This window comes from Lampetra planeri, chromosome 33 (assembly GCF_965212315.1).
Source record: "Lampetra planeri chromosome 33, kcLamPlan1.2.h2, whole genome shotgun sequence".
In the NCBI taxonomy this organism is placed as follows: domain Eukaryota; kingdom Metazoa; phylum Chordata; class Hyperoartia; order Petromyzontiformes; family Petromyzontidae; genus Lampetra; species Lampetra planeri.
In genome coordinates, this window is record NC_136139.1 from 5,365,451 (window position 1) to 5,509,629 (window position 144,179).

Here is a 144,179-nt window from a genome sequence, read left to right on the forward strand (position 1 = left end):
TAGGTAATTATTTAAGGCTGAGTCGATCTAAAGGAGGCCCAGGAGCGTTTCAGATATCCAACCGATGTTATACCTGATCGGGAATCCAACTCCGTTCATAGCGCATTGTGATGACCACGGAAGCCATAGTTTCGCCCTTGGACAATGCATGCACCACACACACGCACGACCACACATACACAACGGTACACACGCATATACACGCATATACACAATCACGCGGACAATTGCACACAGGCAGGCACAATCGCATACGTATACACAATTGCACTGCACACACGGGTACAATTACAGTAGATATACATTGTTGCCCACGTATAATGCATTATAGACGCACGGACACATTTACGCATACATACATTTTATACACAACGATACGCACAGACACACAATCATATATGATCACACGACTATACACAATCCCACGCAAGCACACATAATTATATACAACCGTGCACGTACACACTAAAACACAACCATATATGGATAAATACACATTCACATCTACTAACATACATAGCTATACACAATCATACTCGTACATGTAATCAGCCACACCATCTTAAAATGACACACCATCTCACATACACACACGTATACACACGTATACACAATGAAATACGTAGACACGTACACAATGTCACACGTACACACATGCAATGACACATCTCTCACACAAAGACAAAGACGACCCTTATAGCCTCAACAGACTGTTGGGGCAAGTGCTGTTTGCGAGCACCTCTGAAGGCCAGGACGGCACACGAGATGATGGGTTGCCAGCACCACGCCCGACCGCATTTGTCTCTTTAGTGGCGATGCTGACACACACCGCACCAGGTACAAATTTGAGGCTGAGTCGACCCAGGGGAGGCCCAGGACCGGTTAAGATAATCGTCACTTGTGTTAGCGGGAATCGAACTCGTGTCGCCGGGTTCGCAGAGCAGCGCGCTTACCGTTATACCACTGTCCCCCACACGAATACAGACATACACACACACAATGACATACACGCACACACGCACACACACACAATGACATACACGCACACACGCACACACACACAATGACATACACGCGCACACACACAATGACATACACGCACACACACGCAATCACATCACCACACGCACGGGTACACGGACTCACCTTGCGCTATGCACGCGAGGCCGAGCTCAGGTTGATTGCGCTCGCCGCAAAACGCTTCACCCTCCACGGTACACAGAATCACTGCCACCTCTCCGTGTCTCCCTCCTCCTCCTCCTCTCTGTTCCTGGCTCCTCCCGTCTCCCCCCAGTCTTGTCTCCCTCTACCTCTCCATGAAGGCGCTTCACTCTCCCCGTTCGTCCTTGCGGCTGCTGCGGCTGATCACGGCGATACAGATGCTGCTGCTGCTGTTGCTGCTACAGACGATGATGACAGGGATGGTGATGGTACTGTCGCTTCCGATGACGGTGGTGGTGAATGTCTGCCGCTAACAGTAACGGTGCTGCTATTGATTACAGTGATGGTTAAAATGCTGCTGCTAATGGTGGTGATGCAGTGGCGGCGGCCGCTGCTGTTACTGATGATGCTGTTACTGATGATGCTATTGCTGCTGCTGCTGCTGTGGTTGCTGCTCACGCCGCGGGCTCCCTCCGCCCTCTCTGTCGAGCTATTCCTTCCAAGTGCACCCACAATGCACCGGCGTTTAATGCGGATGATTCGGGGCTCCTCCTGGCGTCGATCGGGATGAAAAAGTTCGCGTGGAGAGGAAGCTGTTCATTAATATTCGGACGACAGCCGTGCGCACGCCGACACACATGAGTTGCACACACGCGCGCGCGCAGAGTTCCATAGACACAGAGAGCCATTTGATCTTAAGTACACATTGCTATTGCACACGTAGGCTTTCGCGACCAATATCGTCCATGAGAGACTTTTTGGGTTAGATCGCGTAAATATATAAGTGTGTCGTTAAAACCCGCCACCGCCCGACACAGCCAACGAGTAAGGATTGTTACGTAAAGAGAACGTGGCCAATTCGTCACTAGTACAGCACACCGGTGTATTGGAGAGCCAAGCCGCAACATTTACAATCTGAGTACGACGTTTCGCCAGTAATTACAACCAGCTTCATCAGGCGACATCCAGATTTGTGGAGAGGTCCACCTGTTTCGTTCCTCATATAGCTATACAAGACAGATATCTCCCGTATAACCTTTAACAGACTGTTTGAGCAAGTGTTGTTAGCGAGTATCTATGAAGGCCGGCACGGCACACAAGGCGGTGGGTGGCCAGCACCACGCCTGGCCGCCTTTTGTCTCCCAAATGCTGATGTTTACGCGCCGTTCCAGGTATTCATTTGAGGCTGAGTCGATCTAGGGGCGGGCCCAGCACTGGTTCAGATAATCGTCAACTGTTGGCCGTGAGCGGGAATTGAACTCGGGTCGCTCGGGTCGAATCGCAGCGCATTAAACGCTACACACGGACGCTCCCCGCAGTAGCCATACACAACCTATCGACACTCGCAAATACACCCTGCGACAGACACACATTTACATATGGAGCTTATCCTTAACCTATAGGCGTACACAGACACATGAAGTCGATGAGACACACAAACAGCTATGCACGGAAGCATACAAATACCGAGCCACACAGCCATACACCTAGGTATATAACACATCATGTTTATACATGTACAGCCACGCACACAGCCACACAAAATTGTGTCAATTCGCGCAGCCACACAATCATACTCGCCCACAAATACACATGTGCACACACTCACTTATCCTGGCACACAGAACCACACACTGAGCAGTATTCTGTTGGATAGCGCTCCCCTCTGTCACTCAAATGAAACTCAAGGCACACGTTTCATTATGAGGAGGCAAACAATACCATCGCAGTGATGCATACGTGTTGGACACGGCATTTTTCTTAATTTTAATCACACAGCGTTGTGTATACTGTATATGCATATACAAAATAATATGTATGGGAACAGTGAAGCCCGTATACAGCAGTGGATAGTAAATGGACGCAACATTTGGTAATGTAACTAAGCGTTCCGTAGCATCCGTTAGATTGTGGCTCATTTGCTAAAGCATCAGGACTCGCAGTAGTGAGTAACTGAGTTCACATCCCAACCAGTGTTTGTTCTGTCACATCATCATCATCATCTTTGCGAGGTCATTAAAACGGGTGCCATCTGGTAAGGGTGCACCGATTGGTAAGGAGGTCAGCAGTGGCAATCATTTGTCAAGACTATCCCCGGCACATGAACGTGGACTTTTTAGCACCGATTCAGCAAGGCTCAATACTTACATGAGCTGGCAGTAACTGCGACTATTGACCAATACACGTGACATTGTATGACTGCATCGACTAATATTGTAAATGATAAAAAAAAAACGAGCGTACGTAGCGTTCAGGGACATTTGGTTAATTCATTGGCCTGGGTCCTGGATTGACTCTGATTTGGCCACGGGTGGTTTGCGGCGAGCCAGCCCTCTCGTAGTTTGGATAAAAGTTTATTTTTTAATGGTGTGCGGCGCTGAGGTGGCTAGATTGTCTCCGAGAGAAGAGCGCTGAGCTGTGACCGCTGGGAATCTGGATTCGAATGCGGGGTTCCCAATTGTTGGGAGATGATTAGTCTTGGCCCCGTCACCAAATGACTGCAACAAAAAAACCCCTATAGGAATAAATGTGGTGCTGCTCTTAAATATCGTACTCTCATGCGGCAGGACGGGTAGGAAAAGTGCTGCCCTCTTCTGTGTGGACCAGCTCACTTGAATTGATCTCAGAGATAGCTCTGTGGTATTATCTTCAGTGGGACATTGCCGGACTTGTTTATGCAGTAATTGGACTTCTGCAAACGATTGCTTTACATTGTAGGTGTTCAATGATTCATCCTCTCCCCAGCAATCCCATTGTCTCTCTTCGAGGTCACGATTTAATTCCTGAATCGGTTATTTTTCTTCGTCGATTTTTATATTGATTCTTATGCTATCGCGTTTGAAAATTTTAACATGCTCTGCTCCATTCGTGTAAATGTAGCGACATCACATACTGCGCGCACACTGTAAATAATCGATTATCTACACCATGCTTTTCGATGAAGCTATCGCCAGCGTCGGGATAATATGTGCATTGTTAAATTGCTATTCAAAACCAGATGTACGAAGTCGACAATACGTCTCCTTCATATATCTGTCTCTCCACATCAACAACAAAAACGTTTCGCAAATCATTGCTTCCTTCCCACCCCGCCACGGCTTTCGACTGGGGATGAATAATTTTCAGAGGCGTTGATTTCCAGGGGCAGGGTGAATTAAGCAGCCGAGGTGTACTTGTTATACGGGCTGTGGCTAGGGCTGAACGATTAATCGATTTTAAATCGAAATCGCAATTTGAAATAATGCGATTAGTAAATCGCAAAGGCTGCGATTTTGTGCGATTTGAAAATTCCTATGACTTTCTTATTGGAATTGGTTTATTATTATAACTTTCTTTATTTTCCTTAACAATTGTTCTATGTTTGATTGTTTTCTTTCAATTAAAACATTTTAATACATACATATTGGAAGCAATTCATATATTTTAAGTTCTCATCCTTGCATTATAATATTCATATTTTGATGGTATCATGTGGTAATGCTCCATCACGTTTTAAATATATTACACAGTGAATATTGAACTGAAGCTTGGCTTAAAAAAATGTAATCGCAAATCAAATCGCAATCGCAAAATCTGTCAAAAAAAATCGCAATTACATATTTCCCCCAAATCGTTCAGCCCCAGCTGTGACGACCGTGCCGCTGTCCGTGGTGCTGAATGCAGGTCGGTGACGTCACACCACCAAGCCCCCCCACCCTTCAAATGATTGCCACGAGGGGGCGCTAAGTGGCAAGCACGAACCAGGAACAAAACAATCGATTATTTCGCTCCACGATCCGTCCGTGCATCGAATAGTGGGGAACTTACTCGATAACTTTAGATGCAGGCAACGTCTACTTTTTTTTGTTTGCGAATGGGTTCAACGAACGGGGGCCACGACGAATCGGTACAAAGGTGACGACGGATAGTCTTTTGTTTTTTTTCGGTAAAGTCACGTAAATAACGCGATCTAAACCCAAAAACGTTGATTATGAATAATATTGGTCGCAAAAGCCTACGTGTTAAACTCACGTAGGTACTTTATACAGTCATTTTGCTGTGACGGTGCCACCTGAAGACGGACGCTTGCGTTGCCTCCGAAACGTCGTGATTTATTTTATTAGATTTTTTACCTACGTGACTTTACCGAAAAAAACAAAGAGTATGGACCCTTGCAGTCACGAAAACTTCAAATCGAGACGCCGGATGTCAGGCGGTACGGATGAACGGACACCGCAGATGACACAAGCGAGACGATTCTACTCGTGTGTATGACAATACGTTCGGGCGCCAAATATAAAAGTCGAGGTCAGCTCGCCACGAGAGGGTTCGGTTTGCTATATGCGGTTTACGATATTGTCCAAGCGAGACAGAACAGACCTGCGACGATAGACTGTACATGATTATTCCGCTTGTTTACCCAGGAAAGTATCACTGGGTCTCAAGGCCTCTTTTACTGGTAGGAACCCACTGGTTCCACCAGCCCACAGGGGATTATTGTGTCTGTCCGTCCGTCGTGCATGGAGGGGCTGGGTGGGGAGAGAGGGGCTGGGTGGGGAGGGTGGGGAGGGGCTGGGTGGGGAGGGTGGGGCTGGGTGGGGGGGGGTGGAAGGGGCTGGGTCGGGATGGGCTGCCCTTATAAAACTCAACGTTTAACCTACTCACGCTGGCTTGTGCCCGCCCTCACAGTCGGCCATATTTGCGGAATACACCACGCCGCCGTTGACCCTGGCCATTGACCGAGCAACCCAACGTTCCTACCAGCTCCCTCCGCAGGAATGTGTTTGTTCAGGAAAAGTATGTCAAGTCTCGCAGTCGTAGAAGGTGATGACTGCGATGCACTGCATATTTCAAGTGAATAATTTGCGGTGCACATTTTTTATTTTCTTCCAAATTTGGACCAAGGCGCAGGCACACAATGGCCGACTATTGGGAATGACGTGACTGTATCTTTAACGTTCACTCTAAAACAGACTTCGCCTATTTTTTTCCTGTTTAATATACACCCGCGGTAATAAAAAAAAGTGACGGCTGCTGGATTCTAACCTTGAACCTCTGCAAGGCACCGCGCGACTCAACGCGCTACGCGCTGGGCCATGGTCATCGCCTGAGTATAAACGAGGTAGCACAAACGAGGCGCTGTAAGCAAAGATAATAAACGCTTGGGTCGAGTCGTGTCAATGGACTCGTATCATCCCTACCCAGTAAAACATGTTCACGTGATAACCGTCCACTTACACTGTCCATAGAGACCAGTCCACATTACATTCACAGACGCTCCCGCTGTGTGTGGTGGAGACGCTGCGAGCACGCATCAAGGCCGCCGACACGACGCGAGAGAGCTGTGTAGCCAGTAGCGCGCCTGGCCGCCGTTGTCTTTCTCCCCAGTGCGGATGTTTACACACAGCACCAGGTACTTGCTCGTTGAAGGCAGCATCCACCTAAGCCGGAGGGAGGCGCACAGCACGTTCTCAGACCGTGCCACTGGCGTTAGCCGCGGGCGAGATTTGAACCCACGCAAGCAAGAGGTGATTACATGGATCGAGGGGAAACGCAAGGGATATAGGAACGTGTGAGCGAGGTGCATTAACTTTCTACTTGCAGATATACACAAAAAAACTATTCTCAAGAGTAGGCCACCATCAATTAACCCCTTTCATGTTAAGCAGGTGAGAGCCATACGAAGAAACGTCTCTTGCAATTGAAGCATATTTTACGAAACTATAAAGTTTCTATTTAGATTTTACCAGGTAAGGCCCACTGAGCTCTTTCTCAGAAGCGACCTGGTCGCATACGATAGCTCAACGAAGTTGCTGATCATCACGTGGACAATTATGGCATCCAAATACTCGAGACGTACGTGGATTCTAAATGTAGAGGGAAAACCCGGAGGACCATGGGGGAGAGAGACATGCAAACCCCAAATATACAGGCGTCAGAGTCGGAATTGAAGCCACGACCTCCTGTATTCCAGGCGAGATAGTTAACGTCTCGCCACCGTGGCGCCCTAGGTTTATTTGCATTGCGTCATGGCTCATGTACATCCCACCCCCCAGATTTGAAAGTTACAAAGCCCCCTATTACAATTTCTTTCATGCGCGTCGCCCTTTTGCAAAGACGTACAGATCACGGGTCTCATTGTGCGGTCACCTTGACAAGTCAAGGGCGGCGAATTGATTAATAGGCGGCCCAAAAATAAGACCAGTGAGATACGGAATATTTAATGTGGACAGATACCGTCCCGTACGACGAGTCAAGGGCGTCATCCAAGAGGAACGCAACGGGACGGGCAGCTCTCAATGAACGTAGCTCCGTAGCACGCGAGGAACAGACCCCCCCCCCCACCCCCGAACATCACGGGGCTTCGGGCGAGACAAATTATCGTGCGTTTTTTTGTTAAATCATCATCTGCCAACGACTCAAATGCACCTGATTTCATTTGATCTCGGAAGCTAAGCGGGGTTGAACTCGAATTGCATTGGATGGGAGACCACCTGGCAATAGAAGGTGCCGTAGGACTTGGGCCACGAGGTGGTCAGAAGATGGCGCTACAGCAATGGATTCCTGGATCTATCTTTGAGGAGCGTTCCATATTACCCATCCGTCGTGTGCGCGGTGGGGTTTCTCCGGATACTCCGGTTTAAATTTGCGCCTCAATGAATTGGATTGGTCAAACCTCCCCTCCCCCAATGCAGCACACTCCCGAAAGAGTCTCACTGAGGCTTTCTTGGATACATTTGATTTGTTTTCAGTTCTGCCACTAAGCGAACGCGAGAAAGTCTAAGGCAGTGTCATTACGCCGAGTAACAATCCCCCATTTAGCCTTAAACAGACTTGAGGCAAGTGCTGTTAGCGAGCACCTATTAAGGCCGACACGGTACACGAAGGGGTGGGTAGCCAGCACCACGCGAGGCCACCTTTGTCTCCCCAGTGCTGATGTTTACACACCAAAAACAATGGTACATATACACCCATCTCAATACACTGCAGTGCATTCGGTTAGATATTCGTGTTATTTCAGATTATATTTTATCGTAAATATATTTCTCCTGTATTAAGCTTTAACTACTGTACTGCATTACCCACATTCAAAAGTATTGCTTTTTTATCACATAATCACTGGTTCCAAACATATAACCCCCCAAAAAACCGTCTTATATAGAGAGAAAGATGTGTTGTTAATTTCACATTACACGTGTTAATAATAACGATGGTGAATCTAGCGGGCGGTGGCGATTATGGTCGCGGTGTGGATAGTGAGGGTGGTGGCGATGACAAGGATTATGGTGGGGCTGATGATCACGCTCCAACATTATTGCGAGTGTAATGACACCGGTAAAGATGATTGATGATACTCGTGGACAGTCGGGAGAACAAAAAAAGTCTAGGCCTTTCTGGCAATAAATCAGGAGGTATTAAGATGTTCGAACACCAAATAGATACCCATTGCAAGGCGTCGAGTCTGCATTAGCCACACATACTCGTGGCAAAGCATGCGAGCATGCTCTGAGAACACATGCATTGCCTTTGAAACCGATTGGTCTAAACCTGAGACAGCCTTCGTTGTCTCGCCAGTTTTCGACGAGAGAACGCCAAAAGGCGGCCAGCACAAAGGCAATGCACGTGTCAACGCATTAATAGCTCGCGTTGAGCCGCTGTGTGTATGGGACCCACTTCTCTCTCCCTCCCCTACTGCCGAGTCCGATCTAACCTCGTGCCACGGCAGATCTCTTCAGCAGTTTGTTCTTGCTGTGGTTGTCCCACCTGATGACGATTTGCTTGTGTTGCGATCGAAACGTCGTGATCTGTTATTTTTCTACCTACGTGACTTTACCGAAAGAACCAAATAGTATGGGACCCTTTTTTCCAGTATCAAAATGAATGATGAACAAAAATTATATGCGTTAGTCGGGAGAAATCTGAACACACACTTGCGAATACAGACAACCTAATGGCCAAGGTAACTGGGATGAGGGCTCCCGGTGTCAAAGCAACCTCATACCCGTGTGTAGTGTAAACAGAGTTGGAGGTCATTGTCAACCAACAACAACCACCGCTGTTCACCACTAAGTGGCGGTGACGTCACTGCGGAGCTTGTGCCATGCTAGGTGCACTTTCATTGTCTACAGCCACCACCAACACCACGTGTTAAAAACAATTCGGAGTTGAGGCACGCGAAGCCAGAGTGCATGTGATGACGTTCTCGAGGCAGCAGGTGGCGTTGCGACACCGCAGTCAAAGCTTCCACGTGAGTGGACTTCCAACCCCGTGGAGACGCATCCATCGATCCATCCCGGTCTATGTATGCATGCATATGAATAACTCGTGTCAGAAGAAACGATATTGTTTCGAATGGTATGTTTGCATGTGTGAACTGGCTTTACGTGTGACCCATCTAGCAACTAGATGCCACTACATACATTTTATTCTTTTTTTTATTGAATTGATTTTGTTTTTATCATTTTGCGAGCCTATATCCCGTATCCCCAATTTGAATCGGCGTTCGCTTACGTTACTTGGCGACGTGTCAGGCGTGTGCAGCGTGCAACGGTTAAATGGTGTATTTGGTAAATAAAACCATGCTTCATTCCATAGTCTTAACCAAGTCAATAAACGTAGCAGTCGTGACGGTAGCGATGACTTGCGCGTGTGATGAGACGTAATTCCCCGCCACTACGACAGGCCGAAACCGCACCTCCGATTTGCAACGGTTGGCTACGTACGGCGCGAAAGAAGTTCAACGTACACACGTACAGACCGTCTGGATGACCGTGGCCCAATCGGCAGGAGCACGCACGCCCTTCATCAAGACTACGAGGCCTCTGCCGCCACTTGAACAAACACATTCCTGCTGCGGAGGGAGCTGGTAGGAACGTTGGGTTGCTCTGTCAATGGCCAGGGTCAACGGCGGCGTGATGTATTCCGCAAATATGCTCGACTGTGAGGGCGGGCACAGGCCAGCGTGAGTAGGTTAAACGTTGAGTTTCATAAGGGCACCACGAGGTGACCAGCCCCTCCCCACACATTGGGTGTCAAATAAGCTCTTTAACCCCTTTCACATCCATGCATTTCTTTCGGACGTCATCTTCCAGCTAGCCGACTCTTCAAAAAATATTATTCTGTAAGCTTGGTCAGTTCGAAGCTTGGTGAATATTGCCAGTATGCGTGGCATCATGGCCCCCCCAGGGTCCTTTTAATATTTTCTCTCCACTAGATGGCAGCAGCCCTCAAATATAAGCTACATTCGGTCACGTGAAATATCATCACCGGCCAGAAGAGGGCATTCGCCAGGCCCCAAGCAGACACGGGACATGCTATTGGTTTTTTTTTTATGAATTGAATAATTGTAATTGTAGGAATATAATCTAGATTTAAAGCTTTCGTGACTGGAATCCATACTCTTTGGTTCTTTCGGTAACGCACGTGACTTTACCGAAAGAACCAAAGCGTGTAGGAATATTACTCACTAGAAAATGCAATTGAACCTTTGCAAACGAACAGGCACCACCTATGGGTAGCCCAACTGCTTCGCTCACACTGTGCACAGGTTTGTAACAATGGTGGCTATGTACGTGGCTGCCTCTGTGGAAGCAGCAGCGAGGATTGATGGATCACCGCACAGATGTTGTGGAGCTCCCTTCTGGTTGGCGTCCAGGAGGTGCTGTACCCTAGCTCGCCAAGAGAAGGCGGTACAGCAAATGGACTAATCGCAATCTGTTTCCACCTGTACGGGGATCGAGTGTTGCCCCCTCGCGCGTGTCCGTTTCCTCCAAAGTGCTCCGGTTTCTTCCCAGTTGTTTCATCACTCATGAAATTGGCTGAAACTATATTTAATTAAAACCCCAATGATGATTCGGCACTCAGGAAGGAAATGTGTCCTTACCCCTGAATGAATCCAACGATGTTTACTGCACCAGTAGGCGCTGGGCTATCACCACATGTCCTCCCACAAGGCTGCGTGCAATTCCTGGCTGGGAAGCCTGGGGTGGAAGTCACTTCGTGCCCGACTTTTGAGTCACGGCAGGTCTCTGCCACGCAAAGACTTAGACCCTAACAGACTTTTGGGGTTAGTGCCGTCGGTGAGCAGCACCTATGAAGGCCGGCACAGCACATGATGGGGATGAGTGGCCAACACCACGCCCGGCCGCCTTTGTCACCCCAGTGGCGATGTTTACACACCACGCCAAGTACTCGTTTGAGGCCGAGTCGACCTAGGGGAGGTCCAGGACCGGTTCAGATGATCGTCATTGGTGTTGACCACAATTGGGAATCTAACTAGAGTCACCGCGTTTGTATCGCAGTGCACTAACCACTCCACTAGCATACAAGTGGCGGTGACGTCACCGCGGTGCTTGTGCCAGGCTAGGTGCACTTTGAAAGTTTCGCTGACAAGAAGTCACGGGACAGACCCAGGTGCCACGGGTTGACTGAGATGACTTGCAAATGCACCACCTGTGCTTCAGGCGCACACACAAACACACCACACACTCCCCCCTCACTCTAGGTATGGCGTGATAAGGCAGCTGAACAGTTTCCTACGGGGGAGGGCGGCTGCCCACGTGTTCCAGAAGTCGCCGCACGCACGACAATTGTCCTCCCTCTCTCTCGAAACCTTGACGCCTCCGCCGCAGAGCTGGAGACTCCCCCTGGGCTCCAGAGCCTGGCTTCAGCAATGTCACTGGGACACGCGCTTACTCAACAAATCGGGTGCCGATGGGATGACTCTCACGGTGAGTGGGAAAACACAGCCCGAACTTAAACAATGGCAAACGAACAAAAAATGATACACGGCATAAGGACAATGAAAACTTGCGATGTTTTGAGAATTAAAAAAAATGATACACGCGCTCACATGAACGTCCCACCAACCCCACCAAACTAAAATAAAAAAAATCTGAACGTGCGATCGGCACCGTATTGGTGCTTTTTAGAAAACGACAAAAAACCCAAACGTAAGCAGTAAATGAAAAGAAACCCCCCCCCCCCCCCCATTATCCGTTTTATACGCGTCCATGAATACACTGCGTAGCTATGTAGACGCGTGTGCACATTGTGTGCGCGTGCATATATACTGCATTTAAACGACCTCCGTCAGGTTTTCAAAACGCATCGAACGCCCCCTCCCCACCCATTTTTTTGTACGTGGCACTGCAGCAGAGAGAACCCTCCCCCGATGGGCTCGCGCCCAGGGTTTTTCGCCACCTTTTGATTCGAATTTCCACAATCGAGACCAGCGGCGGGCAACGAAAACAACGGCGGGCAACCCGGACCACAATCGGCGGGCAACCCAAACCACGGCGGGCAACCAAAACCACGGTGGGAAACCTGGACCACAATCGGCGGGCAACCCAGACCACGGCCGGTGGCCCTCACGAGCGGGCCCCCCCCTCCTGCACCCCCGGTGGGCCGCAAAGCTTCGACGTCGTCGCGGTTGTGCACCGAGCGTGACCGCCCCCCCACCCCACGTCATCGACCTCGAGACACCGACACCGGCGGGCCATCACGAGGGGCTCCGCATGGTTGCCCACCACTGATCGAGAACTGCTCGTTCGTGTTTTGTTTGTTGTCCTCCCCTCCTCCTGCTCCTTGCAACCCTCCGATTAGCACGGCTGGCCACCAACGCACGCACAAGACACGCACGCCGGCGATTCGAGGCGGCGTGAATCGCCTACTAGGACTGTGCACATGCACGACGGTCGGCGTCCCGAAAAACTTTTGATGTGACCATACACTCGCTTGCACTTCTCACACACACATGTAAGAGAAGCATGTGTCAGATTATACAAGCATAGACATGCTGCCCCCCCCCCCGCTTGTTTGGCCTCCATTTGGCCCGGTGAGGCACGAGTTGCTGGATTAGCGAGCACCTATTAAGGCCGGCGCTGCGCCGTGATGGTGTGTGGTTTTTGGCAAGGTGGGTGTTCCGCCATCGGCTGTTCACCCAACGCACGCACGCGCTCGCACTTTGCAGCTCGATAAGGATTGCAACCGACTCGCTCACAAACAGATACCCCCCCCCCTCCTTATGGCCATACAGACTGTTAAGGCAAGTGCTGTTAGCGAGCACCTATGTACGGTGCGAAAGAACATCAACATACACAGGCAATGCGAACAAGGGGGTGTTGTGGTCAGCATCGCTTCCAGTTGCCGCCTTTGCGTCAACAGCGCTTACGTTTACACACCGTACCAGGTAATCATTTATGTACGAGCCGACCTAGGGGAGGCCTAGGACCAATTCACATTTAAGTCACAGACGTGAACTGTGGCCGGGCATCGAACTTGGTTTGCTGGGTGTGCAGCGCAGCACGCTCACCACTCACTGTAGCTCTACCCCACGCATTCACTCGCAAGAGCACACTCGGGTAGGCAACACGCCGACACTCTCACACATGCACGCGAACGAAGACACACACACACGCGTGTAGGAGCGTGCACGAGCTGGAGCTCATGCGCCAGCTGACATCCGATCTCTGTCGGCGTCGCTGCTGCGTTCCTGCTGCTCGCTTTCCCCGCGCCTCCTCTCCCTCCTCAACCGAACATGGTGAGGTTCAGGAACTGCGGGGGGCAAGGAAACGAGACGACGGGCGTCATCAACGACCCAAGAAGAGCGACTTTCACACGTGGCCGATCCTCGTCCTGAGAGAACAAGGCTCAAGAATCGGCTTCCTGCGCGGCACCAGGTGAGCGGGCGAGCGACAACTTCGAAAGACGTGGGTGAGCAGGTGAATGGGCGAAAGGAGAAGTGAGAAAGCAAGTGGGAGGGTGAGCGAGAGAGCGAGCGGGTGGGTAAATAAATGTATGTATTATGTTAAACTTCTTTCGCGCCGTACGTAACCGACCATGCTAACCAAGCACAACAATTGACAAAGAAATAACTGAGTGAGAGAGCACATGGAAGAGGAGGCCATTACATCGGTTAACGAGCAGATGATTCGACGAATAAATGAGTGCGAGAGTGAGCGAGCGAGAAAGTGGACATGCAGATAAGGAGCTATGGGGCAAGAAGGTTGGCGTTCGAGTGTCGCGATGGTAAGTTACTGGGGCAAGGCGGTGAGTGAGCTGGTGAGCGAGCTGGTGAGCGAGGCTCTGAACGGGCAGCAGAACGTTTGCGAGCTAAGTTTGACGATGCGTAGCGTCGTATGCCCCGACGAGCGCAAGTGAGGGCCCACAAAAACGGTCAGCGCATCATCGCGCGGCGCTTCCAGACGCACGTCTGCGGCTGTCTGGAACGCTCTTCCTTCCGATATTAGGAAGCCACTGGAGCTATGCACTTTTAAATCATCTGGATTGAAAACTCATCTTTAGAACAGTTTTTTGCGCTTACTTTTTTGTCCTTCCCCCGTACCTCCGATTGTCACGGTTGGCTACATACGGTGTGAAAGAAGTTCAACGTACTGCACGTAAATACGCAGCCAACTCACCTCGGGCAGTTTGAGCTTAATTGTTCCATCACCATCCTTGTTGAGGGCCTGGAATATCCCTGCAAGATACAAAAACGCAACGAGATTTGGTGTCACGTTTAACCCTCGCCAAACATACCTGCCACGTGGATCCCCTAGCCATAGCCAAGTGAATTGCCTAACCCTAGCTAAATATCGTGAATGAAGAATCAATTCGACGTTTTCCCCCCATCATGGCGAATGTAGGACGTTCTGTTTTCAGCCGTTTATTTGTTTGTTTGCTGAGAAGCTGGAGGTGTCAAGGTAATCTACAAAGCCTGGAAGTTGATCGTGGTCTTCGAGCACAGGAGGCGCGCACCCCCTGGGTCTTTGGAGATGGCCGACGATTTCCGACGGTCGCCTTCTCTTTGTGACCTGTGATGGCACCCTCCACCACCCTCCCCCCTCCACTTCCCCCCCGACTCACGGAACATGGTCTCGAGCCGCACGAGGCAGCACAGGTAGTTGTCGAAGTCGATGACTCCGTTCTCCTCCATGTAGCGCATGGTGATGGTCTGCGTCAGCTGGTCGTTCAGACGGAAGCCTGTCGAAGGATTGCGAGAGCATCTCAACAAGGAGACGTACTTGTATAACTACGTATTATAGATTACACATTCTTCGATAATGTACATACGTACGGTGAGTAATGCGTGTTAAAAAAAAAAGTTAAACATTAGTTTGATGCGATATAGGAGGAATCTGCAAGTAGTCGTGGGGCGATTCTCAAATACGCGAGCGAAACGATAAAATTACGTCGATGAGATTAACAGGGGCGCGACGATCCCACGACTTGTCGCAAAACAAGGAGACGACTCAATCCGAGAACCGATTCGTTTTTCACGATGCAGTTAATGGGGTGGCCTCTTCGTGGCTTTAGGGCCAAAGGGGAACCCGCAATAAACACTGAAGAACATTGATACACGTAATATTCGATGCACAAATCTTTTTTCTTTGCCCTTTGTGTATACAGAATCATAACGTGGCTTCGCTGTTTCACGCCTGCAGCGTTTGTATGAACCGATCGCATACAACGTACGTGCATCAATTCTCAAATTTCCTTATGTAATTTCGCGCGTGTGTGTATTCAGTGTTTTATGGGGAGCGGTGGCACAGTGGTGAGCGCACTTCGCTACAAACCCGGCGAACCGAGTTTAAATTCCCACTCACGCTCAATCGGTGAAGAATATCTGAGCCACTTCTGGGCCTTGCCTCAGTGGACTCGACGTTAAATGAGTACCCGGTTACGGTGCGTAAACATCGCCACTGGGGAGACAAATTCGGCCGGACGTGGCGCTTGCCACCCACCCCCTCGTGTGCCGTGTGCGTCCTTCATAGCTCGCTAACAACACTTGCCCCAACAGTATCTTAAGGCTATACGGCGGATCTTTGTCTTTGGTGGTGAGGAGATAGTCAACAATTTAAAATAAACGTTCAGCGGAGTGATTCGGGGCGGGGTGGGGGGCGGGGACCTTTGTTATGGAGTGCGCCCAAGATGGCGGAACCCACCTGCTTCAGCCAGAGCGAGGCGGAACTCGTACCCGTTCATGTTCCCCGAGTGGTCCATGTCGAACTGTCGGAAGATTTGCTGCGGAAAACGACAACGGACGCAACGAGAAGACCCCCCAATTTTTTTTTATCGTCGACGCTGCTCATCACCCACGCAAAGATTCGCTCTCACTGCCTGCGCTCGGATGATTCGTCCACGGTCACGATCCCAAAATCGATGCTGCTTTTTTTTGTCTTTTTTGTCTCTGTCGTCTCGCTAATTCGAATGGTTTCCCATTCGTGGTCTTGCCTCTAAAACCGGCTTCCGCGCAGCTCCATTGGCCTCAACGTAATGAGAAAATTATTTGCGAATACGCTTTGATAAAAATGTTCATTCTCAATCGACTTTGACGCACGTGTATCGCGACCGTAATAAGCCACTTAAAACAGCGAGTCGATAAATTGTAACATGCCCGTTATTTAAAATGCGACATGATGAAGACTTATAAGTGTGTTGATGGTTCAATTAGATCGCGATTCATGCATCGAATCGTACGAGCGAGGTTCAATTTATGCCGATTCGTATACTGGACAGTATTCAGTTATGGCTCTCCGTGCGGAGTTCACGTAAACCCCTGAAGAACACGATTTTCTCCACTCGGTTACCGACAGAGAATGAGATTTCCGAATCGAATTCCGATCGCGAATCATGGAAACGTATCAAGTCAGGTGAATCTTCACGTCTATGAATTACGTGGCAAATACAAACTGTATCGCGTGTCTGTTTGTAAAGTGTGAGTACACACCAAAATAGACATATTATGCCTAAATATACCTGCACAATCACCACAATTCTGAAGGGGAAAATGCTTAAAACGCCGATGACAGTAAGTTTCAAATAACACCATGTCGGGTCGTTTAGCATTTAAAATAACCTCCCTTTTGCGATTAGACTTTCGTTGTGAAATAGATTTCAAAAAAGTAATGCCACGGTTGACGAATCGGGCTCCGCCTGCCACGGCCCGGACGCTCACCACGTGTCGAGCGACGATAACGTTACCACGCTACCCACAGCTCCCCGGAGTTGTGTGGCAAAAAAACGAAACCACACGCGACCACCACCGGTCCCCTTTGCTCCCCCCTCGCTCTCTTGTCACCTCCCCCCACCGCCGCCACCACCACCACCACCACGAGCTCCACAAGTGTCTGTGACACAATGGGGAACCCCGTTGCTGCCACGGGGGCTGCCACGGGGGCGGGGGGGTCGGCTCTGGTTCAGACGGACACAACCCGAGTCTCGCTTCCCCGGCCACACCTGCCACGTCTTGATGCGTTGCCACAGGAAGTTGAACTCCTTGATGCCCAGCTTGCCGTTGCCGTCCCTCTGGGAAAGGTGGCGCAATGTCAAGGGGCATTCGAAAGAGCGACGGACGCGTCAATGGGCCATCCTTCTTGGGTGCGGAAAGCCACCAGATGGATACCATTTGCAGCGAGTACCGGGAGACGGTAGGATTGGGACCTCACCGCAGTTACGATAAGGGGAGAAGCCCTCAAGCCCTCACTTATGGAGGTAGCCGTACCTCCCGGCGAGGGGCGGGCAGGAGCCGCGCTCCCTTTGCTGTTCGGTGTTTTCTGCGCTAATCCTGTGAGCGTGCGAGATTCTGCAAAAGGATACGTCCATGAGTGACACCATGTTGCGGCAGGCGTCCAGGCTGAAGCCGTCCGTCTTGAGGTCGGCATCTGATCGGCGTACGCACGTCGCAAGGCACCCAATCGGATCACCACAACGCGCATCCCATTACTGCCGAACAAACTTCAACAGGACGTGTCACTGACACCCCAGGTGTTATATGACAACCAACTAAATGTCAACAGGGCCACAGTTCATGTGAAAGACAATTGTATATCAACCGGACAGTCGTCGTTTGACAGACTTCAATGGAACGTGAAATCAGACATGAACAGTACGCATGCTATGTGACAACCACTCAGACATCAATCAATAGGAGGCTCGTCGTGTGACAAACGCTCAACCACTGACGGCAGACTCGTCACACGGTGAGGAACCGCCGCCACCCCACGGAGCGTCACGTGGCAATCGCCAGTGTGTAGTACGAGGCTCACGCGCCGCTCACACGCGCCGCTCACACGCGCCGCTCACACGCGCCGCTCACACTCGCCGCTCACACGCGCCGCTCACACGCGCCGCTCACACGCGCCGCTCACACGCGCCGCTCACACGCGCCGCTCACACGCGCCGCTCACGTTTTCCCACAACGCGGTTGAGGATGTCCCGCAGCTCCGTGGGGCTGATCTCGTTGTCCTGCAGCGACCGACCAACGTGGGAAGTCAGCGTGGGTGGCAGCAGAAGCGAAGCGCGGTTTTACAAATTAATTTAAAATGCACTCTCGGCCGATCGGTCGATTTGTGCGTTTTTCCGTCTGACGATTGACTCGATGATGGTGAAAACACGACAAGGTGACAGGTGTTGCGCTGTACAGCTGACACGACGTACCGATCCGGCGAGCCTGGCAAACACATTGATGAAGGCCGGGTCCACTGGCACCTCCAAGTCCAACTATAACATGTGCGGCACGCAGCGGCACAAACAAAACATGGAACAACAAAACAAACACGCACATTACAAACAAGATCCTCCACAGAACTTCACTCCAAGTCCAGCCTTCATAGCCTTCCTCTTCTACAATTATGACCGACTTACATCTGCTCGCAAATAAACGGCGCTAACATTAAAAAAAAAGTACTTGTATAATTTCAAGAGTGGAAACAAGTAAACCCGTAAAAACAAAGTTTTTCACTATAAATCCTTTATATGCGTGGCATCGGGGCGGCTAGAGTCCTCTCGTCCTCTGGCTTGAGATTGCTGCCACCTATGGGTCAGATGATTGTCTGGCAGCATTAAACAATTGGTAATTTAATATTTAAAAAAAATTCCCTATACAGTGTAAAATTTTGGAATTTTTTTTCACGAAAATGCATTGTCACGCACAACGAGTCTGTGTGCAAAATGTCAGCTCGATTGGATCACGGGAAGTGGGTTAAAAAACGACCGAAAGATTTGCACGGTCCTAAGCAAGCAAGCGAACTTAATATAAAGGATTTAAAAACGAGGGTGTTTCAGGAAAGAATGGGGAATCTCACCTCGGGCATTACAATGTCGACGTCATCGTCCATTTTTCTGGAACAGAACAGAAGAGGAAACGCTGGCATCACGCAGATAACAGCTTCACGTTCGAGCACTTGAGAGGGGCGTGGATGAGCCTCCGCTCGCCTACACGATCGCCAATTAATTTTAAGGGCCCCCTCCGTGTTGAAAGCTGTGATCTGGGTTGGTCTATTTAGAGGCCGCCCAATTCCACCTGCTCCACCCTTCCACCAGGGAGCAGTGGCTTTGATATTAAGAGAGGGTGGACCCGAGGAGGAATGACTTCACGTGCACTCCGCTGGGAGGCCTGGGTGACCTTGTGGTTGACATGGCTCTCTACTGGGATGCTACACCATAAACCATCACGCGAGCTCCAGGCATCCTCACAGCGGCTTTTGGCTATCCATCGAACAAAGACGGCCACTGCATCGGGCGCTTTCAGATGCGTTTCTGCGGCCGTCTGGAATCCTCTTCTGACATTAGGAAGGCACTGGAGCTGTGCACTTAGAAATGTATATTGAGAACTAATTTATTTAGAACTGCATTTTGTGCTTAGTTTGTCGTCCATCCCCCGGCACCTCCGATCGAATTGAGGAGGACATTGCCAAAGAGGACATTAAAGACCCATGTTAATGTATTCTTTGGTTCTTTCAGTAAAGTCACGTAGCTATAAAAAATAATTAAGTGAATAAAAATAAAAAGAATATAAATAAAATAATAAACAACAAAAACAATAATCTAGATTGTAGCCTGGTTCTTAATTGGAGTGAGTGTACTGGCAGTCAATAATGGAGACTGTAGCCTGGTTATTAAGTTTGGTGAGTGTGCTGGCAGTCTATAATGTAGACTGTAGCCTGGTTCTTAACCTGAGTGAGCATACTGGAAGTCTATAATGTAGACTTATTCTTGGTTCTTTCAGTAATTTAAATATAGCAAAAATAATCTCAGATGGAATTCATTGTTTCAAAGAGGACTATTAAGGTGTTAATAAAACAGACCAAGGTCTGTTTAAACACATTAACATGTAGAGCCATCAGCATACTACACGTTTGTAAAGATATTAGGTGTTGAAGTGGGAGGTGTGAGAGTAGTGGTGATCGTAGTAGGAGGTGCAAGTTGTGGTCGTGGCAGTATTCGTTATGGTGACAGTGGTGGTGCTGGCGGTAGTGGTGGTAGTGCTGGTGATAGTGGTATTGGTAGTGGTGATGTTGGTACTAGTGGTGTTGGCTAGTGTTGGAGCTGGTAGTGTTGGGCTTGGTGGTGGTGTTAGTGGTGTTGGTGGCGTTGGTGGAGGTGTTGTTGGTAGTGTAGGAAGTGGTGATATTTAGTAGTCTTGGGTTGGTGGTCGTGGTGGTAACGAGAGTACTGGTGGCGGCGGTGGTGGTGGTGTTCGTTGCGGTGGTAACGACAGTGCCGGTGGTGGTGTTAGCGGCGGTGGCAGGACTCACTCCACCGCTTGCTGCTTCTCCGAGAAGACGCGCAGGATGAAGTCGGCCTCCTGGTTGGGCTCGAAGGAGGAGGGCATGACGATGTACTCGCCCGGGGGCAGCAGGAAGCGCTGGGACACCTCGCGAGTGTTGATGAACACCTCTGAGCGCGCCTTGGACGCGTGGAATTGGAAGAAGTCCTTCTTCAGCTTCAGCTGCGGCTGCCCCACGTGCTGCGCAGAATCAGAATATTTGCTCATCCTGGAGAAATCCGATGAGCTATGAAGCTCTTTTTCACAGATGTCCGATAGGGGCACGGGGTCAGAACGTTACAGCAGGCGGCGGTCGGGTACACGGAAATCCAAGACGCGTTCCGCCTGTCGTTTGTAAAGCTTTCATTTACTAGGATCAATTGTGTGTTCTCGTTTGTTACCGTCTTGTTTGTATTGTGTCTCATCGGTCCTGTCTCAATTATTTCCATGAACCTACATGTGACATTGCTATATCATTGGTTTTCCAATTGTAAATTATCGGAGGTGTAACGATTCACACCCTTAGTACATTCGACAAGTCGACGTGACTCAAAGTCACAATTAAATTGAAGGATTTTAACACTTCCTTTTTTATTGCTGTGAATGTGGTGACCACTTGTGGCTGCTGCGTCACGTGAACCCATCATACACAATAAAACATGCGTGATTCGACGCACTTATCGTGAGCTTAGCAATCAACATCAATCAATGAATCCATGCATCCGTTTACACTTCCCCAAATAACCTATTCTTACCCAATCAATCCAGTGGCATGCATCGTAAGTGTAATCATTAATTAACATTTATGAACTGGTGAATCACTTGACTATAATTTTTCTTTTTTTTACACGGCGATCTGTTTTCCATGCCAGTGAAATTCTGTCCTGCTCACTAAAAGCTCCGATACTTCAATGAGACGGTGTTCATGCGACTCATGGGACACTCGCGCTGATGCGATCCGACTCCCCGTTACCCCATGTCCAGCCAAGCAAGCTCCGCTAGGTCCTAGAAGCCATGGCCACTGCTCGCTGGGTGGCCTTTTAATTTTAGTTCGTCAGCTCCGGTTCAAGAGCCATTTCAAAACAAGCAACCCGTGGGGTTTCACCGCTTCCTGCATCTTTGGCGGACCGATTACAATCCTAGATTCTGCCTCGGCATGAAGATAATTGAAAACAACACTCAATAATAATCATATTCTTACAGCCCATGGTCAATTCACTGCTGGATAAAGGCTTCCCCCATACAATCGCACCACGAATTAACAGAGTTGGCTACGTGCGGTGCGAAAGAAGTTCAACATACAGTGTCAAACAAGGGAGTTGTTGGACCATACTGCACCACGATGGTCAGTGTGTGACGGGAGTGCGCCCCAGGACCGTTTCAGCGACCACTCGTCACCGATGCTCGCCGTAGCCAAAAATCTAATTGGGACAGTCCGGTTCGCGGTGAGGAGCGCCAAACGCTGTGCCACCAATCCCGCTCCTACCACCGCTCTCGTCATTTGAATACGTGAACACGAAACCGTGGTGGGTTTGAACTGGGGTGGGGGGGGGGACTTGGGCAGTCTGCCGAGTGTGAATGTTCAAGTGCGGCGCTTTTGACGGCGTGGCGTTATCCCGACGGCCGTCTCGCGGAGCCGACCACGTCTGCCGAGGGGCGCATCTGTGTGGACACACCAGTGCAGAACGTACCGACTGTGGGACCTGCAGAGAAACCACAAAAACAAACGAAAAAAATAGAAATTAAGCGTTAGACGCGGCGGGGAGTGCACCCGCGATTGGTGGCACCTCATCTGTGACCTCCGCGTGTAAACTCGGCTGAATCTTCTTTTCTATTAGAAAGTAATACAATAATAATATTATTTTATTACTTCCCTTCTACGTGACTTTACCGAAAGAACCAAGAAGATGAATCCCTGCAGTCACGAAAGCTTTAAATCGAAACTCGGCTGAAATTAATCCACGGTTGCTAATGCCCTTCCCTGCACCTCCGATTTTGTCATCCTTTCCCCGCACCTCCGATTAGCACGGTTGGCTTCGTACGGTGTGAATGAGATTCAACGTACACACGTACATACAGGGACGTTTATGTTGGCAACCCGAATTCTCTCCCAGAGGCTGAATTTGCTGATTCAGAGTGAAACTTGTTTTTTGTCAGATGGTGGCCATGTGAAAAAACAAAACATTTCCAGCACAAACACCCATTGTGAAAAATCATTTTTTAAATGTGACGCGTTGACCTCCCCCATGGCACTTCGCTTTCAGCCAATTCCAGAGAAAATGTTATTTTTAATAGGGCAAGTATTATTTCCAATCAACACTGCCTATCGTTTTTTTTAGCTAAATGGTGCCATTTGAAATCTGTTAAAATACGTAGCAGAGTGAATGTACAGTTTTTTTTTTCCATTTGAAATCAACACACGAATGCCCGGACAGATACATAAATGAACGAATGGATGAATTCAGCAGCGGCATCAGCGTTTCCTCGAGCGATCGGTGACGACGGCCGCGGGAGGAGCTTTGCAGGGAGGATGCTGCGGCGCGGTCGAGAGGTGCGGAGGAATCGGTTGAGCGGTGGCAGGGAGACGTGGGCGAGGGGCGGCCGCAGCACCTGGTAGATGGCGAAGCCCATGGTGAGGAGGTCGCGGCCCTGCCGGCGCTGCTTGCGCCGGTCCTTCTGCATGAGCGCCACCACGACGGTGCAGCCCTCCTCGTTGTCCTCGGGGTCGTCGTCCTCCTCCAGCAGGTTCAGCCGGAACTGCGGGTTGCTCCAGAAAGTGTCTGTGGGCACGCGGGTAAAGAAAGAAATCAAATAATGAGATTCGAGGGGGCACGAGCGCACGAGCGTGCGGCGCGAGGGAAAGAGCGAGTGTGTGAGCGAGCGTAAAACCCAGCGCGCAACAAGGCCAAATGAGTGAGAGTGCGAGAGCGCACGAGCGAGAGACAGGGAGAGACGGCGTGCAAGCGAGCGTCCGAGAGGGAGGGAGCAACTATGCGAGTGGAAACGCGAGTGAAAGGGACAGCAAGTGAATGAGCACATGAGGACAGCGAGTGAGAGAGTCCGCGCGTGCACATGCATGGCGCACGAGCGAGCGAGCGCCTTCAAGATAATTAGCGAGCGCGACAGCAAGCAAGCGAGCATGCGAAGGAGAGACAGCAAGCAAGTGCAGCAACGGTGACCGATTGAATGAACCAGTGCATGAAAAAGCGGGCTGCCGAGCGAGCGAGAGGCAGAGCGAGCGACCCTCACCCGGGAAGTTTCGGCAGCCGCCGGCGCTGCAGCCGCGCACCCAGCTGCCCTCGTGCACCACGGAGCTCCAGAAGTGGAGATTATCGTCCGAGAGCGCGTCCGCCGTCAGGTTGCAGATCTCCAGCCGTGAGAACTGGCGCAAGAAGTCGTCGTACGACATCCTGCGGGAGGGGAGGTCGGGGGTGGGGCGGCGGGAACGCACGTTAAACCACTTGCACTTTTATCAACACTGTCCTGCATTGCTAATCACCCGACAGCCGTCGCCAATTAAAGACAAGCCTAAGTTCGGTTGTGGCCATGCAACCCAAACTATGGACCACATAGTAAACCCACAGAGATACACAGACAGCCATAGAGATACATTAAAGACAGGCCACAGTGCGATTGTGGCCATACAACCCAAACTATGGCCCATACAGGAAACCACACGAGTCTGCGCTCCTTCAACGGAGGAGGAATAGCAATTCTGGGGTAACGATTCAAGAATCAATTTCTTCTCTTCAACGCTGCCGTGAAGGTGGCGCCTCAAGTTGGCCCGGTGGCTGCAGGGATCTGAAATAACCAAATCTGACATAATCATTTCCCGTGATACGATCCGATGCACATCGGAGGAGTATCGAATGATATCCACGAATTTGCCAGACACCAAAGAGGCCAAAGGGGTGGAGAGATGGCCAGGAAGAGAGCACTCACCAGAACTCGCCATCTTCGCTCTTGACCATGAGCCGATCCCGATCGTCGTCCGACACCTCGTTCCACTGCCGCGAGCTGAGGGACGGGGCCATGCGTAAGCCAGACATACAAAGACAAAGACCCCCCCCCCCCCGTGTAGCCTTCACAGACTGTTGGGGCAAGTGCTGTTAGCGAGTAGCAGCGCTTGTGAAGGTCGGCACTGCGGCACATGAGGGGGTGGGTGGCCAGCACCGCGCCCGGCCATGGTGCTGCGATGATCATCACACACACACCCATGAATCTACATCGTGAACCATCTTCTTGGTTCTTTCGGTAAAGTCACGTAGAAGGGAAATAATAAAATAATAAAAATAAAACATAATAAAATAATTCTCACGACGTGAGCAGCCGTCCTCAGGTGGAGAACAGGTCTGTCGGAAAGACAGCGTCTGAATGAGACGCTGTCTTTCCGACAGACGCAAGCAGGACGGCTGCTTGCGTTGTGGCCGAAACATCGTTTAATTTTTATTATTTTATTATTTCCCTTCTACGTGACTTTACCGAAAGAACCAAGAAGATGAATCCCTGCAGTCACGAAAACTTTAAATCGAAATCGTGAACCATTTACAGATATCCCACTGCTTTTGAGTGATCCTCTTGCGAACTTCTCTACACGTAATTGAATATCGTGAAAGCGATGACTTCATATCTCAGGGGACAGCGTGAAAATAATTTAACACGTGTATTGGGATTTGTGAGTGATGTGTAGAGGCTTTGAAATAAAATGTCGTTCATTCAAAAGTGTTCTCCCTTCTCAAGTTAGTGGGATATCTATAAATGGATCAAACTGTAGCTTAACACGACATAACTACTATTTGTAACTATTTTTATTTTACCAGGCATAGCCCACTAAGCTATATAGCTGTTTTTCAGAAGCGACCTGGCCACAAATGATAGCTCAACGGAGTGGCAGATGTGGAAATGTATAGCAGCCAAATACTCTAAATGCATGTTGATACTAAATGTGGAGGGAAAAACCGGACGATCCGGAGAAAAATCCACACGACCACAGGGAGAAAGACATTGAAATGGCAAATATACAGCAGGCATCAGGGTCAAAATTGAACCCACGACCGCCTGCATATCAGGCGAGATAGTTACCATCTCGCCACCGCGGTGAGATGTTAAAAATGGCTCACACTGTAGTTCAACACCACATCATGCACATTCCCAGGCCGCAGACCCATTGGGTCTGCTATGTAATCAGTACGCCCACTCAGAGTTGGCCCGTGGCCAAAGTGCCCGGCGACAGGTCCCGACAGCTAGTGACGGGATGGGCTGTGCACCTGCAGTGCAACAATTGCGGAGCACACTCCGTACAAAGGATACGTCATTAAACATGCATTAAATACACCGCGGGGGGCCTGCTCCTAATGTGGAAAGTGATCTCAGCCTTTCAATCGGTTGTTCGTGTTCCCTTTAAGCACCGAACAAAGGCGAATGGTACACAGGCTGTGGGTTACATCGGAAAGGTGACAGGAGCTTTGTTTCCTTCTCCGCAATGATATCCTAATTGTGCTTCCATTGTCGACTATCAAGGGGTTAATAAAAAATCCATTCACATAATTCTTGCAGAGCCAGTGCATCACCCGAACGTGTTACAGAATGGCCCGTGGAAGGAGATATCATAGAAGCACTTCCTAAATATTTTCAAGTGACCTCTTATCCACACCACGGGGGTGAGAACGTCACCATCTGCCCCGCTGCGCCAAGCAATGATCACCATGTGACAGTCCAAACCGATACTGCATTTTCAGAGCTGGAATTTAAGCAAATTTAAGTGAAAATCAAAGAAAAATTTGCTATTGTGGGTTTTTTTTTTCTTCTTCTTCTGAGCGACTCGACCGGCAGACATCAAAGCATTCCACAACAACATAAAAACAAACCTTGATAATAACAATTACGTTGTAAAATTACATTCCCACTTAAACTCGAGTGATTTTAATAGAGTGATGCTGCTGCGTTGGGCTTTGGGTGCACGAATAATACAACTGTTGAGCACATTTGTCAATACCACAGCCTTAAAAATAAAATATAAATTAGAATGCTGTGAAGGAGGACTACTTCCCAAAACGTCGCCGATTGTTTACGTAGACAATCATGGGCTGCTGAAAACTGGATGCGAAACTCAGGATATCTCTGTGGTACCTGCCAAGGAGTCTCACCTCTGAGCAAGAGGGAAACAACCCTTCTTATGATTCTATGTTTAATCGTGACGATCTAGCATTTTTAAGTTAATTACACACACATCAGAGGAGCTAATATCTGTCAACATTTTTACATCTGTGCTTTTGTTTTCTTAAGTCCTCCTCGTAAACTGTAAGGCAAACAGCTGCCGCCTTGGGCTTCCTCAGAGATTTACACCTCGGAGCGTGTGAACATTTGTTCTCTCATCCCCAGAATTAGGCCTGCCCATCACCACAAAATGGCAACGATGCAAACGCCATCATTGGCCTAATGATCCACGACATGTCAGGCGTAAACATTGCCATACAACCGGGCCAACATTTAGCAACGCGCCAATCGTTCAGGAATATCTCGCGAACACCATCGCCCGCAATGTGCGAACCAAATTGGTGGCCGAGGGGGGTGGGGGGGGGGGGAGCGAGACGGTCGACGAGCGGCAGAGCGAGCGAGCAGCCGAGCAGGACGAGTAATACCTGTCACTCCACGGGCCGACCCACTCGACTTGGCCCCAGGGGTTTCGGATACGGACGAGCTTCACCATGCCTCCGTTGTGGTACACCTGCCCGCACACACGCCGCCAGAAATTTCGCGCAAATTTATTCTGAAGGTGACCTAAGACTAGAGAGTGCTATTTTCGCACCGTGCAAGTGGCTAACCCATTCGCTCACGTGCGGCTGCGCGGTCGGACGTGGGACAGCATTGCGTGTGTACCGTGCGCTAATCGGCAGACGGCTGCCTCGTGCGGCTTTGCTTTGTGCGCCATCTGCCGCATAAAGCGAGGGAAACCAATGCTTCTTCAGGTACTGCCGATGGTTTTTCCCATTATGTACAAAGGCAGTTGTGCTTTTTACGCGTGTTTGCGTGTCGTTTGAAAATTGTGGTATTCCAGCCTGCGCTATTATTTCCGTTGCGTTAGGCTTTTCTCGTCAACTGCAGAACCGACGTGTTCTCCATCGGCTCCCCCTTGAGCGCATGCTCTCTTAACAGTCAGCACGACGACGTTACCGCGCTGCGTCCGTTCTCTGGTCCACGCTGCCTGACACAGCAGCTCGGTGCATTTTGCTCTCGGTGTCGAGCCGGCGTTCACGAGGGATGCCAGCCGGAAGGTGATTAATCACGGCTAGGGGTGTGGTGAGAAACTATTTTTTTAAATAAAACTAAAAAAAATATAACCAATTTTTCATTTTACCGGGCAAGGCTCTTTTTCAGATGCGTTCTGGCCACAAATGATAGCTCCACGGAGTGGCTTATCACGTGGAAATGTATAGCAGGCAAATACCCTAAGTGCGTGTCAATTATAAATGTGGAGGGAAAAACCGGAGGACCCGGAGAAAAATCCACACGACCACGGGGAGAGAGACACGCAAACTCCAAGCATACAAGGGGTCAGGGTTTGGATCGAACCCACGACCTCCTGTACACCAGGCGAGGTAAGTAACATCTCGCCACCGAGAAGCTCGCACCTGGTCCACACCCGTGACGGAGTAGGCGTGGCCCTTCACCAGCTTCCACGTCGTGATGGCCTCCGTGTCGGCCGCACTCGTTATCTGTTCGCGGGAATAACAGAAACAGACAGAATCGATTAAAACTGAAAGGCACCAAAGATCAACCATATAGAGTAGCGTTTAACAGACTGTTGAGGCAAGTGCTGTTAGCGAGCACCTATGGAAGGCCAACATGGCACAAGCTGGGGTTGGTGCCCAGCACCAAGCCCGGCCACCTTTGTCTCCCCAGTGCCGGGTATTCGTTTTTAAGGCTGAGTCGACCTAGGGGAGGGCCAAGGACCTGCACTCATACCCGTCACCGATGTTGGCCACAAGTGGGAATCGAACGTGGGTGCCCGGGTTCGTAGCGCAGTGCACTAACCACTGCACCACTGCTCCTCATACACAAACAAACCGCGCAGATACAAATCACTTCTTCAATAGCAACTGCGGTCGTGAAATGTGCGACCATCGTTTTCAGAATCAATGATTGATTCCGCAAGTCACGAAAATGGCATGGCGGTTTTTTGTCAAGTCACGAACGAACCGATTATAATGTCAAGTCAGGCTTGAACCGGTTGGCGAACGTTCCAAACCTCGCGGCACATTCCAACGCGATTGGTTAGCGGCAGGCATCACAGCCCTCGAGAGCCCAGCGGCAAAATAATAATAACAATGCTTTAATAAAATAATAATAACAATGCTTTAATTTTGTATAGCGTCATTCATGCTAATAGCATCCCATAACGCTGTACATTAATGATATATAAGGACCAAATCCCATGTGCAGCTACTACCAAGCAAGTGAAAACCCTATGACCAAGCAAAATGTAAAACGAAATTCAGATATGGCACCAAAATAAAAATCACAAACAACTAAAAAGTGATCACAACAAATAAATCAGTAAAATGTGTATTAACTTCTGGATAATAGCCTCCTCCCCACCACCATCATAATAATCGACATTATAGTCAGCCATTGTCTATCCACTGCTAGGTCAAGGCCTCTCCACGCCTTCGCTGTCACCCTACACGTGTCCGTGATGCCACAATCCTTCTCACGGAGCTGATCTCATCAGTCCCACCTCTGCAGCGGTGGAACTCTCGACCAAGCTCCCTCCTTTGGCTGCCGTTCCGTCAGCAGTCTCGAAGAAACCCTAAGTGTGCATGGTTTTCTAGACGCCCGCTATAGAATGCCAGTGAGAAACCCTCACGCGCAGTAAAACCCCCCAACAGATAGGATTTTATTAATAATAATTATTATCACCGAATCGCTCCATTCCCGCTGGTTTCTTCATGCCAAATAACAAGACACTCGCACTCATGCCAAGTGTCCAACAAGGGCGCCTTTGTGAGTGCACATGGCTGGCTGTGGCGCGAGAGAGCGAGCAAGCGGGCAAGTAGGCGAGCGAGCGCACGGATGAGTGAGCGAGCGAGCAGGTGAATTAGCTAAAGGTTGCGGAAGCAGACGAGTCAATAAGAGGGTGAACGAATGAACGCGCGAGCGTGCGTGTGAGCGAACAGGCGAGTCAGCGGGCGGGTGAATGGCCGATATGAGCGAGTACGATAAACAAGCGACTGGGTGAGGAGGCGGGCGAGCGAGCAAGTGGAGGAGCGGGGCTTGCGTACGTCGATGGAGCAGCCCATGAGCGAGCCTCTCTGCACGCCCTGGTTGAGGAGTTTCCAGAGGTTATGGGGCGCCTTGGAGAGGGTGAACGTCTCGGTGACACCGCCCGTGAAGTCCTCAAAGCCCTCGCTCGTGCTGCCCCCGGTCAGGGCCTCGTACGAGCCGTTCATTCTGCACGTGGGGGGCGGGGGGGCAGAGGGCAAATGTTAGAGAAATGAATTGCTGCTCAAAAGCTGCGTTTAAATCTGCACCACATCTGCACCTCCTCACGTGTGTTGTCAACATAATTTTTCATTATCTCGTGTGTGTGTGTGTGTGTGTTTTTGCTGCAAGCCATGGAGGCGGGGTTTATTTAACGTTGCCGTAATGGTCTTCGAAGCGTCACGGGCCACGCACGGCGATATTACATTTCCCGAGCTCGTTAATTTATGCATGATGCAACGACGGGCGAGCACGCTTTTGCTCACAGTGTGGGTGTGGTGGCTAAACGTGGGCACATGTTGTCACCGACACAGCACATTAAGTAACCGACGCATACGGGTTACACTATTACCGCTGCAGCTTTAAAAGATTAATTAAAAAGTTTTCTAAAAGTCTCACGACATACACCGAATCGTATGAATGTCATAAGTGGCTCCATCTTCAAATGGACGGTGGGCAAATGCAACGCCTCCGTGAGCTGGTCACAAGATTTATTGTGAGAACTCAACATTCCTATGACGAGGTTGACCTTACGAGGCGATGATGCACATTGATAATGATGGTGACGATGCTGCTACCAACGACTTAGAAAGACGTGCATCGCCTCTCGAACCATCATAAGGCGTGCATTTCAATGACAGTGCAAACTAAGACGGTGGCAGCACCCTTGTAGTGCCACGCTACATCGCTCGAAGACATTGTCATTCTTGTTATTATTAGCAACGACGCATACGTGAATGTACAAAAACAAAAACACAGCTGCAGCATGAGAACAATGAGCCCAGCCAAGTGGCTCGAAACCAGTTGGCAGTCTTCACGCGGGCCCCACGACGAATGCCATCAACGTGGTGACCAAAAATCTCCCGGCCTCCAGAGCGACAACACAAGCAAACCGAGCACTGCTTCGCTTCGGACAGTGAACGGGGGTCATTGGCTACGGCAACGAGGGATCCGCCACCCTCTCTCACCAGCTACGTGCGCGGCCGGACCCGGTGTCCCCGGATTACTGGGCATGAGGCCCACAAATTCACGCGAGGCCCACAAACTTCCTTCGGCAGGCGAGGCTGCGAAAGGAGTAAATGTTATCCATAGTTTTTTTTGTGTTAGAACTCGTAAAACCTCTATTATGGATAATAACGGTCGTGAAAGCCTACGTGTTAAACAGATTATGGGTGTTTTTAATAACGGTTTGGATGAAGGCCCCCCCCACGCGTTTTGGTCAAGGGGAGTGTTTTTTGACAATATTTCACCACGGCCGGTCAGGGCGAGTTGATGCCGTGGCTGCCCAGGACCGGTTCAGATGTCGCTCGCCACCGATGTGAGACATGGCTCGGATTTGGACTGAAGTCGCCGGGTTAATGGCGAAATACGCTCAAGCGCTACGCCGCTGCTTCTTCTTCTTCCAAAAACCTGTTTGAAGCGGCAACTTTGAAAGATGCAAGTTTTGCTTTTCTTCCTTAACTTTTGAATGTAACCCAAGCTGAAAACCGGTGTGGATTTGGAGTGAGCTGGACCAGGTTTGCCTAAACCTCACCAGGCACGACCAAAGGTCGCACAGTGGACATCTGTTTCCAATTAAGATGTATGGGCCACACGGAGAGTCGGTGAATTAGCAAACAAGGTTTGAATATTTTCACCGCTGGCAGTGGACTGTTTAACCTTGAGATTCTCAAAGTCCAGTCCCCACGCCCTAACCACAGTCCACCTTATTACATTTGCCAGTCTTTATTATTCCAATGCAAACTAAGCCGTTGCTCATCCGACTGGTAAAATGTAAACGAGGTTGAGCTACAGCTTAAGGACAAGAGTTTAGGGAAATTATGGCTAAAAAGACAGTGCATTCCATTTGCTATGTACAGCGTATATATAGCGTGTCGTTCTACTTATCACTGAGTATTTGTGACCTCAACGATGAGGCTATCCAACTCTGCAACGTTGGGCCTTGCCGTGACATCATTGGTATACAGCACCGTACTGTACTCCCATCCCGGTGACATTTACAATGCAACCTATCCAGCTTCGTCTACATCCATTTCCATTTTTCCCTCCTTCAACTGTGTTACGTTAAACGTATGCACGCCACACCTGTGACTAAGCGTCCAAAATTCTTTGGTTTGTATTTTTATTACGGGATGCAACCTAGCTCTTTCACCGACCTCTCGTTGTCACACTTGCGTCAGGGCTTTCCAATCGTCATCTCCGCCGCCGCCACCACCACCACCACAGCTCTCAACAGCTGTGATCATCCTCGTCCTACCCGCCGCATCGATCGGCCGCGTTTCACATTCAGCGCGCATCGCATTCGGACAAAAAACAACGATCTTCTTGGTTCTTTCGGTAAAGTCACGCAGAAGGGAAGTAATAAAATAATAAAAATAAAACTTAATAAAATAATTCTCACGACGTTTCGGCCACAACGCAAGCAGCCGTCCTCAGGTGAAACCAGGTCTGTCGAGAATTCTTTTATTATGTTTTATTTTTATTATTTTATTACTTCCCTTCTACGTGACTTTACCGAAAGAACCAAGAAGATGAATCCTTGCAGTCACGAAAGCTTTAAATCGAAAAAAAAACAACGATGTTTTAACGCGCCCGATTTTCTTGGCTCGCCTAACACCGCCTTTTGTTACCCATGTATAATATTTTTTAAAATACGGCGAAGTTGAGATTTCAGATGAAACGCCAACGTTTAAAGAAGGCGTCTGCTAATAATGCACGCACAACTAGCTCACCAAGCAGGGGGGGACGGGGGTGGCTGGGGGGGGGTGGCACGCTCACTGCGAACAGATAAATAACATTTTTGAACGCAACAAACGCAGTCTCTGAGCAAAGTGCTCACGAAGCACAATTGGCTATAAACAAAACAAGGGGGCTCCTCCGTGCATGCGAAATGCATCTCTTGTGCCGGAGAGGGGGGGGGGGTGGTCAAATCCATCTGTGTGTTTCTGCCGCTGCCTTGGGCTCAGAAGCACATCCTGCACGAGGGACTGAGAAGAATGTTTGGTGCTAAACGCTGCACTGTGAATTATAACTGTATATAATTTTGTTTTACATTTGTTATATATATTGCGCTTATGATTTGCAGGCTATTTTTTATTTATCTGTCTTTTTTGGGTTTTTATTTATTTTACTGTGACTTGTTGCGTTTGTCGGACAAGTGGCGACGGTGTTGTTTTTGTTGATGAAACACGATTCAAGAGCTCCCTGGCTCACAGGGTACTTCAAAATAAACTGAAATGAACTTTAGTAATAATTTTAGAACATCTGTTATTTGCGCCATTCTCATAGCGCGAGGCGATCGCGGAGGAAGGCGCCGGGTTTCACAGACGCGTACAGTCTGCCAGCAGGGGGTGACGTCGCTGTGGTTTTAATAAGTTAACTCATTTGTGTTGGTTTCTCTTTTGCTCAGCAGATCTGCCGAAACGCGCACAGGGTCTTCTCTCGTCTCCGAATGACACCACGCGTATCGCTGTTGTTAACGTTTTTTTTAATATAAAATATCTTTCATTCCACTTTATTGCCATTCTGGCTCAGGTATTTATGACTGGCTTAAGGTTTAGAAAAGGACCCCATGCGTGTGCTGTATAGTTTTCCTTGTCTCTGAGCTTATAGCTCAGATGCTCCAGTGCTGAGATTGGGCCTAATGAATACACAACCATTGACTATTTGAGGGAGGGGGGGGGAGGGGTTCGTGATTCTTCCACGTACTCAATATGGTTCTTCCGGCTTGCGAAATTGAAAGTCCTTCACAAAAGTTTACGTTGGTTTTTAAGAGGGCGAAATGTTTCGCGGGAATGTTTGGCGATTCATGGTCACGATTTGACTCAAGAATCTATTCATTATCGTCGTTATCACGTCGCGCGGTGGAAGTAGCGGCTGCTAGCGGCTGCCAGGGAGGAGAAGGGGGCGATCGCGCGAACCCATCTCAGACAGAATTTATTCATTGAAATGCGATGTTTGTAGCGTCAGCTTGAGATAAAATATAAAAATGAATGCATTTAAGTATCATGCCTTTCTAAAACGATACAAAACAAAACAATTCATTTTTATTTAATCTGGTAAGGCCCACGGAGCGATATAACTCTTTTTCAGAAGCGACCTGGCCACATATGATAGCTCAACAAAGTGGCTTATCACGTGGACCTTTTATAGCAGCCAAATACTCTAAATGCATGTTGATTTTAAATGTGGAGGGAAAATCCGGAGGGGACTCCAAGAAAAATCCATGCGACCACGGGGAGAACATGCAAACTCCAAATATACAGTCGTGAGGGTCGCGATCAAACCCACGACCTCCTGTCTACCAGGCGAGGGAGTTAACATCTTGGCACCGTGGTGCCAAGGGACCACACTTGATTTCGGATTTTTAAAGCTCGTACAGGGATGGTCAGCTATGCGGTACAGTGCTGACCGAGTGGTTTATTTACAAGAGAGAGATCTATTTATACACGGCAAGCAGCTTAAAAGACAAGCAGGCCCACTTTCTTGTACAGACAAATATCTCCAGTAACAGCCTTAAATAGACTGTTGGGAACAAATCCTATTAGTGAGCACCAATTAAGGTGTGGACAGCACCACACCCAGATGCCTTTGTTTCCCCAGTGCTTACAGACTTGCACCAGGTACTAATTTAAGGGTCAATCAACCTAGGGGAGGGCCCGGGACCGGTTCAAATATCACTTGCCACATCTTCTTCCTTCGTATGACGAGGTGAAATGTGCAACGTTCCTTGTCAATGTCGACGTTATTAATCCATTCTTTTAAGCCACTCACCACCGACATTAGCTGGAGCCAGAATTCAAACCCAGGTCGCCGGGTTCATCGCGTAGCACACTAACCGCTGTGCCACTGCTCCCAAACACTTTACCCGAGTTATCGACAGAATGTCAAATAGCTTTTTACATTTTGTATTATCTTTCGCCCCCAGGTTTATCGTAACTGAAGAGAGATAAAGGATATCTTCTAGAGTCTACTTATACACACACACACCTTCAAGCTAATCTTCAAATGTACATGAATCACATCACATGTACATACATGCCGCATCTCAGATTAGTATGGTTGGCTACATACATATGGTGCAAAAAATAATTTCAACTTACAAATCTGTAAATACATAAGCGACTGTACCCACGAACCCATGCGTCAGCTGACAAAACGACACCTTCACACAAACCTACTTCGTTAGCAGCAAAGACAACGATCCTCCATATAGCCTGAACAGACTGATGGGGCAAATGCTGTTAGTGGGTAGTACCTATGAAGGCCGGCACGGCACACGAGCGCATGCGTGGCCAGCACCACACCCGGCCGCCTTTGTCTCCCTAGTGGCGATGTTTACACACCACACCAGGTACTCACTCATCTGAGGCTGAGTGGACGTAAAAGAGGGTTCAGATAATCGTCACCGGCGTTGGTCTTGATCGGGAATCGACCTCGGGTCTCTGGGTTCGTAGCGCAGCGCGCTAACTGCTGCGCCACCCCTCTCACGCACGGGCAGACGGACCGAGGGGCACTTGCTGAACGTGCCCAGAGGTAGGGGTCGGCACGGTTTGGCTCAAACCACCAAACCGCGGTTTGAACCGAACCAAATCGGTTTGGTTTGGCTCTGTTTGAACTGGTTCGGTTTGGTTTGGGGCTACGAAAACCGACTCGGTTTGGCTCGGACAGGGTGGAACCGGCTCAAACTAGTTTGGTTCAAGCCAACTTAAGAGGTTTGGTTTAGCTTAGTTTGGTTTGGTTTTGGTTTGGTTTGGTTCAGTTGTCGCTGGTTTGGTTTGGATTGCTCAATTTGAAACCAGTTTGAGTCGGTTCAAACCGTGCCGACCCCTACCCAGAGGCTCACGTTGGTGGGGCGACGCGAGCACGAGAGCGCGAGCACGAGAACGAGAGCCCGAGAGCGTGAGCACACTCACTTGGCATAGGCCTTCTCGAGCAGCGCGCTCCAGAACTCGTTCCCTTCGGCCGAGTGGACGAACACGAGCTCCCCGGACTTGACGGGCAGGCGGTCGTCGATCACCACGTCCACCCACTCGCCAAACTGCCAGAACTGGCCCCGGCGAGACGCACGCCACCGGCAAACACCATCCACAAGCGCCGTTACGCACTCAAATGTATACGGTATACGCGTGTCTGTGTGTGTTTTATCCGGGTCATGCCTCTCATTCCCCAGGATAATCAAGAGTCGACCGTAGATATATGAATGAACTCGTAGATAAACTAACAGATCGGCATAGAGAGAGCTATTCGGGCTTAAACAAGTAATCTATTGATTAATATTGAATCTTTAAGCTCATGGCACGCATCGACTTGCCTGCGTAAGAATCGATGTTTTTCATTTTCTTATACGCTGTATACAAGTTTTATTTGGCCCTTCCAACCATTAGAAGCTGCTATATTCACAACAACGTTAAACCAATAAATGATTTCATCAAGTTGTAATGCAGCACTGTGAACATTTTATGAAATCGCTGAGGGCGATTGGTTAATTCAAGACAAAGAAGTTCAACATACATACATACAGACGCACGTACGTACGTTAAGAGATATTTTTTCCACCAAAATTTGTGCTGCTCTACATTACAAACGAATTAACGGGTCGCTGAAGACGGCAGCGGGTCATGGGCGTTTAATGTATGGCTCAGCCGACCTAGGATGAAGAGCCTGGGTTAGGTGGGCATCGCGCAACGACCGCGGACTGCGTGATGCACGCACGGGGAGCTCGAAAAAACCGGGTCGCGGGGATCGCACAGCGCGGGACAGGGCGGCACGGCGCGGCACGCGATGACACAACGACGGGCGAGGAAAATAAAAACGCCCCATGCAGTTCCTCGGGCCAACTCGCGTTGGAACGCCTCCCCGTGGCGTTCCACGGCGCCGGCCCCAGTTGAGAAATCGTTGGGTGGCGGCAATTGCCAATTTCGCCGGCGGTGATGTAACGCAATCGCCTGCCCACTGGTGTTTGCTCAGCGCGGTTTTCCCGGACATCGCCAAAGAGCTCCGGTTCACGGCTGGGGCACAGCAGGCCCTGCCACTTTTGTTTGCTCAGTACAGCCCACCTCACATATCAATGCAGGGATTGTAACAGTGTCCTATTGAGCAAAGAAGAATTTATCAATTGATATTTTACTTCAGCTAACACCATTCTGTTTGCAGCTGTCATGTTCTTGTGTTTGTACAATTGTGGTGTGTGCGTGCAAACACTGGGGTGGGTCAAGGCGAGAGATAGTGTAGCTACAGCGTGGATCGTTGCGTGCACAAACGTAAACACAGGTTGCTCATAATAAAGGTTTTTGGGTTAGATCGCGTTATTTATAAATGTGTCGTTTATTATTTAGATTTTTAGCTGCTATAAATGTCCAAATGACAAGCCACTTTTTGAGCTATCATTTGTGGCCAGTTTGCAAATGAAAAATAAGTTCATACCTCATTGGGCTTTGCCTGGTGGGGTGGGGATGGTTTAGTTTTATTTGTATGTTTTTGGGTGATTTGTTCACCTTTGTTATACTTGCACTACTGTCGTGTTTTTTTTGTATTGTTCGTTGCTGTAACGTCTGGACCCCGCACCCATACTGGCCATCTGTGATGAAGTGAAAGCTCTTTATCACAAATATAAGAATCTGATTCTGAAGTTGTCGCACCTGGAAATGGAAGATACCGGCGTAGCCACCGGTGAACTCTTGGCCCGAGGGTACGACTCGCGCTAGCAGCTTCTCGTTCAGCGTCAGGGAGGCGATAGCCGCCAGCAGCCAGCAGTCGCCTGGAATGACAACGCACCCGCCAAAACGTGTGTTAAGTTGGTTGTCCTTCCGCACCTCCGATGAGCACGATTGGCTACGTACGGTGCGAAAAAAGTTCTACATGCATACATAAATCGTTAACACGTCCCTAAAACCTCCCAAAATATTCATCAATGCATCCGTCAAAATAATAAATCGACACATCCGTTGAAAAAGTCACCATTAACCCATGCGCCAAATCATCAACATATCCGTCAAAAACTTAATGATCAACGCATCCGTCAAAAACAATCATAATAAACACATCAATTTAAAAAATCCATAGAACAAACGAGACGTACAATACAACCATGAACCCAGGGTTGGGTGGCTGAACTCTTACTTGCCAAGTGGCTGGCCAAATCCACCCCTGGCCATTCAACAAAAGGTGACAGCTTCAATAACGAAAACAAAACCAAAAACTTCAAAATCATGGTAAGTATTGTCGTTGCTTTGACTTTGCATTAACACATACCATAGCCACGTGACTGTGACATCACTAAAGTACCATGAAGACGCTCCTGCCCATGACTTTAAAGTATATTTATTTATACTCTTGGTTCTTTCGAAAGTCACTTTACCGAAAGAACCAAGAATATGAATCCCTGCGGTCACGAAAGCTTTAAATCAAAGTATTTTTTATTTCATCAAGAATGTATCAATAATGTGTTGGACAGCACGGGACACTCTGCCTAGGTGCGCATGTACAAGATACCATCTGTTTGATTTTGTTTGGGTTGATCATATTTTAAACTACAGTACAGACAAAAAAAATGTAAACATGCACTGCAGCAGTTTGTGAAGAGCGGAGGTAATATATACCTTGAAAATGTACGTTGAACTTGTTGAACTTCTTTCGCATCGTACATAGCCAACTATGCTAATCGGAGATGCGGGAAAAGATACTTTAACGCTTGTCGATAAACATCACTTATGTAAACTCAATGCAACAAAAGACATCATAAGCGAATCCTACATGCTGGTATAAACTACATCGTTCGTTTACAACATCGCGTGGGTGAATTCTATGCAATATCGTAAATCAAACGAGATATGTCGTTGACAATCGGCGGGAAGCGGCGGTGCTTTCCACATGGCTGCGTTATAATTTTTTGCGACCATGATATTACGGAAATGTTCTTCAATATCAAGGGTGGGAAAAACCTGCAGCCCAAGGCCACAGGAGGTGTATGTAATGTGCCCATGGGAACCGGCGTGCTTGCTGCTTTACGAACTAAGCTACGCTTGTTATCTTTCTTAACTGGCAAACAGCCCCCATGTATATCGGTTTCACACCAACATGCGGAGTTTTAAACATGAAACTAATTGCTTGGTGAAGTTGCTGCGTTGGCAGGAGTGCGCAAAAGCACAACTACTGTCATAACGAGACTCAACGCATTCCCTTTTTTTAACGTGCTATGAAGAAGGGCCATTGTCTGAAACGTCGCCTATGACCGTACTTTTTTTGTAAGGTCACAATTGTTGTTGACGAACGTATTGATTCTTTAAAAAAAACATTGCTTTCAACAACTGACTGCATTATTTTTTAAGTAACAGTTCCGAGTCCTTGCCTGCTGGATTATATGTTTTGTTAAATTTGGATCTGCCGCAAGCGCCTTAGCCACACGTTTTGAACTTCAGAACTGCGACTCCCTCCCCGACATCAACGACGTCCATAAATTACGTCACGCGATTTTGGACGATTTTTGACCCCCCCCCTCGTCACACGGCGTTACAAAAAGTCAGACCCCCTCAAATATGACGTCGCAAAGCTCTGCCCCCCCTCCCCAAATTAGACGTCACACACCTAGGGGGTGGGGGGGGTCAGGCATTTGTGACGATGTGTGACGAGAGGGGGGGGGGTTTAGAAATGTGACGTCACATCAAAATGCGCAACTTTAAATACATATAGACAACACGTTCTACTTAATTAAATAGACTTTTTAATAAATGTGTTCTCCTACAACAGAGTGCAGCGGCACATTAAATACGCACTACAATGACATTAGTTTAAAGCGATTTGAAGAATGTTTTATTTTCGGGGGGGGGGGGGGGGCAGAGCTTTGTGACGTCATAGTTGAGGGGGGGTCTGACTTTTTGTGACGCCGTGTGACAAAGGGGGGGGGGGGGCAAAAATCGTCCCAAATCGCGTGACGTCATTTATGTACGGCCCCTAAGGCGCTCGCCGCTCTCCATCCTGACCGCAGGTCACCGCGTAAACCTGAACGGCTGAGAACGGCTCAGGTGTGGGGGGGGGTGTGGGGGGTGTGGGGGGGGTGTGGGGGGGTGTGGGGGGGGGTGTGGGGGGGGGTGTGGGGGGTGGCAAGCAGTGCTGTCAGCACCTATGAAGGCCGGAACGACACACGAGGTGGTGGGTGGGTGGCCAGTGCAAAGCCCGGCCGCCTTTGTCTCCCTAGAGGCGATGTTGACTACACACCGCACCGGGTACTCATTTTGAGGCTGAGTCGACCTAGGGGGAGACCCAGGACCGGCTCAGATAATCGTCACAGTTGTTTGGCCGTCAGCAGGAATCGAACTCGGACCGGCCGGGTTCGTGGTGGCAGCGTAGCGCTAACCGCTGCGCCACCACTCCCCCACCCACTCACCACCAGCTGCTGCTGTTGTTGTACCCTTGGCAGCAGCAGCAGCAGCAGCCGCACCCCCCCGAGTTTCTAAATAAAGACAGCGTCCTGTACAGTCGAAGGCCCCAGCGAGGGGGGCTGGGTGGTGGCGTTGGCGGCATGGGGGAGGCCGTGGCCTGGGGGCACCGCAATGTCGAGGCGGAGTGGCGAACGGAACGGGCATTCGTGAAGGGCTTGTTTCAATTAGAAGAAGAACAACACCTATCGCAACTTCTCCAAACAGGAAACAACCAAAACGTGTGTGTGTTTGTGTCGAATGAGTGGCTGGTGTGGGGCGTAAACATCGCCACTGGGGAGATAAAAGCAGTCTGGTGTGGTGTGGTGGTGGTGGTGGCCACCCACCCCTCTCCTCTTGTGTGCCGTGCCGGACTTCATAGGGTGACACTTACTCGATAACAGCACTTGCCCCAAAAAGTCTGTTAAGGCTACATGGGGGATCTTTGTTTTTTTCTATCTCTATGTGGGTGAAACTAAATGTGTAAAGTCGTACACAACGGTTGTGGTGAATTGCAAAGCCGGCATGTGTCTAAAAACGTTGTTGAAATGTAACTTCGAATGTGCAACATTGATGCACACGGGTCGGTCACAATCTATCCACTGCATCGCCATCTCTCGCGGACTTGCGATGTAACGCCCTGTTAAATAGCTGCTACACGCGTGCCCATTTTGATACAGCGATGTGAGTTTGTGTGCATGCGGAGACACATAAGTCACACCGTCTCTCTTGTTTCATCACGTGAAAATGCCGACAATAAATAAGCCAGTAATACACTTATAATAATTAAAACCTAACGCATACATTCACACACAGATACACAGCTAAAGGAGGAAGATAGTTTTAAACTTTGGGAGCTGATATTGATTATGAACTGAAATGTACATGTAATATTATAAAACCTGATAGGCAATGATGACCATAAAAACATATATGGCCCCCAAACAATTCGAGAAGACAATTGCCGTCCTGTTTATAATCCCAATTTAATGACGTTAGGGATATCCCCGGTACGAAAATCAATCAGCGGTTGTGAAATATAACCGGCGGTACAGAGGTCAGGGCGTTGATCTGTGGCACTGTTGAAATTCTGTGTTCGAATCCTGGCAGCCACCGGGGAATAAAACCAGGCTCTCAAGTTTAAAGAGTTGATCGTCTCAGCCCATAACAAACAACAACAAAAAAACCATACAATTAAAATTTGGTTCTGCACCTCATTTGGCAACATTCCATCTGAGAAATTAAAAATATTGGTGAGACTGTCATGTGATAAACATTACTCTCTGCGGTGGGGCAGGTGGGAAAAGTGTTGCCTGTTAGTGCGTGGATCAAAGGTCACTCGAAGGGATCTCATAAATAGTTGTGTGATCTTCTTGGTTCTTTTGGTAAAGCCACGTAGAAGGGAAATAATAAAATAATAATAAAACAGACCTGTTCTTCACCTGAGGACGGCTGCTTGCGTTGTGGCCGAAACGTCGTGAGAATTGTTTTATCATATTCTTTTTATTATTTTATTATTTCCCTTCTACGTGACTTTACCGAAAGAACCAAGAAGATGAATCCCTGCAGTCACGAAAGCTTTAAATCGAAATTTAGTTATGTGATATCCGCTTCTGTGGGACCACGCTCTAACTGCTATTGCGAGAGTTCTGAGTATATTCTGGGGCTCGTGACACGTACCCCAGATTAATTTGGGGGAGAGGACAAAAATAAACAACAAAATCCCTTGTGTGACTTGGTTGATGGCAAATGCAGCAGGTGCATCAAAAGCAATCGTGGTTATGGTGATAGTTACCAAAAAAAAACCCACAAGCGCTGAAAAGCCATTCCCCAATCCGGACCAAAAGGCAAGGCAGAGTTGACCCAAATGGCCTCAGGGCCACGTGGTGGAAATGGTGCACGAACAACGTTTGAAAGTCATTCATCATAAAACAGGTAAGGGGCATCATGAGAAATAATATCACCACACACAAATGTCACAATGGTATGCCTTAACCACGACTGGACATGGCACTTCGTCTCATAAATAAAACTCGACTTCTTTGCAAAAATAAAAAATAAACCTTCAAAGAATGTAAATAAAAAAGATATTTCACAATCTCTCCACAAACACATGAAATGTCACTTGAGTAAGCTGCCATTTACAACCCACCAAGGTGTTGCAATCAAATATATAAATCATGTTTAACACGTAGTAGGCTTTCGCAACCCATATTATCTATAATAGGTTTTTTTGTGGGGTTAGATCCCGTAAATATAAATGCGTCGTTAAATCCGCCGCAAACCTGACACAGCCAATTAGTAAGGTTTGTCACGTAAATTAGTTACTACGTGAGCACACCGGTGTGTTGAAGAGTAAACCCACAACATTTACAATGTTTAAATGTTTGTTTCCTATACGCAGTTACGTGAATGTTAAGTATCGATGTGCATTGATGTGTCATTGAATCACTACATGAAACGCTATATGCCCACTTGCTACATGTCTACGAAATAAAAGTTGGGATCCACCGTTCCTTGAGAAATCATGAAAACCGTGTGTAATAAAAGATTATGACAGTAATCGCAAGTGACAATTTGTGTAATATGTAAAATGTGAGTCACTAAAAAAATCTGATAGAACGTGCAATTTCGTTACTAGTACAGCACACACAGGTGTGTTAGATAATAAACAAACATTTACAATAATGAAATAACGGATCAAGAAAACGCCCCCAACTACAACTTTTGGTGTCAAAGTGTGGCCCACTGCCTTGGGCACGTGACGAGCTGAGCTCAACTCCAAACAAACAAAGATCTCCCCCCGTTTAGCTTGTAACAAACTGTTGGGGCAAGTGCTGTTAGCGAGCACCTATGAAGGCTGGCACCGTGGCACACGAGGGGGTGGGTGGCCAGCACCACGCCCGACCGCCTTCGTCTCCCCGGTGACTCATTTGTGGCCGAGTCGACCTAGGTGCGGCCCAGGACCGGTTCAGATAATTATCGTCACTGGGTGTGTGGCCGTGAGCGGGAGTCGAACTCGGGTGCTCGGGTTCGTAGCGCAGCGCGCTAACCGCTGCACCACCGCTCACGAGCTCAACTCCACTCGAGAAGACACAGCAACAACAGCAACAACAATAATCAGCTTGGGGAATGTTTACTCTTGCCAGCCAGACCGGTTTTCTCCACCTTAAAACAAATCGCCTGGAACTCTGGCCATGGGCCAATGACTCAAAAGAGTTGAACGCGGCACTATTAACCGCTCTGCGTTTCATCTTCTTGGTTCTTTCGGTAAAGTCACGTAGAAGGGAAGTAATAAAATAATAAAAACACAACTTTACCGAAAAAACCAAGAAGATGAATCCCTGCAGTCACGAAAGCTTTAAATCGCTCTGCGTTTGCTTGTTTTAAACTGTCGTTTGCTTATCCATTTCAGTAACTTATGTGGTAGCTATCGATGATGGCTATTCGCACGATTTCGTGTTTATTTTATTTTGTACTATCAAAAAGGTTTTTAAAATGACCGGAAACCTTTTTGCCATCTGTGCTTGCTGTGCCGATTCCCCACCCACTCCAGGGTTCCTGGCCCAAAAAAGTGTAATACTCTCGTTAAGGAAGTTGCTAAAGCATCACCCCCCCCAGCCCCACCACTTGCAGGATCTTCCTAACAAAAACATGTCTCGACAAACGTCCATCCACAGCACTCCCCCACACACACCTTGCGTGTAAGTTGGGGGGTTGTTACAGCTTTCCCCACCACGCCGTATAAGAATGGTTTACCCTTTCTGGCAATAAAACAGGTGTTAAGATGTTAAAACGCCAAACAGAAACCTTTTTGCAAGGAATCGTGTCTGCATTAACCACACATACTTGTGGTGAACATGCAAACAAACAAACACGCTCTGGTAATATATGCATTGTCTTTGAAACGGATTGGTCCACACCAGAGACAGCTTTTTTAGAGCCTAGTCTCAAACAGTGCTCGACCAGAGGACGCCAAAAGGCGAACAACACAAAGACAATGTCACTATCAGGACATTGAGAGCTCGGGGTGAGCAGCTATATCGTTGGGACCTCACTTGCTAGTATCAAAATATAGGAATATGTTTTACCCTTTCTGGCAATAAAACAGTTGTGATAAGGGAGGTCGCACGATCCACCACGCCGGTCAGTAGAGGGGGTGCAGGCGGCGAGCACAGATGTGGGGGGCATACAAGTACAGTACAATGGAATTTGCTGCGCTGCCCTCTGCTGCCCACATAGTCGCCACCTCAGCCCGATGGCATCTTTGTTGTGAATGGTGGTCACCCACAGAGGCACTATCCAGTTGCAACCCCGCTCAACTCCTCTGCTTACGATGGTATCCGGGCAGCATTCCGGGTAACTCGGTGAAAGGCCCGGATAAAATGCTGTCATTATAATGGTTGTATTTCTTGCCCAGTGCCTTTCTCCCACCACCGTGCCCCTCTAGCCGAGCATCGCCACCGGGCCCGAACCAAAGACAACAACCCGCCGTCAGTGACAGGCACCAGCGGGACTCCTCCGATGAAAGTGCTTTATAATGGCCTCAGCAGATGAAGACAGAGACTCATTTGTATTCGTGCTGCCGAGTCGGTTGGATAGCCGGAAGAATCAACGGCGCTTGATGCCGAAAGCACGATACCTTGGCCAAAACACGGCCAAAGCTGCTTGCTGCGTGTGCCGTTTTTTCCCCAAAGCATCGACATATACGCTTGTGCCCGCGACTTGCTTCTCCGCAGGTATTTTTTCTCCACCGTAACTCAAAGCGTGCAGCATCCGTTTTCATAAACGGTCCGACATTATGAAAACGAAGTTTCCTCTGACCGACCACATCGCTGGCACACTCACGTCCGAATGCAATCACTCGCCGACTCTATTCAACTGTTTACATACAAATAAACAAAGTGTGAATAAGTCAAACCTGAGCTTTACAAATCAAACGAGTGAACACAATTGAGCCTACGCAAAGGGGAACACTTGTATATCCTTTCAATGCCCTGCCAAGGGTTTCCATCAGTGCCTGTCGGCAGGAACCGGGGTCATGTACAACCATGCCCCTTTTAAAGCTTTCGTGACTGCAGGGATTCATCTTCTTGGTTCTTTCGGAAAAGTCACGTAGAAGGGAAATAATAAAAATAAAACATAATAAATTATGTTATGTTTTATTTTTATTATTTTCATATTTCCCATAATAAAATATTTTATTATGTTTTATTTTTATTATTTTATTATCTCCCTTCTACGTGACTTTACCGAAAGAACCTAGATGAACCATGCCCCCGTTCATAAACACGCTCCAGACCTTCCTCTTCGCTTCTGCCTCTAACCATCTCTTCTCCAGAACATACAGGATATATATCCTGTTAAAGAAATCTATGAACACACCCCTTATATCCTAAGTGTGCTTATATCCGATGTGTGCTTGTGTCAGAAGTTTCACACTTACACCCACCAGTGCAAAGACGTATTGCTTATAGGAGACCTGTGCATATTTATAAGGTCATGCTTGTGTCCATCTTATATAATCGTCACACTGTTTGTGTACGGCAGCTTGGGATGCATTTAGACTAAGACGCTAAGTAAATCGAAGCTCCGTTTGTAGTGTCGGGATTTCATCTTCTGGTGCCATCTCCGGCTCACGATTCCGTGGTCACATTCCACCGTCGCTGTCCACCCCTTGCCAGCAGCGCCTCGATGTTCACCCGGCATTCTTCCAGTTGCTATCTCAGATTCCAAAGAACACAGGATGAGATGTTACTATCCTTTGTGCAAGCACTTCCAAGAGTTCATGAACAGTGAGCCTGGTGAAATTTGGGGAGCGCATCGTCAGTAGTGAACCTTTGGGTCCTAGGGTGTTTCGGCCTTTCATACTATACACCCTCCCCAAAGGCGGCCAGCGACAGGGTGATCAATCCTACGCTTGCGTCCCATTCCCAATTAGTCATAGGAGTTGCCTTGTTGTTGATAGCCAACATCCCAAAAGAGAGTGTACTCCATCCCAACGCTGGGAGTCATTGGATTTCAAAAGCGCCACCTGGCAAATGGCGACAGCCGGGGCAAGTCAGATGGCACCAGGTCACAGTGAGGGGGTGGGCTGAGATGAGTGACGGGAAGGAATTAAAGAGAATAACTTCCCCGAAGTAGTCTGGCGAAACGCGGCAACAGGAACGTGACAGTGGAGGACTTTGTTCGGCCCAAGCTGACGAGGGGTAATGTGTTGATAGTTTGCTGAATCGGTCTCTCAATTGAGTCGATGCAATTAATTTTGGAGTGACGATTCAATTAAAAAAATATATATTATTTCTGGTCTGATTTGTAATCTAAAGTTTGTATTTATTCAGGATTTTCATATCTCTTTTGCCAAATGTTGCTTGTTCCATTGACCTAAATGCCCCGTTTGTATATTTATAGCCAAAGTCAAAGTGATTTGCCGCTCAACGAGCAGCATTGAGGCGGTCCCTTATCTATTGTTCAAAGCCCTGAGTCGGTGGTGGAAATTCCACATTCCTACAGCGGGGCCGAGTCTATCCATAGGAGAACCATGGTTGACTTCCCCACAAAGTGGAATTCATTGTATCGACCCCCAGAGCAATTATAGGCCGAGTAAACCCTCAACCAGGATTTGAACTCACAACCTTCTGAGTGCAAGCCACTTGCTCTACTGCTAGGCCACGTGGCCGGAAAAAACAATTATATACATACATAGCATATAATTGAGTTTCATGATTCAATGCACGTACGAATGGATCGTTACATCATTACTTACCTACCTGTTAAGGCTGACTGGCCAAAGAAAGTGAGGCCTGCCGAGAATTATTTAAGTTTATGAGCGTAAAGTTCACAAGAGTTATTGGCAAGTTTGTTGTTGTTTGTCTTATAACCCAGTGCTGCAGCATGGCTACACACAGTGTAATACAATTCGGATTTTTATGGCCTTCAAATGCAACCGCAACTCAAGACACTGAGCAGAAACAGTAGGCGTGTTTATTTCATAGAGGTGGCCAGTCATTGCCTAGAGGAATTTTAGGTGTATCTTGTAATTTTATTGTTTGTTGCGGTTGAACCCAAATCAAGAGCCGAATGGCTCACAGGGTAAATCCTAATAAATTAAACTGAAACTGAGTAGAACATTTTCTTCGAGTTTGCTTTTGGAACAGGGGAAGGGAGTTGACAGCACAAATAGCTGGGGCGGGGGGGAAGAGAGTTTGTAGATCTTTGGGGGCAGCAGAGGAGAAGAAGCGACCTACCACGGAGTGAAGGTTGAGCGGGGGCTTCTACAGAAATCACCGGTCAGAGTTGCAGTCCCTCTAATGTACAGCACGTCACTACTGCGCAGGTTTTTCCCGGCTGTGCTTATGCAGCTCTCCGATGCGTGTTGGGGTTGTGCCGTGTGCTGCTCGGCATGACGCTGGACGTTTGAGCTCTGCATGCCGGGAGCTTCTTCATGAAGAAGATCAGGTAATATAAAAATAACTTACATTTCTAAAGTGCCTTTCTACTAGGTTACTCAAGGCACTGTATACATCACGAAGAAATGGGAGGAAAAACTAAGGAGACAAATGGAAGCTCATTTATGGAACTGAAAGAAAGAGAAAATAATTCCATCTCATGGTCATAAACAACACTGAGGGCAAGGCATTGCAGAGCCACCAAGAAGCAGCACAACAGGAGCACCCATTGTGTGGAGCCAAATCCGGGGAAAGCACAGGGCACCAGCTTCTTGGTTCTTTCGGTAAAGTCACGTAGAATGGAAATAATAAAATAAAACATTATAAGATAATTCTCACGACGTTTCGGCCACAACGCAAGCAGCCGTCCTCAGGTGAAGACCAGGTCTGTCGGGGAGACAGCGTCATTCATTCAGACGCTGTCTCCCCGACAGACCTGGTCTTCACCTGAGGACGGCTGCTTGCGTTGTGGCCGAAACGTCGTGAGAATTATCTTATTATGTTTTATTTTATTATTTTATTATTTCCATTCTACGTGACATTACCGAAAGAACCAAGAAGATGAATCCCTGCAGTCACGAAAGCTTTAAATGTAAATTTTAGGGCACCAGCTATCGAAGCGCGAAGCCTGCGGGATTGGCCACGCATATGGGGTCAGCAAATATGCGAGCTAACTTGGTTGTCCGCTTTTGAGAGCCTTACAAAGTCAAAAGGAGAATCATTAACTTCACTCTGAACTTTATAGCAAGCCAGTGAAGATCAGCTAGGACCGGACTAATGTGTTCAAACGTCGGGAGTCTTGAAAAGATTCCGGCAGCCGAGTTAAGGACGAATTTTCAATTTATCCAGGACTTGGGCAGAGGCACCAAACAGAACTCATTGCAATAACTGAGCCTTGCAAGCACAAAGGCTTGCGTCAGCCTTTCCGCATGAGAAGTGGACAAACAAGGTCTCAGACGAGCGATCTTTCTAAGATGAAAAAAAGCTGCGATGGTGATGTTTTTTTTTACGAGCCTTAAATTATAGGGCCGAGTGGAAAATAGCACGGAGATTTTAACAACCGGAAGTGCGAAAGCAAAATTGTAGATGCTGAGAGTCCACAATCAGCAGTATCTCTATTTTCGCAACTGCTTAACTGCAGAAAATCAGACTGAAACCAAATCTTGAATAGCGGTCAGAATGACATCAAAGACGAAAGGGCCAGGGCGATATCCAACTTTGATACATTTTAAAGTGTCATCTCTAGAGCAATGGTATTTACTACTATACCGCTGAACGATCTGACCGAGTAGTGGCACGTAGATGCCAAACAACGCCGGACCACGCTCCGTGCCCTGAGGGACAACAACGTGACATGGCCAGTATCACAAAAAGGATGGGCCCTAGGGCCACAAAGTGTCTCTGGCCTGTCGAATACGACCGAAGCCACAGACGTGCCATGCCGGTCACCCCAACAGTCGCCTCAAGGCCATGGCAAAAGGACACCACGATCGACAGAATTGAAAATGCTGCACTCAGGTCTGGTAGAAATAGTGTACACGATGCGCCAGAGGCAGCAGCCATGAGAAAATCATTTGCGACCTTGACCAGGGCATTCTCCGTACAATGCGCAACCCGGAAACCCAATGGAAGGGGCTCTAAAAGCCCATTTAATGTCCAGTAGTCTTGCAAGTGTGTTGCAACCGCACACTCCTGAATCTTAAAACAGAAAGATAAGATTCGAGATTGGTCGAAAGTTTGTTAAATACGCTGGGGAACTAGGTTTGGTTGTGTTGTAGCTGCGCAGGAAGGGCCGTGGGATTTGGATCGAACAAACAAGTGATTGGCTTCGAGCTAACAATTTCCGTCGATGAGACACCTGAAAAATAAGCCAATGGGCAACCCACAAAAGTTCCTGGAGACTCGGCCAAACCAGATTCAGACAAAATGAAGGAAACACTGGATCAGATATTTTCAACCTTCGATGAAACGGAGGAAGGTGTTGCAGAGCTCAGTAGTGGGTGATAGGGGGCGACTGCACAGCAGGTTTAAGAAGGCGCTCGACAATTGAAAAAAAGACCACGTGGGGCTGCGCTTCTTTATCTGAATAAGCGAGGACTGCAAACAAAGTTTGGCACTATGCAGAGCAACCCGATCATTCGGAAGGTGGAGCTTGCAAGCCTTGTCATGAACTGTACACGTAGTGGACCTCCATTTCTACTGGAGACAATGCACAACGGCCTTCAGAGGCCCAGGATGCTCATTGGTGGTGCAATGTCTTCCAGGATAAACGCGGCACAACTTGAGAACACACCGCGGGAGCCGAGCGGTAATCATTGCGTTCAGCACAACCACCGTGGTCTCAAGCACCGGGCAGAAACTACACCAGGCACCTTAGCGCATCCCGCTTGTCTTTTCAGCGTATATCTCGCGCGACAAGGCAAGGCTCGCCGCAGGCAAGGGAATGCCAAATGGGGTTGCGGCTCGCTGGAACTCACCCAAGCTGCCTTGGCAGATGTCCGTGCGCGTCGCTCCTCCCACAATGAATTGCGGGTTTGAGCATATCTCCTGTTAGTGAGGGAAGCGGTGAAGGGGGCAGCACAGCAGGTAACAGAAAAACAATGGGAGGGGGGTGGTCAGATTATACACACACCCACACGTGCAAAAGCAAGCAAGGCAAAGAGAGAGAACTCCCGTATAGCCTGAACAGACTTTTGGGGCAAGTGCTGCTAGCCATTAGCACCGATGTAGGCCGGTACGGCACATGAGGATGTGGGAGGCCAGCACCACGACCCGGCCGCCTTTGTCTCCCCAGTGGAGATGTTTACACGCCACTCTGTGTACTCATTTGAGGCGGAGTCGACACAGGGGAGGTCCAGGACCGGTTCAGATAATCGTCACTGGTGTTGGCCGTGAGTGGGAATTGAACTCGGGTTGCTAACCGCTGCACTATGGCTGCCGACAAAAGCATGCAAACACACACAAGGTAATGGCATGTTTCAATTCTAGTCATGAATGCATGTAAAACACACGTGCACATTCACACGGACACGAAGTTACGCGGTCATAATACAGTGTTAGGAGTCACACCAGGCCCGGTAGTTGTGCAACACTGTACACACTAAAGGGACAACGCCCAAGAATGGATCTTTTTTTTTAAGTTGAGAGCCTGTAACCACGTATAATCCAACCCTCGTGAGGCATAATCCATAATTTTAGTGAATGCCATGCTAAACAACGTGCACATTGCTAGAGTAGAAGCCCTTGAGGTGGGAATTGCCAAGAATTAAAATCATGTTGTAAATCAATGCATGAGGATGAAGACAGGGTCGATATTTTAAACGATATTGACGATTAAATCACCAAACTTCGTAATATGTATGTGTGTTGAACTTCTTTCACACCATACGTAGCCAACCGTGCTAATCGAAGGTGCGGGGGGGGGGGGAGTATAATAAACTAAACACAAAAACGCAGTTCTATAGAAATGAGTGTTCAATCGAGGTTTCAAAGTGCATAGCTCCAGTGGCTTCCTCTAATATCGTAAGGAAGAGTTTTTCCAGACGGGCGCGGAAGTGCATCTGAAAGCGTGCGATGCAGTGACCGTCTTTGTTCGCTGGCTAGCCAAAAGCCGCTGCAAGGATGACCGGATTCCGCGTGATGGATTATGCTCCTTGACAAGATCAGCAAGGTATTGCCGGTTTATTTGTGGCAAGCGGTTAGTGTGTAATGAGTGCGACCTTTTTATGTGCATGTTAAGCAATCGAAAGCCAATGCAGCTCAGCGTTACCATCAGAAATTAAATTACCACCATCGATGTTATAATCGCCACGACTGCTACTATTGCCATGGCATCTGTCAAAACATGCAATAATCACTATACCCAATAATCACAATACTATCAACACCACAACCATTAATACTATCAACATCACGATCACAATCATCACAAGTTCACCACCGCAGCCATGAATATGAACACATCACAACTGCCATCACTTTCTAATTTGAATTCTCATCACTACCATGAACATCAACACAATGATTACCACCACCACCCCTACCAACACCATCAACAAACACGATTACAATAACTACCAAACATCCATCATCATCTTCATGCCCAACTCCATCGTCACCAATATCACTGTGATTAACCACACGACCACCACAAACAACAAAGCCATCAATAACAACACCATTACAATCACAAACAACCACCAAGACCAGCAGCAGCAGCAATATTAACATCAATACCAGAACAATCCTACAACATCCACCAACCATAACATCACGACCAACACTGTTATCATCATCATCTATGCCTCCATAAGACCACCATAACAAGCACAACCATCCACCAACATCGCCACCACCACCACGCACCGTAGGCCGACGCCACTGCACTCCACGTGTCTTGGACGAGCCGGGTCCCAGCTCCTTGAAGCCGAGGGAGGCGGCCGTGGCGGGGAAGCGGTCGTCCTCAAAGAGGGTGCCGTTCTGCAGGCACCAGCCCCGGATCTTCTCGAAGTCCTGGCCCAGGTGTTTGCTGGACCTCTCGCTCGTGGTGCCCACGCCTTCCGCCTTGTCCAGCTGCCTCTGCAGCCGCGCTGTGATGCCGTACACCATGGTGTCTCCTCGTGCGTTGCCTCTGAAATTGACCAAAGGCATTCGTCGCGGTCGTTACCATCGGAGGCCGTGCTCAATCCGGCGCTGGATCGAAGCCGCCGCCGCCGCCGTCCCTCGGCATCCTGAAATGCAAATAACACTTTATACCTAGCAACGGCACGACACCGGTTTATTTCATCGCTTCCGTCTCCTCGATGGGCTTAGAATCCGACGCACTCCATTCCTCGGCTGACATTCCGTAGTTATTCTTGACCTGCATCCATCATCCGCCATCCCTTTCCAGCGACGTGCATGCCCTGCCCCAAGCCCACTCACTTTAATATTCAGTTTGGATGATGTCATGAACGTGAGTGAGTTCTGTAATCCATGCGTCTGTCCCTCTTTCTATCTCTCAGTGTTTTATTACGATCATGGATGGATCCGTGTTGGTAGGTGTTGTCTTATACCAGGGGTCGGCAACCTACGGCTCCGGAGCCGCATGCGGCTCTTTACGGGCTGCTTCTTGACAATATGTACGTATGTACAGTATGTACTCAGATGCATTGCGGCTCTTGAAATACTGAATTTTGTACCGAATTGGAAAGAAATGGCTCTTCTTGTTATTTTGGTTGCCGACCCCTGTCTTATACAAACGGGTAGCGATTGGAGTGGAGGAGCGTTGGTGTGGTGGTTAGCGCGTTGCTCGAAGATCAATCAGCATCCTGGGTTTGATTCCAGTCCACGGGTTGACATTTGTGTGGCATAACGTGACCTCTAAATCTTTATCTGTTACATAACCTCGCCCCACGGCCCTGAACCAACTCGCACTGAATCAGAATGTATTTATACCGGAGAAATCCGATGAGCTATAAAGATCTTTTTCACACGTACGTACCAGTAGGTGGGATTCAGAACGTTACAAGAAAACAAAAACACGATAGGAGTACATTACTATTGGAAAGGTAAACAAATCACTTTCAAATATATATACATGAAATACAACTACAAAACTATATTTTGTTATCTTACCAGGTAAAGCTCACCGACCTATTAGCTTCTATTTCAGAAGCGACCTGGCCACAAATGATCGCTCAACAAAGTGGCTTATCACGTGGACATTTATAGCAGCAAAGTCTCACACGACCCATAACGACATGGGGGAGGTTCTTCATCATCATCTAGCAGTGGATTGACAGCGATTACATAACGGGTCACGGAATAATACGAACCAGGGCCGCGAAGCGTGTGTTTTTGGTTTTGCACACACACACACGTGTGTGTAGCCATCCTGATACGTACACATAAGCACATTTAGAAACGGGTATGAGACTCTAAGAGATACACTCATTTTACACGCAGACATTTGTTACAATGGTCTCCATCCAACGCACTTCTGTAAAAAGTGTTTCCTTTTAACGAGTGAAGCCACTCCCGGTTGGCTCGACTTTACCATGAATTGTAACACTTCAAAAAGAAATAACACGATGGAATGTACGACTAAAAAAAAATGTACACGCTGCATTGTATTCATTAATCGCAAACACGTGCCAACAACACAGGTCCGACTTCGTATTGTTTTACTCACAGTTTCAGACTCTCTGTGATGCTCTCAACAACCGACGCGTCTCTCTCCTCTCTCTCTCTGTCCGCTGTCTGTCGACTCGGCAACTTGTCAAGAGTGAAGCAGCAGCAGCCGCAGGGAAGAAACGCGCGTGATGTTAGTAGCAGCAGCAGCAGCGGCAGCGTCTGCTTAGAGAGATCAGCATGAGCAAACAGCAGCAGCAGCAGCTGATGCTTGCTTGCTTGTACTCGTCGTTTTTGTTGTTGTGCTGCTGCTGCTGCTGTTTCAATTATTTTTTGTTACCGCTGTTCCTTGCCTCCCCAAAAACTGCTCTTTCAACTTGGCACAGACGTTGGCAGTCGTTCGTTGCTGCTGCTGCTGCTGTTGTTGTTTCTACTGCTGCCCGATTCTGATGCTGCTGCAGAACAGCAGGAGATGATCTGCTGCTGCTGATGTAGCCACTGATTCTGCTGCTGATGTGTGATGTAGCCACTGCTGCTGCTGCTGATGTGTGTTGTAGCCACTGCTGCTGCTGCTGATGTGTGTTGTAGCCACTGCTGCTGCTGCTGATGTGTGTTGTAGCCACTGCTGCTGCTGCTGATGTGTGTTTTAGCCACTGCTGCTGCTGATGTGTGTTGTAGCCACTGCTGATGATGTGTGTTGTAGCCACTGCTGCTGCTGCTGATGTGTGTTGTAGCCACTGCTGCTGCTGCTGATGTGTGTTGTAGCCACTGCTGCTGCTGCTGATGTGTGTTTTAGCCACTGCTGCTGCTGCTGATGTGTGTTTTAGCCACTGCTGCTGCTGCTCTCACTGCAGAGTGGAGGTCTCTGCTGCAATACGACGTGACTTGCGTCACCGCAGGAACCCGCCCTTTCCTCCGCGAATATCTCCCCCCCCCCGTCCACCCCCCTTGCCTCCCCCGCTCCCACTGACTTCCTCATCAGCGTGCCACGTTCAAGCGTTGCCAGATCTGGGGGACATAGAAACCTTCAGATGTGTGTGCGTGTGTGTTGGCAAGAGCGTGTTGAATACACGACAACTGCAGTCGGTGTTGGCAACTTCCGTAAAGTGAGACGTGGCCGAACGAAGTTCTCCAAAATAAAAACATTTCTGTTCTGCTCGAAATGCCACGGCCGACTAAAAAGGAGTTGAAGGAGAGAAAAATAAACAAATGAGAATAGGGTTTACCCTTTTCTGGCAATAAAACAGTTGTGTTAAGATGTTAAAACACCATAATGAAACCCTTTTTCAAGGAATCCTGTCTGCATTAACCACATATTCTTGTGGTGAACATGCAAACCAAAGAACACATGCTCTGGTAGTATATGCATTGTGTTTGGAACTGGTCCACACCAGAGACAGCCTTGTTTAGGGCCTCGGGGCCGTGCATAAATGACGTCACGCGATTTTGAACGATTTTTGACCCCCCCCCCTCGTCATACGGCGTCACAAAAAGTCAGACCCCCCCCCCAAATGTGACGTCACAAAGCTCTGCCCCCTCCCCCCCAACAAAAATATATAAAACATGCTTCAAATCGCTTTAAACTATTGTGATTGTAGTGCGTATTTAATGTGGCGCTGCACTCTGATGTTGTAGGAGAAAACATTTATTAAAAAGTCTATTTAATTAAGTAGAACGTGTTGTCTATAACTCTATATGTATTTAAAGTTGCGCATTTTGATGTGACGTCACATTTCTCACCCCCCCCCCCTCGTCAAACATCGTCACAAATGTCTGACCCCCCCCCCCCCCTAGGTGCGTGACGTCATTTATGGACGGCCCCTAGTCTCAAAGAGTGTTACACCAGAGAACAGAGAACTCCAAAAGGCGAACAGCACAACGGCAATGCCACTAAACAGAAACTTTTTTCACGGAATGTTGTCTGCATTAACCACATATACTTGTGGTGAACATGCAAACAAAAACAACATTGTCTGGTAATATATTTATTGTCTTTTAAACTAATTGTAGAAGAAAAAAAACACAGCCGTTGTTCGTGCTGCGAAAGCCATCAGCGGTTGCTGAAGAATGTGACTGACTGACAGCGGTCAAAGATAGACAACTGTGATCCGATTTAATCTCTCTTCTTTGTTTAGGCCTCATCAGCAATTCTCACTGTTGCAAAGTCTGCCTCTGGACTATGAGAACCAAATTTTCACCCCCCCACTTCATGATGCGAATTAACTTGGTTAATGCCACCCAACACTGCAATCACAAATGTAAATAACGAGAAACCCCTATAATGGAAAAATTAGATTCTTATTTCCGGCCTGCACTATGCAAACTGATGGTTGTCCGGCCAGCACAATTTTTTCTGTTATGATGGGGTTTTATTTCTCTCTCATCCATTTACAAATACGATTAATGCCACGGCCGCCGAACTGCAGGGCCACATCACCTGCGGGGAGGCGAGTGAGGCTATAGGGTGGGCATAGACGGGAAGGGGGCCTTCCTCAGCCTCCAACGTGAAAGGCCGCTGACGGCGGATGGAGGTGGGGGGGTAGAAGACGTTTACACCATTGGAACCTCATTTGCCAGTAAAAAAATATGATAATTGTTTTTTTACCCTTTTATCTGGCAACAAAACTGACACCTTTTTTTACAAAGAGTCATGTTTGCATAGACCACAATACCTGCAGTCATGACGCATTTTGGCGTCATCTGGTCCAACACCATGTGAGACTAGGCTCTAAGGAAAGCTGTCTCGGGTGTGGACCAATCAGCTTCAAGGACAGTGCATACATTATCAGAGTTATGTTTTTTGTTTGCGTTATGACTGCAGGTATTGTGGTCTATGCAAACATGACTCCTTGTAAAAAAAAAGTGTCAATTTTGTTGCCAGATAAAAGGGTAAAAAAACAATTATCAGGTAGAAGACGGCCCACGGCTAATTTCGGGCAAATAAGCTGGTGCGTGAAGCCACTCACGGGCAAAACAACAATAAACCCTTCAAAAGTCGAATGATGGCGACGAGAGGGTGAGGTTTATTAATCGCGATGCGTTACGGTACCGCACGTACTGAAAGGCGAGTAAATTATAGATGAAGATGAATCCACAGTGGCTCACAACTTACCATTCAGGAATGCGCATTCCCAGACTGTTATGTAAGAGATGCATAGGCGGAGTCTGACTTCTCTATTTGGTGTGGGGGAGGGCGTTCGCTTTGTCCCTTACATTAGTAATCGCGGGTGCATATAATGAATGTATTTATGATCTTAATTGTAAACTACTGAAATGAATTACTCTTTGGTTCTTTCGGTAAAGTCACGTATAAACAGAAAATAATAAATTAAATACTAGCATATCTGTCTGTGCTTATATGTCTGTCTATATGTCTCTGGTTCTGTGTTTTATCTCTCTCTCAAATTTAGCATTCTCAGGAAGAACGTAATCAACCAGGTAGGGTGTTGACTGTTATGTTATCCGACTCTCTGTTGTATTTCATTACATTTCTAAGTATACTAGATTTGTGTTTCTATTTCATTTATACCTGATGATGATTGTTTGTGTTGCAATCGAAACGTCGTATGCTAGTATTTAATTTATTATTTTCTCTTTATACGTCACTTTACCGAAAGAACCAAAGAGTAATTCCTGCAGTCACGAAAGCTCCAAATTAAGTAACTGAAATGAAATTAATTAAAGTGCCCAGTTTTGGGGGGGGGGGGGCATTGCCCTCCGTGCCCCCCCCTAAACTCTGCCCATGAAGAGACGCAATGCTCCAAGGCCATGAATGGTGGACGCGCGTTCATCCGAATGCGCAATGCCTAGACAATTATTGCCGGCGCGTCTTTGTGAACTTTTTCTCTTTTCTTTCCCTCTTCTTCGTCGCCGTTCACGCTTTTGATGCACGTCACGAGGCGTAATGCCCGCTGATTTAAAACGCTCATTTTCAGGCACGTCACTGCTGTATTTCGTTTGTTGTTGTCATCAAAGTCTGCTTTATATCATCAAAGTTTGCTGGACCGCGGCGGGCTGACACAAAGAAAGTTCAGCTATTTCGCAGTATCGCGCCGTGTGCCGATAGCGCCCCGGTGTGGATTTTGTAAATATGTAAAATTTTCTAAAGTGGTTTAAGTATCAATCTTAATTTAGGAGCTTTCGTGACTGCAGGAATTATTCTTTGGTTCTTTTCGGTTAAGTCACGTCTAAAAATAAAATAATAAATTAAAATAACATATTACGACGTTTCGATTGCAACACAAGTAATCATCATCAGGTATAAAAGAAATAGCAACAAAAATCTAACTAGAAAACTATAGACAGACTGTCTGCTTGTATGTCTGTCTATAGTTTTCTAGTTAGATTTTTGTTGCTGGTTTAAGTATGTTGTGGATTTGCTCTCCAACACACCGGTGTTGCTGTACTTGGTAACGAATTGGCATGTTTCTGTTTACGTGACAAACCTTACTAATTGGTTATTCTTCTTGGTTCTTTCGGTAAAGCCACATAGAAGGGAAATAATAAAAGAATAATTATGTTGTCTTTTTATTATTTTATTATTTCCCTTCTACGTGACTTTACCGAAAGAACCAAGAAGATGAATCCCTGCAGTCATGAAAGCTTTATATCGAAATTTAATTGGCTATTGTCGGGTGTTGGCGGGTTTAATGACACATTTATATTTACTTGATCTAACCGAAAAAAAGCCAAAAATACCTGTATTTTATGGATATTAATTGCGATTTCCTACGTGTTAAACTGGTTTAAGTTAACCAGTTAAACACGTAGGCTTTCGCAACCAATATCCATAAACCACTCTTTTTTGTTAGACCGTGTAAAGAGGCGATCTAACCCAAAAATAAAACCTGTATTATGTTATTTATTTTCGAGTACAGTAGTAATCTCAAAAGCCTCAGCCCTACTCCACGGCATCTTCTTCGTGTGAGGAGTCGCGGCGCGTGTCGCTTTGATGCCTCTTTCGCATTTGTAAATCGGGCATCGAGTCCGTTAGATGTTCCAGAGTACTCAGCAGCAGAATGCACATCGATGGGACCCCCTTTTTGCCGGTATCAAGATGATGAAAAATAAACGGCTTTTCCCTTGCCCGGCAAAAATGACAGGTGTGGTGAATGCGAAACTTGATGTATTACTGCATGTTGAACTTCTTTCGCACCGTACGTCGCCAACTGTGCTAATCGGAGGTACGGGCGAAAGACAATAAACTAAAAACAAAAAAGCTGTTCTAAAGAAATGAGATTTTAAAGTGTATAGCTCTGCTGGCTTCCTAATTTTGGAAGAAAGAGCGTTCCAGACGGCCGCAGAATCGCATCTGAAACCGTGCGATGCGGTGACCGCCTTTGTTCGATGGTTAGCCAAAAGCCGCTTCTGCTGCTGCGAGGATGAAAGGAGATCGCGTGGTGATGGTTTATGCTCCTTGGCAAGACCAGCAAGGTACCGTGGTTCATTTGTGGCAAGCGCAAGTCGTCAGCATTCTTTGCGATAGGTGTATATTTGGCGCAAGAGCGCAGAAGCGTGGTCACCACATCTAGGCCTCTGCATAAGGAACGAAACAGTAAGACTTTTCCACGAATTTGGCTGTCGCCTGATGAAGCTAGTTGTAATTACTGGCGAAACGTCGTACTCAGATTGTAAATGTTGTGGCTTGGCTCTCCAACACGCCGGTTAGTGCTGTACTAGTGACGAATTGTCCACGTTCTGTTTACGTGACAACCCTTACTAGTTGGCTGTGTCGGGTGGTGGCGGGTTTTAACGACACATTTATATATTTGCGCGATCTAACCCAAAACACTTCTATTATGGATTATTATGTATATTTGGTATTTGAACATCTTAACACCTCCTGTATTAAATTTTTATTTAAAGCTTTCGTGACTGCAGGGATTCATATTCTTGGTTCTTTCGGTAAAGTCACGTAGAAGGGAAATGATAAAATAATAAAAATATAAAACTATAAAAATTCTCACGACGTTTCGACTGCAACACAAGCAATCATCATGTTTGTGTTGCAGTCGAAACGTCGTGAGAATTGTATTGTTTTATATTTTTATTATTTCATTATTTCCCTTCTACGTGACTTTACCGAAAGAACCAAGAACACCTCCTGTATTATTGCCGGATAGGGTAAGGGAAACCTTTTATTTTGTCATCAGCATAGCGAACGATCGCGGTGGTGGTGATGATGATGATGGGTGAAGAGTATGATGAATATTGTTTCGTCTCATGTAAATGTATATATCCTGCTTGCAAGCTACTGGAATGAAAGATGTTTTAAAGCCCCTATGCAGTCGCGCTGTTCGCGTGGCTTTGATGGCCAAAGCTCCGAGTTGGGGCCCCCTTTTACAACCACCTTCAACAACAGCGTAAAAGAATAAGAACAACAACAACAACGATACAAACGCGGTTTAAAATGTTCGAGACCGTGAGCGTAACGGCGTCATTCGGCAAGAGGAGTCCGCGAAGTTGTAACCAAGTGTCTCGGTGCCACCGTGCGAGACAAATCAAATATTGGGGGGGGGGGGCACTTGACCGATTGAGCTGATAACGTCGTTACTACGGCCACTGTCCCCTTTGAGTTCTAACATTCATCAACATCCCCCCCTTTGAATCCTGCCGAAATGAATTGGTCGTCCCCACATCGCTGACGATTTGTCCACTGGCTACGCTCTCGCGTGGCTTGCGCGGGTCGAACGAATGGGGGCGTCGTTACTAAGTTTCATGAACATTGCCACGTGGTTTACGCGTGATGTAATGTGTTTTAATTTCACCTTTAATACAAATCAGTTTATGAAGTTGGTCTGTTACTGAATGGCTACTGAAACAGGTAACGATTCGTATGGGGCCGTCCATAAATGATGTCACGCACCTAAGGGGGGGGGGGGGTCAGACATTTGGGACGATGTGTGACAAAGGGGGGGGGGGGTCAAAAATTGTCAAAAATCGCGTGACGTCATTTATGGACGGCCCCTATGTCAATACGTTGTGAGAATGTGATTGGTATCAGGTCCCATGGGGTTTCGTGCAGTTTCAACAACAACTTACATTTTGAGAATTGTATTGTTTTATATTTTTATTATTTTATTATTTCCCTTCTACGTGACTTTTCCGAAAGAACCAAGAATAACAACAACTATTATTATTATTATTTACTCGCTACCTGGCCTTTCTGTTGATGTTACTGTATATGAATCAGGGACATTGGTCGAAACGTCACCTCTTAAATATTCTTACTTATAAGGCCACAGTGTTATTGTAGAACGTGTTCAGTTGCTGCTATTTTGTTATGCGTGCTTGTGCAACACTGCCATCGCAGCAGAAGCATCGCCGTATAGGTTGATGCAAGTGAGTAAGCAGCCTTTGGTATGCGTGATTTACAGCACGCCTGCAGTTGTGCAGGCGTCATCAGATAGATGCCGCCTTTGGTCTTCTTCTTGTGATTTGTTTTGACATCAAAATAAACCAAGTAATGGATTTTGTTTCCCTTTGTCAAGCGACTGCCGTTGACTTTCAAAGTGATTATTTGGGGCAAGTGGTGACGTGCCGCTTTGTACATTAGAGAAAGGACTTTGAAGCTGGCCACAGCGCGAAACGGCGCACTGATCATTTGTAAATTGATGGGGTGTTGTCCCATGAACTAGGAAATGCATCCCCAGTGCTCATCAGTTCATGGTTAGATTCCAGATAACAGAATCGGCGAAGTTCGCTCGCCACCAACCAACATCGTCATGAATAAGAAGAGTCCCACGTTACGGTAGTAATACTAATTTAGGATTGTAATCCATATTATGTATCCGCGACTACTGGCGACTAACCCAGTATTGAGCATGGTGTGTATGTGAAAGGTTCCGCGAATCACCATCATCGTCGTTACTCGGCAGACGCAATACACACGCTGGCGATGCCAGTGACGGAAGCGTTGATCGGAAGAAAAAGTCAGACTGCTGGACATATCACCCCGGGTCTCTGCTGTGCACGAGACGGGAGTTCGTCCTAAAAAAAACAACCGGGGGTGATTGACCTCTGTCTAAATAAACAATTTTCCCAGGAAAGGAATCGCTCCTCGGCCAGACCGAGGCGACCGACTGTCACAGACACTCTAATGAGCGTCTGTCTCGCTCTCACGTGCTAACAAGGAGGCCCGCCAGGCAGCGCCACGAGGTGTCCGGTTGTCCACAGTTTGCGTGGAGCATTTGGCGTGCAACATCTGCGGGGATAAACTAGACTCGGGAGAACAGAATCAAACAGTTTCGCCAATTATAGCGGTGAGCTTACATTTAATATATAATAGGTGATGTCCAGGAGGGCCAATAGACCCGAAACATCGCCTTTTATATGTTTTTTTTATATTTAAGGCCGCGGTGATATTGACGAATCTATTGATGTAATTGTATGTGTTGTGTTCGTGCCACCACTGCCAACGCATACTTACGCCTATTTCGGAGGGCTGCAATTGCAATAAGTATTATTAGCAATGTGTTTTTTTGATCGGCTGAAAAGATAACCGAATTTTGTTTCTACGTCGGCCATATAAATAAATCGGTCCCACAAATATTGTGTTTTGCTGGTGGACCGGAGGAAGAGTTGGGTAGAGCCCTGCACTATGAACCCGACCGTTTGAGTTGAATTCCCGGCCACGGCTACCGTTAGTGGCGAGTGATATCTGAACCGGTCGTGAATATCCGAACCAGCGTGATGAAGTATGGTCAATACACTTCAATGATTTGTGTGGTCAATAAACGATCTATGATTTGTGCGGTCAATAAACTTATATTATGTGTGTGCTCAATATACGTCTATTGTAACGCGACATACAGCAGGCCCATATATTTTAAAAGTTGTATTGTCTCCTATAAATTCCTTTGTAGCAATACCATTATCATCACCACCACCATGGCGAACATATGAATCTCGGTGGTGTGTACGTGTGTACAGGTGAGTGTGCAAAAAAATACTCATCTGATACGGAAATATCTACAGATTGGATGGATGGATAAATAAATTAATGTATGGATGCGTGGATAGATGGATGGATAGATAGAAAAAATTGTGTTTGCGTGAGTGGATGGTATAATGGCCGAGCAGATGGATGGACGCGTGGATGCTTAGAGCGATGGGTGGAGTGATGGAGAGTTAAGATCGATGGCGGGGAGGTTACATAAGTCACGGTTGTCACTCGGACGTTGCACGTCTGAGTTCCGAGCGCAAGCCTGCCCGTGTCCAATACACAATCACGTCTGCGCAACAACAAAAAATGTAGCGTCCGCTTCCGAATGATTGCTTTCTTCCCTTTTCCACGACTGCACGTCTCCCTCCTCCAGACTCAAGCAGACAACATAATCCCATCCACGTGCTCGCCCTCACCCCCGTGTCGCCCACCGCCTTTCCCCTCCTACCACGATCCTTGCAATACACAAGCCGGGTGGGAGGAGGGCGGGGGGCAATTAGTGGAGGGCGATTTCGTGTGGAGTGTGATTAGTCTGAAGGACACAAGGAGAATAAATTCCCGCTGAGGCTGCCAAAGTTGGTTTAAGTCAAAAGAGAGACGCGTCTCATTCACTTTCCTTATCTTAACGGCCAAGCGAAATCATAAACAACATCGGAACGCTTACCACTATACAATTTTTTTTCCCAGGTAAAGTCAAAAGAGCCATACAACTTTTTTCAGAAACGACCTGGCCGCAAATGGTAGCTCCAATAAGTGGCTTATCATTTGGAAATGTATAGCAGCCCAAGACTCTAAATGCGTGATGTTGATTCTAAAAGTGGAGAGGAAAAAACGTAGGACCCTAAAAAAAATCCACACGACCACGTGGAGAGACGCGCAAACATACAGCAGGCGTCAGAGTCGAGATCGAACCCACCACCTCCTGCACACCAGGCGAGGGGGGATCACGGTGGCGATGTGTTATTGTGGTCGGGTTTTCCCTCCACAGCGAGTCTCTGATTAAAAGGGCACTTTTAACGAAGTGTTATTGTAAAGTGTGTGTTGAATAATTTTTACGAAAGGTAGAGTGCCCCCCCCCCCAACGCTCAAAAGGAAACGTTGACATCTCTGGCAGATTGCATGCCGCGTAATATAATATAATATAATCGGGCGTCGATTTGTAGCGTTTATTTTCTTTTGTTTGCTGGTGACTGTATTTCATATTGAAATCGCCTCCAGTGCTTTTGTTGCTGGTGGCAATAAATGTTGTTTAAAAGTCAAAAGTCAAAAAATATATATATAATCGGGAGGAGCGGTGGGTGCAGTGGCTTCACGCATTGCGCTTTGACTGCGACAAACCATGTCTGCGATTTCCGGACACGACTCACATCAGTGGCGAGTGACATGATCTGAATCCCATACCTGGGTCCCCCCCCCTTCACCAGTCCGCACTCACTGACCAGCGCGGTGAAGTATGGCCAAACAACGCCCAGGGGGAGACCTTAATTCAGCAGTAGAAATGTCACGTACCCGTAAATTATTATTACTATTAAGTGTCTATTTTGCCACCACACTTTATATAAAACGTCGGAGAATTATTTTGGTGGTGGAGCTCTCTGCTCCGATGTGCTGTGAAGAAGTTCCACTGTCGGAAACGTCTCCTATTATAAACATCTTAAAGGCAGCGTTCGTTGGCAAAATGCGTTTTTCTATATAAAGCTTTGATCAGTCTTGTTAGTTTCCATCGTATCGCGGCTGGTTAGAGTGCGCGACAGACGTGTTTATGACAATTACCTTGACTCGCTCACTTGTCGATACTCAATTACAAGTGGGATCCCTTTACCATGAGAATTATCCGCATCATCATTATCACCACCACCAGTCAACTGACTGAGAGAAGTCTTCAACAACAAAGAGCGGCCCGGTGTGCACTTCAACGTGGCCAGGAAGCCGTTCCACGTGGTGTATTGCGAGGCGTTAATTATACACCGCCCAGACACTGGCGGGAGGGAGGGGGAGGCGGTCAGAGATGAAGGGCGGCGGTGGGTGGCGATGGGGGTTGGGGGGGAGTTCAATCGTTTTTTGCGCGTCTTACTCCTGCGTATAAATCAGGGACACGCGCAGCAGAGGTGGTCAGTCTCCGCCACCGATCCGTCGCCACCTGTCTCCAGCCCTCTCCGCTGCTCATATTTTCGCGAACCCGCGAACTTTCCACCTGCCTCTCTTTAACTATCACCGTCTCCTCGCCTCCTCTTCGATTCGATCTGGCTCTGTCTTGTCTCGTGTGCTCATAATGATGATGACGATGGCGCTTATGATGATCGTCGCGTTGGTGGCGGTGGTGATCCCTGGAACCCACGGCTACCTGGAGGAGGAGGTTAAGGCCTCGCTGCTCGGGGCCCTGGGTCTGAAGGAACCTCCGCGGATCGAGAAGAGGGATCTGGAATCGGTGATCGTTCCGGCCGCGGTGCGGGCGCGCTACGCGACGATGCTGCAGAGACACCACGAGAGGAGTCGTCGGAGCCTGCCGAGTCTTGCCGGCATCTTCCGCGGACTCCGTGGCAACGCAGGTGAGAGTGCGGGGGAAGGAATGCGTGTTCACCACGATCGCCGTTACCACGAGGAGCACCCACCTCGCATGCAGGGCCCATCGTGCGAGAGAAGCGTTGGCGAGCGGTGAGGCGTGCTTCAAAGCGGTGCGCGATTCGCGTGAGATGGGACGGTCAGTGCGCGCGAGGCAGTTGGGGAGAGCGCGCACGTGAGAGAGAGAGAGATTGCGTAAAGTGAATACATGAAATGGTGATGCTGCGTTGGCGTCGGTGCACAGGCAAAACAAACGTAGCGACATTCGGCAATAACAGGGGCTTTTAAACACAACTAAATATATAATAGGCGACGTTCCGTGTGGTCTGAAGTGAGGGCCGTTGTCCGAAGCTCCCGCCTGTTACATTTATTTTAATGTAGCGCTGTGAAGGGCTATCGCTAGAAATGTCGCCCGTTATATATTGCTATACCTTTAAGGCCAGACCCTTATTGACGAATGTGTTGAGGTTTTGTTGTTGTTGTTTCTGAGCAATGTCACCATCCACCGCCGCCGTCGTCGTAATCATCAAAATTGCCATCACAATCAGCATCACTGCCACCATCTCCGTGCAGGTTGGTCATGTTCAGACGAGCTATTGTGAGCTTCTCCGTAATCAAAATGGATTTTGAATCGTTCAGTGACTTTTCCGTCGAGTGTGTTTGAGTTACAATTCCACTCCCGCTCGCTTCTGCTGCGAGTCGATATATTCTCGACTTTGAAATTACTTCACTTAACCGAAGGAGCCCCGCTCTTTGTGGGTGACATTTTGCTGGGAACAATACTAATTCGGTTTGGATATATTGTGCATTGGATGGCGCAATGCTTCGTGCGCCGCGTTACAAACCCACAGGATATGTTGATTGATGTGAGTGTGTATTCGCGTGCGCGCGGTCGTGCCTGGGTTCATCCGCGTTTCCGCAGGCGCATATGTAGACTCTGTGCCGTATGTTGATGGGTGCCTGTGGTGAGCGCGTCCGGGAATCCTGCGACTCACGCCCAATATGCAGTGGGCAAGTAAATAGATATGTATATCTGGGGGGCACCTCGTAGCCCCGGGTCTTGCAACAATCACACAGGTTACTTCCCGGACGGGTCTCTCTCCCCCCACCCCACCACCACCAGCTCATCTCATCCAGGCGACAACGTTAATAAAACCAGACTCGGGCCCGATGATATCATTGCGAGCTCGGGTGCACGCCCTCGGATGAATGGTCGATGTTCTATGAGCAAGGGCCACTTAGAGCCGCGGTGCAATCGCGTCTAACGAGACGCGCGCGCGCTCGTGTGTGTGTGTGTGTCCTCCCCCAAGACATTGCGGGCGACGTGGTGTTCGAGGACGCGACGCGCCAGCGGCTGACGTTCGACATGAGGGACCGCATCCCGGACAACAGCGAGGTGACGCTGGTGGAGCTTCGCCTCTTCAAGACGGCGCCCGGCGGGGCCTTCAGCGCAGCGGCGCAGAGGAGACACGCGCGGCCCGCCAATCACGCGCGCGTCAGCGTCTTCTGGCTGGAGGAGCCGCTCGTCGGGGCGATGAACCGCTCCACCCTGGTCGACTCGAGGTGAGCCGCGTACGGCCAAGCGCCGTCGATTAGATTCGCCCGCAAGTATCTTTGATGGAGAAATTATACAAGCAAGCAAGCAAGCAAACACGTGGCTTGGGGTGTATGTGTGTGTGTGGGCAAGTCGCCGGGGGTAATTGTTGTCGTGCCGCTGAGAAGTGTTCGTTCTGTGGAAAACTCGAATGAACGCATTCGCGTGGGGGAATCCTGTGAACAAAACCCGTCTCGTATCAGGGACGCGCTCTCACACACGGGAGTATCGCTTTTATTCACAGCTAATGCAACAAAAAAAAACCCCCCATGTTTTTCTTGCTTTTCAACACTCCTTCCCATTTTGCTGAAAAATAAAATCTATTTGTTGGCAAATTAGCCCACGTGACAACTTGCTTTGATTGGCTATGTCGGTGCATTCATCATGTCACAGCCATAATAATCTGCTGCAACCCAATTACACTCCAGATAATATATTATTTAACATGTATTTACATTTGCGACCATAGTTTTGCCTCGATTTCTATCTTCCTCATTGCTGTATATATATATTTTTGCTTGTAATTTTGGTGAATCACAGGCACCCTCGCGCAAACGAGACTCGTCTTGATCTCTACCCCCCCTGTCCTCCTCCACCACCACACACGCGCGCAGACTCGTGCCGGTGGGTGACTCTGGCTGGAAGGGCTTTGACGTGACTCAGGCCGTCCAGCACTGGCAGCAGCAGCGAGGCGACGCTCCCCTACGACTGGAGGTGCGCGTCGAGGGCGAGCGGCCGGGCAGCCACGCCGCCCACATGGCCTCGCTGGTGCGATTCACACCGCAGGAGACCGGCGAACATCCGCCCATGGGCAAGCCCGAGCTGGTGGTGTACACCCTCAACCTGGCCGAGTACGGGTAAGAAGAGTTCCCGGCCCGAGTTGTCGTGTTGGGTGTACGCACGGTACATGACGTTGAACTGTTTGCGCAACGTACGGAGCCAAGCGTGCTCATCGGAGGCGCGGGGCGAGGACGATACACACAAAGCGCAGTTGTAAATAAATTATATTTGTCACTGAATATTGGATGGTGGAACCTTGGGACCGACGACGACGATGATGAGTATTATATTTTCCTTTTAAGACAGTGTTGTTGACAATGTAACATGTAGGCTTTCGCGACCAATAATATTCACGACAAAAAGTTGTTATGTGTCAGATCGCGTAAAACGTTCTGTTATAGCGACAACGATCATTCAAGACGATCAAACCCGACGACGATACTTCATCATCATCAACCTGATCTGTCGCAACCTCTTTCATCATCATCATCATCATCCTGTTCTCTCGTAACCTTTCATCATCATTATTCTTATCTCTCGTAACTTTTCATCATCATCATCATCGTCATCCTGATCTATCGCAGTCTCTTTCATCATCATCATCATCATCCTGATCTCTCGTAACCTTTCATCATCATCCTGATCTCCGCAACCTTTCATCATCATCATCATCCTGTTCTCTCGTAACCCTTCATCATCATCATCCTAATCTGTTGCAACCTCTTTCATCATCATCGTCATCCTGATCTATCGCAGTCTCTTTCATCATCATCATCCTGATCTCTCGTAACCTTTCATCATCATCCTGATCTTCGCAACCTTTCATCATCATCATCATCCTGATCTCCGCAACCTTTCATCATCATCATCATCCTTATCTCTCGTAACCTTTCATCATCATCCTGATCATCGCAACCTTTCATCATCATCATCATCCTTATCTCTCGTAACCTTTCATCATCATCCTGATCATCGCAACCTTTCATCATCATCATCCTGACCTCTCGTAACCTCTCTCCCAACGTTCCCCCCTCCCCACCCACCACCCCCCCCCCCCCCCCGGACAGCGGCCGAGGCGACTGCGAACTCGACTCGTCGCACCCGGACCACGCCTGTTGCCGCGGCCACAACTTCATCAACTTTCGCGAGCTCACGTGGACCCAGTACTGGGTGCTGGAGCCCGCGGGCTACGAGGCGTTCCGCTGCACGGGCGGATGCCGACAGCCGAGGCCCCTCCACTCGATGTACGGGCCGCGCCACTGCTCCCCCGTGGAGAGCTCCCCGCTGCCCATGATGTACCTGGTGAAGAAGGGCGACTACACGGAGATTGAGGTGGCCGAGTTCCCCAACATGATCGTCGAGAAGTGCGGCTGTGCCATGGACAACATCTCCGTGGTGTGAGAGGGGGGCTGTGGTTGGGTCGATCGTGTCTCGGGAGGCCGTCTCATCTCGTGTGAATGTCTCGTGTCTCTCTCTTATCTCTCTCATTTCTAGTCTGTCTCGCCTGGTCATCTCTTCCACATTTCATCTTTTTTCCACCTCCGTCATCATTTCCTTGGCGTCCTCCCACCATCTCAGCTCGAGTCTCTCCCATCCTCTCTCTCCGTGGTCCACCAGCGACACACATATCATCGACGGTCGCGTCCCTCAAGTCAACAAGTTGAAAAGGGGCTCTGGCCTACGGCTCCATTGCACTTAGCGAATAAAAATGAAAAAAAAAATGACCATTACATAAAACACCCGATGAGTTTTGTACATACCGATAACATTCCTACCCTGCCGTAGTGTTTACACTTTTGTAATTTTTTGTTAATTAGTTTTAAACATTTACCGATGAATGTTTCACGCGACTGTGAAGATTATGCGCAAAAATGAGGAATAAAAGTTTTCACCATTTACTGTAAATAACAGGCCATACTAGTATGTCGATATGCCATGGACTTCGTATTGAACCGGTTTCTTACAAAAGTTAAACCTCGTTTTTTATGCCTAACATGTTTCCCACCCCACACGTTCGATGGTTTTAAATACCGTCTGAAGTGTCATCGTCTGTAACAAATAAAAAGGTGTACATTGAGTCGGACTTACTGTGGTTGGAATGTTTTTTTAAATTGCACGAACGGAAAAAGTATCTTTAAATTAATTATTTGGTGACGCTGCTTTGGGTCATTGTGACGAGGTCAAAATTGGCCAGGGGGGGGGGGGGACGTCTTACCAGGCCTCGAGTCACAGGGAAGTGTCATCAAGGAGTCGTAGCTTAGAAGAAGATGCACTCCATCTCGATTGGTGGGGGCTTTTTATGACGCAGGAAATCAGGCACACATCACGATGTCACTTAATCAATGCCGCTCGCTCGATTTATGCACGAAAATACAAACAAAAAGTCCACAGTTTCACATGCGAAGGTCACTTTAAAGGGTTTACGATAAAGACAATGAAAGGTTCGATTAGTATGGTAGCGAAAGCTTCCTTTTCTACCCGTTAAGCTATTAGTCGAAATCGTCCCCTATAAGTCACCAACCGTGCTACCTCCACCATTACCAAAGTCTCCAAAACAATAAGTGACGATCAAGTTAGCTGCCATCCGTCTTGATAAGGGTCGACTGAATACGCGTTGCTTACTGGCTGGCTAGCTCAGTGGTATTTATGGATGTCGCAACATCACTTATTGACTCTAGCTCTCTGGCCTATGCGTTATGCACAACGGCCACTTCCATAAATGTCACCCGTTATGGATATACGTTTCTTTCTAAGGCAGCGTTATTGACAACGAAAGGGATTAGCCCACTAATAGATGGATGGCTCATTTGCCGATTGCTATTAAATCAATGCACTCGATTGGTTGTGAGCTCACGGATTTCTAGAGATTAGGTTCCTTGGCAGCTATGGCACAGGTAACAGACATCACCATTGCTGGTTCAGCTAAGGCTACTTTGTAATAGTGTTTTCCACAGCAATGCTAATCATTGTCTTAACTATTTTATAGTTTTGCGTTAAACACGGACCCATATCGAACAGGGAGGGTCCCCTATAGACATCTCACAGTTCACCAGCATCGGTTGAAGCAAGACCGACCCGCCCATGAAACACTGAACATCAAAACTAATCCAGTTTGTGTTGAACCAATGCGGTTGAAATTATACACAGCCAGACTGATACGCCACTGATGGAATGTGTAGAAGTTTTCTACGTGGAGGGGCGGATAGGAGGAGGTGTAATGCCTGCATCTTTATTTTGTTCCTCATCGCTTGAACTGAGTGTGGCTCACACCACACAGCGGTTGTGCGTCGCGGCTCCGTGGATGGTGGAACCGCACAGACGCGCGCACGAAACGGCCGCCGTTCGCCACCCAGGTGGCGGTGACATCACCCGGGGAGGCTCTTGCGCCAGCACTTTTGAGGCTTGGCAATAAAGCGTCGAAGGCTCGCCTGGCAAGGCCACAGAACGAACCCCAGATGTTCTGGGTTACTGTGGCGCGGTGTGGGCAATGGATCATTGAGGGAAAGTCTGACGTTGGTCAGCAGATTACGCCCCCAGTGGAGTGCTCGCATTCACCACGGCGGAAAACGAGGGCCCTGGTGGTCCAGATGCACGGTGGGTGGTGACCCCTCCACCGTGAATCTAATTTACAAAAAATACCACAAAATGCACATCGACAAATGACAGAGATCCCCTAGCGCCTACACAGGGCACTGAACCAAGTGCTGTTTTGGAACATCTATTAAGACTGGTACGGCGCATGAAGGGGTGGTGTGGCGAGACGCATATTCGGCCGCCTTTGTTTCCCGAATGCTGATGTTTGCACACACAAGGTACTAATTTAACGCCGAGTCGACCTAGGTGAGGCGCAGGACCGTTTCTTATATCAATCTCCACTGACATTACCCGTGGCCAGAAATGCACTAACCACTGCTCCCTATACACAGCTACACATGCATATTACTCACGCACGTGAACATACCAGTGGCCCGTACGTCCCAACCAAAACCTTGACTTCTTTTGGCCCATTTCCTATCTGGTGAAACTCATAAAATATATTTCAACTTGTAATGCGCCGCAGTCGTCACTCTCAAAGAGAGAACGACTCGGAGACGCGAGCAACCACGGACAAGCCAGGAGAGGCAGCTGTGCGGGTGAGCTGGTGCCAACGATTGCCAAAGTTCTGTGGTCCTCTACATATTAAGATTGTTTTCGTCAGCCAATTAATGAGTGTTTACTCGGTGGCTATTGGTCTTGGGGCTTGTGAATATCACTATGGGGTCATTCTCGTCGCTGGCGAACGCTACGGCGGTGTCCATCTCATCGCCGGTGGAATCTCCCGGTGTCGCCGGTTTCACGGCTGGCGCAGCTCGGGGGGAGTGTCGGGCTGGCGGGCGGCGTGGGCGACGCGGAAGGCCTCCAGCTGTTCCAGCGCTCCGTGCACTCTCCGCAACGTGGGGAACGCCGCCAGGTCCACCTTGAACCTGCACCGGCGGCGGTCGTGACACGCGCGCGCGCGCACACACACACACACCAGCTGTTATAGGAATGTGGAGTTTCCAGCAAAGGCTTGGAGATAAGTGCTGCTTGCGGGTGACTTGTTTGAGCGGGAAAACACCTTTCAGATTTTTTTTTGGGGGGCTTTTCAGCCAAATTTAATTCAGATCGCGCGCCACGAGCGTTAAAAGTCGCGAGGTGGGAACGTCGCGAGGCCAAGTGTCAATTCGGAGCCCTCGTCACACCGTGGTGGAAAAACGCTGATTAAACTATGTCTGTGATGTCTTCCTGCGGCTTTTTATCTAAACACCAAGGACGCTGCACGCTCCCACACACCCTGCTCTAGAAAAACGCTCAAACCATTGGAAGTGAGACTAATATTTTATTTTAATCAGATTCAGTACTTGGTTCCAGGAGATTACGTCACACATATTTAGAAATTCACTTGTAGAATTGTCTTCATCCACACCAGGGGCAAGTGAGTTTGTCGTAAGTCAATCAAACCAAATTTTTTAATCTCAAGAGTTGGATTTGAGAGTCTTTAGTGTCCATCTCACAGCAGAATATTTGTGAAAACCTCCACAGCACTAATTATTAATCAGTCTCAAATCTAACAAGTTATTATGGGCCTAAGTGAATTTTACTTTGACGTGCATTTATATTTTACTTTTACACTCTTTTGGGTGGTAACTAGTCTCACAGTATTTTGAAGGGGGAGGGGGGATTTATTGTATTCAATGATTTTTAATCTTGTAATCACGTGCCTACGAATATACAGACCTGCTTGCTTCTGGAAGTTGTCAATTGAGACCTGCGTTGTGAATTGGACACCGAATACACAGACGACCGCGATTGGGTGACTCGTGAATAAGAGACTCGAGTCAATTCTAGAGATGTTGTAAGAGAGGAGTAAAAGGGTGCAACATATTTGAATGTGGGGCCCTGAAATAATACAGCCCCAAGTTGCATCATGGGACCTCCTTTGCCAGTACCAAAATATACTAATAGGGTTTTTCCCCTTTTTTCTGGCAACAAAACTGACACCTTTTTGCAAGGAATCATGCTTACATTAACCACAATACTTGCAGTCAAATGCAAATAGATAACAATACTCTGATAATTTATGCATTGTCCTTGAAACTGATTGGTCCACATCAGAGACAGCTTTCTTTATCATTTGGTCGAACACCATATGAGACTAGGCTCTAAAGAAAGCTGTCTCTGGTGTGGACCAATCAGTTCCAAGGACAATGCATAAATTATCAGAGTATTGTTTTTTGTTTGCATTTGACTGCAAGTATTGTGGTTAATGTAAGCATGATTCCTTGCAAAAAGGTGTCAGTTTTGTTGCCAGAAAAAAGGGGAAAACCCCTATTAGTACAGCCCCAAGTTGTTTATTAATTTCACTCATTCATAGGGCAAAGGTCAGCCGTGAGTTCTTTAAGTCACGTGCTAAACGCCTCAACGTATACGACACTCGTCGTCAGTGCAAACCAAGGAAACTTGCCTTCCATGGAGTTTTGATGCTAAAGTTGATAGAAATCAGAGATCCCAGTTACTCGTAACAATTAAAGATTATGCAGGAATTAAAGCGATCAATCCCTGCGGTGGAAACATTATCACTGAATGTAGCAAACGGTTTAATATTATAGTCGTAATAATATTGTTTTGTCTTGGAAAATTCCATCCAGGATAGTTTACATTTTTACTATACATGTTGAACATCGGCTATTTATTTTGTTATCTTAATTTCCAGTTGGTTTTGGTCTGCACTGATTTAATAAGGTATTGTTACATTTCATATGCTTACATTTACGCAGAAGGTATCCCCTGCAAAAGCAAACAAAAACCACCAAGGGACCAGAAGTCTCAATTGGCTCCCACCAGGTTATAAACAAAAGAAGTCCATTGAATAACGGAGAGTTGGTCAGAGGCACAACGAGCCCAGATTTCCTCTTGGGGCTAGTAGTGCACAAGAGCGTAATGGAACGCGCGCGTGTGTAAGCGTGTGTTGGCCCTGCAGGAGAACAGGATCCCCCACCCCACCCCATGCTTGTGTATTCCTGCACCCATGCTTGTGTTGCGATCGAAACGTCGTGGCTTTTTCTTTTTTTTCTTTTTGTTTTTCAGGCTACAGTCTACATTATAGACTGCCAGTACACTCACCCAGCTTAATAACCATTGCTACAGTCTACATTCTAGACTGCCAGTACACTCACCCAGTTTAATAACCAGGCTACAGTCTACATTATAGACTGCCAGTACACTCCCCCAGCTTAATAACCAGGCTACAGTCTACATTCTAGACTGCCAGTACACTCACCCAGCTTAAGAACCAGGCTACAGTCTACATTATAGACTTACCAGTACACTCACTCCGATTAAGAACCAGGCTACAGTATTATTACTATTTGTATTCACTTTGTGTATTCTATCTACGTGACTTTACCGAAAGAACCAAATAATGTGTGTGTGTGTATTGGTAATGTGTGTGTTTATATCGCTGCATGTGTGTATGTATCACTGCATGTGTCCGTGTGTATTGCTGTGCGTGCAGTCGTGTGCACGTACCGTCACATGTAAGTGTGTGCGCGTGTTTAGCCGCGCGCGTGCGTGCGTGTGCGTGCGCGTGTGTGCGTGTGTATTGCAGCTACTTGTCAGCTGGACGCAGACAAGGGCTGCACAAACACTTCCAATACACGAGCCGCCACCATCGACCGCACCCACCACCACCCGCCGAGGCGACGCTTATTTAGAGAGCTTAGCGACGGCGGTGTGAAAGAGCCTCCAATTTCTACACCACCACCATCACCACCACGACCCAATGACTTTAGTGGGAGGGGGGGAGGGGGGGAGGGGGGAAGGGGGGAGGCTGAACACCCTACCCTGCTGAAAGCTCAAGAGCCCATTCTAAATCTTACACTCAAGTCAAAAAAGGGGAGAGCCTTTCTTGATATACATAGGGGTTGAGAGCTAAAAACAGATATATATATACACTGTGATTTCAAAAACTGGACTTCTGTGAAAAAGAGTTCGACAGCTCATCGGATTCGTCCAGTATAAATAGTCTGACTCCGATTCTAAAACCAAATGTTTGATGCAACAGACGACATAGTTACTCATTCTGTTGACAAATTCAACAACCATTCGAAGTGTATTCTTAGGTTTTTTCGGTAAAGTCACGTAGGTAAAAAATTTAAATTAATAAAAGTAAAATGCCTCCGAAACGTCGTGATTTTTATTTATTTATTTCCATTTTACTTTTATTAATTTAAATTTTTTACCTACGTGACTTTACCGAAAAAACCTAAGAATATGAATCCTTGCAGTCACGAAAGCTTCAAATCTAGACATTCGAAGTGTGCTTATTATTCACCGTTTTGCACCCCACCTCATTTCTTGCACGCCCCCAGAACCCCTGAAGCAAGGTCACGCATGCTACAGGCATGTTGGTTGCACTGCTGCTACCACCACCACTGCTGCCACCACCGCTACCACCACCACTGTCGCCACTGCCGCTGCCACCACCACTGCTGCCACCACTGCTACCACCACCACTGCCGCAACCGCCGCTACCACCACCACTGCCGCCACCGCCGCTATCACCACCACTGTTGCCACCACCGCTATCACCACCACTGCCGCCACCACCGCTGCCACCACCGCTGCCACCACCACTGCTGCCACCACCGCTACCACCACCGCTGCCACCCTCGCCGCCAGTTCTCCGAGTCGCTTCGATCGTCCCCCGCAAGTTTAACGAGCACAAACCCGACAATTGGCTCGACGGTGTGGCTACATTTTTTGTTTTTACTGCCGCCCGGAGAATGCGGTCTTTAAACGGACAGTGGATGTCACGGTTCGCGCAAAGCTCGCCATTGTGGGTCACCTTTGTCGTTGGCCAGGTCTCAAAGATGTGTTTCTGTCTGCGCTTGGGAGTCTAGATGTGTTTACATTTTGTGTTGGTATTGTGCGTGTAGTTTGACCCTTGAAACAGCAGAGACTCTTGATCACAGATAGCTATGAACCTGCTCAGAGAGAAAAGTTTCTCTCCATCTGTGTGTATATAAGAGGGCGGCCCCCCCACCCCCCAACACCAGGATGCTAAGGCCTAGGGGAAAACTTCCCAGGGGGTCCCGAGATCTCAGGAGGTCCAGCCTGTGTCTGCTTTTAATTAAAATAACAAGTGGTCGTCATTAAAAAAAAAAAAGTCTGTCTCCGACAAAAGATTGTGTGGCCTTGTTAATATGGGATTTGCCGTTCCGTAAAATCTTAACCCTACTTAACCTCAGTTGCAGCGCTGCATGGCGCCGTTTTACCGCAAACCTTCCGGGATATGGTACTAGATCACCTATAAATAAACGTTCCGTTATTGAACCACACGGCCGTACGTGCTCCAAAGTTCGTTTTGTCCACAAAATTTGTGATGAATGCGATCGTCAAAAGTTTTTTTGGATTCCAGTCGTCGATGATGACTATGATCGGATGGAGATCATCGTCAAGAGCGATGATGATGACAACGGTGATGACTGCCCACCCAAGGCGCAACCGGCTGCGATGAGGAAGACTAAGACCGAAAACGATAATTGGCTGCATATGTATAAAAAAGATTTCCAGAGTTCACCGATTGGCTAACCTGATAATATTCGGAGGTGGGGACGGGAGGGGAATTGCACGCCCTTCACACCAACATTTAAAAACGGAGGGTGAACAAAATGTTTCACTGCGTTAGTCGACAAAGCCTAAGAGAACAACTAGATCAAATTCACAGGCTAAGACGTGACTAAAATTCCGCAGGTTGTCGTCGACTAGACTGACTAAATGTTTAAATGCTGACGACATTGACACTGGTAGCGAGCAAATGAATTTCACCCCTGGGACACCACGAGAGGGGGAAGTAAAAAATATAATGTATGGAAAAAACCTAAACGGGTAAATTGACGGCATGCTGGAATGGAAGCCCCCAAAAGAGACAGAGATGACCAGCAGGAAGAAAGGAGGACCGCCGAGCAGGAAGGGGAGGATGAGGGGGTGATGATAAGATGGTGAGAGGGTGATGACGAGAGGATGATGGTGAGATGGTGATGGTGAGAAGGGAGGGCAGAGAGGGAGGGAGATTGAAGGAAGGAGCGAGTAGAAGTGAGCTGCACAGAGCGGCGTGTTGTCACAGGGGGCGGGGGAGAGGGGAGGGGCATTCAGAGTGGGGTGGGCCCCACAAGCGTCGCGTTATTTACGGGAGGCTTGAGCTGATTTCAATGTATTGATTACCTTACGTGCAAGGGGAATGCTTGGGCAACCACAGTTAAGGGGGTTGGTGGACTATGCAGAGATCTGTAAAACTCTAAAACCCACTGGGGGCTGCGAGGGGGCCAGGCGATGACAGTCGAGCAAGTGGGTTCAGGAACATTTCTGTATGGCGACTGTTATTTCATCACCTGCCCGAGTACTCTGGTTTCTTGTCGCAGCCCAAATACTCATTAAAAAGGAATTGTCTACATAACCCAATGGAGTACCCTCCTTAAAAAGCTTCTTAAAAAAAAATACTAAGTAACGCTTTCCTTGCAGATAAAGAATTGATAAGATGACCAGTGCAAGGCACGTTTGCTACATTTCGAGTCGAGCAAAATTGTTTTCCGGTGTGAGAGCGCGAGAGCGCGACCTCTTACCTGGTGGCGTTGTACACCTGTGGCACGAGGCACAGGTCAGCCATGGTCACCTGAAAAACAGGCGCGGACACGTGGCGTCGGCTGCGATGCTGTGACACGGCCATTATGAGCACCCCCCCCCCCCCCCAATGACCCACCCGAACGCTTCCGGGGAAGCCAACAAAATAACCTTGAAACTTACACTTGCCAAACTCTAAACGTGGCGCGCACGTCACATGGCCGCAAAATGACCACCGCTGACTCCCAGTAAACGTGGAAACGCTGAACCAACACGAAAAATAAGAATAGGTTTTATCGTTTCTGGAAAAAAAAACTGGTGTTAAGATGTTCAAACACCAAATAGATACCTTTTGCAAGGCATTAAGTCTGCATTAACCACACGTATTTGTGGCAAAACTTGCAAACAAACATGCTCAACCACGTGCCAATGTTGAGCGAACGTTGGCACGTGGTTGAAACCGCCGAACCAACGTTGACCCACCGTTGGGCCAACGTTCCACGTTTACTGGGGCCCTCACCTCGTCTCCGACGCAGTACTTGCCGGCCGTCTTCTGCAACATCTGCTCCACGGCTGCACTCGCAGGAAGAGCAGGACAGCGGCACAGAGGGCACGGACGGCACGCGTGTGCGCGTTACCGCGTTAGCGTCCGCGCACCATCGGTCCGCATCGCGCAGGCACATGCCACACGGCTCGCAGCGTCGCGAACAAACGCTCCATTTGCCCAACGCGCATTTCCCGTTTTCGTTTCGCTTTCATCGTTTCCATTTTGTAACGACTGTTTGAATGTTTGTTTTGTTTGTGCAGTTTACGTACGTATGTTGAACATAAATTTCGATTTAAAGCTTTCGTGACTGCAGGGATTCATCTTCTTGGTTCTTTCGGTAAAGTCACGTAGAAGGGAAGTAATAAAATAATAAAAATAAGCAGCCGTCCTCAGGTGAAGAATGAGGACGGCTGCTTGCGTTGTGGCCGAAACGTCGTGAGAATTATTTTATTATGTTTTATTTCTATTATTTTATTACTTCCCTTCTACGTGACTTTACCGAAAGAACCAAGAAGATGTTGAACTTATTTCGCACCATACGTAGCCAACCTTCCTAATCGGAGGTACGGAAGGACAGCAAACTAAACACAAAAAGCAGTTCTAAAGATAATAGTTTTTCAATCTAGATCTAAGATGCATAGCTCCCAGTGGCTATCTAATATTGGAAGAGCGTTCCAGATGGCCACAGAAGGGCATCTGAAAGCGCACGATGCGGTAACCGTCTTTGTTCGACGGCTAGCCAATGCGACTCCACTGTACGGTATCTTGAGATGAGCTTATTTCGAGATTGCTTTCTAAATTGTTCTGCTACCAAGGGGCGGCGTGGTGGTTTCGTGCCCTGTGCTATGAACCTCATCTTAGCTTAAAATCATTTATATAGTCCCTTATACAAGGCGCTTTACACAGAATTAACAATAGTACATATGAATGGAATGGTGGAGATGAGGTGAATGAAATAGATGAGAGGAAGTAATGTGAAAATCTGTGATGCGTGAAATCGGTGAAAGCGAAATTGGTGACCGTAAGTGATGATGAATGGATTGAATGAATGGGGTATGAGTGAAAGTCACATGAGAATATGAAGAGGGAAAAGTAACGGTGGCAAATATGAGGTGGAGACTAAGGGGTCGTGGTGCGAGCTAGGGAAAATAAAGCAGAAACTCGTGAGCGAAGCTGACTGTTTAATGTGGAGGGGAAGTTTGTTCCAGTGAATGGGAGCGAGAAGAGCAAAAGAGCGAAAGTGCGGATTGAGTGCAAGGCGGAAGAGGAACAGAGAGAGACGGCAAAGATTGTGAACGTACAGGGCGAGAAGGCACGTCGAAGGATATTAGCGTGGCAAGATATGGTGGGGCAAGACCACGAAGGGATTTGTAGACCAGGCAACCTGCTTTTGATTCCGGGCCACGGCTACTGCCATTGGCAAGCGATATCTGAACCTGCACTGCCCCCCCCCAATCACTTCACCAACTTGCACTGACCAGTGTGGTGGTGATACACGGCGGTCAAGTAATTCCCATGACCCGCACGACATGGGGAGGCCGTCAACCAGCAGTGGATTGACAAAGGGTTATAGATTATCGATAAAAAATATATATATGATACCCTGGAAACCCTTGGTGATGAAGTTCTGGGCCCACTCCTCCTTCCTCGCCTCCCCCAAGTACTTCAGCACGGTCAGGTTCTGTGATGGGAGTGGGGAGAGGATGCAAGGACATAGGTACGCTGGAGTCAAGATCAGCGTCATCTCTATCGTCCTCAATTTTCGTTATGAATTCCTCTGAAGTCTGCAACAGGTCTCAGGAGCGGCAAACAAAAACAATATTTTGTACGTCTCACCAACTATAATGAACAAGTGGAAATGGTGAGCAATGGTTTGGGTTTAGCGATGTCATCGGCAGCGTTGGGTGTGGCTTGCAGTGGGTTTCCCACCTTCGAAAGGTGGAGGTGTGGGGACGGCTGCTTATTTTGAAAAGACTCGAGTAACGGACCACAAAAAAAACTGTCGGTTTACCATTTTCTGTTGCTTAATCCATTGCATCGACCGCCCATCCTGTCTCTAACCACACGTGACGGGGGGAGCGTCACCTGTAGCGGCTGGATGCCGGTGACAATGGTTTCCGAGATCATGCGGACGAGGGCTCGCTTCCCTGGCTCCTTGGGTAGGAGGGCAGGGCCTTCCCGCGTCTCCTCCAGGTACTCGATTATCGCCAGCTAGCGGGGGACGGAAGGAGACAAAGGTTGGGTCACGACAATGACGGTGGCGACAAAACTTTGAACGAGACACGAACGACAAAGCGCGCCTCTATCGGGACCGCCGTGTGCTTGTGTTCTGACAGCACTTCCCCCAACAGTCTGTTTAAAATAATATTTTGGAAAATCTTTGTCTTTTAGTGCATATGTATATTATTGTGTTCATGTGTCATTGCGTGTGTGCGTGCGTGTGTGCATGCGTACATGTTTGCGTGTACGTGCGTACATGTGCACGTTAATTTGTGTGTGCACGTGTGTGTGGATAGCGGCTTCTCTTTGGCCGAATAGAGGGGGATAAAAGGGCGCGGCATGGGCTAGAGAGGAGATAGACTGATACATTACAGAAGGATGTGGAGCTGATTGAACTTGCCGATGACCCGTACCAGCCGTGTCAAGATCGGCCTCTGCGGAGGAGGTTCTTTAAGGATGCCACTGGGCAGTTGGAGGCAGTCGCCCTCCAACAGCAACGGTGGGCAGATGAGCGACACTCACAACGAGCGGGGCAGCTGTTGCTGTATCTGTGTGCATGTGCTTTAGCATGCGTGCCAGTACCGACTGCGAGAGAATTATTCCATCGATGTCGAGCGCCGGAATCTGTCCCATCGGGTTCTTTTTACGGAAATCATCTGTCAGCTGCATTCTCACACACACACACATATATAGATTAATTAACACATTTAGCAATTACAAGACCGCCGGGGCAAGGGCTGTTAGCGAGCGCCCATTAATACCGGAACGGCACGAGAGGATGTGATGTGGCCAGGACAGCGCCTGGTCCCATTTGTCTCCCCAGTGCTGATGTTTTACATGCCGAACCAGCTACTCATTTATGGCTAAGGCACCTCCCAATGCAGCCATAAGCCAGTGGTCGAAATTCCTCGTTCCTACACTCTTGACTTCTCACAAAGTGGTACCGAGTTTGACGTCCTCAGAAGGATGATGGGTTGAGCCGAACGGGGTGTAACCTCTACACCTGCCATCGCTCACCTGCTCGCCCTTGAGAAGGTTGACAGGAATCTGGTCATACTCGATGCCTTTGTACGCCAGGGCTGCAACACACATTACAAACAAATACTGTAAACACGAGGTGGCTGGGTGGCTTAGGGATCCAATACAACTGAAATCTGCGGTCCAAATCCTGCGTGTGGAACTTCAAGAACTTGGAGTGTTATCCCCTGGTACTTGACACCAGAGAGATCCTCGGTTCGAATGCGGTGGGCAGTGTTGAGTGTTGTTACCCCCATGGCACCCGGTATCGACATCCAGGGTTCTAATCCAGTGGAGCATGGAGTGCTGCCTCCTAGTATGTGCAATGGGTTTTTTAAAATAAAATAAAAAGTGTTCCAGTTATCTCCCACACGAATTAAAACTCTCAATAATGGGATCGTCTAACTTTTCACACGAAACAGGACCACCTTGAAAAAGAGTCTTGAGACCAAGCGAGGAATTCCCGGATACAATAAACTGCATTATTATCATATTTTAACTAAGAGGGAAGTTAATAATGAAAATTCAATCAACAACAGCAGCAGCAGCAGGTCTGAACACAATCACAATGTAGGTGTAAATCCCGAACATTAATCCAGCATGTGAAGACGTTTTGGTTTGGTGAAAAACCAGTTTTGAGGAATGTGGAACGTTACTCGGGTTAGGGGCAGGCCTTCCAAACCTCCAATCCCCGTGGCCTTTCCAACACATTCGTTCAAATTTAGAAATAAAAAAAATGTAAAGTTTAAAGTGGCGCGAGACCTGCCGTCACTTGCTCGGAGGGAGTTCTTTGAGGGCCTCTCTGGAGGGCATTTTAGCCTACTCGTTCACGCTGGACAGAGACACGGATAAGGTGGCAAGTACCCACACTTTTTACCCCAGCAAACAAAGCTTCCAGTTGAGAAATCTTGCAGCGTTGTGGTTTTTTATTTTTTTTTAATTGCCGTGCTGCCATGTGTAGTCTAACCGGCGACCTCGGGGTTATAAGTCCAGTGTACCGACCACTCCGCCGACGGCAGCATTCGCGTTTGCCAATCTAAACAAAGGGCGCTTAGGACTCCGTAATTGGTAACATTCTCGACAATGATAAAATAATGGTGGCATGGAATTGATCAGCGTTCACAGTTGGCACACCGTATCGTGTGTCACGCTGCCCGGAATAGGCGCTCTCGAAATGCACGTGTCCGCGTGGTTTCTACTGGTACTGTAGCCAATTACTCTTCTCTTACGCACGGTCAACATTCGACATATGTTGTGTGTACGTATACACACCATGGTCGTCAACACATGGCTCAGGAGACACACGTGTCCTGTATACCCATGTGGAACACACCCGACACGTGTTCGCGGTTCAGTGCAGTAGAATGCTGTTGAAAATACGTGGGAGCTAAATTGACTGATACACAAAATGTACCTCTGTTTTGCACTGAATTGTGTGGAGTGTACACGTTGGCGTGCACGTGGATAAGTGTGCACGTGTGCACTGGGTAAGTGTGCACGTGGCCGAGTGTGCATGTGTGTGTGGACTGGGTAAGTGTGCACGTGGGTAAGTGTGCACTGGGTAAGTGTGCACGTGGGTAAGTGTGCACGTGACCGAGTGTGCACGTAGGTGCATGTTAACTTGCACACGTTAGCGCTTGTACAGGTGCGTGAGCTCGCGGGCTCACGTGTACACATGCTTGGGTGTATGTTCACACACACACACGTGTTGTACACAATGGTGGTGTACACACACGTGATTTAATCGCGCGCACGTGCGCCCTATCACGTTCACATAGGGGGAGGGGGGGCGTGTAGACGTTTAGCCCACGTGCACGCCAGCCCACGTGCGGTTAGCACGGTTGGCTACGTACGGCGCGAATGAAGTTCAATATACACACGTACAATCGAACACTGCTCGCCGCGCTAACCACTGCGCCACCGCTCCCCACTCCCACACGTGTGTAGCACTTGTGGCACACACGTGTGGTGTGTAACACACGTGTGGTGTGCGTGTGTGCCTTGGCACGCGTGCTGCTGCTGATGCTGCTGCTGTTGTTGTTGTTGACGGGTCACCGCCCCCCGTGAACTCACCAATCCGGACGCGCCAAGCGCACGAACTCCTGAAGTAGGAGTAGAGCACGGGCTGCAGGCACGGATCGCAAACTCATGAACATCACCACACTCACATCACCACACTCACATCACCACACTCACATCACCACACTCACATCACCACACTCACATCACATCACCACACTCACTCACATCACATCACCACACTCACTCACTCACATCATCACACTCACTCACTCACATCACCACACTCACTCACATCACCACACTCACACGTACACCACCACACTCACTCACATCACCACACTCACTCACATCACCACACTCACTCACTCACATCACCACACTCACTCACATCACCACACTCACTCACATCACCACACTCACTCACTCACATCATCACACTCACTCACATCATCACACTCACTCACATCACCACACTCACTCACATCACCACACTCACTCACATCACCACACTCACTCACATCACCACACTCACTCACTCACATCACCACACTCACTCACTCACATCACCACACTCACTCACTCACATCACCACACTCACTCACTCACATCACCACACTCACTCACTCACATCACCACACTCACTCACTCACATCACCACACTCAACCACTCACATCACCACACTCACGCACATCACCACACTCACTCACATCACCACACTCACTCACTCACATCACCACACTCACTCACTCACATCACCACACTCACTCACTCACATCACCACACTCACTCACTCACATCACCACACTCACTCACATCACCACACTCACTCACATCACCACACTCACACGCACATCACCACACACACACATCACCACACACACACATCACCACACTCACTCACATCACCACACTCACTCACTCACATCACCACACTCACTCACGCACATCACCACACTCACTCACATCACCACACTCACTCACATCACCACACTCACTCACATCACCACACTCACTCACTCATATCACCACACTCACTCACATCACCACACTCACTCACATCACCACACTCACTCACATCACCACACTCACACACATCACCACACTCACTCACTCACATCACCACACTCACACACATCACCACACTCACATCACCACACTCACTCACATCACCACACTCACACACATCACCACACTCACTCACTCACATCACCACACTCACTCACATCACCACACTCACTCACATCACCACACTCACTCACTCACATCACCACACTCACTCACTCACTCACATCACCACACTCACTCACATCACCACACTCACTCACTCACATCACCACACTCACTCACTCACATCACCACACTCACTCACATCACCACACTCACTCACATCACCACACTCACTCACATCACCACACTCACTCACTCACATCACCACACTCACTCACATCACCACACTCACTCACATCACCACACTCACTCACTCACATCACCACACTCACTCACTCACATCACCACACTCACTCACATCACCACACTCACTCACTCACATCACCACACTCACTCACATCACCACACTCACTCACATCACCACACTCACTCACATCACCACACTCACACACATCACCACACTCACTCACTCACATCACCACACTCACACACATCACCACACTCACATCACCACACTCACTCACATCACCACACTCACACACATCACCACACTCACTCACTCACATCACCACACTCACTCACATCACCACACTCACTCACATCACCACACTCACTCACTCACATCACCACACTCACTCACTCACATCACCACACTCACTCACATCACCACACTCACTCACTCACATCACCACACTCACTCACATCACCACACTCACTCACATCACCACACTCACTCACATCACCACACTCACTCACTCACATCACCACACTCACTCACATCACCACACTCACTCACATCACCACACTCACTCACTCACATCACCACACTCACTCACATCACCACACTCACTCACATCACCACACTCACTCACATCACCACACTCACACACATCACCACACTCACTCACTCACATCACCACACTCACACACATCACCACACTCACATCACCACACTCACTCACATCACCACACTCACACACATCACCACACTCACTCACTCACATCACCACACTCACTCACATCACCACACTCACTCACATCACCACACTCACTCACTCACATCACCACACTCACTCACTCACATCACCACACTCACTCACATCACCACACTCACTCACTCACATCACCACACTCACTCACATCACCACACTCACTCACATCACCACACTCACTCACATCACCACACTCACTCACTCACATCACCACACTCACTCACATCACCACACTCACTCACATCACCACACTCACTCACTCACATCACCACACTCACTCACATCACCACACTCACTCACATCACCACACTCACTCACATCACCACACTCACACACATCACCACACTCACTCACTCACATCACCACACTCACACACATCACCACACTCACATCACCACACTCACTCACATCACCACACTCACACACATCACCACACTCACTCACTCACTCACATCACCACACTCACACACATCACCACACTCACTCACTCACATCGCCACACTCACTCACATCACCACACTCACTCACTCACATCACCACACTCACTCACATCACCACACTCACTCACTCACATCACCACACTCACATCACCACACTCACGCACATCACCACACTCACACGTACACGCGTGCACACACACAAAGACCCCACCCCCGCGCAGCCTGAACAGACTGTTGGGGCAAGTGCTGTGAGCGAGCAGCACCTATGAAGGCCGGCACTGTGGCACACGAGGGGAGGGGGGGGTCAGCAATCACGCCCGGCTACCTTTGTCTTGTGTGCACACACACGTGCACACACACACACACACGTGCACACACACACACACGTGCACACACACACACACGTGCACACGCACACACGTACACACGTACACACACGTGCACACACGAGCACACACACACACATACGTACACACACGTGCGCACAACGGAACGGTCAGATTCACCTGCAACAACCACAGCCATCACCACCGTCATCATCAGCAAATCCACAGCTTCACAAAACACGGCGCAACGGTCATCACCAAACACCGCCAAACACCACAACCACCATCAAAACCAAAGAGCACCACCAAACACCACCACCAAACACCACCATCGTCGTCGTCGTCTCCGCCGTGAGTGCTGGGTGGGCGTGGGGAGTCGGCCGCTTTACCTTGAGGGTGGAGGCCGCCATGGCGCAGGGAGGCAGGGAGCGTGCCGAGTCGGGGCGCAGAGAGACGCCGCGGGGCTGTGGGGACGGCGAGAGGCGCTAGGGGGCGGTGCGGGACCGGGGGAGGGAGGAGAGAGGCGGTGAGGAGGGTGGAGTGGGAGGGTGGAGTGGGAGGGTGGAGTGGGAGGGTGGAGAGGGAGGGTGGAGTGGGAGGGTGGAGAGGGAGGGTGGAGTGGGAGGGTGGAGAGGGAGGGTGGAGTGGGAGGGTGGAGAGGGAGGGTGGAGTGGGAGGGTGGAGAGGGAGGGTGGAGTGGGAGGGTGGAGTGGGAGGGTGGAGAGGGAGGGTGGAGTGGGAGGGTGGAGAGGGAGGGTGGAGTGGGAGGGTGGAGAGGGAGGGTGGAGTGGGAGGGTGGAGAGGGAGGGTGGAGTGGGAGGGTGGAGTGGGAGGGTGGAGAGGGAGGGTGGAGTGGGAGGGTGGAGAGGGAGGGTGGAGTGGGAGGGTGGAGAGGGAGGGTGGAGTGGGAGGGTGGAGAGGGAGGGTGGAGTGGGAGGGTGGAGTGGGAGGGTGGAGAGGGAGGGTAGAGAGGGAGGGTGGAGTGGGAGGGTGGAGTGGGAGGGTGGAGAGGGAGGGTGGAGTGGGAGGGTGGAGAGGGAGGGTGGAGTGGGAGGGTGGAGAGGGAGGGTGGAGTGGGAGGGTGGAGTGGGAGGGTGGAGAGGGAGGGTGGAGTGGGAGGGTGGAGTGGGAGGGTGGAGAGGGAGGGTGGAGTGGGAGGGTGGAGAGGGAGGGTGGAGTGGGAGGGTGGAGAGGGAGGGTGGAGTGGGAGGGTGGAGTGGGAGGGTGGAGAGGGAGGGTGGAGTGGGAGGGTGGAGAGGGAGGGTGGAGTGGGAGGGTGGAGTGGGAGGGTGGAGAGGGAGGGTGGAGTGGGAGGGTGGAGAGGGAGGGTGGAGTGGGAGGGTGGAGAGGGAGGGTGGAGTGGGAGGGTGGAGAGGGAGGGTGGAGTGGGAGGGTGGAGTGGGAGGGTGGAGAGGGAGGGTGGAGTGGGAGGGTGGATAGGGAGGGTGGAGAGGGAGGGTGGAGTGGGAGGGTGGAGAGGGAGGGTGGAGAGGGAGGGTGGAGTGGGAGGGTGGAGTGGGAGGGTGGAGAGGGAGGGTGGAGAGGGAGGGTGGAGTGGGAGGGTGGAGAGGGAGGGTGGAGAGGGAGGGTGGAGAGGGAGGGTGGAGTGGGAGGGTGGAGAGGGAGGGTGGAGTGGGAGGGTGGAGAGGGAGGGTGGAGTGGGAGGGTGGAGAGGGAGGGTGGAGTGGGAGGGTGGAGAGGGAGGGTGGAGTGGGAGGGTGGAGAGGGAGGGTGGAGTGGGAGGGTGGAGAGGGAGGGTGGAGTGGGAGGGTGGAGTGGGAGGGTGGAGAGGGAGGGTGGAGTGGGAGGGTGGAGAGGGAGGGTGGAGTGGGAGGGTGGAGAGGGAGGGTGGAGTGGGAGGGTGGAGAGGGAGGGTGGAGTGGGAGGGTGGAGTGGGAGGGTGGAGAGGGAGGGTGGAGTGGGAGGGTGGAGAGGGAGGGTGGAGTGGGAGGGTGGAGAGGGAGGGTGGAGAGGGAGGGTGGAGTGGGAGGGTGGAGTGGGAGGGTGGAGAGGGAGGGTGGAGAGGGAGGGTGGAGTGGGAGGGTGGAGAGGGAGGGTGGAGAGGGAGGGTGGAGTGGGAGGGTGGAGTGGGAGGGTGGAGAGGGAGGGTGGAGTGGGAGGGTGGAGAGGGAGGGTGGAGTGGGAGGGTGGAGAGGGAGGGTGGAGAGGGAGGGTGGAGTGGGAGGGTGGAGAGGGAGGGTGGAGAGGGAGGGTGGAGTGGGAGGGTGGAGAGGGAGGGTGGAGTGGGAGGGTGGAGAGGGAGGGTGGAGTGGGAGGGTGGAGAGGGAGGGTGGAGTGGGAGGGTGGAGAGGGAGGGTGGAGTGGGAGGGTGGAGAGGGAGGGTGGAGTGGGAGGGTGGAGAGGGAGGGTGGAGTGGGAGGGTGGAGAGGGAGGGTGGAGTGGGAGGGTGGAGAGGGAGGGTGGAGTGGGAGGGTGGAGAGGGAGGGTGGAGTGGGAGGGTGGAGAGGGAGGGTGGAGTGGGAGGGTGGAGAGGGAGGGTGGAGTGGGAGGGTGGAGTGGGAGGGTGGAGAGGGAGGGTGGAGATGGAGGGTGGAGTGGGAGGGGAGGGTGGGAAGAGGAGGGAGTTGGGAGGGATGGAAGGAGAGAGAATGGGTGAGTGGGCAGCGAGAGAGGAGGGACAGAGGACGAGTGGAGGGTGAGTGGAGGGTGAGTGGAGGGTGAGTGGAGGGTGAGTGGGGGGACATGAGAGGAGGGATCAGCAGCTCAAGGGCGCCTCCTGCTGCTGGAACAGTGATGGCAGCCGCACTTGGGGTGGGTGAGGGTTGGACTGTGGGTTCGGGGTGGCGAAGGGGTTAGGGCCGTTAGGCGTTATAGTTCAGAGCCACGGGTGTACGGTTAGGGTCAGGATCAATGGGCTTCGTGTGTGTGGCAAGGATTTGAGTTCGTGGCCGAGTTTGAATGTTCGGGCCGAGTTAAGTGGCGAGGCGCCAGAGATGACGGGTTGTTGTTATCTTGTAACTTTCCACTTATTTGTTCAATTCCTTCGTTTTCTTGCGCGTCCGTTGAGGGACAAGCAGCGAGTTGAGTGTTTCCATGACGGCTGCAAGTTATAAAGACTCATAATGTTCGGGCCAGGGTCAGAGTTCGGTGTTGTGGTTTTAAGGATTGGGGCTAGGGGGTCGTTATTTTGGACGATTTTTGACCCCCCCCCCCCCACTTCGTCACACGGCGTCACAAAAATCAGACCCCCCCTCAAATATGACGTCACAAAGCTCTGCCCCGCCCCCCCCCCCCCAAATAAAACATGCTTCAAATCGCTTTAGACTATTGTCATTGTAGTGCGTATTCAATGTGGCGCTGCACTCTGATGTTGTAGGAGAAAACATTTATTAAAACGTCTAAGTAGAACGTGTTGTCTATATTTATTTAAAGTTGCGCATTTTGATGTGACGTCACATTTCTCACCCCCCCCCCCCCCATCGTCTGACCCCCTCCCCCAGGTGCGTGACGTCATTTATGGACGGCCCCTAGGGTTGTCTCGTCAGGTTTAGAATCGGTCATAAGTATGGGTTGGTGGTCTTTTTTGGAATGATTCACGTTTTTATTGATTAATTACAGTAGTTAACAAATATAACGTATGCAATCAAATACAATTTTTTAAATCTTATGTTTGGGTGGTGGCTGTTCAAATGCAATTCCCTCCACAAACTGAGTTGCCAGAAAAAGGGGAAAAACCCTATTAGTAATGCTTCGTTCCTCCGAATACACACTTAATAAATGTAACGCACATTGCCAGCAACAGAAAGGCGCACCTCGGACTGTTCGGTTTTCATTTCATTTTTATTCATTTTTTTATTGTCATTACACAAGGTATTGTCACCATTGCATTTTTTGTATTTTTATTTTTCGTAATATTTTTTTAAATAATAAACAGTGGGCATCGTGTCGCATACTTTAGCTTTTTTTTGTTAAGCAGCGCAAACAAACCCATTAGCCTCCTCGAGAGAAAAAAAAGGGTCACAGATTCTAGAGGTGTAACAAAATAAACGTCGTGGTGTGATTGTAGCGGCCACCAGTGGCTGCGGGGCGAGTCACGTGGGACCCATTGCGACTGCGTCGGCTTTCGCGGCAGTGCTTGTACAGCTCCTCTCCGGCTGTTAACCGCGTGTTGTTCGGCACGACGTCCGACGTTTCGCTCCGTGTGCTTAGGAGCTTCTTCAGGAAGTGAACTGAAGAAGTTCCCTGCAAAGTGGCGTGAAATGTCGGGACATCGTGACCGAACAACACATCGTGGCGCCAGGGGGGTCAGGTACGTTAAAACAACTTAATTTAAGATTTGAAGCTTTCGTGACTGCAAGGATTCATACTCTTAGGTTTGTTTCGGTAAAGTCACGTAGGTAAAAAAATAGTTAATACAAGTAATAATGGAAATAAAATAAAATAATAAATCACGACGTTTCGGAGGCAACACAAGTCTCCGTCATCAGGTGGGACCGTCACAGCTAAAATTACTGCATCAAGGTGCAGTAATTTTGATGCAGTAATTTTAGCTGTGACGGTCCCACCTGATGACGGAGACTTGTGTTGCCTCCGAAACGTCGTGATTTATTATTTTATTTCTATTATTACTTTTATTAACTTAAAAAAAAATTTACCTACGTGACTTTACCGAAAAAACCTAGGAGTACAACTTAATTTGTCAATTTCCCCGAGCTCAGATTTAAATCGGTGCCAATCAAGGGAGATGTTCACCTTTAAGGTCTTGTACGCAAGTCCCGTCCAGAGATGCTGTATTTGCACCCCACGCGAGGACACCTTAAGACTAAAGGTCGCTTCTTTTTGTTTACAATGTAGACCCAAGGCATGGAACACGCCGGATTGAAGCATATCGAACCCCCCCAAAAATACAAGCGACGGACGCGTTTGATGCTGCTAATCCTGCATAATGCACGGGCATAATGACTTTAAACCCCCCACCAAACCTCCTACGCATTTCACAGGTAGTACTAATCGCATATCTGCATTTACCATAAATATGCTAAATTCATCTTGATATGCAAATTATTTTGTCAAGGCGCCCTTCCCCCCTCCATCCCAGCTTAAATAGTCGCTCCAAGCCTGGGGCTGTCATTCAGACTCTGTGTTCTCGACAGACCTGTTCTTCACCTGAGGACGGCTGCTTGCGTTGTGGCCGAAACGTCGTGAGAATTATTTTGTTTTATTTTTATTATTTTCATTCTACGTGACTTTACCGAAAGAACCAAGAAGATGAATCGCCGTAAAGTAAGATCCGTTACACCTCTGCGCAGAACATTAGGGCCCCACCACCGCCGCTCTTGCATCCAGAATCACGTTTTCCCATGCAGCACGATGCATTTGTACACTTTGCGGCCGATTGCAAACGGCGCCACGAGTGCTGTTCGTGTCGTCTCAACCTCCACCACCTTCTCTTACAAAGAGAACAAAGGTTTTTAGGCCACCGTATTTCAAGCCAAGGTTTCACTCACTCCAGATCTTGCAAATCACCACAGCTCGCATCCTTTACATGTTCATCTTCTCTGTTCGAATACAAATTGAGCAGTTTAACACGTAGGCTTTCGCGACCAATGTTATCCATGAGGTTTTTTGGGTTAGATTGCATGTGTCGTTAAACCCGCCAAGACCCAACACAGCCAATTAGTAAGGTTTCACAGATAGGCATGTCTGATTATTGGTAACAATTGATCGTATAACGTAGAGAGCTTCGATTCAAATGTAAAGATCTTGTGTGTGTACATGCCATACACAAGACCTCGGCACGTGCCATGACCTGCCAGGAAGCCTTCGACACTTTGAGGCTTCAGTGACCCTGCACAAGAGCAATCGTAACTTCGTCACTTCGTTTTGAGAGCGCAGATTCAAATGAGATTGATGAACATGGAAATGCAGATTACGGTGGGCCACAAGGACTCCGGGGTTTGTAAACCCTGCCATAACCCAAATAACAATGTACATTCCTCAAAATTGCTTTAGAGGAGAAAAAAACGTAACATGTCTTCATTTGCAGTATTACACTTACATCATGATTGTTCAGACATCTATAGCACTATTTCTTTGTGAATAGGAATTCCGTAATGAACTCCCCTCTTTATTAAATAGACAGTAATCGGTATCGATTTATTCGTCCAGGAAAGCCTCACCGACTCTCAAGACCCTTTTTCAAGAGGGCCCTGGATTGTGATGTTTGGCCAATTTTATGAAGGAGCGTTTGGCTTGGTGTGGGAGGAAAGTTGTGTAACAGGAGAAAAAAAACACTTGCTGTACCATGGGGGTAACACTCAAAAGCTCCACACAGATATTGATTCAAGAATGCGTTGATGTACTCTCATCGCCTGGCCACCTCGCACTGTGTGTGCACGCTGCACTTGCAGCTCACCGGCGTGTGAGCCGCGCTGCGGCAGTGTGCGATGACGACACCTCCTGTCGTGTAGTAGGAAAACATACTGCAAGCTGCAAATGCATCCGAATGTTCTCTTTCAGCACAAACATTGTCCAGAAGCCCAGAAACTGCTAAATGATTTGCAAAAAAAATCACCGTGGTCAGTCAATGGATTTGCTATTTTCTTTTTCAAAGATAAACTCTATTGAGTAAAATGATCTTGGGAGATTCACAGGATGAACGAAAATAAATTACAGACCAGGACAGATTTTTGAACGTCGCCATTACATTGCATTCGGTGATGGCGTCACCGAAAAATAACAACATCAGGCAAGGCAAGGGGGATCCCACCTCAACTGGCGTTCTCTAGTGATGGCTCGAGAACGCTCGTGTGGAGTGTAGCATTCCATGGTAAAGAATGGATTGGCATTGAATGGGATGGAGGGAGCGTGAGCCGTGGACCCCTGGCCCCTTTGGGCAGAGAAGTTGAGAGAGGGAAACGGTTTCAGACGAGGGGACTGAGGCCACCGTGAATGCAAAGGAGGAGAAATCAATGCTTTGTTATTCATGCAAGTCGTGTGATTTCTACAGATATTGCTTGGTGGTAACCCAGTGAGACATCACGGAGTGAGCTGGCAAGCGATGTGGCATAAACTAACACTGCGATGACCTCTGTAAGACTACGAAGCTTCCGAAACTGAGATGAACTCAACACGGGTAAACATCAAATGTAAAAACACGGTTAAATTGTCACATTTTACACAGGGGTTCGATTAAAATCAGTCTAACGCAGACCCAGTCTTGTTAGCCGTTACGTGTTTAGCGTCGACGAGTGGCGGCAATTTTTTGGTTATCAGCAGCCAACCGATTTGCATAGTTTTAAAAGCAAAAAAAGAAATATCGTGCTGGCAAACGGACGAGTGAGTGTACATGGCCCAACCAAGCAGGCCCTATTTGCAACTTTGAGACCGGCAATGAATAAAGTGCGTTTGCACCCAATTCACAGCTGATATTATTCCATGGTAAGTGGTCATTATTTCACCCAGGAAAGCTCTCTTTCACGAGCATACTACGTGGGACGTTTGGCCAATTCCTTAAATTGAGAATGTTATGTTATTTCAATGTCAGTGGTAATCAGAATGTCTGAATGTCTGCATACGTGGGGATACAAGTCAACGATCTGCAAGGAAAGGCGAGTAAACTACTTGCTGTACTGCCTTCCATGGGCCACCCCACAGATCTGCAGTTGGGCATCATGCACATGATAAAATATGCATAATTATAGCATATCATTTATTACCTAGTATTTTTATGGAACTAGTTGAAATCAATAGTATGATTGTCAAAAATTTACCTGTTTTGAAAGCAACTTCATGATCTGGTTTGTGGCGTGTTTCAGGTATTTAAAATTGTATTTATTTTATTTTTACGAATGTCAATATTCTTTGGTACGCAGTCCTCAGTACAGGCGTGGTTCATCATTGTTGATATGATCGACACATCATCGTCGTGATCATCATCACCACAGTCTGTACAGCTCAACAGTGAATTATTGTTTTTCCAATAATCCCTTGTGTAAAATTAAAACATTCCATCTGTGCCTCTACAAGACTGGATTTTGAAAGTCCCAAATTCCAAGAATTTACACACACATAAGCGGCAAACATTTTCCCCAATGTTTCTCTGCGCACTTTAAGATAATTTAATTAAGTTTCTTCATCAGTAGCCATGTCTCTGATCCAGAGGCCAGAGAAGCAAGCTTGGAATTGCAGTAATACCCCGGTTTACGTCGGAGATGCATTCCTCAAAGGTGGGACGACGAATATCGAAACGACGAGAAAGGACGGACGATGCTGTTGGCGACGTGTGCGTGCGTGTTGAGGCGACGCAAATCAGGTAGTGTGGTAGTAATACAGTGACGATGTAAAAGGGTGAAGATGTAAATCGGGGTATTACTGTTCATTGTGAGACACGTGGATGAGAGATATACACACGGGTCAAAAGACGTTGACTTGTTAATAAAAGACGAGTGGGCTTGGGTTTGGGACGCGTTGCGAGAAGAGACGATGGCCAGTGGTTGAGACCAACGACGGAGTGGCAGCCGATGGAACGTGACCGGGAGGACGGCCACCGTGAAGATGCAGCAAGGAGATGAAGCTTGTGTGCAAGCGCCGGGGGGTGGATTTGTTGCGTCACAAGACCGTGAGGGATATTGACAGCTCGGAAAGGCCTTCAACCAGCAATCGATTGATCATGGCTGTTGATGATGATGGCACGGCGTAGAGAGTGTCGAAGATGCATTCGAACACACCACTGCCCTATCGTGCAACTGACCTAATGAATCAATTCCTTAATTGTGCATTTTTATTTAAGTTCTATGTCAAACTGTAAACGGTTTTAAAATCATAAATAAACACCTTTAGGGCACGATTGTTTCATACTCTTATTTCATACGATTGTTTCACTTTGACGATTGCTATTGCGAATGCACACGGCTGTCTTTGGATCTCTGACAAATTAAACGGACATTTTGCTGTTGGTGAATTCCTGGTTTAGGTGGTGGCTCAAGAGTGGCAGAAGCCCTGTTTTTCTGGGCTATGCCCATCTCAAGATGGACAATTGGCTGGCAAGCCAATCTATTAACGGAACCTCCGTTCCACAAGGTGGACCCCACTGAAAACTTTTTAATTGGCAAAGTGACCCGAAAACGAGATATATTTGGGCATTGATATTGGTAATCCGTGAGGCGAGTTCAGCGATTGGTTTAGGGGGTTTTGTAGTTTCCATGAAAACACGTGACATGTCCTCGGACGGACTCGTGAAGGATGGACAGACAGAACATTTCCTGGGCATAGGTGACCAAATTGGTTCCTTTAAACCAACCAGATTCTCACCGCTCACCCGCTACCGTTCCCATACTGCGCACCAGCAATTTTGTTTTAACGCATTACCTCTACTCGTAACTGATTATTCTCGCAAGCGTACAGTCGGGGGACAAACAAATACAACTGGCAGCTTTCCTTAACGTCTACTTAACTAACATTACCACTGCTCCCAGCACCACTTCTCCCCCGAACCACGGCGGCCGTCGATCTACGAGTTACTCAACAGGGAACATCCCCCCCCCATCCCCGTTACACACGGAATGCTGCCACAGAGCCAGCGGTGCGTGCATGGCACTGCCGATCGTCGCCGGTAACCCCAATCGCCCACAACCGCAGCAGCTGGTGTGACCGCAACACGCGCCACCCACCCTCGGTGATAATAAATATTAGTCCTTCATGCGCTTGGACCGTTTTCATATTTCTTTTTTGTTTGTTTCATTCACAAAGCAAATTTTTCTCGTTTTTCTCTCTCCTTCGCCGCAGTAAATACTTGTGCTGCGATCATAGCGGAAAGTCGTTTTAACACGTCGCACTTTTAAAAATAAAGTGACGAGGGAGGTGGCAATGAATTGGGAACGAGGTCCTCATTTTTACCCGAGCACCAGGCCCCCCGTGGGATACGCCACTCACCGACGGGACCCAAAGGGTCAGTCGGTCGGTCTCGAAGAAGAAGCCAGCGACACAGCAACATGCGAGAGGAGGCAGCCCGAGTGGGCTCTGGCTCGCTCATGGCCAGCCAAGAGGGCTACATGCATGGACCAACTAAATCAAGTCCCCGCCCAAGACTTTAGGAGGCCGCCAATCGGCCTGGAAGTCTGGCCGTGCCATTCGCGAGTGACCGAGTTATTCTGACACGAGGCTGAGCGTGGATCTGGCCCCACGAGTGGAAGCTACGAGGAAAATTGCATCGAAGTCTCCGAGTGGAGGGTTGCAGTCTCCCAGGCTCAGTGTGCACCAGGTCAAGTTTTATTTTTACATCGCGCTAATCTGATAACGAGCCGAATCTAATTAAGTCTTCTATTTATTCTGGACGGGCTCGTTGAGAATTACCATTGTACATTGCGAGTCTCTTTTTTAATTAAGAATATCCGGCCACCACAAAGGAAATGTTTTTTTAATTGTCGATAAGACTTTTTGCAAGTAATCCGGCAAGTGTGCAAAGCACGCCGTTGGTGCATGATGGCCGTACCCACGATTAGTCCCTGCACGTCTTCAAATTCAGCTGGACCTGCTATGGGTCAACTAGAAGCCACGGCGACCGATGCGTAAACTGAAAATGACCATTGCCGAAAAAGATACAGTATGCGGCAATGTCACGCCAAACCTCGCAGTGAATTACAGCAAAAATAAAACTGAAAAAAAGAGGGCCCTCCGTATTGAGGCGACGCAACAACAACACAGGGAAGGCCTTACGGCACTACCGCTTAGTGCAACGTGTTCCAGGCTGTGCAACAATCAATCTCGGGCGATCCGGCTCCTGGCTGCGAGTGAAGCGGTCGCCGAGTTCACAGCCAGTGTACTTTCACCCCCCGCCGCCACCGACCTACACATCTGCGCATCTTCCGTCTCTCTCACTTGCGCTCTCTCTCTCTCAGTCCCCTCCCGCCCCGTTCAATTCTATCTCGCGATCGCTTCCTTCTCCCGTCTCGTCGTGCGCATGGAAGCTGATGGACAAGCATGTAGGGTGGCTGCCACATTTACACCCACCCGCCCGCTCGCCCGCCAGGCCACCTGCCCACCCGCCTGCTAGCTAGCCCCGACTTTCTCAATTCACGAGTTTGGCTGACAAGCGGGTTGGCGGTCGGGCCTGCCAGGCCACTCCTCCCCAGCTCTAATGTACACCATGTTTGGGGGAGGCGACGGGCGACTGGGTCCGGTGGTGGTCGGGCTCGTCGGCACCGGAGCTGGCCGTATCTCCGCCACCTCCGCCGGGCTTTCCGTTAGTGCCGTCCGTCGGCGCGCCCTGGGGCTTGCTCTGGTTGTGGTTCGGTTCGTCGTCTTTATCCATGGAGCCGTAGCTCTGGGGCGACATCACCTCGCTCTCCTCCTCCACGGCCGATGGCGCAAACAGCACCGATGCCTTGTAGGTCTGGTTCGGGGTCAGGGTCGGGGTCGGGGTCAGAGTGAGTTAGGGTAAGGATCGGAGTGAGGATGGACGGGGGGGGGGGGGTAGGATGATGAGAGCGATACAGAGAGAGAGGCGAGGCACAGAGCGAGAGGCAGTGGGCAGAAAGCATGGTGCAGAATACGTGCAGGAGAGAGTGGACAGGCCGTGGGAAAGGTGAGAGAGCAATACACACCACCCCACCCTTCCTCTGAGAGGGAAGGACATGTGAAGGGCATGGACGGAAAGAGGGATGGTGATGAAGGGGTGACGGGCACCTAGAGTGGGGAGAGTGGAGTGGAGAGGCGGAGAGAGCATGGGAAGTGACAGAAATGCAGGCGCCGCAGACGGGGAAGATGAAGACGGATCGCCGGAAGCACTCTACGAATCTCCACACTTTTGAAGCGTTATTATTTAACATCGCTACGGCTTTCAAACGTGATTCATCATCGCGAAAGGAGGGCGTTTGTTCGCCATCATCTTCACGAAGCTCATCTCCTCTGCTTGTCCCTGCCAAATGGGCAATGGAATCTCCTGCAATGACTCAGGATCGCCGACCAAGATAAGCAGCCCCCAACGCTTGCTTCAGTGAATAATAAATTAAGGGACTGCGCGTTGGCAGTGGAGTACAACTACGAATCGAGAAAAATCCCATCGCGTTCATCATTAGCGCTGTCCTTTATCAGAGCCAAGAAGGGTCTGGAGAAGAGCCATTGCCCAAAATATTAGCCGAGTGAAGATTACTCTTTAATTCTGCTTGGCTCCGCTATACGGCAGTGCTGATGACAACGTGTATCTACATCCAATCGTGCGTACGAGAATCAATTATTTTATAAAAAATACTCTGTAAGTAATTGCCTCACGTGACCCCCTGTAGCCACGAGAGACACTGCGCTCACAATCTAAAAAGAAAATACCAAAAAATATCTATTTTTTCACTGTGACCCCCCAATTCATGACAATCCATCGGGTCACATGGGGGTAGTCGAACGTCAACAGCCAAATGATGAGAACCAACCGGTTTGATTGGAGAGGCACAACGACTGCGAGACGCCTCGCTGAGATATAGTGGTGGTGGGGGGGGGGGCACATACCGGAGATTGTGGTGTAGTGGGGGTTCCTCCCTCGTCATCCAGAGGGGGGCTGCCCACCATGGAGTCCTGAAGGGAGAGAGGAAAGGAAAACCCGCGAGGTGTAAAGCAAAAGAGAGGCAATGACATCGTTTAAAATGTGTGTGTGTGTGTATATCATCCATCATGCGACAGCTATGTATGTGACAATTCACAGCCTGGACCACCCCCTTCAAGTGAGATGTCCCATCCCAATGGATTTTGCAGGTGAAAGATGTAAACAAAGTATATAAAATAACTAGAATAAAAAAGGTAAATGTTTTCGGTATCCATCCAAGTGGCCACTGATGTCAAAGAGTACATTTGTTCACCGAGGCCAAATTCGAATTTCAAAAAATGTGTCCACCGCGCTTGGCAGTGATGGACAAGCGCAGAGCGTGACGTTCGACTGATACCGGACGAAACCGACGTGATCAGTCGACCTCCCGCAGTGATGCTGTTCTAGAGCCTCAAAAAAGTTACAAAGACAACCATGCTAATCGGAGGTGTGGGGGGAAGGACAACAAACTAAACACAAAAAGTGGTTCTAAAGAACTAAAGAACTGAAGAAGAAGTTCATAGGCCTTTGTCAATCTACGACTGCCGGGTGAACGCCTCCCTACGTTACGCTGGTCGTGGGGGCTGTTTGACCAGGCTTCACCATCACGGGGGGCAGTGCAGGGAGGTGAACCATGGGGGCGGCGGCTCGCGAGCGGTTCAGACCTCGCTCGCTACAGATGTCAGCCATGGCCAGCAGTCAAAACTGAGGTCGCCCAGTTTGCCAGGTTCACAGTGCCACTGCACCACCGCTCCTCCCCGCCATTGCCTCTGTTGTATGGCACCGTTCATAAAGTAGAACCTGCTTTCATTCGTTATTTACCATACACACAGAGAGCGCTCTGGGCGATGCAGCGTTCCACCACTGTGGCAACTCAAAGGATTACTGCAATTGAGGGGTCAAGGCTCGATTCAAGAATTCCGTAAACATTGCCGCGAACGGTAGCACCTCCAGTACGCTCCAGAGCTCGTGACCCCATCGCGTACAGCATACATGGATTAACAAAACATGATTCTTACACGCACAATTAAATTCACATATCCTGATATTTACGAATCGATATTAACGAATGGGGTGGATCGTTGGCGAAGTGGTAGATGCACTGCGCAATGATCCATCGACACGAGTTCCATTCCCGGTGTTCGGTAAGATATGAACCAGAACCCTCTTCCTCACTCCCTCCCGTTCCGTCCCATCCCCCCCCCCTCTTCACCCACCCGTACTGACAAGCGTGGTGAAGTACGATCAAACAAACCACACGATCAACACAATTGTAGGGAGGCCTCCATTCAGAAGTGACAAGAGGCTTGTCGATTATTAATATTACTGTCATCGCTGTTGTTATTAAACGATGAATTGATGCAACGTTACACCGCTGCAGACCACCCATACGTAGCGAGCGCTCGCTGCCGGCTCGGCCAATGCTGGATTTGTTTTACTAACAGCTCAAGAGTCACCCAGGGTGGCGGCAACATGAGAGGGAAAGAATGGCCGATCACAACAGATGGTACGCGGACTTTGGCGGCGGTGGGATACGACAGCGAGGGTCCCGTGAATTGTGCATCCTGGGAAACCGGGGATGGATTATTTCCACTATTTATTTATATTATTATAAATTTACACAAGGTAAATGGAAACCATACACACAAAACCCTGCAAACGATTCAGGGAACTTGTAAACTCAAATTTAAACGTTTATATTTACCTTGGATAGAGCTGTCAAGACGTCCAAACATTTTTTTTATGAACAGGCTAACCGCCCTGGTCATAGTTTTTTTTTAAAGGATATCTTTAATACAACTTAATTTCTGCAGACAAACGCATAAATCTGGCCAAGTTAGAAGTCGTGGCAGTGCAGTAGCTCACAGTGCCAACAATCAGTGGTGCATCATCAACCGAGATCGATTCTCAAAGCTCATGATGCGTGCATAAATTCGCGTATTCAACACCGGATTTATTTGACATTTAACACATTGTCACATGCATCGGGTTCGTTACTTACATCCAACCAAAATGCAAAAAATAAAGAGTGGAATCGCCACCTCGAATCGGGGCACCCAGGGGGTGTGCGCTGCTATCTGCACAGCGCACGACTACGGCATTTTGATCATTCCCTGAATAAATTGATCATTCCCTGAATAAAAATAAAATGACCAGGACGTTGCCAAAACTAAATTGTTGGGGGTCAGCGCTAGAGGACTTCCTTCACTTTGTGTGGCATCGGCATGAGCACATTCAACAGCCGCAACAATGTCAACGTATCTTCTACGGTGGAAATCTTTTTATCCGATTTGATCTGGCGGATGCCAAGGGGCGGACCCTGTCATACAAATTTATCTGCGCACATTACTCATCCTACCCGCTCCTACAAAGCGCAGATGAACACGCCATGTGTTTTGGTTTGTTGTCCTTCCTCCGCACCTCCCATTAGCACAGTTGGCTACGCACGGTGCGAAAGAATTTCACTATACGTACCTGCACATACAAAAACGTCAGACCGTGGTAGGATTACTTTGGGACTTCCAGAGATCACGCGTGGTGACCCGTCCGAGTAATAGGGCGCGAGTGAACAGGATGAATTCGGTTCCCCTACTGGGTCATTCACTGGGGTGACGCGATGAGCCGTGGATATTCTGTGCGGATCGATGCAGGAGAGGGCAGTCTCGCTGCGACGACACTCGTCTTCGCGTTACCAAACAGCAGAGGGCAACCGGTGAAACTAGTGAGCACTTATTGAGGCCAGCATGGGGCACGAGTGAGTGGTGTGGTCCCGCGCTGTGGTCGGTAGAGGCCTTCATCAACCCATTGCTGACGTTTACATAGCATCTCCGATTGGCTACGTACGGTGTGAAACAAGTTCAACATACATAGACGAGTCAATTGTCTAAGGCTAAGTCTAACCAAGGGGGGAGACCTGGGAATGGTTCAGATACCACATGCCATCGATGTCCTCCGTGGGACAGGTTTCAAACCCGAGTTTGGCTCGGTTCAGAGGGCAGCGCGCAAACCGCCGCAGCGGCGAAGTGTCGGCAGTGAGCAGCAATCGCCGAGAAGTCCGATGGGGAGGAAAAAGGGGCGAATGCGGGGAACGCTTCCTGAGACGGTCACAAGCTGGACATATAGACAGCCTTGCGGCAAGGAAAGATGGAAGGGGACGACGGGAAGAGGAAGGACACGGGTCAGTTTTGGTGGGACAATGCGAGCAGTTGAACCGGGGGACTCGCCAACGAGGGACCGCTTGCAGGTCGCAAAAAAATATACAGACGCTGCAAATCGCAAAAATGTGGGAAGCATCTGCCACGGGCATCAACCCTCAGTTGTTTTGAGGATGCCAAAAGATGAAATGTTATGAAAACGTACATGGGGGGGGGAGGGGGGGGGAGGTGGTGGTGGAGGGGCTGTATTTTGCTACTTTATTATAGAAACACTTAATCGGAAATGAGACGAGACAAGACGAAGAAAGAGTGGGCCCTCGTCCCGGGGGAAGGACCGCGGTGCGACCTTTCTTCCCAGAAACCTCGGGATGAAATAGCCCCCCACCCCCACCTCCCCACCCGCCCCCACCCACCCACCCCACCTTGTAGTTGTGCACGCTCAGGTACTTGAAGTATCCGAAGAACATGCGGAAGAGGCACACGACGATGGTGAAGAGCAGCACGATGAACGTGAAGACGGTGATCTCGTTCCTCGGGCCTGGGCGGGGGGCGCGGGAGGAGGACGAGGAGAAAGAAGCTCAACGACCAACGGTGAACCCCGCAGCTCGCGAGATTTCCAACAGACAGCCAGCCGCCGCCGCCGCCGCACCGCGTGGAAACGAAAACGACGACGGCCAGATTTGTTCATGGGAACGCGGAGCGTTGTGTGCTTATTTCCCAGGGCTCGGTGCGCCGGGTAGTTTTTTCTTACCCCCAGAGAATACAGGCAACGCGCAGGGGGTGCCAGAGAGATCGTGGCGGGGTGGTGGAAGGGGTCGGCGGGGGGGAGAAGTGGGGGGGAGCAGAGTGGATCCCTCTGTGTTCCCACATGCATCCCCCTCTCTCCCCACCATGCACAAAAATACAATGACAAAGGTCCCCCGTATAGCCTTAACGGACTTTTGGGGCAAGTGCTGTTAGCGAGCACCTATAAAGGCCGGCACGGCGCAGGCGAAGGTGGGTGGCTAGCAAGAAACCCCACTGCCTTTGTCTCCCAAGTGGCAAAGTTCACACACCGAAGCAGGTCACTCATTTGAGGCTCAAGTCGAGAAATAGGGGAGGGCCCAGGACTGGTTCAGATAATCATCACTGATGGTAGCCATGGGCAGAAATCGAGACTTGGGTCACCAGGTTCGTTTTTCAGTACGCTGACCACTGTGCCACTGGTCCCCACACGTTCACATGTGCACGCGCGCACACACACACACACAAGGAAAATCCCTCTTCTTATTAGTGACTAGTGCCCTCGTATCACCCTAGACCACAGGGCCCCTCCTACCCCCACTGGGAGGTTACAGGGCCTAAAGAGGAAGGGAGTAAGAATCTAGGCGAGGCAAGTTTTGGGAACCAAGTAATGGGAAAGTGCTTAGAAAGGTCTAGTTGTTGAATCGGTGAATGAACAAATGAAAATCTTCAACTGTTATAACCAAGTGGCCACCCATTGAAGCACCATTGCGCGTATTTGTATTATTTTAGTTTTACTTCCGAAAGTGACGCCTGTAGAGATTCAGCGCACATGCTCACCGTGCGACATTGGTGGTCATGGGGGGAGCGGTGGTGAGGTGGCTCGCTAAAGCGATGAGAATCGAAGCGTCGTTTCACCACCCCCACCACCCCCACACATCACGTCGTCCTCACATCGCCAACCATTGGCACAGACGCGGCGGCGTGTGCGATGACGGTTTCCCCCCCACCCCGAGCGGTCTCTCACCGAGGCGCACGACGGAGTAGAAGAGCAGCCAGAAGATGCAGAGGATGGGCGCGGCGACCACTTGGTTGATGGCCGAGCAGTGGATCTTGCGGTTGAGCTTGGAGGGGATGTACGCGTAGTAGAGGTTGTAGCGGTCCACCATGTGCTTGAGGAGCACGTAGATCACGCCTGGAGCGGGAAGGGAACAAATTGTTTCGCGAAAGAGTAAAGGGTCTCGTCCAACTGGAATGAGACGATCCACTTGGTGCATTTGAGAACGCAGTTTAATCACAGGTGGTCGAGACCCGGATTTGAACCCAAGTTCTCAGCGCAGCCACCTTGGCGCTACGGCTTGGTGTCAAATCCCCCCCGAGTCGAACGGGCCACCCCAGCAGCTACTGTTACAAGGCGTCATTATCATCAACAGCCGCGGGAGCGGAGGGAACAAATTATTTTACAGAGGCGGAAAAGTCTCGTCAAAATCGGAATTATCTGCGCGGATTTTAATTGCCACGGTTAGCCGAGCAGCACGGGCTCAATCACGGTAGCTGAGTGCAGGCCCAAATAATTCCAAGTGGCCGGCAACAAACAGCACAGTTGATGGTGTTATAGACAAGAGCTAATACGTTTGTTTAATCCAGCACGATTACATAAACTTTGGGAAGACAGATGATGGGAAGGGAATTCACCATCGCAAGACATGGACGGATGGGCGACGACGGGGGGAGGACTTCAATATATCAGCGGATTGGCCATGAACGTTTAATAACACTGGTCAACATAACACTGGCCTGGAATTTTGCAGCTGTTTTAGACTAATTTCAGGGTGCTGAGTCCAAATCTGATCTCTAATTTGCTCTATCACATCTCATTTTTATGCTATCGGCATACCCCATTTTCATTGATTTTACCCGAAATTAACTCTGTCACTTATGATTGCAAGTTGTTGCGAGTCAGTGACTGCTTTAGTGTTAAAATATGGTGCTGTATTTTTAGAATAGTGTGTTTATAATATCATTTTATGTAGATATCCACATTTATTTAATATTTTTCTTCTGCAGTTTTTATTGAAAATGCAATATTTGATATGTGATAGACAAAAACTGATGCCAGATTTGGAATCGGCACCCCAAAATTACCTTAAAACCGTTGGAATACCTTGTGGCCAGAAAAAGTGTGTTGACCACATTGTCATTATCATCCTTCTAACAATTGCTGGGGTGGCTCAGGTGGTTGACACCAGACCGGGCTTCAACCCCCGTGATTCAACTGGGTTCTCAAGTGCACCAAGTGGAGAGTCTAATCCAAGTGACCAATGACTGCACACAAAAAAATAAAGAACCACGTTCAATTTCGATATAAAGCTTTCGTGACTGCAGGGATTCATCTTCTTGGTTCTTTCGGTAAAGTCACGTATAAGGGAAGTAATAAAATAATAAAAATAAAACATAATAAAACAATTCTCACGACTAAATTTCGATTTAAAGCTTTCGTGACTGCAGGGATTCATCTTCTTGGTTCTTTCGGTAAAGTCACGTAGAAGGGAAGTAATAAAATAATAAAAATAAAACATAATAAAACAATTCTCACGACGTTTCGGCCACAACGCAAGCAGCCGTCCTCAGGTGAAAACCAGGTCTGTCGAGGACGGCTGCTTGCGTTGTGGTCGAAACGTCGTGAGAATTGTTTTATTATGTTTTATTTTTATTATTTTATTACTTCCTTTCTACGTGACTTTACCGAAAGAACCAAGAAGATGAAGGCCATGGGGGATCGCGCCTTTGCTTCTGTGGCATCTGCCAAAAGTTCGTTGGGATCTTCGAATCACGCCCAAAGACATTTCTCTTTCAGAAGATATCTTCTATATCAATTCAGAGTCACTTCTTACCCAACCCCTTCACACACCCATTGTAATTTATGTAAGGCGCCTTGAGATTCCATGAAAGGCGCTATATAAGCTGTTATTATTATTATTAAAACGAACTGACCTTGGAAGTAGTTATGCGACCTCATTTTTCAGACGCCGTCCCCTTGACCTTAACAATACTCCCCATGAGAGATCCCGATGGAAGCAAGCAACATCGTCTTTTAAGTCCCATTACTTGCATGGGCTCAGCCGCTCAGATTAATCTTTCTCCATGTGCTTCTATTCTGCGCCTCTTCTCTAAAGTCTGAAATCCACTGGCCTCGTATTTCATTCTGCCACATCCTTCCATCTGACCGCCCCCTAAGGTCTCCGTTACTCCTCCTGTCCTGCGCTGGCGGCATCTACACAGTCCCTTTGTTACGTGGTCCAAATGCGCTCAAATTTAGAAAAACTACCCGCAGATCACTCCGCTGAGATTACAGATCAAGTTGAAGTTTAAAGCTTGATATATACACACATATATCCATTGGAGGTTATTTTTTTTGGGTTAGCTCGCATAAATATGAATGTGTTGTTAAACCCGCCACCGCCCGACACAGCCAATTAGTAAGGTTTGTCACGTAAAGAAAACATGCCAATTCGTTACCAGTTCAACACAGCACATTTAACATTCGAGTATGACGTTTCGCCGGTAATTACAACCAGCATCATCAGGCGACAGCCAGAGTTGTGGAGAAAGCCTCCTGTTTAGGTCTTGTGTATATATACACATATAAATATACATTGCCCCTGCTGTGTAAACTTGGCAAGACCCTCCTGCAAATGAGTCACAAGATTGAAGTGAGGCTTTCCTGGGTAAACAAGCGCACTAGCAATAATAATGATGACATGCTTGCTGAATTATGCTAATATCTCACGGCCCTTGGCAACTTTCCAGCTTAGGGCTTTCCAAAAAAATCCATTATTGAGTAAACAAAACGAGCGAACTCGCACACTCTGCCCGCCCAACCGACCGACTTCCACGAGCGGAGAACCCCTCAACGCATTCAATAACAAAGCCGGCATGGGATGAGCGCCGTGCAGAGTTTCCCAAGCATCGCGCGCACGCGCGCGGTAAGCGATACCATCGCACGCAGCTCGGTTAAGTCCACAGGACAATCCCCTGCTTCCGAGCGAAGAATCGGGTCCCGGAATTCGGCAACGCAAATATTTCCCCCGCAATAAGTCTCGGCGAACGGGGTTCAGGGAGGATGGCGGAGCGGGACGAGGGTGGGGTGGGAGGGGGGGGGGAAGGAGCTGGGTAATGAAGATGGGTCAGAAGGGTGCAGCAGACTAAAAAAATTAACCCGTAAAAACAACGTTTTTCACTCTAAATCCTTTATATGCGTGGCGGCTAGAGTCCTCTCATCCTCTGGCTTGAGATGGCTGCCACCTATGGGTCAGGTGATTGTCTGCCAGCATTAAGCAATTGGTAATTAAATATTTAAAAAAAATTCCCTAAACAGTGTAAAATTTTGGAATTTTTTTTTCACTAAAATTAATTGTCACGCACAACGAGTCTGTGTGGAAAATGTCAGCTCGATTGGATCACGGGAAGTGGGTTAAAAAACGACCGAAAGATTTGCACGGTCGTAAGCAAGCAAGCAAGCACGCAAGCAAGCACGCAAGCAAGCAAGCAAACTTAATATAAAGGATTTATAAAAGAAAAAGACCTTCACGGTTGTCGTTGTCGTCGCGAACGCTGCTCCATAACAAGGGATTCATTTATCACCGAAATATTTTCCGGGTCTGGAGTAGCCTGGAGTAGGCACATGTCTAGTAGCCAAAGTAATAGCGAGCAGTATACCCGATATGGTGAGCGGTGTGTCTAAATATTTTTTTTTCCCGTTCACCGACCCAGCTGAAATCAAGGGCGGCAGGTGAATTTGTTTTTGGGCGGTGTGAATTTTCTCTATGGAGCAGAGCAGGAAATTTATGTCGGTCTGCATACTCATAATAACTCCAATTAATTACCCAGGAAAGCCTCACCGAGTCTCAAGACTCTCTTTCAGGAGAGTTCTACATTGGGATGTTTGGTCAATGAAGGATTTTGTTGTATATATTCATCGCTTAAATTCCAAGGCATCTCTAAGCGCCAATAAAAATTTGGCTTGTGGGAGGAAACCAGAGCACCCAGAGAAAACCAACTCCCATGTCTGAAGGGATAACACTCAAAACAAATTAAATTCACTGAAAACAAGTATCTGTAGAATCTGTAGGCTGAACCCATGGCTGAGTGTCCATCTCCTGGTAAACTCAGTCCCACATTCTACAACACCTGGCAAGCAATGGCTGGTTACCCAAACGATTAAGGTTATACAACAGCAAATGAAGTAATGTTATACAACTCTCCACGACCCGACACTCAAGAGGCCTTCATCTAACAGTATAAATAACATGGGGTTATTGATTGTTATTATTAATAATAGCAATATTAATGACAATGGAGACAAGATACCCTGGGGATAGCTCTCCGACACCCAAGCTAACACGAGGTGCCCTTTAGTTTCGTCTAGGAAGACTGTACAATATCTCAGAGTTCAGCGAGCAGAGAATTATTAGCGAAAATGGAGATACGAGACAAATGACTGCTCGCACACGCTGCCAAAGCCGTTCCCTTTTGAAAGTGGAATGGGGGCGGGGCGGAGGGTTACAATCTCTCACCGTGGTCTTTCTTTAATGCGTCAACGTCGACTCACAAAATAAAAACCCCCAGCGTAGAAATCCCCCCCCCCCCGCCCAACTCCCCCCGGCCACGCTGCCGGGCTGCCGGGTCCCCGCGACGCACGCCCTCGACAACGGGGCACGCCGTTGTCGAGGGCCAGAAACGGCCACTCGGGAGGGACGGCGAGCCGCCAACGCGTGGCACGACCCGTATCCGTAGCAATCCGGCGTGTATTAGGCTTGTGGTGTGGGGGGGGAGGTGATGGGGGTGGGGGGGGTTCGCCTTTGGTGGCCTTTCCTGGAGGAGCGAACGCAGGCAAGGCGGAGGAGTGAGCGTTAAAATTTACATTAACACGGAGGCGGCGGCAAAGGCGACGTCTGGACGCGCTGAGAAGCGTTCCCGCCGGTGGCAACGTCCAAACGATTCGAGACGGCCGCTGCAAAACGATCCGAGAGTGTTTCTAAATTTGACTGCGAAGTTTCCTTGCAGGTTTGAGGCGAAGCTCATTGTGCGTTTGGCCTCCTCCTCCTCCTGCTGCTGCTACTGCCGCTGCTGTTGGCCTCCCCCACGCCCGACCAGCACTCACATGTCTTCTGTTTGCACACCAGCAGTGTTTTTCGTTACGGTAAACATTTATTGTTGCCTGGTGGGGTGGGTCATCGTCGTCGCAGCGCAAGCCAAAGCGCCGTGTCCCGTATAAACACGAACGCGCGCGGTTGAGCGCCAGAGCCAAAAATTTGGGTGTGCAAGCTTTCCCCCTCCTCATTCCGGGCCTCGCGCATTTGTGTGCGTGCGCGTTCGTGCACAAGTGTTTGTGCGAGCGGGTGTGTGTGCGCGCGCTCTCGCATGTGCGCATGCAATGTGGGTGTGCATGCGTGCGTGCATGTTGAATAATCATCTCAGTCAGCCAATCCATGACACCTGGGTCTGTCCCGAGACCTCCTGTCAGCGAGCCTTCGACACTTCACGTGGCCTCAAAGTGCACCTGGCCTGGCACGGCGCCGTGGTGACGTCACCGTCAACTTAGTGGCGAATGGCGGGTATTGGTGGTATTGGTGGTGTGTCTGTGGGCAGCGGGAAAGTAGCGGTTAGCGCACTGCGCTACGAACCCGGAGAACAGAGTTCGATTACCAATATTGGTGGCAAATATTTGAACGAGTCCTGGGCCTCCTATAGGTCGACTCAGCCTTAAATGAGGACCTGGTGCAGTGTGTAAATATTGCCACTGGGGAGACAAAGATGGTCGCGCGTGGTACTGGCCACCCACCCTCTTGTGTACCGTGCCGGCCTTCATAGGTGCTGCTCATTAACAAGGCTTGCCCCAACAGCCTGTGTAGGCTATACGGGGGATCTATGTCGATGTATTTTGCACACTCACCGAACACGACGATGATGGGGCACGTGATGCTGTAGGCCATGACGACGGTGAATACGGTCATCATCCACGCATACGCCTGCCCAAACTGGAACTCGTACGCTTGCTCCTGTCGGTCGGACAACAAATAGTCAGTTCAGTTCTTGTCAACGTTTCTCAAAAATTGTCCCGATCTGGCTGTTGTCAGCGTCACGTTACGATGAGTCCAATCGGACAGCTCACAGTGAATTGCGTTGATAGAATGGTTCCATTGAAGGAGATTTTACAGAACTACTTCTGATAACCCTTTAAATGATTTTGTCCTCAAAAAGGGGGAGCACTTTCCCACCTGCTTTGTAACGAAAAAATATTTATCGCTTTGACCATTAAGATTGTAATTTAGTGAAACAAAGTGCAAAACATTTTATAATTTTTTTTTTTGTGTGTGCCTGGTTCAATCAACTCATGACACTTGACAGCTCAGTGCCTTGACCTGAGAGTCTAGTTGTGCTACCTTTGGGCTGCGTGTCGATTCCCCGAACAAGGTCAAGGAATCAACAGCATGGATTTCTGGGGGGAGTTCCAGACTTCGGGGGCAGCAGAGGAGATTGAGTGACCTCCCACTGAGCAAAGGTTGACTTGACAGAAAGCCTTGTTTGCTCATGCGGAGAGTGCGTGAAGGAGCGTAGAAAGGCAGGAGAGAAGCATGAAAGAGCAGAGAGATGCGGGGGAAGAGATAGGCAGGGACGAGTCCACGGAGGATGTTGAAGATGGCGAGTGAGATCCTAAACTTGATCGACGACTGGACTGGGAGCCATGGGGCGGACTGGCGTACTGGGGTTGACGCGGTCTAATTTATTAAGGGCGTGGTTGGAATTGGCCAAACATTTTGGATCATACGGAGTTGTAGATGATGGATTTGGGGAGACCACTACATGCTTGAGCAGATCCAGAACGAGGTCGTTTTCAGCCAAGAACAGTGCGAGCGCTCTACTCCACAAATCTGCCTAACGTTTTCGAAACACTCCGGTGAACGTTATCGATGCTCTCAAAATAAAACAGATACGAATCAGTATCGACCGAATGACTCAGTGCGCCCATTATTGTCAGATCTGGGTAGTTACTTCAGTGGGAGACCACCACAGCTTCCCAGGTGCTACAGGGGTCGCACGAGCAAGGTGGGCAGCAGATGGTAGTGCTCTCTCTCTCTGGGATTGTCCGCTTTCCTCCCACACCAAGCCAAACACCCATGAATAAATTGCCAAACATTCCATTGTAGCAGGACAATCCTGAACAACACTCTTTCGAATCAATACGGCTCTCTTGGGTAAACGATTGCCATTAACTGGCACTTGTGGTTGAGTATCAGCGTAGGGGCTCATTGGGCACGGCAGTGGACGCGTTAATCGAAAAGGCATTGAAGACATTCATCATTCAGCTTCCCATGAGGCTATGGTTTGGTTATACGCTGGAAGAACATTGCCCGCACCACAACCGTACACCACCGTATGGGGAAAAGCAGCCAGATATGGTTGCGGTTGGGGGGGAATCTCGGTCAGATTCAACGATGGGCCTCGTCGCTATTTTTCCGAGCATTTCGCCACTGCAGGCGCCATCGGCAGATTCCCGCGAGGTCACGCTGCCACCGCCGCCGCCGCCGCCGCCACTCTCGCGCGCCCTGGGATCACTGCCACCTGCTTGACGTTCTTGCGCTCGGCCATGGATCTGGCGCTGCACAGGCGCAGGGCGTAGAGCATGAGGCCCGGCACGCGCAGCAACTCCATGGCCGTGCCAATGAAGCCGGCGGTGATCACGAAGTTCACGAAGAACGCGCCGTTGTCCGGCAGGAACACGCACCTGGCGGGGAGGGGGTGAGGAGGGGAGAGGGGAGGAGAAGCGGGGGGGTGCAGGACAACACACGGCGTCACCGCGTGCCATGGGTCACCCGTGCCATGGCGATGGCGGCCAGGAGATGGCATTGCCGCAAGGGGGCTCGTGAGCCCATCCGTGGGGGCCCTTTGAGCGTTGGCCGTCCTGTTTGCCTCTCACGGGAAGCCAAACGCTCTTTAATGGAATTGGCCAAACATCCCAAGGCTTTCTTGGAAGAATAAAGGACATTACATTATTATTCTCTAGTCTCCACCATTTTGCTGATCCACAATCTCTCGGATCAATTTGTTCCACGTGCGAAACACTCCTTTGAAAAGGAACTGGTCGAACATTCCAATGCAGGACCCTCTAAACAAAATCCTAAGGCTTTCCTGGATAAAGAAATTATAATATCATTAATAGAAAAAAAAATTTTCATTGCCATGATGCACATTGCCCCGAGGTCAACTCGGCCTAAAAAAACCGACACGAGACAAAGGTGGACATTGTGTGCGTCTACTGGCCCGCATCACCAGCCAGCAAATGGCGCTACGTCGGCCTCAAAGTGCGTTCGCCAACGGCGCTTAAAACGTGTCCGAGGAGACGGAGCGATGAAATCATGTCGAGTGCCGGTGCTAGATGTGGGGAGCGGTAGTGTAGCGGTTAGGGCACTGCGCTACGAACCCGGCGACCAACATCAGTGGCGATTATCTGAAGAAGTCCTGGGCCACCCCCAGGTCGACTCAGCCTCAAATGAGTACCTGGTGCAGTGTGCAAAAAACGTTGCTACTGGGGAGACAAAGGCGGTCGGGTGTGGTGCTGGCCACACACCCCCTCGTGTGCCGTTCCAGCGTTGATAGGTGCTTACTAACAGCACTTTCCCCAACAGTCTGTTTGGCTATACGGGGGATCTTTGTCTTTTTTTATTACATCGCAGGATCGTGAGAGGTGGTGACCATTTCTGCCATCATCCAGCGGTGGATTGGTCATGGCTGCTGCTGCTGCTGATGATGCTGATGATGATGAAAAGCACTTGCTCCAACAGCCTGCGAGAGACGAAACGGCCGACGTGTGAACCTGTCATATGTAAGCGTGGTTTACGAGGCTCGAGAGACGCGTGCCGAATGCACGCACGTGATACACAGGCCTGCGTTCAATTCCCATCGCTCCTTCGCAGGCTCAGGCAAGACATTACAAATTAATGTGGAGGGAAAAAATAAAAAATCTTAATTCTTGGCAGTGATAACGACGGTCGGCTGATTAACGGCCATCGGCTCAAAGGATCCCCCCCCTCCGCTGGCGTCTGTCTCATAGAAACCATGGTGAGGACCATGGCTGGGAACTCACTCAAAGCGGATGGATCCATCCTTCAGGAAGTTCTTGTCAAACAGCCACCGGAAGAACACGTTCAGGCTGGAAGAAGCAGTGGGGGGGGGGGGGGTGGGGGTCAGGGGGAGTAGCGGTTAGAGGATTGCGCTATGAACACAGTGAGCAAGCCGAGTTCGCTTCAACATCAGTGGCGAACATCTGGACATGTGGACCAGTCCTGGCCTCCGATTTGTCGACTTTGGTCTTAAATGGGTACCGAGTAAGGTACGTCAGCGTCGGCATTGTGGAGACAAAGGCACAACCACCCCATTGTGCGCCGTCCCGGCTTTCATAGGTGCTCGCTAACAGCACTTTCCCCAAAAGTCTGTTAAAGGCTATACGGGGATCCTTGTCTTTGTGTGTGCATGTGCGCTTGCTCGTGTATGTGTGTGCGTGTAAGCCATCGCTCGAAGAAACCGAGCCATGGCTTTTCCCCCACAATAATTCATGCTGCACAAAATAATAAATTCTCAAGAGAAAAAAATCGTCGCCACATAAAGAGATGAGGGTCTCAATCGCCATGCAAAATGTTTTAAAACATTTCAACTCATCGGCATAGCGGAGTCTTCTGCAGCATATATATATCCAGCAGCATTCATTGTTAAAGCACCAAACCCTGCGACTGGTCTCGGACTTTTACGAGTGAATCAATTCATCGTTACACGATTTACATCCGCAGCTGTGCAATGGCGTGTCTGCCAATTAAGGAGCATCTGCAGTCTGGAGGCGAGGAATTTGCGGAGATGGCATTGAGGGTCAGAACGGGGGTGCTGGTGGTGAGCAACCCACAGCTGCCGCCCCCACCCCCCCCAGGCTGGCTGCAGCCACACGAGGCCTACCACGTGAAATCGGCCCATACTAATCTATGCGTGTACGCACGTTTGAACTTCTTTCGCACCGCACGTAGCCCCAACCGTACGAATCGGAGGTGCGGGGGAAGGCCAACAAAACTAAACAGGGAGCACTTTTGCCCTGACAACACTGCGCTTCTAATTTCAGCGCGTTTTGTCGTTGCTGCCGTTGCAAGAGCCTCTTGCAGTGACAGAAGTGACCGCGGGTGTTTTGTGCTAAATACCTTTGACCCGCTACTGGGGTATTTGAAAGTCATATTCGCCTCCAGTAAGAGAACATGGGTCCTCCACCTCTACTTTATCGTATTGTAAAGCAGGCACGCACCAATTCACCGATTTGTCAATTAAAAGCAATTCTCATATTCACGATCCAACCATTACATCGTGCGTGCAAGACTCTAGAATCACGATTTATGCAACTAAGATGTAAATTAAGAAGAGGAACGTCAGCGGAGGAGGAGTAGTCACGGATGCAGCCGACACGCACGGGACGTCGTGACACATGTGGCAGTGATTCGCAGGGAGCGGCTGTGAAACGGCGAGCGCCAATCCGCCGTAGTGTGGAAGTGGAGGGACTACAGGTAAATGGTTTCCAGAGGCAGACTTTGCAGCGGTGAGCACTGCGATGACCATGCAGTGCTGACGAGTCCTATTTCGGCGGAAACCGGTCCACAGTTGTCTCTGCGTCACTGCTGCCCCTCAGTCAGTCACACATTTGCTCAAAGTGTATATTATATTCTTAGGTTTTTTCGGTAAAGTCACGTAGGTAAAAATTTAAATTAATAAAAGTAAAATAAAAATTAATTAAAAATCACGACGTTTCGGAGGCAACACAAGCCTCCGTCTTCAGGTGGAACCGTCCCAGCACGATAGCTGTATCAAGTGATACAGCTAGCTGTATCACTTGATACAGCTATCGTGCTGTGACAGCTATCGTGCTGTGACGGTTCCACCTGAAGACGGAGGCTTGTGTTGCCTCCGAAACGTCGTGATTTTTATTTTATTTTACTTTTATTAATTTAAATTTTTTACCTACGTGACTTTACCGAAAAAACCGAAGAATATGAATCCTTGCAGTCACGAAAGCTTCAAATCTAGAAACAACGTGTATATTGATGGCGATCTAAGACGAGAACCACAATGCAGTTCTCGTCAGGAACTGCTGATGGCTTTTGAATATTTCTGAGGATGAGTGTGCTTAATGTGCACATTTTTGCTTCTTGTCGTTTCAAACTCGTGGTATTCCAGGCCTTCACTATAATTCAGTTCCGATGGGGGTTTTCTCATAATTTACAAATTTGATCAAATTTGCCAAAATTCGACCATTTACCCGCAAGCCACTCAACTGGGATTACACACGGCAACATCGTTTCGCTGCTGTGAAAACCACCGACACAGACCGAGTCTGTGAAACGTAGCAGCGACCCTTGCCATTAATATCCTCGCACTACGTACACTCGTGGTGGCGATGACCACACGTATACCAACTCGTTGATTATTAATTACAGGGTGCGAAGCACGCGCAGCGCTGTCACCTCGTGAGCCCGAGTGACGGCAGGATGAGCACCATGAAGATGAGGAAGAAGTAGCACTTGTGCATCGTGGCGCGGTTTTCGCTCGACCTGCTCGCGACGGACGCGCGCACGCACGCACACGATCGCCCATTATTACGGTGCAATAAACCCACAATTAGGAAATGACCCGATTTTGCCTCGTGCCCTTTATATATCACATCCATCCGTCATCATTGGGTGAACCTGTCAAGTGCAATTAGTAAACCAAACCAAGGGGAAATTACCAGGAAGAGGATGGGGAGGAGAGGGGGGTGTATTTTATTTATTTTAACCAACAGCTAATGATGGTGATGGCAAACGAGACAATGGGAATTATTGTTGTAATTTCTTTTTCTTCATTTGTAACGACGATGGAAATCTCCTGCCAGCTCCGGTTTTGATCTAAATTGCACGCGGGGATTGGGACTGTCGCCGGTGACCCCTCGCCGACCTTGACGCTGTGGCAATTAGCCACGGAACAGCATTTACGTATTTACAGGGGAGGGGGGGGAGTGGACAAGCGGCGATAACGCCGTGAAGGAATTCTAAAATAAACAAAGCCATGAAAAGAACCGCGCGCACACACAACAACAACGGCGACGACCGCTATTCACCGATAAGTGGCTCTGACGCCAGCGAAGCAATTGTGCCAGGCGAGGTGCACTTTTGGGGCCACGTCAAATTAAACAAGCGCCCTGGCAGGAGGTCGCTTGATGGATGCAGGTGTTACGGGTGAACAGGCATGGAGGGGTTGACTGGCAGATGGTTCACACACAAAGATCAATTGGTAAAGCCATAAATCATATTAGTGTCCACGAAGAAAATGACCTTTATTAATTACTCTAGATAATTATAAAAGCATCAAGGTTATATGGCACTTTCACCCAGGTGTTAAATACAAGCAATAGCGGTAAAGTGCGACAATTTATTAAGATTTTTTTTTAAAGAGACCCAACTACAAATTGATTTTAAAAAATCCCAGTAATAACTAAAAAAACCCTCTTCAATTGTGATTTTAGTACTGCGATTAAAAATGAATGTCATTAATTTTGTGGGGGGGGAGGCAAGGGGGGCGTGGGTGCAGCGTGGGGGAAGCAGTGGTGGGGGGGAGGGCAGGTAAGTTCCATAGATTGAACGCTCCAGTCATTGGCAACCACTGTTAGCCGCGGCTCACAACCGCGAACGGTCAGCGCTGGTACTCTTAGTTTTTTCGGTCAAGTCACGCAGGTAAAAAAAATGAAATGAAAATTAATAAAAATAAAATAATAAAAATCACGACGTTTCGGAGGCAACACAAGTCTCCGTCATCAGGTGGGACCGTCACAGCCAGATTTGCTGTATCAGCGCTGGGCCACCAGCAGCAGCAGCAACAGCAGCAGAACGCTCGACGCGGCCACGTCACCTGGTCCAGTGGCCCTCCAGAAACACCGAGTAGTAGACCAGCAGCGGCAGCAGGGAGGAGAATGTCCACAGCAGCAGCGTGGGCAGGAACTGGGTGATGATGGGGCTCTGCGGCGACACGGCAGCGGACGGACCGGGGTCACGTGGCGGTCACGAGCCGGTGCAGAACACCCACGGCGGAATGAGACGACGGGAGGGCGGCGTCCCAAACGAGTTTGGGAAAACCGTGCCGCACGCACGGATTACGTGACGCTTCCCAGCACGCGGTTTTGTCTTTGGAAGTATTTAATTAGCAGTGCGGGAGCTGAAGGGCCGCTGTCAGGGAGACACGTGTTTTGCGAATGGTCATTTTCGTCTGGTTTGTGTCTCCAGATTTTGGGAAATAATTTTTATCGATGTGGCTAGTTTTGGTAGGTCTGGCCACAAGTCCCTGACAGCAATACAACTTTATACTTAAGTTTGGTTAATATTGGATCATCTTCGTGAGAGTTACAGATGGAAACTTACAACCTTCGTTGGAAAGCATTAAAAACAAATACGTCTTAAATCATTACAACTCGAAAAGTCCTCCAGATAAAACACTCTGACGTTATCCAGATTTTTCTTCATTCTAACAAATTCCCAACTCTCAAACAAACAACAATATCAGGGAACGGCAGACATAGTTTTATAAACTTATGAAACCCTGTGGGATTATCACTGAGAATCCCTGCAGTAACTTTTTTTTATGACCTCGGTCAAAATTCAGAGGTCATCCATCGCTCATCATCAATTCCATAGCTGCCTGGGTTGCTTCCAAGTCAGACTGAGCACCAACTCAGCAGTTTACGACGAGTCTGGTGAACGCGAGTCTTGTGAACGCGAGAAGGCGGCGGTACAAACGCGCGCACGCGCTGGGGGCGGCTGCGGCCGACCATCACGCGGCGGACTGCCCCACTTACGTTGAGGCTCTCGACCGGCTTGGTGACGTTAAACTTGTCGATGGTGTTGACGACGATGGACGGCGTGGAGAAGAAGAAGAGCAGGATGAAGAGGAAGGTGTTGAGGACGATCACCTTCACCCACCAGGAGAAGCCTTGCACCGTGAGGTTCTCCCTGCGCCAGCGAGGGGGACACGCGTGGCGCCATCCTCGTCACGACGCTCCATTCCGCAGCAACAACCTCGCTTTTTTTTTGCTCCCTTTTCTCTCAATGACATTTGTCATCGAAAAGCTGTCACGAGATGGACAACATTGCCACTCGGAACTCTCGCAGCAGCTAGCAGGGTATCACGCGGCGCCCGAAGGCTTTGCAGGGTTGCGAGTAGACCGCGAGTAGGCCATGTGACCAGCTTTAACCACAGAGGTATACTGGATGCGGTGTGCCGGTTGTCGACCCGGGCCGAAATCGAACACCCTGGGCCTTAACCGACGCGGTGGTGCGCGGTGCCACCGAGCCGTGTCGACCCCGCAGAGGGCCTCACCAGATGATGCTGTTGGGGTCCGGCGCGTACTTGACGCCCCAGTGCTTTGAGCGCAGCATGTCGCCGAAGCTCGAGGTCTTGGGGCTCCCCAAGCAGCGCAGCTTCTTGTAGTCGCGCATCACCCTGCCGGGGGGGGGGGGGGAGACGCAGCGTCGGTCACAGCGCAGTGAGGGGCTCAACGATGACGCCGTCGTGATCCCCGAGTACCCATTCTGTGACACGCACACTGTGGCGACTAGAGTGTAAAAAGCCGTGTTGGTGTCGAGGTGTCGATGTCAATGAGTTACGAAGTCAGTGTCGATAGAGCAATGGGTTTAAACGGTGATCTCAGTGGTGGTGCTGCTGCTGCTTCATTATTCTATGGCCCTAAGCACGATCCAGCCAGCAACCCTAGAGAGCTTGAAGCCAGATTATTGCACCTCGTGTCAGCTGTCGTAATTCCAGCTCCCTTCAGCTCCGTCTAATGCCACCAGCAACCTCCTACACCTCCACCAGTTTCTAACTATACAGTTCGAACCAACTCACAATTTTTTTCTATTTTACCAGGTAAGGCCCACTGAGCTGTACAGCTCTTTTGCAGAAGCGACCTGGCCGCCACAAATGACAGCTCAACGAAGCAGCTTGTCGCTTGGAGATTTACAGCAGCCAAATACTCTAAACGGATGTCGATTCTAAATGTGGAGGGGAAAAGCCCGCAGAAAAATCCATACGAACACGGCGACAACATGGCAACTTCAAATATACAGGTGTCAGGGTCGGGAATGAACCCATGACCTTCTGTATACAAAGCGAGGTGAGTTAACATCTCGCCACCGTGGCACCCTGCGTCTTTCACTGCATCGCACGCTTTCTTCAAATATTAAGAAGCCACTGGGACCTATGCACTTTTAAATCACAAAGTAATTTCTTTAGAACTGCTTTTTGTGTCTAGTTTGTTGTCTTTCCCCCGTACCTCCGATTAGCACGGTTGGGGCTACGTGCGGTGCTCGAAAAAAGTTCAACGTACATACATACACACACTCATTCCTCAATCCTTGTAGACCCCCTTCAAATCTACATTAGCCTCTGCTCTGTCACCATTTCGTAAGCTATGTCAAGCGCCTTGAGTGAAGGCGCTTCATAAATTACATTAGACATCGATAAATACAGATTCTCAATAATCGATTATTTTGGGGGGAGTGGGGGAGTTATAGCCTTATATTGTGTAAGTATCATGTCAACGTTTACCTAAAACCCTCCGCCATCTAAACAAATAGAGTTGCTAGTTCAAGGTGAAAATATGTCAATTGATTTGGCTTTTCAGCAGTTCAATTACGTTGCAAAACGAACAAAATAATTTATAACAATTTTGTGTGACGCTTCGCTGAAGATTACAACCAGCATCACCAGGTGTTAACAGAGCCCAGCGCCCAAGCTCAGGACACTGTGCAGCAAACAAGACGTGTAAGAATCGCCGTGTTTTTATTTATTTATTTGTCAACGATGTAACTGGGTTCAAGTGACAACGGCCACTAGAGGCTGCTTCACTCGACCCACAATGTAAAAACAAAGTCGGTTCGAGGCACTGACCCCAACCGAGTCGTGACAAATACAAGTCGGTCACAGGAGGGCTTGTTTAACCATACTTCACCACGCCGATCATCGCGGGCTGATAGAGCAGGGAGAGACCCTATACCTATTAGCCCCCACCCTTTACATAACAGTTTCTTGTAATATTGTACGTCAAGTAAACGCGGCCAAGGCTCGATACACTCCTCATGTTAAACAAAATACACACGTGGCACGGTTGTTTCATTTCAACGCGGTTTTGTGTAAACATCGCGTTTACTTAATCTCAATAAAAACACCGCGATGACGCGGAGCGAAGCGTGGCAAGGCAGCGAAGGTGTAAAATGCCGGTAAAAACTTTTCAATTCCATGAGGAACGTTTGCGCAAAAAGATGGTTCTCAGCCGAGCGCCAAAGCGCTAAAAAATTAAGCATCGCTGAATGCTCGGACTGAAGAGGAAATCCTCTCTTGGCTCACGGGGGCCCCGCTTATAATGTCAAAACGGAGGCGGTGACTCGGGCTCTTTGATGTGAGGGCAAGCGTTTAAAACCGCGCGCCACACTCCCGAGCCAACACAAACTCACAAGATTGAAAATTAAAACACACCCGTCGCTTACGATTTCCCTCAAGCGAACCACGATCCGCTCTGGCGCAAGTGCTCGCTAGCATGCGCGCTTTCTTGCTCCCAATAACGAAATTAACACCGCGCGCGCAAAAAAAAAAAAAGAGGCGCAGGAAAAGCTGGAAGCTTGTGTAAACGTTCGCGCTAATTCGGCGATAGTGTAATCACAACGAGCGGTTGGACGCGAGAGCTCCACATTCGGAGGTCAGCGCAGCAGCGAGACTGGATTTAAAGGGGAAGGAGCGGTCGTGCCTGTAAAGGCCACGGGAAATAACGAGCGTGGGTTTTGACCGCCGTTGCGCACGTAAAGGGGTTACTCGGCGGTGTCGCTAACTGGTGTGCAGGCGGTGCCACTGCACTAGGTCCGAGGCACAGGGCTACAAAGCAGAGGGGGAACTGGACAGGGGACCTGCCCCTATGTAACGTAGTGTTGTTGTTGTTGTCAATCACTAACGTCCCACTGCGGTTGCAAAGGCCTCCCTCATTTTATTCCATTCCTTCCTTTCGTTCGTTATCCAGTAGTGGCATCCGAAGCCTTTGATTTCGTCGCCACTGCCATTTCTTCCAGCGTCTTCCTCTTGTTTATTTTTTCCCCTCTCTCAGCAGAAGAGTCTAATTCAAGCACTGTAATACACTCGCGCAGTTAATTTTGCCTCTCATCTCTGGCCAGTTTTTCTCTCGTGACGTGGCCATGGCCATGACCACTCGATTTCATTTTGTTTCCTTGCACCGGGGCCCGTGCCAACCACGTTACGCCAAAAAGCAGGCACCGCCACTCGCTCACGCAATTCCCCCGTGCGTCTGAGTGACCCGCCAAGGGCGGTTCTCATCTGCCAGGAAACCGAAACAGTTTAGGGGCTTGAGAAGTCATCGCCCGATCCGTTCTACAAAAGCCAGAAACCAGCGATGCCTTGGCTAAGAAAAATACAAATGTCCCCGGGTGCATTAGTGTTTAATGCTCAAGTAAAAATATACAAATTCATATTTACACATGTATTTAGTAATTAAAACAATTCACGTGCACTGTATTTCAAGACAAGTTTTACAAATAGCAAAAATAGAAACGGGTGCCTGCGTGAAATGGCCAGGAGATGGCACCACGGCAGTGAATTGCGGCATGCATCTGTGCAGCGCTCCGAGCATTGTCGCCATGCATGCGTGCGTTTTCTCCGAGTTCTCCATTATTATTACCACGTGAGGTCTGCCAAGACTGTCAATTTAACAAAAAAAAAACGGGCATTGGGAAATGCAAAAAACGAAAATATCAATGACATTTATTATCCGGGAATATTTCATTTATCCTCAAAGCCCTTCTTCAATATGGGGTTCTGCATCGTAGTGATTGACCAATCTATTTTCGAGGGACGTTTTTGCATGTGGGACAAACAACACAGACAGGTTCGCAGACCCGCTCGCCCATATTACAATCTCCAGGCCACCCGCAAGGCACAGCGGGTTTGGGAGGTTTCACAAATCTCCGTGTGACCCAGCAACGCTGGGTTCCAAAGCGGTAGATCACAGGCGTGTCGCCACGCCGGCTTCTCAACAACGAAAATAAGACTCGTGGCTTCCCAAACTGCAACTGGCGGTGACGTCCGCAGCTCTCTCCCGTGTGTTTTCCGGTTGGACCCGTGTGTTGTTCGGCACAATGTCCCGTCAAGGAGCATAAAACCATCACGCGAACTCCGGTCATCCTCGCATCAGCGGCTTTGGACTGGCCGTCGAAACAAAGACGGTCACCGCATCGCGCGCTTTCAGATGCGCTTCTGCGGCCGTCTGGAACGCTCTCCCCCTTCTGATATGAGGAAGTCAACTTGAGCTGTGCACTTTTAAATCTCGATTGACAAACTCATTTCTTTATATCCACTTTTTGCCTTTAGGTTGTTGTCCTCCTCCACACCTCTCATAAGCACAGCTGGACGGTGCGAAATAAGTTCAACGGATGTCCCACTCCAAATGCCTGGCGCCTCGAGGGCCGCCAACTTTGCACAACCGACGACGATTGCGGGCGACTCCGTCGTTAAGTTCCTCAAGTGGCTCCCGGCACGTCGTTTTCTTTGGACACAGTTGTTGGGCGTGGGCCCAATTCAGCCAAAGCATCGAGCGGCCAGCAGCAACAAAGCAGGCCGATCAAAGTTGTAATAGATAAGAGTTGACATGTTTGTCAAATTGAGAGAGGTTAATATTATTGTTAAGAGAGCTTGGCGGAAATTATACGATTGGATTCGAAAGTCGAGCGGTCAGAGGTAACGAAGCAGAAAGGTAAGAGTTGTGACCTGCAGTGTGATGGAGCACATCGTCGGACACCACGTGGTGTTCGACACGGCAAAACACAGAGTTGCACGGCACAACGCGCAAAACCTACGCAGTAGCAACTTCTGCAGTTTGGCGAGGACACCGCCATTCCTCCCACTACTGCTGCTGCCTACCCCCCCACTCCTCCATCTCCAACCAACTAACTCTCGGCCCCCCTTACCCAGCCCCCCTACCCCCCCCCCCCCCACCCCGTCAACTCCCACGGGCTCAACCCTAATGGCGCTGCTGTGCATCTGGGAGCGTTTAGAGGCCGTTCTTGCTCCTTATCTCGAGCATCGAGCACGGTGCGGGGCAGAGTAAACACACAAACTGCGCCGCCTAGCCGTGTAAACACACGCTGGCCAGCCCGAGGAGCTCCCACACGGTGCCAGGAAACAATCATCCTACCTCCGGGGCAGTGCCACTCTCAGCAGAACGGCCGGCCCGGCCATCGCGGGCACTGCCACTATGGGCAGTATTTTTTTTATTATTATCGTCGTCATCATCATCATTGGCCATGATCAGTCTACTGCTGAATGAATGTCTCCCCAAGTTGCCGCCAGCCTTCACTGTCCCATGACGCAACGATACAACCGGCACCTGCGCAAGAGCTGATGTCACTGCTCGCTCCATCTCCACGGATGACGTCCTCCCGGGCGCTTTGCTTTCACTCGCTTTGGCTGCCACTCCGTCGTTATTCTTTCCCTTTGGCCATCAACCCTTCTAGCAACGTGTCCTGCACAAGCCCACTTGACGTTTCTTCACAGTCAAACTCGTGTCTTTGGCCTGTGTATGCTCACTATTCCATGCGTTACTCTTTCTGTCTCTCAGTGTAATGCCAAGCCGCCTATTTAGTATTCTCCTATCCATGTTAAAACTTAAAAGGAGAGTTCAACATGAAAAGAAAAACTAAAACAAGCAGCTCTTGCTTGCAGAGATTGTTATCAAGGCTTGTGTGTCCTGGGCTGTCCTGACATAAGGATTAAAGCTTGGCTAATGAGGAAAAAATAGGCATTCAAGTTACAGTCGGGTGCAGAGCTGCAGCGTGCAACGGTGACGTCGCTGCGTTCAGCCGTACGACGTCGGGGGGACATCACCACAGGGCTATAACGGCACACTCGTTCACAACGTTGTTTTTCTTCCAAACGCATTTTATGAACAAAACCATTCAGGTACACAACACAGATGATATGAAAGGGGGTTGACACCAGCACAAACACATTACGGATGACAATGGAATGGAAACCTGTCTCGACTGCACATTTCTATAAACTCTCCAACCCCGTGGTGTCTTCCCTAAGCTCTGATACCCTTGTTCACTTTTTATTTTAAATTTATTCTGTCCCACCCCTATCATCTCATTTGTTCTCTGGACAAACACGCGCGCGTACGGTGTGAAAGAAGTTCCACATACATACGTACGTAAGATTATCCTCTTACACAGCAGATATTGTCGACGGTGGAGGTCGTGGGGAGTGGTAGAGTAGCAATTAGGGCGCTGCGCTACGAACCCGGCGACCCGAGTTCGAATTCTGCTCACGGCCAACATCAGTGGCGATTATCTGAACCAGTTCTGGGCCTCCCCTAGGTCGACTCAGCTTCAACCGAGTACCTGGTGGCGGTGTGTAAACATCACCACTGGGAAGACAAAGGCGGCCGGGCGTGGTGCTGGCCACCCACCCCCTCGTGTGCCGTGCCGGCCTTCATAGGTGCTACGCGCTAACAGCACTTGCACCCGACTTTAAAGGCTAGCTGGAAAAGCTTTGTGTTTGTGGGTGGAAGGCAACAAAACTCACTGCGTGGCGCTCTTGTCGTCCTGGAAGGTGACGAAGGCCATGCCCAGGGGATTGTCGGGGATCTTCCTCTTCTCCTCCTCACACTCGTCCGTCAGGCGCGACTCCAACGCCGTGTAGAACTCCAGCGCGTTCACCTGCGCCGGTGAGCAAATGCAAGCCAAGCGGTTACAGCAAGCGGGATAACGACGGACTAGTGTGTGTGTGTACAGCAGAGCTCCCATGTTCCTCATTCGTCTTCCGGTTGGCCCCGGGCTTTCTGCGGGTTACTCTCGGCAGATCACGGAATCGTAGCAAGGTTGAGCCTGGTTAGTACATGGAAAGTGTACCACCTGGCAGTACCAGAGTCTGTCTGATTGGACTGTGAGGTGGCCAGGAGTTGGCGGTACAGCGATGGATTCTTCAATCGATTGGGTATGGGAACGTTTCGGTGTTATCCCCTCCTATGCGTAGGTTTAACGGCAATACACGTTTTGGATCTTCAGCCATTGGACGGCGCTGGCTGCAAGCCGATGTATCGCTTCGGTGCCATCCATCGAACAAACTGTGTTTATGGGCAACAGTTAATCAAGGCGTACGCCACCACCACCACTGGCTCAAAATGAACTTGGTAGCGCGAGGCCCGGCAGTGCGGCATACCTTCCTGTAGCCGTAGCAGTCACAGCAGCACAGCTCCCCGTACATTTTGGGCCGCATCGTCTCGTCCGTCATGTTGTCGTAGTACGCCCGGGCCTTGGCCGCTTTCTTCCTGCGGGGTTCAAACAAACGAGGCACTCAGGGGCTCATCGGTCTCACGTAGGACCTCCTTGCCCGGTTCGGGAGAGCTCTTTGGACAGGAGCGTTCAGGCGAGAGATGGGGGGGGGGGGAGGTAGGCCCTTGAGCCTGCCAAGAGTTTGCTGGCGGAGGAGGTAGGGCAGGTTGAGTGGTGGGTTCAAGCAAGTGTGCAGAAGGGGAACTGAACCGTGATATTTCATAGGCGAAACAGTACTGCAACATTTCCCAAATGCCATTCCTCATGTCCACGAGAGTATAGGATCTCTCTCTGTTTGCCAATTTTCACAATTCAAATGCAAACTGTTGTTTCAACGGTTGAGCATGGTCATTAAAGCTGGTACCAGCAGGAATTTGGTGATGCAGTACAGTGTGTAAGATGTAAGAACTAGTAACTGTCAAATAATGTATTTGGTAATACTACATTGACGGTGGTGAATTAGCGCAATTAACAAAAACACATTCGTCAACAGCACTGTGACCCAAACGGCTAATTGTTGTACGAGGCAGAGTTAATGACGTTAGAGGTCAGGTAAGCCTGTAAGGACTAAGCCCCTATATAATTTGATGAATTGTCACTACCGGATTCCGTAATCCTTTCGCAGTGAATGCAGCACCTCTAGCTAATGGCTGCAAGGGTCACGTGATTCACGCAGGGATCACGTGATACATACAAAGGGTCATGTGACACACATTTACGAATTGAAAAGAAAAAAAATCGACGAGTCGACAGATCGTCACTCTTGCCCGGCAGGGCGAGGAGCCGTTTCGATCGGTACCTCTCCTTGTCCAGCTTGATGAGCTTCTCAACGTTGTAGCAGAACTGCACGTCCGTGATGGTGCATGTCGGGTACGCCTCGCTGCAGGCACACGCGAGACCAAGCGGCACCATCAACGCGGTACCGGATCCGCGGCGGGAGCAGTTTGTGTTCCTGCCGGAACCCGCGCCTGAGGGGGGGGGGGGTGACTCCCAGCTGGTGACCTCTGAAGGTCTCGCATTAGGATTTGCCGTTTCGGCTGTACCGGTTCTTACACGTGTAACGCATGCGAGAATTTGCGCTTTTTGCGCTTTTTGTCTCCAAAGGTTTTTTTCCAGATGTGTTCCTGGCATCGCCAGCCAGCGGCGAACCCGGTTTAATCGAGTGCGGCTGAAACCTGCACTCGAACCCAGCATTTCAGCGGTGCCGGCTCAGCATCTCCGACACAATATCAGTCAAAATCAAGACTCGCGCCAACTCCTCTGGTCTCACGCCACTGCTAGTCAATCTCAGGCCGCCCACTTGCGAGCTCTGGTTCTGCTCATGCCTGACCTATGTGAACGTATGAATGGGGAGCTGCGCATCGCAGAGACCCCTCTGAATGTTAATTTTGCGGTCAGAGATCCGATTTGTCTTAAGACGGGGGCCCTTTGAAGGAGGCCCTCGGGCCAACAGCCCGCCAAAGAAGACTCTCCGAGTGGCCCGCCGAGGCAAAGCAAAACAGATTAGTGAGATGAAGGAGAGATAAACAAGATAGATGACAGCTGCGGAACGAAGGCACAGAATAGTGCAATGAAAAAGGGATGAAAAAACCTGGAGGCAAAAGAGGCAGATTGGGGTGACATTAAATAGAGGTGGCGTCGAGAGAGCTGCGGACAACAGACACACATTCGTGAAATGAAATGGAGATGATAAACAAGAGATAGAAATGAGAGAGCTGTAGACGAGAGAAACACAGATTCGCGGTCACGTGCACAAACATTATGACCTCATCACGCCACGTGGCGTCACAGCGTCCGTACAGGTGACAACACTTCACCGCGTGACCTGCCAGCACACGCTCATTCTTATCACGTGGCCCCGCTGGAAAACTGCAGTTAAGAGAACCCTGTGCTAGGGATGGAATATCCTCCAGTTTCCTGAAACCCTCCGAGGGGGGGCGGGGGGGGCGAGGACCCAACATGTGCACCAAGCACCAGGGGGCCCCCCCCTCCCCACCCCCCTTCGCGTCCTAATCCGGCACCGGGCACTCAACTCTCACCGTGACAATCCCCTGCCGGACTGCGAGCGCGTGGCCTTTTTTTTTTGGTGGAAAAATACTTCGGAATTAATAACACGCATGTGATAATTCTTGGAAATTAAGAATCGCTCGGCGGTGACTGTCAAAGTTTTTTTGGTTTAGCCAAAATAAATCTATCCAGTGCGGGCGGAGCAGAGTATGGATAATGTATCTCTAATTGGATGATGTATAGATTGCGGTGTAGCTCGCATTAGTTTTTATTCGATACGTCGGGACACTCTGTGGGGAGCCGCTTGGCACGCCGGGCTGAGCGCGTGTGCAGCGCCGTTCCGTGTGCGGATTATTATTTCATAAAGGAAATGTTTAGAGATTTACTGGAGGCAGCGAAGGTAAAACACGGCGAGGTATTTACCCCTACGGCCGGAAATAAATATACTCACTCATCATATGCAATTGCCAGCGCTTTAGAGCGCGTTATTTTTCGACAGGCTTTATACAAAAACGAGTTCAACATTTTTTGTTGGGTTGGGCTGCACCTCGTCCAGCACGACGTCCCGATGTTTCGCCCCCGTCGCGCGCTGGACGCTCTGGTCAATTAGTGAAGCTCCCAACTCGTGTGAGCACGTGAAGAAAAACGTCGGACAACATCCAGAAAAGAGACCAAGGGAAGCAACCCCCCCCCCCCCCATATAGCCTTTAACAGACTACTGTGGCAAGTGCTTTTAGTGAGCACCGATTGAGGTCAGTATAGCACATGACAGGAGGCTGTGGACAGCACCACACCCAGCCGCCTTTGTCTTCCCAATGCTGATGTTATGTTTACTTGTTTAAGGCCGAGTCAGCCTAGAGCAGAGGTCGGCAACCTACGGCTCCGGAGCCGCATGCGGCTCTTTACGGGCTGCTTCTTGACGATATGTACGTATGTACAGTATGTACTCAGATGCATTGCAGCTCTTGAAATACTGAATTTTGTACCGAATTGGAAAGAAATGGCTCTTCTTGTTATTTTGGTTGCCGACCCCTGGCCTAGAGGATTCCTAGGACTGGTTCAGATATTCGTTACCAGTGTTGGTCGTGAACGGGACTCGAACTCGGGTAGCCGGGTTCGTAGTGCAGCGCGCGTTCACCGCGACACTACCGTGCGTAATATGAACAACACGCGGTGCCGCCAACAAACAAATCGGAGGGCCGTCACAGCACAACCGCGAAAACCCACTCAGGAGGTACACACACCATAGGAACACACTCCACATGTGCACGTGCGATGAGCGCGAGTGTTACTTACTAGAAGTGGCTCTTGAGAATGTCTTCCTTGTCGAGGTGTTTGGGGATCCCGATTATAAAGAGTGTTCGTGACACCTGGCCGACACAAAAGTGAGGGTTCGGGTTAGGGTCAGGGTCAGTTGGGTAACGAGCAGAGGAGAGGAACAGCTGGCTGCAAAAATGTTCCGTGGCCTCTCCTCTCACCTCTGCAACCGCTCATCGCGGGGTTCAAACGGCAGCGCAAAACCCCGGGGGGGGGGCTCGGTGTCCACAATCGCAGCAGCCCATGCGGCGTTCGCCGGCTGAGTTGCAGTTCGACGATCGAGGCAGGATAATGTTTGTAAAGAATTATTCCGGAAAACTACGAGTGTAACTTCCCAAGAAAAAATATATAGGAAACGTATTTTACTCTAATATAATAACTTTTTAAAACACCCCCCCCCCCGCCCATCCCCCCCCAAAAGGTCGCAGTTTTCTGCGTAGGCTAGGCCGTGTAATTGCACGGAAAAGTACGTATCAAATTCCCACAGATTCCCCCCCCCTCACCCCCTTCTACCGAGGAAGGTTGAACAAAAACGCATGTTCTTGCACTCTCTGCTGTAGGGCGCCACGGTGGCTATGAGATGTTAACTACCTCGCCTGGTACATAGGAGGTCGTGGGTTCGATCCCCAATCGGACGCTTGCTGTATATTTGGAGTTCGTATGTCTCTCTTTCCCGTGGTGACGTGGATTTTTCTCTGGGTCCTCCGTTTATTCCCCTCCTCATTTAGAAACATGAGCTTAAGAGAATTTGGCTGCTATAAATTTCCACGTGATAAGCCATTTCATTGAGCTATCATTTATGGCAAGGTTGCTTCTGAAAAAGTGCTGTATAGCTCAGGGGGCCTTACCTGGTAAAAAAAAAAAACTGTTTAGTTTACTGTAAAACCCAACCTTAGCGGGGTGTTTGGTATGGCACGAGATAGAGACGCAGCACCACACACCTCCGATCGCGGTGTTCGGTGTGTGTGGGATCCGCGGCAGCTTTCCCACACGACGTGAGAAGTCGAAAAGTTTTAAAAATTGATGCCAAACTGGAAAATTAACCGCAGCGGCGGCGGACGATTTGAACATAAATCCTTCCCCGCTGGGGGCCTGATGGGAGGCGTGTACAAGGGGGAGAGGCGTGCGTCTCGGCGAGAAACTGTCCGGCGCAAATGTGTTTCGAATAAATAACGCAAACACGAGGGGGCTGCCATAGGATGGGGCTGGCATAGATTACACGGCGGTGATTTTTTTGAGGATGCAGCATATATTTTTATTGTTACTCTTAACTGGCTTCATCATTTCTTTAAAACTGCTTTTTGTGTTTAGTTTGTTGTTCTCCCCCACACCTCCGATTAGCACGGTTGGCTATGTACGGTGTGAAAGAAGTTCAACTTACATGCATAATGGCAAACGATCAATCAGATATTCCCAAGAAACCGCGCCTTATTAAAAAAAAAAAGGGGCAGCCCCAGCAATTGCTTTCTCACTTCACCGCTGGCCGAAGGGCCTTCACGAGAGAGAGTAGAATTATAGAGACCCTCAAGAGAAGGTATTTGGTCTACTCTTCCACACTGGCCAGACACCTTAGAAAAGCTCCTTTATACGATGACGGCACTATTCATCTTGTTGCTGGTGCAGTTTTTGCTGACCGGGTGGAGACCAGAAACGCGCCGCACACTTGAAAACCCGGCGGCCTTCACCTCACGAGCTGATGGCACGGGATTCGAACTCAGCATCTTGGCCATCGGCTTGGGCCATTCTGAATCCCCCCCCCCTCCCGAGCCACCCCGGTGGTCGCCTCTCCTACGGCGCTCTCTCGTTTCTTGAACTCTGACCCCATGACCTCGGGAGGGGCCGGTGGCGGGTGGGGGAAGGGGGGGGACTCACCACTTCGTCCTCCTCGTAGGGCAGGTTGGCGCTGTGGTGGCGCATCACCAGGATGGTGATGATGAGGTAGAGGATGGCGAACATAGTGTGCAGCCACAGCAGTTTGTCCCTGCGCGGAGAGGTGAGCCGTGAGAAGCGGATGGAGAGGAGGGGGCGGGCGGTGGGGGCGGGCGGGTGATCAAAGATGGAGACAGCCGTAGTGAGACATTGTGACACCCGGGCAAGGTGCCATCATCTCCCCCCTCCAACAAAAAATTGGACCGCCGCTGCCCAGATTCATTTCAAACGATTTGGCCCCACACGTTCTCGTGGCGTCTGCTTTGGGAGGGGCGCCTGGCGTGACCACCCTGCTTTTTGTGCGTACGTATTTTCACGCACGTACATATTTGTGTGTGTTTGGCTATATAAACACACGTGCGTGTGCGTATGTGTTCTGTGTGGATGCATGTGTGTGTGTGTGGAGAGCGGTGGCGTCGCGGTTAGCAAGTTGCGCTACGAAACTAGCGACACGGGTTCGATTACACTCACGGTCGACACCGTTGACGATTATCTGAACCGGTCCTGGGCCTCCCCTAGGCCAACTTAGCCTTAAATGAGTACCTCGCCACTAGGGAGAAAAAGGCGGCCAGGCGTGGTGCTGGCCACCCACCCCCTCGTGTGCCACGCCGGCCTTCATAGGTGCTCGCTAACAGCACTTGCCCAAAAGTTCTGTTAAGGCGATACGGAGGATCTTTGTCATTGTGTCTTTGTGCTGTGTGTGTGTTCGCACGTGGTGCCTGTGCACACATGCATGTCACTCACGTGGACTCCAGGTTGCCTATTGTGGTGCGACCGAAATTGGTCGGGGAACCACCTGCGGGAGTGACACATGGGACAGAACATCAACCATCAGGGCAGTGAGTTCCAGCAACTGGAAGAAAAAAAACACATCTGACATATACACCAAGGGAGGTTAACTCTGATAGTACAGATAGATTCGAGAATACACCGCTGATCTGCTATCTCCTAGACACCTCGTAGGAAAGTATTTGACCGCACTCTTGCCACGCTGGCCAGGCAAGGAAGCACAGACGCGGGAGCAAAGGAGTGCAGTACAACAATGAATTTGGTTGCACTGCCCTCTGCGGCCCACCGCACAACCTAGTCTATGCATGGTGGTTACCCATCCAAGCACGATCCAGGATCACCCTTTGCTTAGCTTGTGAGAGCCAATGAGATTGGACTGTTTTAGGGTGATGTGGTCGCAGCAAAGCACTGAATCCATAATCGCCAGGGCTAGATTTCTCTCTAAAAATGTTGTTTCACTGCTAACGTGGAGCAGGTGACACGACGTGACTAATGGTAGCCACGGCCATCGCCGGAAGTCAGCGCAATGTGGTGTGCCAGGCGTGGAAACACTTCCTGGGTCGCTGATGCATACACAGCAACCGGTTGAAATTAAGCCCCGCACGCAAGAAACGCACGTGCGTGTGTATGCATGTGAGGAACGGTAGTGCCACGACTAACACCAGTGATGATTATCGGAAACGGTCCCGGGGCTCCCCCTAGGTCGACTCAGCCTCAAATGACTATCTGGAGTGGTGTGCATTGGGGGGACAAAGGCGGCCCGGGCGTGGTGCTGGTCACCCACCCCCTCGTGTGCCGTTCCGGCCTTCATTAGGTGCCACTCGCTAACAGCACTTGCACCAAGAATCTGTTGAGGCCACACAGGAGATCTCTGCCTTGGCCTTTGCATACGCCACAGCCACGGCGAGAGGAATAACGAATGTGGTGTGCCGGGTGCGGAACTATTTTTGAGAAGGGGCAGAGCAACGAGCAAAAGAATAGACCCGTGCCCCACCCGGCCCCCGCCCACCCCACGAGGCTGTGCACGTGTGTCTGTTGCACTTCTCTCTCGCACCGCAGGCAGAACAACCGTTGCTCACCCTGCAGAGTGCCTGAGAAGTTGACGGGGAGGATGACGGCGAGGGAGAGGATGCAGATGATGATGAGGAGGGCGATGATGTGGCGCTGGAACGACAGGTAGTGCACCGCGTCGATGCCGCACTTGTGCTTGATCTCCTCATCCCTGATCGGCGACAACACGCGCACACACACACGCACAAAGACCCCCTTATAGCATCGACAGACTTTCGGGGCAAGCGCCGTTCGCGAGCACCTTTGAAGGCCGGCACGTCGCACGAGGGGGTGGGTGGGCCAGCATGACGCCCAGCCTTCGTCTCCCCAACGCCGATGCTTATACAATGAACCAGGTATTCATTTGAGGCCGAATCAACCTTGGGGAGGCCCAGGACTGATTCAGATAATTGTCACTGCTGTTGGTCGCGAGTGCAAATCGAAATCGGGTCGCCGGGTTCGTTCGCTGCTCCACTTCCATTAACCACCCACACACACGTGCGCACACGCAGACAAACAAACGTTTGCACATGTACTTGCAAAAACACACACACATGCATGCACATTTGCGCACACACGCTCGCACATGCACGTGTTCATATACATTAACACACGGAAACACTCACGTGCATGTGCACGTACACACATGTACACAAAGGCACACACATGAGCAATGCGTACGCACATATGCACACAAATACCACCACGCCGAAATGCATGCACAGTAACACTGGGACTCGCACCGGAATATTACCGAGTGATTTGCACAACTGATGCATGAACGGCTCTATCCTATTGTCAGCAGGCATGTAACTAACAAATGATTGATTCAACAATTTAAATCAATGGTCACGTTCATGATACAACCGTCAAATTGTGTGTGTGTGTGTGCGTGCATGCGAGGATAAACAGCTTGGAGCAGCGGGGTAGCTCAGAGGTCAGAGCATTGAAGTCGGATCCTGGGTTTAAATCTGCGTCACAGGCGCACGCGGCGATCGAACTGGGTTCCTCAAGTGTAGCGAGCGGGTTGATGGTGCAAGCCTGGTTACCAGTGACTGCACAAAACAAGCCGTCAGATTGATTTGGTTTCTCACTGAATTGTTGTTTAAAATGTTATATCTCTAAGGACACGGAGAGAAAAACACATTGTCCTGCTGTCGTGTGACAAAGTCTCGCAGCGTGGCCACTTGAAGGCTTTTTGTTTGAGAATTCGTAAAATGATTTTCTTTCTATTTTACAGTTCTCCCGACACGTGGGTCGCCCTGCTCCGCGAGATTTCCGAATGGATTCACGGTCTCGTGACGTCAATAGCACAATTTAAATAAATTGGGGAAGAGGGAGAGAGCGAACGAAGATTCGGAAATGAAACTTAATTTGGAGCTTTCGTGACTGCAGGAATTACTCTTTGGTTCTTTCGGTAAAGTCACGTTTACCGAAAAAACCAAAGAGTAATTCGGAAATGAGATGACAATCGTGATCTGTGATGCCGAACCGTTAACATGTTGCCTTGTTTGCAAATAGGGTCCTCACAGGGTTAAACTGTCAGGGTAACAGCTGCGAGCAGAGTGTTTTATGCGGCATTTTCACACGCAAAAAAAAACGCAGTAACGAAACACATGTGTGACAAAATTCAAGCCATGTCCTAACAAGACCCTCCAGAAAAAATGTTTAGCTTTTCCAGGATAAAGATTTATTTTAAAAGTAGTCGGTTTTTTTTTTCTCTTACATAATAGTCGCGTCATTTTATAACACAAAAAACGCTCAAGGTTTATGACTTTTACCGCACAAAATATAAAAGTGAGTGGCAGAAAGTCAGACGGTGAGTGAGCGACCACATCACTCTGTCATTGCAGTTGCTCTAAGTAACATAATAGGGTTATTTGATGTTCGTTTTTCTCCATTCAACATTGCGATAATTTTCTTCCGACTATTTTGAAAGGGATGCAAAAAAAAGTTATTTTCTTAAACATTTGACGGCTGTTTAAACAACTCGGGTTTTTACAAGGTCACACGCTGTAAAATAAACCACCGCCACCGCATAAATCCGGGACGTTTACTGTGAACGGGCAATCACTTTGCTCGCAATTTTTTTTGGGTGAAATTCTACTTTTTTTTCCCCCCCTTTCAAATTTCCTAAAAACAAACGCCACGATGAATGACCCTGTCGCGATGCCCAGGCGAGAGAGCCGCAAACGTTCGGTACCGACACACACAGCACCGCCGCTTACTTGATCCTGAATATGGCGGTGAGCCAGGAGCAGAAACCCTGCACGGGGGGGGGCGGAGGGGGCAGGGGGGTGGGTGGGTGGGCGGAGGAAGGGTAAGAAATTAAAAACGCCCGACAGTCGTATAAAGTCCGGTGGGGCAGCCAGCGCTCGCTCGCCAGCGTGCAAACACCCGACAGTGTGCTAACACAAACAACGACGCGGCATCGGTGGCGGCAGACAGGAATGTGGCACAATTCACCGGCCCACGCGGCTTTATTCACCGGGAGATGCGTGCAAGCCCGGCTCGCTGTGTCTGCCACACGAGCAACAACCGTCGAGCAAACCTTCGGCGTCCGGTCCAATATTTTCTCAGCGGGTTGACGGAGTGGTTCGCTGAACAAAGCGAAGGGCTGACAAACGTGCGTCTGGTCACGCGCTCAAAAAGGCAAGCGATGCTTCGGCACAAGTGTGTGTATTTGCCTTTTTTCAATTAAGAATGTGTGCGAGCGTGTGTATATGTATATTATAGCTGGCCAAACACTCCTATATTTTGGACCACAGGGCATGGGCAAATGTTGGCACCAGTTCTGGCTGCCCTTCCCAAGCACTTGTCTGTGGCTTCACGTCGCCTCCGTGCAGAAAACTTTGCACGGCCCAAATTTTCCTGCGCAATTTTTGCTTTGGATGACACCATTCTATAAAATGTAATCGTTATTGCCTACAACCACCACCACTAACCACACGATGATACACGCATGCATAAGTAATTTATGCAACTGATTTTAATCGGCGAGTGAGTCACACTGCAACTACAACGATGTTTAAAAGAGCTAGATAGCTGAGATTTGGCACTCCTATAGTCACGACTTCTTATAAGTTGAAAATATACAGATTAGAACATTTGAAATTATTTGCAAATTGTTTTCAGGATAATTGTTTTTTTTTTACGTTTCCATTTTTTTTATACCGAGGACGTACCCTGGAGTGGAGGTTGCGAAGCTGAATTGCAAACGTCAAATAAACACACTTGGCACTCACAACACATGCATATAATCGTGTTTGTGAGAACCAATATTTGACGGTTATAGATTTTTTTTTGCATATGCGACGGTACGTTAATGTTACAACGAAGCTAACGGAAAGCACAAAATTGTACAAACACGACCTGAACATAAATAAGACTTTTAAAAAAAGTACCAAATCTTGAATAGAATCTCTGGGCGGCGGCGAAGGCGGGGGGGGGGATGCGTTCCGTGACGTGCCTCACAGGGCTGCCCGTGATCCACCCCCACAATCATTCCATGACGAATTGTCGTCGTCCACGGCCGTGATTCTATTCAAGGCTTTTAATTTACATTCTACCAAAATCAAGCCGCCTCTAAACGGCTTCAGGAGTCAAAGAAAGCCCCCCCCCCAACCATTGCATGCAACGTACAAGAAACTGACAATCGGCGATTCGCGAGATTAGACAATCGACATTAAGCTACGAATCGATGTGTTTGCACGCCCGCAACGTCCAGTGCGTACGGATCGCGAAGCTGGCGATGGCGTTCGTAGATTGGAAGGTTTGTCTGGGCCAGACCCCGCTCCGTGTGCCGCCGCCGCCGCCGCCAGCCTCGCGCGAGGGGCCTCTCTGTCTCAGAGCAGATTTAATTTTCACGCAGGATGACGAAAAGCTTTCCATTAACACATGCGTGCCGTAACCGAGTCCCATTCATCACCCAGAGGGAAGGGCTGAGAGCGGAGTGCGGTGGGAGTGGTGAAGGACAGCAGAGGAAGGAGCCGGGACAGAAACAACAACATCACACACAGGCGCGCACCCAGATGAAAGACAACAACAACAGCTGCCATTCCCCACTAAGTCGCGGTGACGTCACAACAAGGTTTGTGCCAGGCTGTGTGTACTTTGAGGTCACGTGTCGATTCGAATGCTCGCCGACAGGAGGTCACGGGACTGATCGCGATGTTATGGGTTGACTGTCTGTCTGTCTGACTCAGTCAGTCAGACGGAATGCACACACAAACACACAGACACACACGTATCCAGACAGAAGACACATATGCATGCACCCAGACAGACGACACACACACACACACCCAAACTCAGACGAAAGATGCAGACACATGGCACGCACCCAGACAGAAGGCACACAGACACACACATGCATGCAAGGCACACGCAGGCATGCTCAAATACAAGACCCCCATACAACGATAACACTTGTGGGGTAAGTGACGTTAGCGAGCACCTATGAAGGCTGGCGCTGCTGCACACAAGGGGGTGGGTGGGGGGCCAGGAACACGCCCGGCCACCTTTGTCTGCCTCGTGGAAATATTTACACACTGCATCAGGTATTAATTTGAGGCCGAGTCGACCTACAGGAGGCCCAGGATCGGTTCAGATAGACGTCACTGATGATGGCTGTGAGCGGGACTCAAACTCGGCTCCTCGGGTTCGTATCGCAGCATGCTAACTGCTGCACCACCACTCCCCACACGCGGACACACACACAGAGACACAAACACACACGGACACACACAGTCTCACACACACACACAGACAGATATAAACAAACACAAACACACAGAAGTGATTCATCATGCACTGGTAGTGGGGGTGACAGGCGCGCACACAGGGAAGGGTCACTGTGCTGGTGGTTGAGAAGCGATGTCAGAGTTGGGTGGGGTGGTGAGAGCGATTATTGTGGACTGGGACGGTGGGGGGGTCGGTGATGGCAGTGGGGGGGGGGGCATGGGAGGGGGGGGCTGAAGTCCTTGTTCGCAGCCAAGCGTCAAAAACCCGGCTGCTCAATTAGCGCAATTATAACCGCGGCACCCCCAGAGACCGGCGAGCACGCACCCATAGATTCCCTCGCTCGTCTGACACATTAATGATGCAAAAACACCCACTCGCAAAACGAGCGAGCACCACCATTGGCGACTTCCCCGCGCGAGGGGCACATCTCACTCCCACGCGCGTAGCTGCGTCACGAGCGCACCAGGGACGCCCGAATCGCCCCGCCGCCCGACCCGCCCATCACCCACATGGCGGCATCGTCTCCCCGCTCGCCGTTTATACCCCCCTGCTCGTCACCCGAACTTGCCCGTCAGTTTTACCTCGACTCGTCCTCGGTCCACCCCCCCCCTCGCTCGCTCGCTCGGCCGGTCGCCCGCGCGTCCCCGCTCGTCTGCCCTCGTTGAGACGCTGCCCGAATGGCGCCACGCTCCATTACCGCCGCGCAAAAACGAAATCACAAACGGACGTTCAACCCCCAGCGTCCGTTTGCGATTTCGTTTTTGTCCGCCTCTTGTCGCTGGCAGTGCACGTTCGGTTACGGAAGCGCGGGAGGAAGTGAGAGGGACCGATTTGTAACCGTCGAAGCGTTTCTGTTCTTACCGGGTCATGAGATGCAGTTACATTTTTTGTTGGCGCAAGTTGAAGAAACCAAATGAGGGTTGCATAATTTTAAACGCCCCCCCGCCCCCCACCGACACCTGACGTTTCACGCCGACGGGAAAAAAAACCCACGCAGTGAAGTGATTTATTTGGGCTGGATTAACTTAAAAGTGAATTTCAGGCCTCTATTACAAACCACAACGGGGGTGGTGGGGATCATCACACCACGGCGCTCTCATTTAGCTCACCCTAACGAGGCGACGACCTCACGAGCAGCGACGGTCGTGTCCAACGCCTTTAGAGCGACCGTACAACCTCGACGCTCGATTATTTTTATTTTTTTACTTTATTTTACAAATTCCCACGTCTGACCGCGGGCGTGCATCGTCAATTCGAAAACGAAGCCAATAAAAAAATGGCAAAGTGCGTCTTCGTGGCTCACTGCACAATTACCTGGTAACGAGCGATGGCCAATTGGAAGGTAATTATCAAATGCGTACAAATAAACGGCTTCCTCCGCCCCATCCGTCCGGCGAGCGATGCGGCAGCGGCTGAATTAACGACCGAAAAACCACTTTAAACAGGGTCCCCGCCTGCTGGGAACTCGCAAAAATTGGGACAGTTAATGCTCCTTAACATCCGAGGGAGACACCGCACTGCCGCGCGGCGAGAAAGCAGCGTTGAAAGTAGCTCGCCCCTGCGTTCTGGCCCTTTTCCCATCTCCAGTTGTTTGTAATTAATGCATTTTTAATGTAGGGTTGCAGTTTAATTTTATCCTTTGATTAAACAATTTGAGAAAGAAAAAAAACACCAAGTTTACTTTTGAATTTAATTCCGCCCATCCTTTTTCAGTTAGCGGTTTTGCGCGTGTGTACACGCAGTATGTGCGCGCGAGTCTCTCTACCGGACCCCATACTTCTGCTCTGGATTAAATTAAAAGGAGCAATTTGAACCAGCAGTGGTTTTCTTTTCTTTTTTTGCAGATTATCTCTTCTCAGTGAGCTCCCAATGCCGAATCGTATCACTTTCTCCAAATTTGGTCACTCATCGCCGTACAATTCTGGGCGTATTCGCATGGATGTGTACACCGCTACGCACTGGCTCACCAAAAAAGGGTAGAAAGCTGCAGTTTTTGTTGTTTTTTTGCCGCGAGTGTGCCCGTGAGCGCGTGTTTGTGTAAAAAAGATTATTTTTTCCAAAACACAAAATCGTTCAAACATCGACGCCCACTCGCGCGGCGATGACGATCGCTGCCCCGCGGCGAAAGCGCGCAGATTTCAAACACTGCCCTTGACGAGGTCGATAAATAAACGAAAACAGGGCGGCGGTGACGGCGATGACGATGGTCGTGACGGTGGCGAGCTCTTCAAACTAAATGCTCTCAAAAAGCTTTCACGCTGCTGAGCAATTGCCAACAACATATCGCGCAATGGCAAGCGACTGTTTGATTGCAAGCAGGCGGGCAACGATCCACGATTCATCGGCGCAAGCCAATTCTCCGGCCCTACGATATGCGCAGACGGAAAGTGCCTGCTCATGTCGCACGGAGTACGCGCGTGCAAGCGAGCAAAGACGGAGCGGACGAGATGACGAAATGGAGGCAAGCATAAAAAAAAAGAATCGATCCTGAATTGCAACGGCTCTTTGAATCGCCGCTGAGATTTTGACGGGACCGAAACGTTAAGGTGCCTGCTCTTAAGCATTTGTACGACAAACGCGCGCGCCGAGCGATGATGAGATGACGGTGGTCGAGTGCTACACTGTTTGGGTTTGAAGTCATGAATTTGGGACAGGGGCCAAGTGGCTCAGAGGTCACAGCACTGAGCTGGCGATGCAGAGGCCCTGGGTTTGAATCTCGGTGTCGAGTGCCCGTGATTCGAAAGCGTGGAACGAGTCGAAGGCCTCAACCTGGCTACCCGATGACAGCAAAAAGTCAACGCACTCAATTTAACTTCTCACTAAATTTGTCTAAACTTCTGCGCCCACATTTTTGCAACGATAGTTTGAGTGTCATGTGACATGACACTCCAATTGTGGGAAAGTGTGACCCCGCCCGCCTCCCCCCCCCAATGTGTAAACGATAAAGAGGCCACTTGAGATATTTTTTGGGAGACGTCCCATCAAACGATTCCGAGTGCAGCCATTCTCGTACACAATTAGCACACAGCTCTGCGAGTTTTCCGAAACGGGACTTTTCGCCTCACGACGTCCGGGAACGGTGGCGACAGCCCGACACTGGGAGCCATGTGGACGGGTCACAAGGGGTGCGGGGGCAGGGCAGGGCGAGTGGCCCACCTTGTCCTTGCTCTCGTAGTCGGTGACGCTGTTCTGCGTCTCCAGCTGGGGGCGACTGTTCCTCTCCTTGTAAAGCCCCGTAAAGCTGCAGAATGCAGAGAGAGAGAGACACACCGCAAGGGCATAAGCAAAAGAGATTCGTCAATATTATCCGGGTCGCCGGTAGACTGGAGTAAGATGACACGTAAGCGAGAGGTACATACAAGATGTGCTGTGTCCAAATGTGGACATATATATTCAGAGTTGCTCTTCCAGGCAGACGCGGCTGTCATTAAGCAGCATGACAACCGCTGTAAGACGCCGGGCGCACTATCGCCAACGCTCAAAGGTGAACTTTTTGCCCTTTCTCAATCACGAGAGGGCAGAGTGATGAAAGAGAGCGGGAAGGCATCGTGAAATCGTGTCCACTGCTAGCGTTCTCCAAGGGTGCGAGCGGGATTCACACTCGCAGCGCTCTGAAGCCAGCGGCTGGATTCACACAACTTATGACATCGATTTATAAGCTGCTACTCAATTCGTATCCATTACGAAACAGAGAAGTATGGTGTGCATGCAGGGATGATACGATATTTGGGGGTCGGGGAAATGCTAATGGAGTGCTGATGGTGTCATTAATAACTACAATCTGAAGATTTCGATTTAAAAACTTTCGTGACTACAGGGATTCATATTTTTGGTTCTTTTGGTAAAGTCACGTAGAAGGGAAATAAATATTTTGTTTTATTTCTATTATTTTATTATTTCCCTTCTACGTGACTTTACCGAAAGAACCAAGAATACAATCTGGAGCTCACACTCACTCTTACGAGTTGAGCAGTTGTTTGTAATTTAACTTGAGCGCTTGAGTGCATCCTTGTTTACACCTGTCATCGGTTTTAGATTCGCACTGCTTATAGCCGAGAAAGCACGACCACCGGTTGATAAACATGCTGTAAAAATGATAATAGCTCTTTAATAATCATCGTCGTCGTCATCATCTACGTACGTACCATCAGGCATATCCTTGAAAGGGCAAATGGGTATCAGGTAGCGCTACGCTTGGTTTTTTTGATCGACTCTGAAAAGGTGTTTAAATTGGTGGAAAAGTGGTGTGGCGTTTCAATCTCTCGCAAAGCGAAAAGCCTGAATATAAAAATATATTTGCAGACACAATCAAAAGACTTGCAAACGAGCAATCGCAACACTGAGATCGCACGAAGATCGACAAAATACGAGAGGAGTTGGGCAAGGGGATTCGCACTCACCAAAGCCGTTTCAACCGCACCACGAGAAGATATTTAAAAACAAAATCCTTATTTAACCAAAACAACCTCAAGGCCTTATTCAGGCAAATTCCTTTTCTGTCGGTGTAATTTTTGCAAGTGGGCGAATAAACCGGAGTGCCTGGAGAAAACCCACGCAACTCTTAGAAAACCAGACTCGTGATAAAACCGGAGTAGAGTGGAAAACACTTAGTGGCCAAGAAATAACTAATAATAATTTCAACTTGTAACGTGCCACAAAGTACTCGTGGGCTCTCAGAGAGGGAGAACTCGACTCAGAGGTGCGAGAAAACAAAGAAGGCTGAGCCGGTGCCAAATTTTTCCCAAAGATCTGCGGTCCTCTATATAGTAAGGTGTTATCGGCCAATTAATGAGTGTAGTTACAGGGGCAGGGCTGTTTTATTATACATCTTGAATTAATACCGCACGGTTGTTTTTACAAACATTATTTGTACACGGGTGTTACTCTCCACACTGTCAGGGTCATCTTAGATCCAGGGCCTAAAGATCAAAAACGCATTCCGCTTTCTCTCATTTCCCGTGTCCATATCTTTAAAACGCTAACCCGTCGGCTCGGACGTCATGCTGCCACCATCGTTTTCAAGCCAAAACAGGCGGCCTCTTTGGTGCACGGATAATCAACTTGTGCTCAATGCCACGATTAGTATTAACGTTTTCCGTGCACGTCACAAAAGTGTTTTCCGAAGCTATTCGGTTACAGCGCAGTAGGGTCGGTGTTTTTATAATTTTTCTTTGTTTTCCGCTCGACCGGTTGGTCGTATAAGCTATCAGTTTGATCCCAGAGAGGGCAATTTGTTGGCAGTATATTCACCCCGTCACTCGATACCTACCTGGTGGCAGCAATTTCTGAAAGTGGTTCGGCGCAATTTGGACGAGCTCCGAATTTTCGTGATCAAAGCCACCCTCCTACCTACACCTACGCCCGCTCGGCCACCCACGGCAAAAACGCGAATCAGCCGGGGCGTGCGAGATGCGGATAACACAGCCCCTCCTTGGGTGACGAACTGCTATAGATGATACAAGTACAGGGGGGGGCGTATTTCACCACAACGTCCGTGACCAAATCACCCGGATCACGCCAGATCTATTCCGATCTGGGAAGCTAATCGGGGTTGAGGCTGGATAGTGCTTGGATGGGCGACCGCCACGAATAGAACGGGTGGTGTAGCCTGCCTGCCTGCCACGTTATCAGCAGAGAGCTGTGTCGAAGAATATATTGTTCTGTTGTACTATGCTCCAACGTCGTATGCTCCCCCCCCCACCATCCCAGTCTTCTTCGACCAACCCTGACCAGCGTGAAGTGTGGTCACACAACCCTCACCGCCTGCACGGCGCGGGGAGGGCCCTTGCACAGCAATGGGAAGATACAAACGGGCTCTTCATGTTACGTCTACAATTTGGAGAAGCGTCTTACGAAGCGCTGCCTTTCACACATTTAGCCGGGTGCTCCTGAGAATTGACCGGTGGCCCTAGATCGTTCGAATCACTTGAGGCGGACAGTTGGAATAAAGATGAGCAGCAAACGTACTAGTTGTAGTCCTTCCATCGGCCCGCGACAAGAGGCCTGCAAGAGACGCGCACACACGCAAAAGACAACGCAGCGTCAAAACACAGGTCGCTCCGAAAACGGCACACGTCACGTCCCCCCTCTCCGTGAAAACAACCGAGGCCCAAGCACGATAGTCGCTCTTGGAGTTCGACTCCATTTGAGTTTTAACACGGGCGACGCCGTTTCGCCGGTTCCCCCGGCTCTTGTACACGGGAGATCCGTGGTGCCGCGCGAGCACGGCGGCAACGACAGCAGCAAACAAAGAAGAAGCAGCACAAACACGCGGCGGGTATTGCAGAGAACGAGTACAGCGCCCCCCACCCCCCCCCCCCCAGGGAATGTTGCACAACAAACCTGGTATTCGACAGTCGAGTGCCAAAAAAAACCCTTCAATAATCATAAATCCATTCCTCAACTGTATTAAAGTAATTTAAAAAGCGCAGCGACTTCCTCCAGGCTGCAGAGGCCACTACATTAACCACAATGTAAAAAGCAAACAACATTTTTCGATCAAATTGACTTATCCCCGAATCATTATCGCAAAGGCGAGGCACGTTTGTGCGTGGGGAGGGAGGTGGGTGGGGGAGTAGGAGGGGGATGGAA

The 144,179-nt window shown here is 49.3% G+C and overlaps 4 protein-coding genes across 6 annotated transcripts in view; 1 reads left to right on the top strand and 3 right to left on the bottom strand.

Moving 5' to 3' along the window:
• Positions 1-11,937: 11,937 nt before the first annotated feature.
• On the bottom strand, positions 11,938-55,017 carry LOC144729652 (calpain-1 catalytic subunit-like). Its single transcript, XM_078610062.1, has 22 exons — positions 54,205-55,017; positions 52,398-52,662; positions 50,510-50,579; positions 37,810-37,928; positions 36,085-36,218; positions 29,971-30,139; positions 28,321-28,404; positions 27,331-27,416; positions 24,632-24,706; positions 23,939-24,099; positions 23,300-23,469; positions 22,381-22,392; positions 20,679-20,890; positions 19,227-19,263; positions 18,580-18,642; positions 18,330-18,387; positions 17,740-17,804; positions 17,380-17,448; positions 16,086-16,164; positions 15,007-15,123; positions 14,562-14,620; positions 11,938-13,695 (listed from the first exon to the last, which is right to left on the bottom strand). The coding sequence occupies exons 2-22, from the start codon at positions 52,638-52,640 to the stop codon at positions 13,669-13,671; spliced, it is 2,109 nt and encodes a 702-aa protein (XP_078466188.1). The 5' UTR covers positions 52,641-52,662; positions 54,205-55,017; the 3' UTR covers positions 11,938-13,668.
• Positions 55,018-65,362: 10,345 nt separating this feature from the next.
• On the top strand, positions 65,363-69,585 carry LOC144729530 (left-right determination factor 1-like). The gene is made up of 4 exons (XM_078609851.1): positions 65,363-65,636; positions 66,960-67,212; positions 67,858-68,100; positions 69,091-69,585. The coding sequence occupies exons 1-4, from the start codon at positions 65,363-65,365 to the stop codon at positions 69,422-69,424; spliced, it is 1,104 nt and encodes a 367-aa protein (XP_078465977.1). The 3' UTR covers positions 69,425-69,585.
• Positions 69,586-70,354: 769 nt separating this feature from the next.
• On the bottom strand, positions 70,355-87,391 carry GSTZ1 (glutathione S-transferase zeta 1). Its single transcript, XM_078610069.1, has 9 exons — positions 87,285-87,391; positions 84,021-84,072; positions 81,948-82,009; positions 81,513-81,593; positions 80,796-80,921; positions 80,313-80,391; positions 78,684-78,736; positions 78,166-78,215; positions 70,355-72,486 (listed from the first exon to the last, which is right to left on the bottom strand). The coding sequence occupies exons 1-9, from the start codon at positions 87,303-87,305 to the stop codon at positions 72,357-72,359; spliced, it is 654 nt and encodes a 217-aa protein (XP_078466195.1). The 5' UTR covers positions 87,306-87,391; the 3' UTR covers positions 70,355-72,356.
• Positions 87,392-90,677: 3,286 nt separating this feature from the next.
• Positions 90,678-144,179, bottom strand: part of LOC144729653 (mechanosensitive cation channel TMEM63B-like) — a 93,718-nt gene continuing 40,216 nt past the window's right edge. For all 3 annotated transcript variants that reach the window (XM_078610063.1, XM_078610064.1, XM_078610065.1), the window contains 21 exons: positions 143,556-143,591; positions 140,745-140,829; positions 135,074-135,111; positions 132,875-133,017; positions 131,751-131,802; positions 130,950-131,058; positions 129,057-129,130; positions 126,553-126,633; positions 125,641-125,749; positions 125,005-125,138; positions 118,744-118,866; positions 118,223-118,376; positions 117,283-117,389; positions 115,863-115,949; positions 113,456-113,521; positions 111,934-112,096; positions 110,264-110,369; positions 104,336-104,503; positions 103,008-103,123; positions 99,358-99,423; positions 90,678-98,248 (listed from right to left, as the gene is read on the bottom strand). In XM_078610063.1, the coding sequence (XP_078466189.1) occupies positions 97,991-98,248; positions 99,358-99,423; positions 103,008-103,123; positions 104,336-104,503; positions 110,264-110,369; positions 111,934-112,096; positions 113,456-113,521; positions 115,863-115,949; positions 117,283-117,389; positions 118,223-118,376; positions 118,744-118,866; positions 125,005-125,138; positions 125,641-125,749; positions 126,553-126,633; positions 129,057-129,130; positions 130,950-131,058; positions 131,751-131,802; positions 132,875-133,017; positions 135,074-135,111; positions 140,745-140,829; positions 143,556-143,591 (2,275 nt within the window). In that variant the 3' untranslated portion in view covers positions 90,678-97,990. The remainder of the gene's footprint in view (positions 98,249-99,357; positions 99,424-103,007; positions 103,124-104,335; positions 104,504-110,263; positions 110,370-111,933; positions 112,097-113,455; positions 113,522-115,862; positions 115,950-117,282; positions 117,390-118,222; positions 118,377-118,743; positions 118,867-125,004; positions 125,139-125,640; positions 125,750-126,552; positions 126,634-129,056; positions 129,131-130,949; positions 131,059-131,750; positions 131,803-132,874; positions 133,018-135,073; positions 135,112-140,744; positions 140,830-143,555; positions 143,592-144,179) is intronic.

Coding starts and splice junctions, on each gene's coding strand:
- LOC144729652 (XM_078610062.1), bottom strand. CDS start 52,640: ATGGTGTACGGCATCACAGCGCGGCTGCAGAGGCAGCTGGACAAGGCG. Junction 19,264..20,678: donor GAGAAGCAGCAAGCGGTGGA/GTGAGTCCTGCC, acceptor GTTCTGTTCCAG/AAAAATGGACGATGACGTCG. Junction 18,643..19,226: donor TCGACATTGTAATGCCCGAG/GTGAGATTCCCC, acceptor CACATGTTATAG/TTGGACTTGGAGGTGCCAGT.
- LOC144729530 (XM_078609851.1), top strand. CDS start 65,363: ATGATGACGATGGCGCTTATGATGATCGTCGCGTTGGTGGCGGTGGTG. Junction 65,637..66,959: donor CGGACTCCGTGGCAACGCAG/GTGAGAGTGCGG, acceptor TCCTCCCCCAAG/ACATTGCGGGCGACGTGGTG. Junction 68,101..69,090: donor CTCAACCTGGCCGAGTACGG/GTAAGAAGAGTT, acceptor CCCCCCGGACAG/CGGCCGAGGCGACTGCGAAC.
- GSTZ1 (XM_078610069.1), bottom strand. CDS start 87,305: ATGGCGGCCTCCACCCTCAAG. Junction 82,010..84,020: donor CGCTTGGCGCGTCCGGATTG/GTGAGTTCACGG, acceptor TGTGTGTTGCAG/CCCTGGCGTACAAAGGCATC. Junction 80,922..81,512: donor GAATAATTCTCTCGCAGTCG/GTACTGGCACGC, acceptor GTCCCCCGCTAG/CTGGCGATAATCGAGTACCT.